The sequence below is a fragment of the Cebidichthys violaceus genome, unplaced genomic scaffold, assembly GCF_023349555.1.
Source record: "Cebidichthys violaceus isolate CVI_PGR_0920_01 unplaced genomic scaffold, fCebVio1.0.p SCAF_5, whole genome shotgun sequence".
In the NCBI taxonomy this organism is placed as follows: Eukaryota; Metazoa; Chordata; class Actinopteri; order Perciformes; family Stichaeidae; genus Cebidichthys; species Cebidichthys violaceus.
In genome coordinates, this window is record NW_027176705.1 from 11862802 (window position 1) to 11984697 (window position 121896).

Sequence of the window (121896 nt, forward strand, 5' to 3'; positions counted from 1 at the left end):
GTCTCTGTTGAGAGGACTACGGCTGTATCAAAGCTCTGCATTGCTTCAAGTGTCTCTGTTGTTTTGTACTTTGCGTTGCTCGGATTGAAACACTAGTTAGAGGTGGGCGATGTGGCAGAAATATGATTTGATGACATAACAATTTTTCTTCATGAGCCACGATTTTTCATGTTACTTTTACTATTTTGCAAGTTATTGAATTGTACAACCAAACTAATAACTCCTCAAAAACTAAAACCAAACTGAGCTACAAGGTAACGAAACACCTCACCAAATTCTGTTATCAAATTAAGCACTTCAATGTTTCTTTTATATGTATTACTTATCTACCAGTCAAAATTAGACAAAATCCACATGAACAACTTTTCACATTGGCATAAATTAGATCCCCCCAAAAAGCAGTTATTTGAAACTATAATACGTCACTTTTAAAGCTGGTTTGCCCGTCACACTATTGGCGATGCAGATGGTGAGGTGGTGAATTGAAGCCAGACTGTAATTGCATGTAGAATGATGCCTCTCACATTTAATTTAACTTCATATCACACGTTACTTTGCACTTAAAGATTCTCTTTATCATAAACAGTCAAACCAGCAGTGCTACTTGTGCTTGTACTAGTGTACATAACTGTAAGCACTCTTTCAATTGTTAAAGATATAAACCAACTCAAACCTCAAATCAAAATTCGCTCAATATTTTATGGGCTCTGTTTGCACCCCGGAGCACAGAGGAGACACCGAACTACCAACACTCGTGGTCAGCTGTGAAGATAAGCTTAAATCGTATTAAAGAACTGCAGAACAGAGCAGTTTGTGAGTTATTGATTCATTTCTGGTTTATTCCATAGTGACAGCTGCAGCATACTGTACACAGACGAACTGTGAACAGCTATCTGATGCGAGTATCAAAGCTCACTGGAGCAGAGGAGTCACCCACCTTTTCCAGTCACTTCGCCAGGCAAACCTTCAAAACCCAGTAATCAGCAGCTCGTTTCTATGCACCAACATTCATTAAGTGCTTTGCATTGACCATTTATGGTTGAACGTGGGCGTGTAGAGGGCGGGATGTGAGGCAGAACCAGCTGCGCTCATTTACAGGTTGATTTGGGATTTATAAAAGGGAATTGTGCACTGGCAAGCGGACACACGGTTTTATAAATCTGAATATTCTTTGGCGTACGTGCATTTCCTCCTTTGAACGCACGTAAACATTTAGTGTGGATCCTACACACGGTTTTGTAAATGAGACCCCAGGGTTTTACCACTTCCACAAAACAATGAAGGCAAAGCAGCATCACAATCTGTCTTAACTGAATAGTCTCCGGTCTCGCTTAGCTGTGATAACACAAAAACATTCAAATTCGTCAGCACATTAATGTGTCGTTCACATCCGAGCTTTTTTGTAGCTGGTGCTGACAACATTATGTTCACTTCACCTGTTTCTCCTCTGCTCCGCTTTCTGTGTGTGGATAGCACACTAGGGGAAACTCAAGCTTTCAAACGACCAATAGCAGAATGCTAAATGGTGGCAATGTCTGGGGGTGTTTGATCTATAATCCTCGCTCCTCCCTGACTCTGGCGGCTCAACGTTGAGATAGCGAGTTTATTGGGTTCATTGTATTGGGGTTATTTTTAAATGGCAGCAGCGTTGCCCCGCTGAATGCAGGGGAAACACTGGAGCCACAGAACTGAGACTGATAGAATGTGCACTGTTGTGCGATACTCTCTGTAAAGGCTGATTGGGGAGACATTTTAATTGTTCATGATCTAATATCGTGACATTACATTACATTATCTATTCCTCTTAAAGTATCAATGGCAGGAGTGAAGAAGAAGGAATAAGCTGCTGCCAAAGACGTTTGGCAGGTAGAATAGACAGACGGCTCAATCTTGAAATCCCAGCAGGTGTGTGTTTGTCTCACATGTAACCACCCGACTGCCTCATTGGCTGGAGTTCAGTTTTGCTGAATCTTGCATTTTCAAGTACAGGGTCGAATAGTCAGTAAGCATTTATTTGTGCTCTAAATAGAAAGAAATATTTCTCTTTATTTGGCTCTCTTTTTTTTTTTTGTCCAACTAGATGTTTTTGATCACACAGATCCATTCTTTGGTTCCACTCATACATCCCTGAACTCTCTCAGGACTACTTGTTTCCAGCATCTTTCGCTCTAAATCTTTGTCCAAAAAACGTTGGTTGCCTGGGGGCGCTCTCATTCTTTCCACTGCTTTCCCCAAAGTACAGCCTGAAGCATGACATTTTAACAAGTGAGAGAGAAAAAAATCTATTAGTCCTTGGATATCAAAATAAATGCTTAAGTCAGGATAACTGACTCATCTGAGACAGATTTTGAGGCCTCAGGGTTTTGCATGGTGATTAATCTAGATCAGGGGTCACTAATAGGCGGACCGCGGTCCGGATCCGGACCTAGACGCCGTTGTATCCGGACCCTGGACCTAAAACCGATAGATAATTGAGAATTATTACATTTTGATGGAGCGCCTATATTTTAACCGGCGCAGCTTTTCAAGCCTTTACGGCTCTCGGTCAGTGGTCCAGGAAACAAACCGACCAATTACATGCGATGTGAATCACATCACGTGATGCAGCTCAGTCAATCAAATATGGGTATTCTGACACGTTTCCTGACTCGAGTGAGACGTACAAACACAGGGCTGAGACGAGGAAAGAGAACGAAGGGCAGGAGAATTATTATGTGAGTCAGAGAAGTTGTTTCACATGACGTTCTCCTAAGAGAGAAAAGTGGTCAGAGAGACCAGAGAGACCAGAGTCCTTAACCAACAATGAACAGACTCTTATAAGTTAATTCTTCCCACGGACAGTTTAAAACCAGTGTGTCTCATATGTTCAGAGACCGTGACGATTATTAAGAGGAAATGGTGCATAGTTACAACATCATTTCACCTCAGGTTGATAGCAGACCACCTCAAGGTGTCACTCTAATCTGAAATTAGACAAATTGTCTCATGAATGTGATGCGATTTTGAAGGCTTTAATTTTGAAATGCTACATCAGAATGTTCTGGTTCTCTTTAAGTGATACCTTGAGGTGGTCTGCTATCAACCTGAGGTGGAATGATTTTGTAACTATGCACCATTTCCTCTTAAGATGCACATTTTTTGAAAGTTTTCAGTTATGTCAGTTATTCTTTAATCCAGCCCTTATTTTACTTGAAATGAGAAGAACATTTATTTATGTATTAATCATAATCCATCCAGTTCAATTTGAAAACTGAGAATAATAATTGTTAAAATATAATTGATGTGTACTTTCTTTATTTGATTTAACAGTTGTTGACTACACAGAGATGTTACTACTACTAGACTTCTTGAATATATATATAATATATATGGCACTAAATAGCGCAAGTTAGATATTATTGTAATGTTCCGGACCTTTGCACAAGGAGATTTTCTCAATCTGGACTTTTTGGAATTTTAATTGAATACCCCTGATCTAGATATTGAGAAGTTTTGGAAATTTTCAGTGTAGCTTAAAGACCAAATTTATGGCAACTTTAAAACTAAGTGGTCGATACTGGCTATACTATGCCAACTGTGGTCAGGCTGAGTGCCGATGGTGTTTTTACACAACAAGAACACCCACTCACTGACATTTATTACTTTAGATCATCCTCCAAAATTGCAAAAAGTAGCCATCACCTCTTTGCCCAACCAGATCACATGTAGCTTCATCATTTTTCATGATTTGAAAACTGAACTGCAAAACTTGGCCCAGTTATTCCTGCACAACATGTTTTTTTCCTCCTCCTGTTGATGTCAGAGGGTGTTTACTGATCTGTTCCAAAACCCCAAAACGGAATATACTGAATAAATGAAACTGAAACAACAAAGACTCTAAGGTTATACAGGTGCAACACAATGACTAAGGGTGCTTCTACACCCAGCCTGATAGGTGTAGTTCAAACAAACTCTGGTCCATCTGCCTGTTTGGTCTATTGAAGCTGATGTGAGAGTGTTCATTCAATCGGGTAGAGGCATTTTAAAAATAAGGGTGGAACGAAATATTGATAGGGGAATATATTGTATTAATTCGCCTTGCGATATGTTATCAATACACTGGCACCAAATATCAAGTTGCTGTGTGTGTGTGTGTGTGTGTGTGTGTGTGTGTGTGTGTGTGTGTGTGTGTGTGTGTGTGTGTGTAAAAGAGGCACTAAGCTAAAACTCTATGCACTGTGCACACATTGTTTAATCTCAGTTGTCAAATTCTGTGACTGACACCACAGTGCAGTGAATAAATTCATAATTTCTTCTTTCTGCAGTATTTTTTTCTTCTCCAGAAACACTTTTGTATTTACCGTAGACGATTGTCTTGCAATGTATCAAGTTTTGCAGAATTGCTGTATCGTGATACCATCGTTAACGTGGTAATATCGTATTGTGAGTTACTCTGTGATTCCCACCCCTACTTAAAAAGGTGGCTCTAGGTCCAATTCTATAGGCAAACTATGATTTTTAGCATAATTTAAAGAACTATTAATTTTATCTGGGGATTGTGAACTGTCAAGAAAGGATCTGTCTCAGCAGTGTAGCCTGAATATTACATTATATAATCTGGTAACCATGTTAAAGACCTGTTACAGTCGATTAATAATAATACTCTTGATCATTTTTTCCTTAACTAAAGTTAAAGGGTAGGCTCATAGTGTTTTAGTGTCTTAGAACAATAGGCCCATGTAGACATTGAAACAGGTTTTGTCATCAGGGCTCTCAACTAACTTTTCTCCAGCTTCCTCCCAGAACTGTCTCAAAATACAACCCAAGCTGTCCCGAAGTGAATGTGGACCGGCCCAAATTTAAAATCTTTGAGTTCTACATTGTCATTCGTTAAAATCATTCAAGGTGAACATCAACATAAATATAACATCAAGTGTTTTGTTTATTTGTTCATGAATGTATAATTTATTAAAATGAGGAAAACAAATGTCATAAAATGCCATTTTCTTGGTAAGTTATTTATAATTTGTTTGTTTTGATTTTGACCCTAACAATGCTTACCTAACACATTTTAATTGAAACAATTTTCAAATGTAAAAAGTAGTGTTTTAGACAAAAAAAAACTAGATCTTGCCTCTAAAACCTTCTTTCAACTCCCATCCCAAATTTGTCCTAACATTAGGTTTCATACACCCTGATCCTATGTTTTTTCGGCCCAGGGACAACGGGACATTCTTAAGCTCTGCCCTGGCTCTAATCATTCCTCCTGCTCATCCTGGCAATTAAAATGCACTTTCAATGTAAGTGATGAGGGGACAAAATCCACAGCCTTCATTTTGTGCAAAAATGTCTGTAAAAGTTTATGTAAAGCTTTTAGTTCCTTCTTTGTGTTTCCTTTTGAGCTGCAGTAGGATGGAAATAAAAGAGGGAAAGTTGTAATAAGAAGTCTGTAACTTTGGAAGATCCACTGATTTGTGTGTATCTCAGACTGCTGGAGTCATTAACTCTAGATTCACTTCGGAATGTAATTTTTCACAAAATAAGCCGTGTGAATTTAGTCTCCCATTACATAAAGTTCAAGTGCTTTAGAGTGAGCTCTCTTAATGTCCACTATGAGCAGGAAGAATGATTACAGCGAGCAAAACTTGTTTCAATGAACATATTGCATATTGGTGTCTGAAACAATTGGTCCATAACTTTAAACAACTGTTAATTATTGTCAACCTGACAACTAAGGTCCCTAACCTGAAGAACTACTAATGATAATAAACTATTTGAAAAAAAACCTATAACCATACAGTTGTCTCATCATAAAACAGATTTATCTTTCAATAGTGATTTGAAACACACACATGATGTCGTCCTGCAGATAGTGGCATTAGATCAGAAAATGCTTATGTGCTGTTATTGGGCATGGACAAAGTACATTTGTCTTCATTATTACTCCTTTTACATAAAAGAACACAAAATGGACCAGCACTAAGAGGCACTGCAGTAAATCTCTAACTGGGAATGTGTATTGGAAGCACAGTTATCCATAATACAGTGTGACATAGATGGTGGGTGCCGTACAGTGTAGTACTAGATTGCACTGAGCTATTTTTCACATGTTTGTGAATGAAATGAATGAGATAAATCTCACTTGCATATATATTGTTTACTCAAAGTCTAATTTCCAATCCCACCTGCTGTTTGTTTCCCCTCTCTCTCAGGAAACTGTACGTCCCCTTTTCACACCATTCCCAAACACATGCCGGCTGACTTCATTACACTCCCGCAAAACCATCACTGTGATTCTGTAACCCTGCAACTCACTCAACTGAAACGTCAAAAGCATTCGCTCTGTTGCTTGCTTTTTAACCAAGCCAAGCCCCACAGGGGATGGGCATTCACAACACTGGCTACTTTCCAGTTTAAACAGTATTTTGTCTTTTCAATAAAAAACACGCGAGTCTATCAAGAGAAATGTGCGACTCCTGCTGGGATCAAGAAAAGAGGGAAACCTTGGGCACAACAAACACTAATGCGTTTTCCTGTCGATCGCTACAGTGACTAAACACGGAGCGCCATGTGTTTTGTCTCGGCACGTGAAGAGCTGCAAAACAGGCTGTTGTTTGCTGTCTCAGAGGGCCGTGTCACCACAGACCCATGACAGACTCATGACCCAATACTCTTGACTGGCAGGTGTGTTCATCCAGGCAAAACATCTTAATAGTCTGCAGGCAGAGCCATCAAAGTGTGTTTCTGTAAGAACTGTGATCTGTTGTCCGTAATGAGGAGGATCCAGAGGTTTGCTCTGTGCACCAAGGCAGGCTATGGGTGAATGGACACCGTTGAAGAGTCATTATGAGTCTCACAGAGATGCTGAAGAGGAGGAGAGAAAGATGGGTTCTTAGGGAGAGGTTACAAGTCTTATAAAGGTGGTGAAGGACTGTATGTGTTTTGGGCAGGTGTTTTCATTTGGCTTTCAGAGTGTAAATACATGGACAACATGTGAGCTTTCCAATCAAACTTCAGTATTGGAGTGTAGGCACCAAACACCCGCAGCACATTTCAGAAGCGGCTACACTGTGTAACAGTAACACTGCTGTTAAAGTTACACAGCATTGTTTAAATCTCAAAAAAAATGAAGCTTTACAGCTAAAAAGTTAAACATCAGACAATATAAACAATGTCTGTAAACATTTACATTTATTGAACATTCCCTTTAGCATAAATATATCCGTGAGGAAATATAAATAAATATTTTCAAGGTAAAAATGCTAATTTGAACTGATATAACCTTTTCTTTTAGGTATAGTACAGTGTAATCTATTAAATGCAAATGTGTGGCTGTAATCAGCTGCATTTACAATAAGATTGACAGACTGTGTGGATTCATAAGATGTGAATAACCACAATATCTCCACAGTTGTTATAAAATGTAACCTGATCCTATGAAAATAATCCTGGATGGCATCTTCTGCAGTGTGACACCAACAAACAGCATATGCTAAAAGCCTGGTTTTGCATTTTTGTCACATAATTTCTATCACCTTAAAAGCAACGTAACCTATTTAAACCCCTTTTTTGTAATTCATGAGTGGAATGGTAAATTCTGTGTTTTCACACATCATTTCCACAAAATCATGCTCCTGTTTGGCAGGTCTGAACTTGTTGAACACTGGTGCATCCAGCCCAAAATAAATGTTTCTGCTGCGGTTCATGAATCGGTGTTGTTCATTCTGGCCATCTCTGCTGCAGCTGCGGTTCGTGTGAATATAATTCCCTGTTGCCTGAGAGAGACACTGCCTTCAGCTCCTCCAGCGCTGAAAATGCAAACTTATAAGCTGGCGTGCTGCAACGTTCTTGGCAAGCCTGAGCTTCTGAAATCACTCTGAAATCTTAAACAAAGTTTTTCGAGAGTTGAAGACAAATGATTCAGCCGTGTCCTCGCTGAAGGCCTGGGGTTGCTTACTAACTGGCTGATTTCAACCTGCTATAATTGATTTTTCTTTTCTTTCTTTTTTTGCTGCTTGGGGGTCGTGGAAACAAGTTGTGACAACATTTATCTTTTAAGTTGATATGTGAACTTGTTAGCAAACTGTTTTTCTTTTTCTTTTCTTTTCTACTGGAGCTCACTATAAAGCTCTGTAAAGACGAGGGGAGTTGCAGATTCAGGTGATAATTCTCTGTAAGTTTATCACCACAAGCTACCAATTTCACATCGACACACTGTTTACTCTGTCATTTGATACATGGTTAGTATAAAAATATAAATTATAGCTATTTTAATAATAATTTAGACATGCACTCTTGGGAATGGGAGTAATTCATAAAGCAATTTAGCACTTGACATTGGCTCTTTTAGTTGAAATCTGGTGCCTTTTACCTCTTGATATCCCAGTTGTTAAAATTGTTCAATATATTTATTCTTATGTGAGCAAGTACTAAACTGTCTCTGTCAAAGTTGTCATGGAAGTTACAGCAGATAATATAAGATGCTTTGTGAAGAAGTCACAGTTTGCTGCATGACATTTACCACTTGTAGAGGTAGCACCAAATACAAGATACTTCCATTTTAACTGCCAGTGTGAACAAAACTGTAGGATTCATACACAAAAGGTGACAGCCGCCAGGTATATTATTATGTTACATACTGTAGCCATTACGTGTCAAAGCTCTTTTGAGGCACATTTCATTGTGTGACTCTCAACATTTGTTTTGGCCAGAAGAGGACGGATGAGAACCGGTCAACTGAGTCTTTTCTCATAAATTCCTTTTAAACTGATCAGACTGAAACAAAGGAGCCAGGATTAGATTAATAACGCACATTAATGACAAAGCATCTCCTGTTCCCTCTCCTTCTCCTGCCTCCAATTCACACACTTATTATTCTCTTGCTGTGTCCAGTTCAGGAGCTCGATCCTCTGAAGTCCAGATTTCTAGACAACATATGTAGAGCCGACGTGGCCTGGCCCATTTCAAATACTCCTCCAAATGCAGCCAATAAATGCAGCTAATAGGTGCAACCACAATGTCTCTACAGCCTGTAGTTTCCCACAGACCACTGTTGTTTCATTAAACACACAGCCTTCTAGGATCTTGATGTCATGTTTGGATGAACCGCTTAGGCTGTTGTAAACAGTGACATGATAATGCAGCGGTTTCTCCATGTGAAAGGGGTTGATGAGATGGGTGAGGAAATTTCCAGATTCGTGAAGTAGAAAACCATTAGCAAGCTTTTGAATAAAAAGCCCATGATGCAAAGTACACCACAGAGTACACCAGCACTTGACAGTGAAACTGCAGTTATGCAAATAGAGAAAACCATCCAAAAAAAAAAGAAATTATGAACAAACAAATGTAATAAACAAAACCTGGTATTGACTAGCATGCCAAGCAGTAGCAAGTATGTGCAGCACCTGTACTTTCCTAAAAGCAGATCTATGCTGAATTACATGAAAAGCAAATATACAAGGTGACCCTGAAACTCAGAAATTCAATTTGGACTTTTTTACTATACAAATCCATTTGCAGCCGGTGTGGAGAGAGTGCCAGGAGACTGGCAGATGAATGCATTTCACTGCAGCGGCAGCAGCAGAGAGCCAAGTTTGAATCTCTAGTGAGGAGAGAGAATTTGCCTAACAGGAAGGCTCTGCTCTGCCTTCAGGCCACCCGCACACTTTATCTGGGAGCGGCTACTGTTGTTGTCGTTATTGTGGGAACAAATATCCTTTGTGATGAGGATCCACATTTCATTTCACATGTTCGCCCAACAAGCTTCTCTCTATTCAGAAAGTGGTCACAGTTAAGACCCCACTTTCACTGCAGGACCGGTGAACTCAGAGAAAGTCAAGAATTATTTACTGCAAGTGTGTGAGGCATTCGTATTACTCCCTCATCTCTTTGCATATTGAACAACTTTACAGTTTTATACATCATTGTAAGTCAAGACTTTGCCTTATGCAGAGTACATTGAATTGCCATTGCATTGAATGTAAACTTGCCTTGTCTTTATATACATAACTGTATATTTAAAAAAAAATTTAAATATAGTATCTGTGCTGCAGCGTTTTTCTTATTATATCTTGCTCTATTTCTGTAGCATGAAGGGGTCACAGTTCCATTTCATTGTATGATCCTGTATTGTGTGATATTAATGAACTGAACCTTGAACCCTTGATGAAATACCTCTCATACCCACAGATACTCCTACATTATTCTTGCTACCTGTGTACAATCTCTATTAGTGCATGTCAAATGTTAATTAAAATTGTGTTTCATTATTTTGTTTTATAAAATGATGTGCAAGCTGCACAATGGAATGATTGTTTATAATTTTAAGGGTTTACATTAAGTGGAGTGAATCTTATAAGGGGCTTTGAAATGGAGAAACATTATTACTTTAATTAACTGATATTAAATTGTAAATAAATGCCCTGGCTTGGACTTGATTCTTTGAAATATACTTTGAAATTGAGTTTAAGACCTGCTGATTATCTAGTGTGGCAAACTTTTATGTCCGTGGGTTAAAATGTCCCAAATTATACCAATATCACACTTCAGAGACTGAAAATTTACTGAGGTGACAGAGGTTTAATGTGGGAAAAGACGAGGCAAAGAAATGAAAAAGATGGAGAGTTTGCATTGGGTTCAGCCGGCTAGTCTGCCTGCAGTGCTCACACATTCTGAGTAAAAAAATCAAGTCATTTCTTTTTTTGAGTTTTTTTATTATGTGGTCCCGTATATGTGCTGTCAATCATCTCTAGGCACACAGATGGAGCAGCCAGACCACTTGTGATCTTCACATTAAAGCATCCAGTCTGCTGTAATCCAGCTGGTGGCTGCATATGAGTTTATATATTTTAACAAAGCCACTTATGATCAACAACCTCCCCATACATTACTGTGAACAATGTGTAGCATCATTAACCCCAATGAAAGACCAATTTGAAATGTCTGAGATAAAGATTTCTCCCCTCGCTTCTTTCCCATCAAAATATTGCATAATTTACCTTCACCATTATCGTGTCTGTGCCCTTAATTTCAGAGCTGTGGATTTCTGCCAGGATTCAAATTCTAATCTTCTCAGTATAACATCACTGCAGCGATAAGATCAGTCTTCCATCTCAGCTCTTCCGCTGTCTGTCCACTTCCTATCTGATCTGTCTTTCTCTGTATCTTGCCTCCTTTTCTTTTTTTCTCACACAAAGACAGACACACACATAAGCCTGCACACACATTTTCCATATTACACAATGTACTGTATGTTTAAGATATGACTCCAGAGAGCATCCATTAAGAAGCTCATGTCAGATGTAAAAAGAATGTGAACAGTTGATGGCTTTAGAAATCAGGCTACATTCTCAGACATCTGTATCATCAGCTAACTGAATAATTTACTGTAGATGTCGGAGAGTTGGGTGTGGACTTGTTATTAGGTTACCAAGAGATACTCCCCCCTACACACTCTTATTACCAAACGACTACAGACAGCCAGGCGTTCTAGATCATTATGAGCCCTTAAAATCAGGCAAGCATGCTGCCAAAAGTTCAACCAAAGAACAATTTACCTCTGCCAAGTTTTCGGATTAGTCAACTATGAGACAAGGCTTTGAGACCAAAATATATTCAGTATTTTTTTACAAGAACAAAAAATGGGATTCTGTTAATAGTCTACAGTCATGCTAGCAGCCCTGTGAGACTTTAGAACAGAGGTGTTTTGAGCTAAATGTTACTGTCACCATGCTAGCATATTCACAATGACAATGCTGTTTTCTGTCTTAGTTTAGTGTGTTAGCCTACTGACACTTGTTAATAACCCCAAATACAAAGAACAGCTAAGTATGAATGGCATTAGTTTAGTGTAAACCAAAGTATTGAACACATTGTAATCTTTACCTGATGATGACACTAGATTAAAAGTCATGATCAGCAAAGTTGTTTTAATATATCGTCTGGGTACGTCTGCACAAAAAATGGTGCCAATCCAACTAATAGGTGTTGACAAAATTTGACCTTCTGGTTGCACTAGAGGAAATGTCTTGGGATCACCAAAGTAGTTAAGTCAGTAAGATTAATCCTCTGGGAACCATGAATGTTGATACAAATCTTAATGGTGATGGTTCCAAAAGTTGGAGTTATTTCAATGTGGACCAAAGACCGACCAACATTGCTAGAGCCATTCCTTAACTGTATAATACAAATGGTATTATCCCTTAAATCAACCTGATCTTCCAAAATTATATCCACAACACCCCCAGATTGAGAATCTGGTCTAAAAGAGTCTGTCAGGCTGAATGCATTCAGGCTGAAAAAGGCTCTAAAAAAACATGCACCTCCTGTAGTTTAACTCTGTCAACTTCTTGTCACCCACCTATTGTTTTCTTCAACGGTAACGTAGCAACAACTGCTCAGTAGCATACTTACAAGCATGTGCCCCCTGAGCAGTGTGACTGACATTTTTAAACTGCGCTCTCTGACTGTCACCTAAATCACACAAACAAGAGAGGAAGGTAGGAACAGACTCGAGCAGAGCAGTAAAACCAAGAAGTGTATACATACTGTACACAACATCATGCAGCCTCAACCAACCCAAGCTTATTGGTGTATGGTATATCTATTATACACTTTTTCTTTGCTTTGTCACACTGATTTGAATAAAGCTGTTTGAGGATTAATGTCAGACAGAACATGCAGGCAAGCTGGTGTGAAGGAGCTCAGGATCTCCACAGTGATGGAAACATGTATTTATCCAGTAGAGCTTGACTAATGACATTGATACCAATATTGATATTTGAGAGTTTAAAACATGTTTAAAAAATATACTGTAACTGACAATAATTGTTATTAAGACACTCTTTAAAGGGTTTATAAGTCATAACCTATTGCTTACTTAAGTTGATCAATCTTTTACAAATGCTTTAGGTTATAGGTTAAGACATTAATAAAAATGACTTTTGGGCTGCTTGGTTGTATAAAACAATGATTTAGCTGGTGAGTCAGTAATAGTCAAGTCGTTAATAGACGGTCAGGCAGGTTTCCCAATGAAAAACTTAAGTCACGAATAAAGGATTTATACAACAATTCATCAACATGGAGCTGAGGCCTTATCAGCTCAGTCATACAATAAGCTGCAACTGGTTGTGCCAGTCAATGTTTCTGGCAGTGTCGTCACTTTAGGGCCTCTTTTGTGGAGTGTTTTATGACTTCATTACTGGCACTTAGATCTGAGAACAGTGTTAACTCTGCCCCACAGTGCTATGATGGACTGCCCAGCTGAGTGGCTTTGACAGGGAAGTCCATATGGACACACATCCTTTAGGGCCTCTCTGGATGGACAGTCGGCTCTTCTTGTCTCCACCTGTGTGGCTACTAATGTTTTTAAGTGACGACTGCAGCCTGCATAGGTACACAGAAGTATTTACAAAGTCACTCGTGCATGAAGACAGACAGATGCAAGACAAAAGACAGGTTGTGATGTAAATGGGCCAGTGGAGCTAGAGACAGCTGTGCCGAAGACAGTCATCGTGTGTGTGTGTGTGTGTGTGTGTGTGTGTGTGTGTGTGTGTGTGTGTGTGTGTGTGTGTGTGTGTGTGTGTGTGTGTGGACGCACTGGTGAGTATGCTGGACTCCAAACAGCCTCAGGACTAGTAAGGTCATCAGTCAGACAGTGTCCCATCTGTTTGACAAGAGGAGATCTTGATCATGGAGGAGCTGTACTGTCATCCTACGCTCTAGTTTGCACCCGCTAACAAGCACCCAGGACGCCCTCATCACCCATCACTTCGGGGGCACTTTGAAGGATGCAAATGATAAGAGACGTCACAGCTTCAAGGTCAGAATCAGAGACGGGAACTGGACCACGTCAGTGTTTTCTGCTGACCGTGTGTCATTGCTGCTGTCATAGGATATGCTTATTAGACAACATCATGAAAACTTCTGAATGACATGAATGGAACATGTTAGCCTAGTTCATGGTAGGATGTGTCTTTTGTGTTATGTTGAAACCCACCTTTGGAAGTGGTAATAAAGGAAACACAAGAAAGAAGCCGGGGAATGAAGACTGATATCAAGTGGGCAACTTCCATTACAGATGTTTTGTTGAATGAGGACTAAAACTCCTCAAGGCTCCATTAAAAATGTTGTGTTATCCCTGAATGTTCACACTCTGCTGCCATATTTTGTATTGACGCTTTTACCTACAGTAGCTCACCAATGAACTCTCAATATATTCAGACCTTTTGTCTGAACAACAATACTGCAGTCGAACAAAGGACAATCCTCTCTGCAGCTCCAAAGCTGAATTAATCTAACAACACGTTGTGGCATCAAGAGAAGTCAACCATTAGATTAACAGAGATTCTTTTTCAACAAAACAGTGCCGCCTTACTGATATACAACTTCAGATGTAACAACTGAATATATTTGGTGATGAATACAAAAGATGAATCTATTGAACAAAGACAAAATAAAACAATGATGCTCGCCTTTTGACAAAAAGACAGTAAAATGTCTTTGACTTTAAAAAAAGTGTCCTCACTATGGATACTTGAGATGAGTGACAGAAATAAATCCTGGTTGCTCACTGTGTCGGCCTTTTGTTTGTGAAATGCAGCATCCAAAAATAATATATCTTCTTAAAGGGATATTAAAATGTCTTATGGTGCTGATCATAAACTGCAATGTCCCTGGTGGGAGTCGACCATGCATAGCATGTCATTCCCCACCTCATCATCTCTCGAGTTGACGGTCTAATAAAGGTACAAAATGCCAAAAATAGCTTTTAAAAAAATATGAAGATTGGGGACTTGCGAGACATATTGTTATAAGATTTCCTGACTGTCGGAGTGCTCCTTTTAGAATCAAGAATAGTTGCATTCAAGCATTTCATGCAAATTGTTGTTGATGTGAAAGTCATTCATTATATTTCTTTTAGCAGATTAATGCAGGTGAATCAACTTGATTTATAATTAACGCAGTGACGCAGTGGATGAATCCTTATGCCAGCCTAGTAGTTTGTCACTTTCAGGAAATGTGGTAATATTGTGGATTTTCTGAAGCGCATATTTTTACTGCATGTCTGCCAGTAGAAGTGACAAATCAATAAAGCTGCTGTCAATTAGTGTTTTGTCCAATAAGGGAGCTAAAAATGGCTCATTTATTTCCTCCCTGGCAAGAACCAAATACCAATCCACGTTTAAACTACAAGAATTTGGGTTATGCTAGTCTTTAATGTATTACATTTTACATTCAAATTCAAGCTAATTCTCCATTTAAGATCAATATAACACTGCTCAGTCTGGATCTCACACAAATCAAGATAATTTCAATATTTTATCTCCAAATTAGAAAAGATCACTTCTGTGGCAAACAACTATGAGTTATCTCTTAATACACACCAGACAAACTTGTTTTATGGTTGACTCTCAAATTGCCATTTCGTATTGGTTTTGCATTTATTTAGCATTCCGCCATTTGGAGGCATGCCAGTGGGCATTTAAGAGACAGTGGCGTTGCTTGAGATGAACCCAGATGAGGCCAAATCATTTAGGCATGTGAAACTTTAATGCAATTAAATGCTAATTTAAAAAAACAATATTGGAATTGTAACTGGTTGCTCTTTATTCCACAATGAAAACAAGCACAGCTAGACACTGAAATTTAAATTTCTACACTAGAATAATTAGAAAAATCTAATTTTATCCATGACAATGTGGAATACTATTAATTTCAGTATCTTGGGTTCTTTCATACTTTGGAGCAAAGATTCAACTCGCATTTAAACTGTGGTGAAGGGCAAAGAATGGCTTGTTCATTGTTTCAGTGGTAAATGTCTTGATAAAGCAAAGGCCATGTGTCATGTAGGACAGGTGAGCCGCAGAGATTGGTGTTGAGAAATAGTTCATCAACTTTGCTTGGGAAATAAATGGAGTAGTATGACACTGTAGACATCAGACAGCCTGAGAGAACTGTGAAATAAAAAGATGACTAACCAAAAAAAACAACCAAACAGACAGAACCGTCTTCAATAATTAATAACAAAAGAGTGCTCGATCTGGAGACCATTGCCAAATTTGACCTGATGACATCGTCACTAGATGGAAATGCAGGGAATCACCAAAATCATTGCACAGAAGCAAACATGTAGCATTTGTTGGACAGACGGACAACCCAACCAACTTAGCAACCAGAAGTCTACATATACTGTAGGTCTAATTAGGACAGGTTTCATGTTTGGATACAGAGGCAGAATTATTTTTCGATATGTATTTCCTTTAATAATTCTATATTTTGCAGACAACATGCAGCTAACAAAGTATTGAACAGGTTGTCAGCATAAGCAGGCTTTGTATGCTGTGATGGTTAGATGGGATGTTTGAACTCAGCCTGGTCAGCCAGAACATTTGCCTGTTCTCATAGAGAGAATGATGTTGACTTTGGAGATGGTTGGTTTTGGTCTTGCGACAGAACTACAAGTATAGGTGTATAGGTGCAATCCAGTGAAAGCAATTTCCTCTTATCAGTGCTGAGGAAAGGTGTAGCGGTTGCTGTTGGAAGGCCTGAATCACTCAAGTGATGGAAGGTGTACTGCTCACAACTGCAATATATAACCAATGATATATCAACACTCACCTTCAGCTCATTTTGTGTCTGAAATCTCAGCCAGATATATTGGTTCATCAGCGTGTACAGAAAGAGTTTCATTACATACACTGAAACTTATGAATGCTGTGTTTAAAAAACATCCCTGTCAAGATCTAAAGGGTTCAGGATGAGATGTGCCTCAGCAATACAGCCAACCTAATTTATTTTTAGAATTCAGTAGATGTTTCCAGTCCAGGACGGTGCACTGCAAATCTTGGAGTCTTCACAGACTACAAGACATCAGATGGAGTGCACTGACTTCATGTTTGTAAATCTAATATCTGTGAACATGCCTTTTTCATGCCCTCAGTCCACCCATCTGGGCTTTTCTTGCCCACTTTCCTTCATTCCTCCCAGCCAGCTGGCTTTCTTCACTTCTTCTCAGTCGTATGTTGGATCATTGTTGCCTCAGACATGCCCTCTCAATGTGTGAGCCTCGTTGAGTTATGAAATCTTGTCTAATCCCCAAAGAGGCTTGAACAAGCAACAAAAGCATGACTTAATGCTGTTTACATTTTTTGCTCTAAAATAAGGATGAAATTTACCACATTGTCTTTGATTGATCTTGAATTGGAGGGTGATACTGTAATATATAATCTATCAGTGCTGCATTATGTCAACACCAACAACACTGTCATACTGCATGTGTCTACGCCAGTCTGTTCTGAGATCTTACACTATACCTCTTATTCCCATGTATTTGTTTATTAAGACATTTTTTGAGAACTTTCAACATTAGCTTACTGCTTATCAATTGATTGTTGGCTAATTACAGGCAGTCCTGTTGTTGCAACGCCTGTCAAGATTTCTTTTTTGCATGGAAAATATGTATTTACAGTGATAATGATGGCAGATTTACCCCTCAAAAGTCTTTAAAATAATGGGTTCTTCATTTCAGACAGAGAAGGTTTCTCATTTTGTGACTGTACATTTTGATGACTGAAATGACAACTGTCATTGGCAGATTTTAATAACACGTTACTTTAAGCTAACGTTAGCTCCGTAACTTGTTTGAAAATGCTGACTCTGGCTGATTTTTAAATGTTCCATGCGAACTTTTTTGAAAACAAAAATCTCGGAAGAGTGGTGTCAAATATGAATGTGACTGTTAAATACATGAAGCATACTAAAAGAACAAGGCTAAGGCTACATGCCACCAGCAAAAAAAGTTGGATGAGGATTAACTGTAGTAGGCTAATGCTATCTTGAGTAACGTTAGCTGGGGTTGCTGGAGCTTTGACTTCCATGAATGATCCATACAGAGCTGCTAACTGTACCTTAAACTCTGATAGCCCTCTTCCACACAATGGGGAAACACTGCACAATGAACGTGGTAGTCGTTCAATGTAACCTGTAATCCAACAAACTAAAGTACCCTAATTTATTAAGTGCATGGATGCACAGTTACTATTTTAAATAGTGAGCTAAGCAGATGAAAATGCTAACGAATGCAGCTTACTTTAGAGCAGATAAACATTACTGTTTATATACCTTTAAACTTTTGCCTCTCTACATTGATATACCTGCATTTTATTTCGTAACCGTGTGCACTGAAGCACATTTATTTAATCTCCCGATGCTGTAACAGGGATCCAATTAATTGAATACTGCACTAAAATTGGTCACCTGGGTGGTTACCACTAATCAGGTTGACAGCTTGTAATTTGTCCAACCAACCATCAGTAACATATCTGCTCCTGCTTTTCCTGTGGAATTAACCGATATCTTTCCAGCCAGCAATTGCATTTGAATGATTAACTTCCTGCTCTGTTGTTAATATTATATTCTGTGATGAATGAACTCCACACTGTCCGCACACACACCTCATTCAACCCAGACTTTTCATTGATAGAGCTCAGTGAGCTGCCCACTAAGATCGTGTACGCGTAATACAGCTGATCAGATATTCCTATCCAAACAATACAGTGTGATTGCCATTCATTTTCGGGATTATTCAGTAGGCCTATTATGAGCTGAACAGTGGCACAGTAGTTGATACTGTCACCTCAAAGCATGAGGGTCCTTGGTCTTTTGGTTTTCATTAGGACTGCCCCCTCTTAGTTGATTAGTCAATTTATCCATTGACTTTTTCAAGCTGAATTACTTATGTTCAAGAAACTTATGTACACATCTCTTGTCAAACACTAGATTTAAAGTGGTGCTTTTTTAAATTCTTTGTAGAGAAACTCACTGTCGATTAGAGCAACTAATCGATTAGTTGACAAAATCATGTTCGTCAACTAAGAATTGCTTTGGTCAAGGACAGCCCTAGTTTTCATGTTCCTCTCATGTTTGTGTGTTTCCTCTGGGTGCTCTGGTATCCTCATTACATCTCTGCATCTTCAACCTCAACAGGTCCTTGTCATTTAACCATCTGCCAACCGCCAATGGCACTGATGCTATTTAATTTGGAAATCTCACCCACGTGTGTCTGCATGAAACTACTGCTTCTTAATCAGACAGTTCTATTGCCTTACCATTATCTTTCATGCGTATATGAAGGAACTCCACACTTGGCACAATCATAATAAGTTCTACTGAAGCATAACAGAAGCAAATGAAAGTTAAACTTCAGTCATGTGTTGTCACAATTTTATCTTTTTTAAAGTAACCAATTTGGTTTTACTCACTTATCTTTGACCTGTCTGCTGATCTGTCAAAATGTCACTTGGAGACTTGGAAACGACACAGGTCGCAAATACAGTAGCTGTGAATGTGAGTGTGAATGTTAGTGTGAGCCTGTGATTATCCTGGCAGCCTGTCCAAGTGGCTTTAATGCCTTTTGCCCAATACATGGTGGGATAGACTCCAGCGTGGATTACAATTACCAAGTATTGAAAAGGGATGAAAGGATTTGATGGAGGGATTTTAAGAGTACCTTCACCCTGGATCTTGGATGTCGGAAAAGTATTGGTGCATTGGGAAATGTATTTACCTAAAGCTGTGGTTACAAGTCTGTGTTTTAGTTTAGATTTAGTTTTTTTTATTTTCCCCTGAGTGTGGCACTGTCTAAAATCACTTCCTCAGTCATGAAACTTTATGAGAGTACAATTTTCTGTCAATTGTGGGAACTTGGTGGTGCATACATTTTACACTTAGATGCCAGACACTCATTATGGCACAAAATAAAAATATTTTTGTAGGTATTCTGGATAAGAATCAGAATTACTGGTGTGCATCAAGTGTGAGCAGACAGCGGCCTGATTGACTGGGTTTGTGATTGATTCATTGTCTGGAGGTATCTGCAGGCAATTATTTGACTAGAGTAGTCATTTCCAAAGACTGATTGTATTCTTACATTCTTTCATTTTACTGATGAGAGGAAAAAACACTGCTTGAATGTATTAATTTGGTCTAATTTATAAAGTATTTAACTTGAGTGTATGTTTTCAACAACTCATGCATAATACAAAGTTGTGAATTATCAAACGTATATAAAATGGCTGGTTTACCTGTTCAAGATAAATTAAGGTAACGCAAGAATGGCAGTAAAAATGGTCAGGAACTTTAATTTACACACAAATTTGCTCTTCTCACGATTTATGGATAAACCCTTTTGTGATTTGTGACTCGAGTGAGATTTACACACACGGGAGAGAGACGAGGAAAGAGAAGGGAGAGTAGGAGAATTACGTGAATCAGAAACGTTATTTCAGATGGCGTTCTCCAAGAAGAGAAAAGTGGTCAGCGAGACCAGAGAGACCAGAGTCTTTAACCAAGAATAGACAGACTCTTATAGGTAATTCTTCCCACGGGCAGTTTGAAACCAGTATCTGTGATATGTTCAGAGACCGTGGCGATTATTAAATGTGAAGAGCCACTACGAGACAAAGCAGAACTCCTTTTAGCAAACGTACCCACTCAAATCCAAAATTAAGTCACAGATAATAAACAATCTAAGAGCCCAATATAATCAGAACCCTAACACGTTAATTCACTGTTCAACAATGATGTTAACAGAGAGGAATAGAGCTGAAACAAATGGTTTCAATAACCACAGATAAAGTCCCTCCATACAAATGTCTCTAATTAGAAGATGAGAATATAATATCGTGGCTTTTCTGGGTGATGTCACTTCACACCTGAATGAACTGAATTTAAAGCTGCAGGGCAATTCAGTGAAATTAATTTTTCTAAAATAATAACTTTATTTGAAGATGCACATTTTTCAAAGGCTCTCTGTTATGTAATGTATTCTTTAATCCAGCCCTTATTTTACTTGAAGCGAGTTGTTGACTACATACAGATGTTAATACAACTGTTGGCTAATTCAATATATATGACACTATAGCACAAGTTAGACATTGTGATGTTCCAGACCTTTGCATGAGGATATTCTCTCTAACTGGACCTCGTTGAACTTTTATTCAATACCCTTGCTATATAGGGATCCAGAAAGTGAATGCTGGGGAGAGACTCTCATTCCCCATCTTCCAGCCCAGCTACGCTGACCTCATTTTTTGCAGAAGTGTGATTATAAAATGTTGAATGTGTGATGCTGATGGCAGGTCTTTGTTGGGGAATAGTAGGGGCTGACACTTAAATATTCCTTATCTTATTTCCTTAGTTAGGCAGGTAAGGGATTGTAAATGGTTTTCTTTGATGTTGTTAGGTAATTAATTTGCTGCATTTAATCTCTTTTTATTATTTTGCCCACTCTGAACCAAGCATATACAGAATATATCATATATTTATGTATATATATATATATTAAGGTGCAAATATCAGGCCATGTATAAAAGTCAGTAATATGAAGCATTAAAATTGTGGCCCTGTAGCACCCTGTGAATAATTAGTCATTATTAAAGGTAGACCGTTTTAATATTGAAATCGAGCTTGAATCCCTTGTCATCATTAATTTAATGCACGCTCTAATATGTCATATCTAATTCATGAGAGAAGTCAAGCTCTTCTCACTGAGCTGTACTTTGCAACGCCCAGGGGGGCATAACAATGGTAACCTAATGCACCTGGCTATTAAGTGCATGAAGCTGCTGGATATTAGCCATGATTATCTGTGTTCTTAAAGCTGCAGGGTGTGTCTGTGAGGATCCAAGCACAAGATCATCTCCATCCAGGTACACAATGGCTTTGGCGTTGACATATTGGAGCATAATCATACATTCATTTGCCATTCCAACAATGAAACTACAATGCTAGCACCTAAAGAGATAAAAGAGGAAAAATTGAACCCCCATAATAATTTCAATGAGACTACTTTGTTGACTCAGAAGGCATGCCAACACAATGTGTGATGGCCAAAAAAAGGAGTCTTCCAAAACAGTTGAGCCTGGCTAAACTTTTGCCGCAACCCAGTGTCACGTTATCTGGGGTGGCACTGCATTGGCCCGTCAAAGACATGGCTGAATGATTCAGTGTTTTTAATGTTCTCCACGTGCCCGTGTCTGTACTATTTATGCTTGAACAAAAATAGTTATGTCGAAGAAGATACGTCATCAGTTTGATAATTGATAAAAGCAGGAGTGGGCTGTGTCTTTTTCCTCTTTAAAAGAAGAATTCTTCCTCACAAATTACATAGCTGACCAATTTCAGACGAGAAGCTAGGAGGTGGTCCAATAGTTGACAGACAGCTGGAGGAGACTATTGCTAAAATCTGTCAGTTAAAGTAAACTTTTGAGCACATTAAGATTATTAAATTAAATCTAATTTGCAATATTGGTCAGAAAAATCACAATCAGATATTTTTTTTAAATGGTTCCATTCTGGTAGATTATTTTGTTATGTGACAATTGCATTTCTACTTGTTACCTTGGGGTCATCACGACAGAAAGTAATATGACCGTGATAGCTTTCGGAATTAAATTGCTTTTAATGGCGGTTTCTCCATTCTAGTCATCCAACATTTATTGAAAACTTGTTATAACTATTAATAAATATATCTTGTATACTAAGTTTGTTTATGGCTGCATTTGTGCCCCTGTGGGTATGTATAATTACTCAGACACACGAGGTGACTCACCGATGAGCCTGGAGAGATAGTGATGTATAAAGAGAAAACGAGTAAAGAGATGAAACAGCGGGACAGGGAGACAGGCGGGTGAGAGATTTGAGGAAAGGGAATATAAATGATGGCATAGTAGTTGCAAAATGAGAGCGTGGCCGTACAATCTTTCATTTGTCTCACAAATCTGTTTTCTGAGGAGATTGAAGCCATAAATGGCAAAACTGTAATTATTAATGTATTTAGTTATAGTAAAGCTACTTCATGAACTGTTAAAAAGTACCTCAAGGGTTAAAAACTTTACTGCATAACTGTTTGTACTCAGTACTGTGAATAATGCAAACTAAGTAAAGAGGGCCATGTCCATATTTCTGCCTGCTTTGTTCCCTGTGTAGTCTTTGACCATTTTTAGCTTTATAGAGCAATGTTTTTATGATTGAGTCTCTTTTTAGTTTATTCTCATGCAGGCACGCAAGCATGCAGTTGACGCAACATTTTTTTTTTAAATAAACTGTACTCATAAGAATAGTTGTTTTGCAATAATTTTTAGCTCTTAGACGAGTACAACTGGAATAAACATATAGACTCCTACTTGCTGCTTTTACTAATACATTTAGCTATAAATCATTTTTATATTCAGCTGAGCTCACACAAATGAAAGTAATTGTCCGACACAGTAGGCTTTGTCTTGTTGTTTTGTTTTAAGAACTTAAATAATGCTCACACTATGTATTTTGTCTTTCAAATATTTTATATTATGTACAGCAGTAGAGCAGACTTCTGTGTAGTGGATCTGCACGTATTTTGTCATTTATATGGCAATGTGCGCTTCACATTTGGTATTACCTGTTGAGGGCCTGTTTGAATGTAATACGTTTTATAGGTTTTTGTTTACTGAACCCGCCACCGCTGCCAATGGTTTCACACTGTTCCACTGTAAACAAGGTTGTAAACAATGCACATGTTTTATGAGGAAGGAAATGCCTTGAACAGGTAAAGCCGCAAAGATTCACAGGATGCATATAGTTGAGTAACACAGAATGTTTTTGTTTACAAGAAACTCCAAGGGGCAGCTTTAAGCCATTCATTACAAATCACAAATACTTTACATTACTACATATTCAGATTGCTTCATTGTCCATTAGATTTGCATACTCTTTGGAACGGGCGTATAAGACAACATACACCATGCACAACAATACACAATTTACTTACACAAAAATACATGACAATTATGCACCTTAAAGTCTTACATTTTTTTACTAATATTGTATGGAAACATAATTTATAATGTCAATAACAATAAAACAATAAAAACATGTTTTTTGACTGTGGGAACATTATTTTTCCATCAACTGCTGTCCATCCAGCCTTACTGCTCATCAACAAACCATTAAATATGGATAGACTGCACTTGCATAACCTTTCGATCCACAGCAGAGAAGGCAGTTATTTTTGAGCCTCTACGATCTACTTTTCTCCCTATTAACTAATGGACAGTTTCCTGTGAGCCAACTTAGGCAACATCTCAAGTCTGTGGGTGTTGAAACCAAACTATATGATTAATGCACATGCACATTAAACACGAGTGAATCAAAGCTTTTATCAAGCAGATCTGAAAGGATGATGTAACACGTTGTAACATGTTTTGGGGTATAGAGGACGGAAGAAAAAGAATGACTGAAGCCTGTGAGAGTATCAACTGAAGCACCAATCCTACATCTACATGGCTCAGAGGACTCTGCTCTGTTTTCATACTGTCTCTGTCAGCTGTGAATGAAATACCTTCTGTCAACATCTCAGTGTATCCTCTGTCTCTATAACCCCTCTACTCCCTTTCTACATGATCCAGCACACACACACACACACACACACACACACACACACACACACACACCTTTGTTCCTCTCACACAAGCCCATGCACACACACAGTTTTCGTACAGTTGCTCACTTCCTTCTATGTACCAAATTGTTTTTGCTATTTATCTCAGCCTCTGTATGTCTGATTTATGTGCTCCTGTGATCCATGCAGCACACCATTGTTTTATGATTCTGGGCCAGAGAAATCTATGACAACATCACAAGGAGCAGTCACTGCAAATCTTGTGGCATATATATATATATGTATGTATGTATGCATGTATGTATGTATGTATATATATATGTGTATGTATGTAATAGAGAGACACAAAGAGACAGACAGGGAGACAGGGTGAGAGAGGGAGAACGTTGATGAATAGAGAGATTACGACATGATGTTTTTTATTTATTTTTAGATTTGGGACAGACAGTAGTCTGATAATGTTGTCTGAGTTAATCTTTGTAATATTTTTCTGCTATCTGTCTGGGAAATTGACTGAGCATTTTTTCCAATGAGAATCATAGCTTTTCTTCCTCAGGTACGCTTTGTGGAGCGCATGACATACCTGAAAGTACCCTAAAAAATGTAGGATTTGGTTTTATATCCTCTTCTTATCCAACTTGGGAGTATCCCACGTGGTCTCTTGATGGTTCCTCTACATTATTCAAAGCATTTATTTATAAATAAACTCAGGCCTGTACCCATCTGTCTGGTTCTCTCTCCTGTAACCTCCAGCAACCAATCAATCCAACCAAGTAAACAACCAGGAAGCCCACCAACCAGCCCCAAAACTCCTTGTTTTTTATGTCCTGCTCATTGTACTTCTCCATAAATCCGACTCCCTCTGCCTCTCTCTCCTTCCTTTTCCAATAATTCTCTCCTACATTTTTTAGGCACGCTCGCGGCTTGGCAATGTCAGTCTGTTTGTGTTTGTTGGTCCACAACTTTGGTCCAGGCTGAAATATCTCAACAAACATTAGAAGGATTGCCATGAAAGTTTGTACAGTCACTAATGCCAGAGAGTGCTGCCATAGGTCAATAACTGGTTGCTGTTCATGCAAGAATTGGCTCTTCCATTGTAAATCAAAACAAATCGCTCTAATATAAATGATACACAACATAATGCCCTGATTGTGAAATGAACAGATAAGGTGGAGGCAAAGAACTTCGCCTTGGAGACGAGTACCAGAAGGTTGACCTCAGTGTATTACTGTGAATACCCTGAACCCTATTCTAAAGTATAGCTGTAGTAATCCTACAGTTCCTATAATCCCTCTTTCAGGCTGAAGGCGAGCAGTGTGTCCAATCTCTGTTAAACCCTGGTCAGGAGAATAGTCACAAACACATGGTGATAACATGTTTTATCATGTCTCACTGTGTCTGTCTGAGAGGGGTAAAAATGTCTGACGGGAGAACTATTGCATGTTTGGCATCTCAGCTGGCCCGGCCTTGGGCATTTTTAAATGTATTTCTCATACTCTAGATGAATGGCGATATATTAACTCCCCTCTTTCTTCATTCTATCTTTTCTTACTCTTCAAATCACCTCTGCTTTGCCTACTCTGCTCTCCTCTCTCCCAAAACCTCAATGGAGTGCCATCGTTGTGCTCTCTCCTCCTTCTTTCACTCCCTCTTCATTCCTGCCCCACTTTCCATCAGTATAATTTAAGCATTTTGAATGCATGATGGTTTTATATGTACAGGGAAAACATGAAACAAAATCCCTTAAAAGCAAAGGGAAGGAAATTGAAAGAGAAAGCAGCCGAAGTGATGCTGTAGCAGGAGAACATCAGCTTGACACTGATGCAAAAATTGATGCGGACGTTGTCACACATCATTGCAAACACAGACACACATATGCATGAGCAAACACCATCATTAACAAAGGGATGGGACCCTCCATTTTGCCAACCTATAAACAAACAACCATATTTCTCCATCTCATTTTCCTGCACAGGGGACACTGTATAGATAGCTGATAACAAGAATATGGCAATTACATTCATCAGCGGCAGTGTGCAGATGGTGGGCGTTTAGTTGTAATGGAAAATATGGGTGGCTTGTATCAAAAAGTTGTGCTGCTCATAACAGGCTTTTAAAAGCACTTTATGTTCTATATGTGCATTTATACTTTCAATCTCTCTCTCTCTCTATATATATATATATATATATATATATATATATATATATATATATATAACCTTTGTCTTTTCTGTGGATCCTCAATATAGATATAATGGATACAAAATATTCTCACAGTGCTGGCCATACGAACGACAGACAATAAGAGCTGTGCACCGAGAGTGAGCAGACTACTGATGACTGAAGGGAGGGGAGAATACATATTTGTAGTCAATAGTAATTTAGACCTTTGCACACCAAGCCCGTATATTTCGTCCGAAATTGTTGCACATTTAAAAAAAAAAAATATGATCCCACGTTGTATCAATCACGTTTACACACCGACTCTGAAACTTTTGTCAGTCGTTATTCGGAATGGGTTCCATTTTCTGCGTACAGTATATTTAAAGCAAATGATAATTTGTTGCACAATCAGGAAGGAAACTGAATAAATAAACTGAAGTGGACAGATTGGAATTCAGTGTGAGAAGTACATTTCAATTGCTCAGAATTTTCTAAAATGAATTCACTGTCTGTGCAACAGCCTGTTCAGTCTGTTCTTCAGGAGTGAGGCTGAGTCACCTCCATGCCCCTCGGTGCCTCAGGAGAAGAACACTGCTGCAAATCTTCAGCTGCTGCTAAGCGACCCTGAGACGGACACAGCGGCCGCGCGGCGACCAGGTGCTGAAGGCCGTCGCAAACATCATCCTTCGGGGCTACGTCCAAGGCAAGTCACCTCATCCAGCAACGCAGACCACTGCTTTCATCAGTGGGGGAGAAATTAAAATCGGTATTGCAAGGCCTCAGAGCAGAGTTAAACTGGCAGCTGAAGGTTGACGGGGGGGGGGGAGTAACTCAAATTCTCAGGCACTACAAAGTGTGAACTGACAGGTCAGACAATGTGCTTCTGTGTGAAACAGCAAGGAAGGCATTTGCATTCTTCAGCTGCGTCAGCTGATTAATTCATAATAGGGTGGGGCAGACAAAGCAGACACATCACTACAGCTGAAACAATTATTGATTAATCAATAATCAATCAACAGAAAATGAATTGGTAATTTACCTGTGTGTAAGTTCATTACTATTATTTACGTTTTGTTTGTATTTTTGTTTGGAATTTAATATATTTTTGTCTCATAAATAATCAAAAATTACTACAGGGTGAAATTGAACCCTTAACACTATTTATGGAACCTTTTCTTTTACAACCATTAAAAAAAGGGAAATCATCAAAATGTGCTTAATTGGATTTAGTAGGCAATTGTTGAAGCCTTGTTTTGATCACAACAAATCAAAAGTATGTTTCACACATCTAAACTTGAAAACAAGTCAGATTTGACCTGAACACAATCAGTCGTTTATCAAGCAAGAAGTCTAAGAGTGCAGCTATAGTGGCTCTGTGAGGCGGTTCTTAGTCACAGGGGTGCTTTGGGATAAATGCTAAGTTTAGCATGCTAACATGCTCACATTGACAATGCTAACATGCTAATGTATAATTTTTGGTATAATTTTGACCATGTTCACCATTTTAGTTTAGCATGTTAGCAAGGTGCCGCTGAGAGATATTTTATTCTGGACCAAAATAGTGGACCAACCAATAGAAGAAATACAATTGCCTCTGGTCTTCTTCTGTTTTATCAGTATAATTAGGCAAACTAATTCATTTGGCAACACTGCCAATAGAGCAACATTGACATCCCCAGAGCCATCCCGCAAACATAACTAAAAATGCCAAATACTCTCTGATTCCAAATTCTCCATCTCTTCGAATTTAAAGGTTCGTGGATATATTTATTTGTTATTTTTATAATATTGAAAGCTGAATATCATTGAACAGGTGATGGGCATTTGTCACTTTTGTCTGAAAAAACATTGACTGCCATAATTTCCCCTTCTATCTGGAGGACAAACCGCAAAGTATGGGAAGTGACGACTTGACTCAGTCTGTCTCACACTAACTTCATTCTGCAGCTAATCATGTATGTTTCTGCAACTGCATGGCCTGTATCTCACCCCGGCTTCAACAGAAACCGATTGTAGTAAATAATGTAAGACATTCCCCGGGACAGCTGCCCTGAAGAAGCAAAGGCCATCGACATCCCAGCGAGTGGGACGTTCACTCAGCCAGGTGCTGGAAAGGTTAACGTTGATGTTTCATTCGTGGAGTATACTTGTCAATCATTTATTCTACAACTTTTTTAAAGAAAATACTTACTGAGTCTCTTCAGAACTTGAGTGAAAGTTTGCAAGAAAAGTAAAACATGGGGGATTTGTGCCAGAGCCAGCAGCATAATGGTGATGTGTGGAGGTGGACGGCAGCAGTTATACAAACAGCTCTCCCTAAAGGGTCCACAGTATGACAGACCTCCAGGACTCCACATGTTACCTGGAAACAAACTGGCGCCTGCTCCACCCCCGGTTGATGCTGTGGTTAGGAGGTTTGATGTGCATCAGACCAAGTATAAACCTAATTAACTGTGTACTAAACATTTGTGCTACATTTAATAGTCCCTGAGAGCTTCTTTGCATTAGCTTATTTAATTATATTGCCTCTCTACTACCTGTAATGAATAATTTACCAGTCGGACATAAATATTGTTGCCAGGAACAGGAATCCAAAACTAGATCAAATGAAAGTGCAGTGTGTCACTCAGGCATCAGTGTTTGTTAGTATTCAAATGTATAATCATAACATTTCAAAGTGACACAATGGAGAAAAGCTGGAGGGTGGATGGAGAGCGTTTGTGGAAGAAGATGAGGGTTGGTACAGTAACAGAAGCTAAAAGGAGAGGAAACGGAGCAAAAGAGGAGAGAGGAAATGAAGCGTTGGGGGTGTGACAGTAACAGCAATGCAGCCTTTGAGATCATAGACGCTCTCCCATCAAGACTTTTGCAAGTCCAATACTGTGTTTGTATGTGTCTGTGCATTTACATCCTGACACTATTCTCTGTATTGGCAGGAAGAGCCTGTCTGTGTGTAGCCCTGTCTCACCATCTGTTCCTGGCTAGACTGCTGATATCTGTTCTTATAATATCCTGTTGGCTTCTCTTAGTCTAGGTAGGGTGCACACACGTCTTGTATCTGGGTTGTTTCCTATTCTTTGTCGTCCATCCATCCATTGATATATCCAGCCATTACTCCTCCTCTTAAACAATTAGGTTTGTGTCCTGTTTGATACTATAGTGTTGAGGTGTTCACCAAAAATGTCCAAGACACATCTCACCCAAACCTATCTCTCTATCCCTCTATTAAGATTAAACTGGGAACATATTGAAACTGTGGTACTGCAGTGTACTGCAGGTGAACTTCTTTCACAGAGCGAGAAGCGAGACCCTAAAGCATAACCGTAATAATGTTCTGTGGTTTGGGCAGCTGGCTGACACTTGACACAATGGAAACTTCTAGGCGTTTTCACACCTAACAGACTTTTATGACTTTAAACCATAGATCTTCATGAGCAATATCTTTAAGTGTTGTTTTGAGACTTTTATTTTTATTTTCATATTTTGACGCATACGTTTTATTCCGCTCAATGAGCCATTATTGATTTCTTACCCATCACTAAGCTAAGTGCAATTAAAATGTATCACGATTTTACTAATGTTAAGTTGTCGACCACATATGGACCTGGAAGTTAAAGATGCTCGAAGCAATAAGGTATAAATAGGTGGATACAACAGAGACACACAGGCTTTGTGCAGGCTTTTGGGGGCGGGTCTTAGAGGATCTAGGTTCTTTTTTTAGGAGAATTATTGGAGATTCATTTGACATTTTGACTTTTCTTTACTTTTTACAGTATCTATTTTTATAACCTTTAATCATCATCTTATTGTAAAAAAACAAATGAAACCGGTGAGTATTTTGTACATTCCAACCAAAGTCCAGTCTTGCTCATCTCAGGGTGCCTCCGTAGTCTCCTAAAGTTAAGAGAGCTCTTCCTCTGGGATAGGCTGACAGTAGTAATGACAGGCTACATATTTGGATAACATACTTGTTGTTCAAGCTGATGTGATTTACTAACTTGGTTGGCTCAGATCGTGTTGATGCTCTGCTTGTTGATCATGCATGATGTTGCATGTGTTTATAGTGCTTAGACATCAGCTGTTTGTGTTTTTAGTAAAGCAGTAGGGGTCAGATTGGCATCTAAACTGTTAGGGCCAGGGTCCTGAAGCTGCCCTTCATAACAAAGCGAGGTTCCGAACCACACAGGGTTCCTCCTCCAGTGGTGGCCCTTAAGACCGGGTCCATCCTGGGGAGCTTCCAGTCCTCCGCCTATTGCACACACACAAATGCGTTGATATCTGGCTGTCAGGGAGGCCAACTTCTCAGCCTGAAATAAGCGATACGATGCTAGTGTTTTAAGTTATTCTGGCTTCGCCCCCCTAAGCAGGCTGGGACGGTTTTGCGTGTAGATTTTGGGGTCGTTACCTAGGTCAGAGGTTACTGAACAAGCTGTCTTCCAGTGCCTAACCCACATTGGGAGGGGGTATCTATTACGCAGCTAGGCTGCACACCTTTTCAACAGAGACAGCCAAGTTACACTCTTACTCTTGATGCAAGAGTGCTCCCCTCTCTCAAGCCTCCATTCTGGGCAGGAGTACAAACCACAAATAGCCCCCTGCCTTACTCATCCTGAGAGCCTCTCAGAGTCACACAAGGCCACCGTGGGTTGAGACGGGAGTCCCAAAACAGATCTGCCTCTCCTATCCTACGTATCTACCAAAATAAGGTAATCACCACTTTAAGTCTGTTGTTGCAGACAGTGGGTATCCAGGCAGGTTTTGTTCCATCAGTGCCTTAGAAATCAACAGTCATTGCCAATCAGAGGGCCTGTGAGAATCATGACCTTATCCAAGAAGCCTCACTGTTCATTCAGCTGTTAGAAAAGCATGAAGCCAAAAAAGAAAAGCTATGGTGCCAATAGTACTTCAAAGATCAACTGGCGGTGTTCACCGGTCACGTTTTTGCAACACTACACCTGACATGAAACAAAACACAGATCACATTTAGTTATGTTTTTTGTTTGTCAACATTTTTAAAAGGTGTCACTTTCTACAATGTCTGTGTACAGCAACTACAGTATGGTTGAGGTTTGGTTCGGGTTGGACAGCTAAAACATCTAAGGTTAGAACAGACCTTGGTTACAGTTAAAACAGAGGAGAACTGATGGCACACCTGTGCTGGTGCATGAACTCCAGTCTCCTGTATGAAAGTCAGACACCACCACACTACTTCCTGCATTGGCCTTGAATGTTGGCATTGGACGTATATCGTGTGGAATCGTTCAATATGGACGTAACTGCATTGGATACTGAGCTGCGTCTTTGTGTGTGACTCCTGCTGTTTGGTTGGTGTACCTGTGCTGATGCGGGTTGGAATCTGATCATGACTTGTGGTTGTGGGTTATATTTCTCCAGAATCTAGTCTCCCTCCTGGCTCTCTCCCCCAGACCCGCATCCTCGACGATGTACCAATAACAGCCTGTTGTCCCCTCGTTCCTCCCCACGCATGTAGATAAAGGCTTATTATGGGCCTGTCCAAATCCAGGACAAGTAAGGGCCGCAGATTTGTTAGTGGCCGTTCTCTCCACCGTTGAAGCAACAACTTTGCATTTACAAATCCCCAGGCACTCTATATATATATATATATATATATATATATACAATAAAAGTAACAATCACATGCACAGTATCTTAGTACATTTGTCCTATTTTAGTGACGACAGAAAATAGCTGTGTGCATGACAATATCCAACACAAGTCTACATCACATGTTTGAGTCAATGCTCAAATAAATCTGTCATGTATGTTAATATGTTCTATTTAGAGGCGTTCTTCTCACTCACCTTACATGTATTACTGAGACATCAGACTGATTATACTTAGTTGGACAAACTCTTTTGAAAGGATACTTAAATGTACTGTCATCGCTGTCAGCATTTTATCAAACAGAAGAGCTTGAAGAGACTCTTCCTCCCAATCCGTCAGTATTGTAAAAAATGTCAAAAGGATCCAGCTATCTTCTTTCTGTGTCTTTCTCCTCTTTACTGCCTCTGTGTACAGAGTCTGGAGACCAGTGGTGCTTCAATAAGTTTACTGATTTAAAGGAATAGTGTATGTCTCTTTTTCTCTTTTGCTTCCTCTTCAAAAGTACTCACTACTGTAAGGCATAACATAGATATTCTCTCAAGATCTAGACTGCCTCTTTCTCTCTGCCTCTGTCTCCAATTATCTATTTCTGTCTTTCTCCACCAGCCCCCTATATCTGCCAGTAACTTTTTCAACCCACACTGTTTTTACAATGGAAGGCTACTTTCTTTATGCATGCAGATTCCAAAATCTCTTCTCTGCCATCTCTGGCCATCTGTTTTCCTTCCCGGTTACTTCTCATCAATAATTGCGAGGCGCAAAATAAAACCCAGACAAGACGGCAAACGGGGTCAAGCGGGAGGAGAGACAGAAGCTAGGTGGATAGAGAACAATTAGGATGCTGTCTTTAGCATGCTGCTGCAACAGAGTTATGTAAGAGCACAGGCATGTCTAACCACACACAATACACACATATACATGATATCTTGCAATGTGTTTGTCTGGGCCAACACAAGTTTATGATTGGCATGTAAAGTAATAAAAATACGTTATTTGTATAGGAACAGATAATGTGTTTTTATATTTATTACTTCTCCAAAAAAGTGAGCAGAAACTGACAAGCTTACGTTAAGGAGCTTCTTTTGTAGACTTTTGTAAACAGCTTTCTCTTTTTTCCCAATCACTTCAAAACATCTTTATTTCTTTGTAGACTTCCTACAAAGAAATAAAGATGTTTTTTGGGGAAAATAACTTTGATAGTGACAAACAAAAACAAGCATCAGCCAATATCTTACATTTTGGTGAGACTTTTCTATTCAGCCATCATTTTGATGTGATCGTCTATCATATTCGTCTTTGGTTGTAAATATGTGTTCAGCAAAGCGAGAACAGAGCAATATTTCCCTTTTCACGGCCTCAGCGTCCCGTCCCATCCCTTGAGTCTGTAAATCTAAGTGGCTTCCTCCCCAACATTGTGGCTCAGAGTTAAACAGGGAATATAAATACCTTTGTTTCAGATTTATTAATTACTGCTCTGTCTCTCTCTTCTTTCTTGCAGCTTGTCTCAAACCACTTATAAGATTCCAGACCATTAGTTTTGAGCCATAACATAATTAAACATTTCCCTCTGAATCTAAATGCTACTAATATTAAGCAATTATCTCTGACTGTTCACGTGCCGGATTAATAATGATTCTCTATTGCACCTTGCATTGAGGCCTACCTGACGTCTGACATTTACACCCGGGCTGCTCTGGAGAGATTACAACAACACTGCAGGAAGACCTCGACAAACCAACCTCAGAATACTACAACTCTCCACAATGCAGTCATTCCTCTCATCCATGACACATTTTTCATGGCGATACAAATGATTGTGCTCCTCTAAAGAAATGCACATTAACAGCCTGTTGATTGCAGGTGATGTACACTGTTCTTGCAGCATGGACTTGGACAGGCGGATCAATTAGCTTATCAAAAACCACAGAACTTATATTGGTAAATTGTGACATCAAAGTTTAAACCCAATTATTGACATCAACACAAATTAAGCCCATAACACTAGAATAAATAATTATATTATGAAAAGCTGCCAACAGTTAGATTTCCCGTCTTTTTGCGATTAACTATGTGGCAGCTTCAGATATTATATCTGGGTGACATAAAGGCGAGTATTCATGTCAAAGCCACACGAACAGAAAAACTAATTTCCAACATACTAAACCTATTTACCCGGTGCAGTGTAGCGAGGGGGTTTGAGCCACTCACAGTGGACAAGAAGCAGGATCAAATTTGAACAGTCTATCTGTCTAATCAAGGAGTTAACGCATGTACACAGACCAACCATTTATTCACATTCACACCTGCAGAACATTAGAATCTCTAATTGCATCTCCTGCACAATTACAATGACAGTTTCTTTGTCAAAGTAATTGTATAGTTCGGTGTTTTCTCTATCAGTTACATTGATTCAGTCATCGATACTCACTTTCAGGAGGAACAGAAATCCCTAGCGTCAGGTTACATAAACATCACCCCAATGAGTTCCACACAGTGCAGTATGTGGACTCTAAAATGTTAGATAAAGAACTGGTCCCTTATTGGTACTCTGTATTGGCAGATACTTTGAGTTGCGGTATCAGAATCGATATCCGGAGAGAGAAAAAGTTTAATCTGTGCTTCCTTGTTCTTCCTTGTCACTGCACCGTGTGCCGCTCAATACGGAGTTGCCTCAGTGTTGAGTTGAAACTGCAGCTCATTTGTATTTTTTGAGTCAACAGGTGCTTAAAGAATCAGGACTTTACTCACAAACTTAAACCTACACAAACACACTTATCTGGCTGATCAAAACATATTCACAGGAATCGCAGTTTGAATGATGGCTTTCTGTTTAGCTCACGTCACAAATCAATCTCACAAGAGAGCTGGTGGTGTCTTAATGAACCTGCAAACTCATAGTTAGTCAAATACGTTATTAACATAAGTTATGAATATTTTAGGAAACAAACCCTTTATGCTTTCCTGAAATTATTGGTGAAATTGTCTCTGGAGGTAAATTTCTTAAACATATTTCCGCGTTAGACTAACTCAATCTAATGCAACATGACAATTCAAGTTAGAGGCTGGGTCAAATCATTTATTCATGATGAATCCAAGCTATTGATATGATTCGTTTTGACACAGTAGACGGTCTTAAAGCATAACACTCTGTTTCAGTTTGGGGTTTTCTGTAAGTGGTAAAACAGGCTGTAGCCTTGCAGGACATTAAAGATCATCAGGCAGGTGTGTGACATTTAATATGTCACACACAGTAAGTTACACTGTTAGAACAGCTGTTTGGCAGAGTTACAGATTTACAGGTTAAAGATAAAACAGTCGTCTTGCCTCCTTTTGGCTCAGAGCTTTTCACGATTACCGTTTGCTTTTGTTTCACCATCATGTCAGTTTGATGGCAGATATTTACTTGATAAAATAAATGTATCTAATTTGGAATGAAGGTTTACTAGAGTATGGTAATGTGAGCATTTGTAAATCCTAAAAATATCAATATCAGCAGTTTATATTTTTTTATAATATGCATTTTAATGATTTACTGTATAATCCTTGATATTTAATTAATATGCTGTATATTGTTGCTCTACTTTTTAACCCGCTGGGGATGAATACAGTTATTTAATCCAATCAATTTAAAGAGGAGATGTGTCCTGGAATTTCTACTATTGGCTGCTTTAATGCTGCAATTTACACACACACACACACACACACACACACACACACACACACACACACACACACCCCTGTCATGTAATCATGAAATCACTTCTAGTTGCAGGTGTGACTCATCTTTTGTCCCTGGTGAAACCATATCTGGCAACGAGGTCGTGAGACATTTTGGATGAGGGATGATGCAGAGTGCCACTGTGCAGGGCACCACTCACTACATGGGGAACTCCTTTCTAAACAGCATGCTTTGCAGCTGGTAAAAAACAAAGATATTAGCCGACCATAAAGCCTGACAGCTGCACATAAAAACTGAAATGTTTTATTCCCTTGCCAGCATTATTACATCATTATCAGCATGATTCTCAGTTGTGAGGAAAGGAGAATTTATAGAGAGATTTCTAACGCAGAGTGGAAATAGTCTTCTTACTATTTTGACTATAAGAAACTGGGATTCTGTCCAGAACTGCACTACTGATATGCCGCTTATTTTACATTTTCACTTACATTTGGAGAGTTTTGGAACATCACATGCAACAAATTGCTGAATCTCATACAAGTCTGCAGGTTGAGCAGTGCAGGTGATGTTCATGCTGTACATATAATTACGCTTAACTCGCTCCATGTGGGTGTGGTGGACACACGATAAGTTATATTGGTGTTTATTGAACAATGCACAATAAGACACAGGCTGCGTCAAGTCGACAGACATTCAGAGGCGAATCTCCTTCAGCATCAGGTGTTAGTCAGTGACCTCGACTTCAGTTCAAAGATTGGGAGTAAAAATACTCGGCACGGCTCCGGCAGAGGCATCAGAAGCTATTTACTCCATCATTACTATACTGATGGAGGGGGCTCGTGTCATTACACACCGTCTGCTCTCTAATTCTCCCCTCCGACCACATCGGAGGACACACATCCGTGGCGACTCAATTATAGACAGCAGTAGCCTCCGAAACACACGCACCTCGTCGCTACACCAACACGGCGCGCTGCTCGTCAATATGACCGGGAATGGATGACCTTGTGCATTTTACGCTCAGGTCACCTCAGTGCTAAAAACGACCGAATCGGGCACAACAAGTGCTCAAGTCTCTCTCACGGACAGCCAACACATTGCCCCCTTGGGTGTATGCAACAGCCCTTCTCGCTTCTCGCATGCAAGGCTTATTGGTGAAACGCAGACAGGCACTAACAGAACCATGACAGCAGTGACCATCGGCTTGTTGGAATGACCCCCAGAATCATTAGTTGTTATGGCCCACTCAAGGGCATCTGGCAACCAACGCGAGAGCTTTGAACTATACAGAGGGTCTGGATTAAAACCATCCACCGATGGCCGCGGCAATCTTTTGCTCACCTTTGCTGTTATCTTCTTCTCTGTTGAGATGCATGGCTCTTCGTACCGTGTACTCACATAGGCTGCCTTGGTTTCTTGTCGCAAAGCTGTGCTCTTTTCCAAAGAGTTCTCAAGATAAACTCTTATTCCAATTTCTGGATTTGCGGTCTTTGCATGCGCGTTTATTGTCTTGTTCGGCTGGCACGCACGGACGCGCTTGCACTTGTGCGTCCTCCACCCCTTGTTGTGCTGGATGGAGCAGGTAGTCTAGGTGATGTTGGGGGTCTCTCTCTCTCTCTCTCTCTCTCTCTCTCTCTCTCTCTCTCTCTCTCTCTCTCTCTCTCTCTCTCACTCACTTTCTCCCTCTGTCTGTGTCCGTCTCTTTTTTTCTCTCTCAGCCCAGAGTCGCTCAAAGGGATGGCCACAGCAAATGTTCTAGGGAGGAGACGGCGGGCAGACGGGCGGGGTGACGTGAAGTAAGTCGGTAGGAGGTCGTCTACGAATCCGTGCAGTGTTGTAGACCGTTTCATCGGAGATTCTAGAGAGACATTTTGCGCACACTTTCACTCTGAAACTAAACATTGACGAGCAGCTCATGATGACAAATGAACGTAAATAAATGGGGACTTTCATATGCATAATTAGTTTTCTCTATTTAGGCCAGTATGGCTCATATTTATATAAAAAAACGGCTTTTGTAGCCCTTTTTGATAATGGTGGCAATTGTGACAGACAGTATTAAGCCTGCCTCTGCTCCGAAAGGAGCACAGGTGAAAGAAAATATTGAGAAATCGCTCGTAATGTGAGCAGAAATGGCATGAATGTCATATTTTTCACCATCAGTCCTGATCTTCAATCATCCTTACACCGGTTCTAACACTGTGAAATCAACAATCTCGGAGATTCACATGTGCATCTCTGCATATACCTTTTTTTACGCACAACCTGCCGAAGTTAGCCTCCACGTTTCCTCTCTCTCGCTCACGTGCTGAGCCTCTATCAAGCTTTTCTTTAGTGTCACTGTCACGAGCAGTCTGTCTGCTGTCATTATGACCATCATGCCATTACAGCCGATGGGCCCATACAGTCGATAAGGCACATTGACTCACCATTCACGTTCACCCAGAGCCATGCGTGTATCATGGCTCACTGGCGGTCCCTAGTGTTACACATCAACCAGTGGCAGTCTGCTGGGTGCTGATGGGGGAGATCATCCCCTCCCTCCATTATCATAGGCTGTTAAATATGTAAGACAGTAGTGCTAGTTTTTAAAACTTGCGTGTTTATAACGTTTGACGAACACAATTTACAGTGTGTGTATGTTTCACTAGCAGTGAAAGGAAAATGGCACTTGCTTATAAGCTTGTTGTGGTCTGCTGGTAACTGATGCAATTGTATAACTGACAAAACCATCACTTTTTTAAACATCTTTATAGCCTACAACGTCTATCGCTGTTGCCTGTGGTTTCTGCATTTCCCATTAGGGAGCTTTTCGTTGTCCAAATTTAGGGTCTAAGAATAGAGGGTGTCACGTGGTACAAATTGTAAACTGCTTTGAGGCAAATTTGTACCTAAATAAAATTGTTGTAGCTTGACTTGATTTAACTAACCCTAACCCTAACACCAAGCTTAATTCTTATTGGAACAACCTTCTTCTTGATACGAGTACATTTAAAAACAACTGTATGAGGTATTACATAAGATCTTGGTTAATCATCTATGCACTTTTATCATAAGAAAAGCCCATAGTAACATGCTTTGTATATGTCTCTATCTCAGAGTGACTTTACCGGACTGTCGAACAATTGATTTCAGGGAGAGAAAACACCCCTATTATGAATTATTGTACTTGATGCCTTAGTACCAGTTCAATGCTCTGCTGGGTTGAGTCTTTGTTCCTTTGTTCTACCTCTCAGATTTCTGTCTGCCACCTCTCTTGTGATATCACCTCTGACATCTTGTGTGTGTTTTATGTATCTGTGTAAAGCAGATTGTCTTCCAGTATAGCCTCTCTGGTTCTATTTCATGGCAAGTGAGGAATCTGTTTAATCTATTGCATCCATAAAGCATTCATTCCTGAAAACTGATGCTCTCTCTGTGTCTCAGACATAAGACACACTCCGCTTTTCCTGTTCCAGGCTTCTCATTGCATCAGCTCTCTTCCTCACCCTCACTTTTTCCTCCCACAATCTTAATATTTATTAGCCTGTCACAGTGTCTTCTCTGAGCTCAAAACAACGCATTCATCAACACAACTTGAGCATGCTTTAATCCTCCAGGGGTTTTCAGTGACGTGATTGCGTAATTTCTTCACAAAGATTTGCTCAGTGTGTGGGATGTTGTTTTATTTCAAACTATAATAGAGAGGTTCATGAGCACTCACATATTTCAGTTACTTTTGAAGCCATTATATCACAATCAACTTCATTATTGTTAAAAGCATTAAAGCAGCTGAGCAAGTGCACAGCAGCCTTGGGAATAATGAGCTGTATTTTTACAGCACATGCCTCATGCACAAGTCAAAGTTTGAACTGTACAACAAACAGGTGGGCCAACAAATATAAGAGCATATATGATTTTTTATATCATTGTTAAGCTTAGATGCTCAATATAGTGTAACATGTCTTTCCATCTTCAGACCAGATCAAGACATTCAAAGTGCCTAAACCAGTTTTATTTTGAGAATGTTATTACATCTTCATTCAAACTCTGACAGATTATCAGCAATTCATACCCAGACATGGAAAACAACCTTTGACCCGTCTCACTCAGAAAGACACTTCTGTTATATTCTATGGAGGTCATGAGATGCTCTAAAGGCTAGTGAAGTCTCCTCCGCTCTGGAAAAATAGCATCATCTTTTTGGGATCGCAAGCTTTCTCTTATTTAATGTTTTTTTTTTTTTTCAAAAGATGTGACAATAAAGAGTAATGCAATGTATTCCAAAAATAGAAATGTTCTATTTCTCTTCTCCTGATGAATCAAAAAGAAAGGATTTGACAGCTGAGCGCAATGAACTTGCGGTGATAAAGAATATATGAGCACTGTTTTCAATTAAACACAATCAGCGCAACAAGAAAGATCATTGAAGAATGTGAATTAAATGATCATTCTGGTGCAGTGAAATGAAAATACTTTTGTGCTGTTTTGTTGTGCCGTCAGCCATTGACAATAAAAGTATTTAACAAGTCTGTCATGTGTCACAAAGTAAATACGTATAGGTGATATGTACGATATAGGATCTGAGATGTCTGACTGCGGAGAAAATGTACACTGTTATCCATTGTTCCACTGCAGGGCTACACTTTACAATACTAATTTCCATATGGTAGGATCTAATATAATCTAAATATAAATAATCCGAAGTTCAAAATCCCCTGTAACGTTAAATCTTCATTAAATCCAGGTCACCAAAATATTTTTGGGTTGGGGAAACTGTGGGGAAGAAAAATTAAACAAATGCAGAGGTATTTCAACCATCGAGTCAGAGCTGTCAGACAAGAGCTTGTTCTCTGATGAAAAGACAATCACTGTTTAAAAGCTCAGGGAGCTGGTTCAACATCACAGCTGCACAAAGAGCAGTTTCAGTGAGAGTGTGATAAGAGGCTTACGGAGTACAGACAGGTCAGTGCTGTCAATCAAGCTGCAGTTTCAGTGGGCTAGTGAAGGATCATGATGGTTGGACATTACAGTACTGTGTCCTCTGCCATGACACTTGTTTATTCAGAGTTGCTTAACAAAACATGCCACGGACTCTTTTATACAAGAACAAGTTCAACGGTTCATATAATGTTATCAAAATTTATATCATTCAACAAGATGATATCAATATGTAGTATGTCTTTCTCTAGATATTTGTTCCTTCTTACACAAAGTCCTTGGGTTCAACTAGATTGGATTTTGAGGATCATAATTATGTTTCAGTTTTTTAGATGAAAGCTGAAACTATAATTGTTTATTAAATGTTTTAAAACAATGCAGAGATTTATACGGGCTACAGCTTTGCTCTTATCTCATTAAAAACACAAGAAGAGTCGTAGATAATCAAATGAAGGAATACAAGTTAGTAGAAGAATGATGAACACATGTACAATATATCAAGGATGCACTACTTTGACCCACACACCATTGTCATATCACTATAATGTGACATTTTCATATAAAATATATGTCTGAATATGTTGGTGTATAAGGCATTTATGTATGTTCACTGTTTAAAATATTGATGCCATTTTCCCTATATGCAATACCTTCATTAAAATAAGTAGAACGAGCAAAGTTAATTTTAAATATGTATTGCTGTTCACAGCAGCTAAAGTCTAAGGACTCAATCACAGTCTGACATCTCCTGTTTCAAAGAAGGCCAATACTCACAACTAAGATGAGGCTGAAATTTGAACTTCTCTGTGTAGTGGCCAACGAGCGGGTTTTCCACAGTGCAAGTTATCTTTTAATAAGCAAGGGAACCTAAAGCAAACCAGCTCTAATAACATGCTGGGTTCTGTTCTTCATCTCAAAAAACATCCCTCTATTTTGTAACTGTTTTGTTTAGATTTCAACAGCACTGGCAATAACACAGCTTCTTGAGTGGAAATACTGAATACAACGCTAAATTGGATTATGGTTCACCATAAATCAATTAATAAAATGTAACCAATGAACACAATAAAATGTGGGTTTGTACAAACTGATTTTATATTTAATCTTAAATGTCAATACAGGGTTTAAACTGTCTGGAGGATGGTCCTGAGTTCAGGAACATCTGTACCCAAGAGGTTCCCATACATTTTCCTGATATATATCACTAGCCTACCCATGTAGTATACTGTTTTTATCAGTGTTTTAATTTCTTAAACTAAACATAAATCACTTTTTGATCAGGAACTCACGATATGTGCTAGCACATTATTCATAAATAATATGTAGTTTACATTAAGCCTTCCTAAATGCTCCTGAAAATGCCCTAACAAAAATTATTTCATATTGATGAATTCACAAACAAATTCATGATTTCTATGTTTAAACTGTTTCGCAAAATGCTGATGATTAAAGATTTTTTAACCATCAGCAAGAAAAAGAAAAGTCTTGTGTCTGATTCTTTCCTGCTTCAGAAAATAAATATTCAATATAGTTCTAAAACATGATGTCTTTCCATACTAACATTACTATATCATCATCTGAACAACATCACGACAAAAATGTGTCACGTTTCTAAAGTTTCTAAGGTGTTACTGCTGATTGATATTGTTTTTCTCCTCCTTTTGTCCATGTGCACCAGCACTTCTTCCCTGGACCTGTTGTATTCAGCACCAGCTTCCTACTGCCATCTACTGCTTTGGAGTTACAGCACAGCACAAATGATCAGTACACAGCAAAAGGAAATTCCATTTTATCGTGATATTTAGGGCCCGAGCAACCGACAACGTCGGGCCGCGTAGGCCCTATTGAAATTCGAATACACATAGTACATCGGGCGCATATTTGGGAGACTTGCCATACTCGAAAACTCACCAAATTTTGCACACTTGTCAGGCCTGGTGAATATATATATAGATATAGGTTGCATATTTGTGTGTAAATAAATGGCTCTCTAGCACCCCTAGAATTTGGACCGGCGACGCCCCTCAGCCAGTATGTCCGATTTACTTGATATTCAACACGCATGTCCACCTCCTCTAGATCTAAAAAGAAGCCTCTCAGATCCTTAAACTCTGCCTTCTTAGATTTTTTGCAATTTTGAATTTGTGAAAAACACATTTTTGCAAACATCTCCTACACGCTGATTTTGATTGATAGCGAATTTGCTCTGAATCGTTATTGGATCTACATCATCAAAAGTCATCAAAAGCTTTTTGATAAATCTTTGTGTTTACAAGATATGGACCAATAAACTTCTTAGGGGTGTGGCTTATATATCAAAATACACAACTTCTCAACCATTTGTCTTAAAATCACCAAATTTGCAGCTTATGTGCACATCGCATCCTGTAACATACCCTGACATTTTCATTTCATTCAACCACTAGGAGGCACTACAGTAAACCCGCCATTTTGTGCTTTTTTGTCACTTTTCACAGTTTTCAGCCTTTGTACTTTAATGAACTCCTTCTAAAGAATTCATGGGATCAACCTCACATTTGGTCAGGATGCTCTTCAGGCCTTTGTGATCACAAAGGCCTGAAGAGCATCCTGACCAAAATGGTCAGGATGGTGACTGCACGTCACGTGGATCCCTCGATGGTGACTGTATCACTTGTCGCACCCGCGTTGGTGACCGCACGTCACGTAGATCCCTCGATGGTGACTGTATCACTTGTCGCATCCGCGTTGGTGACCGCACGTCACGTAGATCCCTCGATGGTGACTGTATCACTTGTCGCACCCGCGTTGGTGACCGCACGTCACGTAGATCCCTCGATGGTGACTGTATCACTTGTCGCACCCGCGTTGGTGACCGCACGTCACGTGGATCCCTCGATGGTGACTGTATCACTTGTCGCACCCGTGTTGGTGACCGCACGTCACGTGGATCCCTCGATGGTGACTGAATCACTTGTCGCACCCGCGTTGGTGACCGCACGTTACGTGGATCCCTCGATGGTGACTGTATCACTTGTCGCACCTGCGTTGGTGACCGCATGTCATGTGGATCCCTCGATGGTGATTGTATCACTTGTCGCACCCGCGTTGGTGACCGCACGTCACTTGTCGCACCCGCGTTGGTGACCGCACGTCACGTAGATCCCTCGATGGTGACTGTATCACTTGTCGCACCCGCGTTGGTGACCGCACGTCACGTAGATCCCTCGATGGTGACTGTATCACTTGTCGCACCAGCGTTGGTGACCGCACGTCAAAAACAAGAGCAAGAACAACTCCACAAAATAATTTTTGTTACAAAGTGTTTCTTGGGAAGATGAACACAAGAGAGACCTTCTTCCAAGGCTTACAGGTGTCTTTACAGTAACAACAACACATATTTAAACATAAAACATGAATATAAAAATGCTGAATCGACACAACTCTCTAGTGGGCAAGAACAACTCCACAAAATCATTTCTGTTAGAAAGTGTTTCTTGGGAAGATGAACACTAGAGAAACCTTCTTCCAAGGATTACAGGTGTCTTTACAGTAACAATAACAGATATTTAAACATAAAACATTAATATAAAAATGCTGAATCGCCACAACTCTCTAGTGGGCAAGAACAACTACTCAAAATCATTTTTGTTTCAAAGTGTTTCTTGGGAAGATGAACACTAGAGAGACCTTCTTCCAAGGCTTACAGGTATCTTTACAGTAACAATAACAGATATAAAAACACACCAACATTTGAATAAAGGGAGAACTGTCACTTTTTTCCACTTCAAGCACTGAATATAACAAAATAACAATAAAATAAAATCAAAGAGGAAAAACTTACCCCAATAGGTGTGTGTACCTGTGAGAGAGAGAGAGAGAGAGAGAGAGAGAGAGAGAGAGAGAGAGAGAGAGAGAGAGAGAGAGAGACCTATACCTACGGTTTACCTGCTGCAAGACTTGAACTAATCTTTACAGCTAAACTAACCAACAAAAGTTATTCATGAAAGTCATTAAACGCCAGTCATGACGTGAAACGTGGCGTCGTCTTCTCCTTCTACAAACGATGGACATTTCCCGATGTTTCTTGAAAGTGTTTCTTGGGAAGATGAAAAACTAGAGAGACCTTCTTCCAAGGTGTACAGGTGTCTTTACAGAAACAATAACAGATATTTAAACATAAAAAATAAAAAATGGCTGATATGACACAACTCTCTAGTGGGCAAGAAACAGTACAAAGTAATATTTTTGTTACAAAGTATTTCTTGGGAAGATGAACACTAGAGAGACCTTCTTCCAAGGCGTACAGGTGTCTTTACAGTAACAATAACAGATATTTAAACATAAAACATTAATATAAAAAGGCTGATATGACACAACTCTCTAGTGGGCAAGAACAACTCCACAAAATCATTTTTGTTACAAAGTGTTTCTTGGGAAGATGAACACCAGAGAGACCTTCTTCCAAGGCGTACAGGTGTCTTTACAGTAACAATAACAGATATAAAAACACACCAACATTTGAATAAAGGGAGAACTGTAACTTTTTTCCACTTCAAGCACTGAATATAACAAAATAACAATAAAATCAAAGAGGAAAAACTTACCCCAATAGGTGTGTGTACCTGTGAGAGAGGAGAGAGAGAGAGAGAGAGACCTATACCTACGGTTTACCTGCTGCAAGACTTGAACTAATCTTTACATCTAAACTAACCAACAAAAGTTATTCATGAAAGTCATTAAACGCCAGTCATAACGTGAAACGTGGCGTCGTCTTCTCCTTCCACAAACGATGGACATTTCCAGATGTTTCTTGAAAGTGTTTCTTGGGAAGATGAACACTAGAGAGACCTTCTTCCAAGGGGAACAGGTGTCTTTAGAGTAACAATAACAGATATTTAAACATAAAAAATAAAAAATGGCTGATATGACACAACTCTCTAGTGGGCAAGAAACAGTACAAAGTAATATTTTTGTTCCAAAGTATTTCTTGGGAAGATGAACACCAGAGAGACCTTCTTCCAAGGCGTACAGGTGTCTTTACAGTAACAGTAACAGATATTTAAACATAAAACATTAATATAAAAAGGCTGATATGACACAACTCTCTAGTGGGCAAGAACAACTCCACAAAATCATTTTTGTTACAAAGTATTTCTTGGGAAGATGAACACTAGAGAGACCTTCTTCCAAGGCGTACAGGTGTCTTTACAGTAACAATAACAGATATTTAAACATAAAAACACACCAACATTTGAATAAAGGGAGAACTGTAACTTTTTTCCACTTCAAGCACTGAATATAACAAAATAACAATAAAATCAAAGAGGAAAAACTTACCCCAATAGGTGTGTGTACCTGTGAGAGAGGAGAGAGAGAGAGAGAGAGAGAGACCTATACCTACGGTTTACCTGCTGCAAGACTTGAACTAATCTTTACATCTAAACTAACCAACAAAAGTTATTCATGAAAGTCATTAAACGCCAGTCATAACGTGAAACGTGGCGTCGTCTTCTCCTTCCACAAACGATGGACATTTCCAGATGTTTCTTGAAAGTGTTTCTTGGGAAGATGAACACTAGAGAGACCTTCTTCCAAGGGGAACAGGTGTCTTTAGAGTAACAATAACAGATATTTAAACATAAAAAATAAAAAATGGCTGATATGACACAACTCTCTAGTGGGCAAGAAACAGTACAAAGTAATATTTTTGTTCCAAAGTATTTCTTGGGAAGATGAACACCAGAGAGACCTTCTTCCAAGGCGTACAGGTGTCTTTACAGTAACAGTAACAGATATTTAAACATAAAACATTAATATAAAAAGGCTGATATGACACAACTCTCTAGTGGGCAAGAACAACTCCACAAAATCATTTTTGTTACAAAGTATTTCTTGGGAAGATGAACACTAGAGAGACCTTCTTCCAAGGCGTACAGGTGTCTTTACAGTAACAATAACAGATATTTAAACATAAAAACACACCAACATTTGAATAAAGGGAGAACTGTCACTTTTTTCCACTTCAAGCACTGAATATAACAAAATAACAATAAAATAAAATCAAAGAGGGAAAACTTACCCCAATAGGTGTGTTTACCTGTGAGAGAGGAGAGAGAGACCGACCTATACCTACGGTTTACCTGCTGCAAGACTTGAACTAATCTTTACAGCTAAACTAACCAACAAAAGTTATTCATGAAAGTCATTAAACGCCAGTCATAACGTGAAACGTGGCGTCGTCTTCTCCTTCCACAAACGATGGACATTTCCAGATGTTTCTTGAAAGTGTTTCTTGTGAAGATGAACACTAGAGAGACCTTCTTCCAAGGCTTACAGGTGTATTTACAGTAACAATAACAGATATTTAAACATAAAAAATGGCTGATATGACACAACTCTCTCGTGGGCAAGAAACAGTACAAAGTAATATTTTTGTGACAAAGTATTTCTTGGGAAGATGAACACTAGAGAGACCTTCTTCCAAGGCGTACAGGTGTCTTTACAGTAACAACAACAGATATTTAAACATAGAAACACACCAACATTAGAATAAAGGGAGAACTGTCACTTTTATCCACTTCAAGCACTGAATATAACAAAATAACAATAAAATCAAAGAGGAAAAACTTACCCCAATAGGTGTGTGTACCTGTGAGAGAGAGAGTGAGAGAGAGAGAGAGAGAGAGACCTATACCTACGGTTTACCTGCTGCAAGACTTGAACTAACCTTTACAGCTAAACTAACCAACAAAAGTTATTCATGAAAGTCATTAAACGCCAGTCATAACGTGAAACGTGGCGTCGTCTTCTCCTTCCACAAACGATGGACATTTCCAGATGTTTCTTGAAAATGTTTCTTGGGAAGATGAACACTAGAGAGACCTTCTTCCAAGGATTACAGGTGTCTTTACAGTAACAATAACAGATATTTAAACATAAAACATTCATATAAAAATGCTGAATCGACACAACTCTCTAGTGGGCAAGAACAACTCCACAAAATCATTTTTGTTTCAAAGTGTTTCTTGGGAAGATGAACACCAGAGAGACCTTCTTCCAAGGATTACAGGTGTCTTTACAGTAACAATAACAGATATAAAAACACACCAACATTTGAATAAAGGGAGAACTGTCACTTTTTTCCACTTCAAGCACTGAATATAACAAAATAACAATAAAATAAAATCAAAGAGGAAAAACTTACCCCAATAGGTGTGTTTACCTGTGAGAGAGGAGAGAGAGAGAGAGAGAGAGAGAGAGAGAGAGAGAGAGAGAGAGAGAGAGAGAGAGAGACCTATACCTACGGTTTACCTGCTGCAAGACTTGAACTAATCTTTACAGCTAAACTAACCAACAAAAGTTATTCATGAAAGTCATTAAACGCCAGTCATAACGTGAAACGTGGCGTCGTCTTCTCCTTCCATGAACGATGGACATTTCCCGATGTTTCTTGATGATCCACTGGTATCAGAAAGTTAGGTATAATGAGAAAAAACTCTAAGTAGTATCTCTAATCCCATCAGCTCCACTGTGTGACTGCCAAGTGGTTTGTCCAATATGTAGAGAATATGTAGAGAATTCTAGAGTGACGTCACTGACATCTTGAGTGACAGGACTCGCATAAATTAGAACACGAAACAATTGTCACACACACACGCGCGCACACACACACACACACACACACACACACACACACACACACACACACACACACACACACACAACTTCAGATACAATAGTCAATCATACATATAATAATCATACATATATGTATACACATATGTATATATGTATACTGTATGTATATATATATGTATATAAATATATGTATAAATATGTGTATATATGTATATATATACTGTATATATATATATATATATATATATATATATATATATATATATATATATATGTATGTCTATTGTAAAAAATGCAAAAAAATGCAGTGCGTAAATAAAATATATATATATATTTTATTGTTGAAGCTTTGCTAAAAATAGATACTATTAAGTTCAAAGTTTATTCCATTTGTGAACTAATTTACTGAGTTTCTTCAAATGGCACTAAAATAATGTTATGAGTTTAAGATTGTGAATAAGTAGCCTGACTGTTACAACCAGAGCCTCCTCATTACACTCGCTTGTATTGACATGTTGGCCGTTTCATAACATTGAAAAGGTCTTTGTTTGGTCATGTGGTATTTGCTTTTTGAGGAAAAGGAGAGGAACGTGGTCGGTCATTAATCTGTATGTAAATGTCCGCATTTGTGGAATGTGCATAATGACGCATTTAGTCCTGCACTCATCAAACTGGCTATATCTCAGCATTATACACAGTTCAATGTGAACCATAGGCAGTATTGAACACGGTTCACTCAAATAAAAGTGGAAATCTGTGATTAAAATACACATCTGGTCGTGAACAATTACAAAGTGTCATCAAAGTATTTCGTGGGAAGATGAACACTAGAGAGACCTTCTTTCAAGGCTTACAGGTGTCTTTACAGTGACAATAACAGATTTCCTCGTCTAAAAACACAACATAAAATTCACTATATTATATTCACTATATCACCACTCTCCAGTGGGCAACTAAATACTCCCAAACATCCTTTTGGTCAGACACTCTCCAGTGGACCAGAAGTTTGGCCAGTGTGGTTGAAACTTGTATCACCTTCATTCAAGAAAAGTCTCTTGGGGCCATGCTCTAAACCATACCGGAAGTAGGCAATGATTTAGATTTTTGTGTCATTTTTTGATAGATTTTTGTCCATTTGTAGTCGCTATACTTTAACGAACTCCTCCTAGGGAATTTGTCTGATCCTCTTCAAATTTGGTCAGTAGCCTACAATCTGAGAATCTTTGTGATTAAAATGATTAAAAGCTTTACGTTTGGTTGAATGGCTTAGCCGCAGCGGGCGGCTACTTTACGTGATTCCCCATCAAAAAAGCTGATGTAACTTGTTCCAAACGGTCCTAAACTTCCCATGCTTGATAACACTCATGGCCTGAGGATGTCTACAAGCTAATTTTCACTAATACTCACAGTGCCTCCTGCTGGCAAAAGGAAATCTGCGTTTTCTGACAAACGGCATCCGATTTACATGACTTTTACAAGATGTGGTTTAGCAACATAATGCATGTTTGCGTGTGTTCTGTAGCGCCACATAGCAGATACAGGACGCAATGGACTATTTGCAAAGCATAATTTCCAGCGTCAGACGGTCCACGCGGGAAAACAAATTCCGACTCGTGGGCCCGTTCATCGCTGCTCGCAGCTTTAATTTTGTGTATTTTCTGTAATTATGTGTTGAAACACTTATTTTCTCCATACATTGTATTTTGATTTTAATATCAACATATCCTATCATTATTTTAATATGGTTTGAAACATTGTGACAGAATAATGAAGCTCTCACAAGGCCAATGAAACATGACAGATTATCCAATGTCTTGTATTGAAAGTGAGGTGAGTTCAAAGAGAAACACAATTTTGACTGGACAACGTGATGTGTGAAAATCTGAAATCTAAGAAATAACAAAACATAAACTGGACTTTATTGTCACCGTCTAGCACTGATGACTTCTTGTAGACTGAACTGAGTTGTTTTCTATGTTTTCTGTTCTGCATTTCCCTCCTTTGCCCATCTACACACCTCCTCTAATTCAGCCTCGTTAGTTTTCCCTGCCAATCAGCTCCCTGCTCGTTCTCACCTGGGTTTCTCCATCCATCGCTCCACTTGCACGTCATCCTCTCCTCAGATTACTTTGTATCGAAGTCCATTTTCAGTTCAGTTTTTTGTTGGATCTTGATGTTTAGGTCTGCCTTGCCTGCTCCGAGCTTTGAATTAATATTAGTTTTCCAAGTTTTGTTGCCTGTAGTCTCCTGTGTTTGTGTCCATCTCTGGAGATATTGCTGGAGAGTATATATATATATATATATATATATATATATATATATACACACACAACAGCAACAAAAGCAAAAACTGCAGTAGTGGCAACAACGCTAATTACTTTTTTGAAGCAATTTTCTTGTAAAAGTCCCAAATGTTTTAAATTAAGAGGACAACATAAACAAAAGGGATCAAAAACGATCAAAATATTAGACAAATATATAAAAGAGATATTGTAACATATTCATTTTATGATTTGTCATGACATGCAGCAAAAAAAACTCTCCACCTTTTTGTTTACATAAAGCTTGCAGTTGTCCCTGACTCTGGAATGTCCACAGTGTGTACCCGGCCCTCAAATGGATGGGAATTTTCACTATTGAGAAATCCTACAACTCTGCTTGTTTCAGAGTAGAATATAAGTCAGTCCGATCAGTGCAGTCGTCACTGATAAGATACTCTAGAATCTATCAAGACTTACTCTAAACTCCGCAGGAACGGCAAAGTAAGTTTGAAAGACCTGAAAAATATAAATGTATGTATATTGTGTTGTGTTTAAAGGTGAACTATATGTCATTTTTGTTTGTATGTTTTCCTTTTAGACATCTATAACCATGAAGTTGCTTCTGGCAGGGATTGTTCTGATCCTAATTGTGGAAGCCAATGCCGACTGGTACAACTTTTTCGCTGAAGCCCTTTACGGTTAGAAATATGACCCTTCTAATAGCCACAAGAACAATGTGTTTGGTTGTATTCCATATGTCCAGGATTACGTGTTGTAACAATGCCAATGACATGAATATTTGTGAATTCTCTCAAATATTTTATTAAACTGTCTTCTGTCCTGATCAGGAGCTCGTGATATGGCGCGAGCATACACTGATATGGTGGAGGCCAACTATAAGGAGTCGGACAAATATTTTCATGCCAGAGGAAACGCTGACGCTGCCCAGAGAGGAGAGGGGGGCAAATGGGCAGCTGAGGTTATCAGGTGAGGAGTGAGAGCAGCACGAGTAGGAAAGCATTATCTGCTTTTACATTGTTGGCTGTTGCATATTAGTTTTTTTCTCAAAAATAAATACATTTTTTTTTTAAAAGAACTGCAGATGGATCTAAGAGCATTTTTTCTACATTCTTATTGGTGTTTGGTAAATTGTGGAGTATCTCGGCCCTTTATTATATGCTATCAGCTCACACAATATTATATGTTGTTATTTCTATGCAGATGGGAAACAGATCTTTCTATCAAACATTGTATAAATTATTAATATCACCTGATTAATTAACCTATTGAGGCTTCAACTCATGGACCCTTTTACAGCACTTTGTAAGTAGGTTTTACTTGTTCTGTCATCTGCTCGTGCTGATATTTTTTGTTTATTTTCCGATCTCAGTAATGTCAGAGAGTGGGTGCAAGAAAGAACAGGTCACGGTGCTGAGGACTCTGCTGCTGATCAGAAGGCAAATGAGCATGGGCGCAATGGAGGAGATCCCAACGACTACAGGCCACCAGGACTTCCTGAAAAATATTAGTATGAAAGCCATTGACATCAATCGATAATAAAACAAATGATTTTGTGTTGGAGTTATTGACATGCAGACACAGTATACAGTGTTTTACCCAACATGCAATTTACAATTGAGATTTTCCTTCGTCATGGGATATAACCCTGTTTACTGTCCTGCTGTGTTTGTTGTTACCGTACTGCTCTGATCTCATGTCTCTTAACCACTAGTCACCATTACTGCAAAAAATAATGTATTCTCAGATCACTGATTAAATACTCTTTTTTTTAATTTGCCCACATCAGAAACTGTTTCTCACCCAGCCCAAATTTGCAAGAAGACTAGAGAATAAATTCTCTGAGTATAGGTTCAATCTTTGCAGAGGCATTTCACAGAGAGATCCCCCTGGGCTGCTATAAGAGCTGTATCTGTTCATTTATTAATAGTAAGTCCATGATTAGCATATTAATATATTAAGTTCAATAAAATGACTCCAATATCACTTCTTCATTGTTCTATCTCCCAGAGAAAAAAAGTAACTGACAAGATGATTGAACAAACATAATGCAGCAGTAACATCATGAATTGACACTGGGCAGTGATAAACAACATAATTCAACGATAAACACAGAAATTATAATAACTTTGTATTGTAAATCTCTGCTTATAGATATATAAGCAGAGGTATATATATATATATATATATATGTGTGTGTGTAATTGCCTCTGTTGTTAGATGGATGGGTTGTGGATCTCTAATAGAGTTGGATACTATTCTTTTTTCGTACACATTTGAGCATTTTTGACTTGATTGCCAGATCAAAAGTTATTTTGTTTTATTTTTTTGAAAATGTAGCGTGATAAGTGATTATTTGTTGGTGAAATAATCTTGCCTTTCAAAGAGGATTAGGTTTGGCTCTCTGATGCATTGTGGATTTAATGTGCCAGATTTCATCCGTGTCCATCAGTGATTGAGCTATTAGAGCTTCATTCAGCTGTAATGTTAAGACATGACCACTCAGTGGCAGCGCTGTCCTGCTGTCCATGACTTTAGAGGCGCTTCAGAGGGAATCTTTCTTTTGATTTAATTTATAAGTTTACTTCATACAGTATTTAATCTCTGAAGGAATAACACAATACAGCCCAATGCTCTATTGTAGTTGATACAGTTTGTAGCAGAGATAATGAAATTGAGTACAATTAACCGCCAAAATGAAACAGGTTACTCTGAATAATACACAATACTCAGAAGAAATGTTTCTTTGGATTTACTTTCCTCAGAAGAAGGAATACACCCTTTGATAATTTTTTTTTGCATTTTAAAATATAATATCTCAGCATTACAAATGAAATTCCATTCAACTCTACTGGGAACAGAGAAATATGAGCTGCATAATCACAGCCTGCTGCATAGACACTAGCGGTGAGAATATTTTGAAATCCTACAGATCATTTTACAAGACTTGCCACTGAGTTATAGTCATATTTAGATTCCTCAAATACTTTCAAAGGCCCTTGCCCGCACACACAGGTGATAACAATTATTCTGATTGATTAGACTTTAGCTCAGTGTGAAGCTATGCAGGAATAACATAAAGTGACCAAACTCAACCTATCAATAGAAATGATGAAGGTGTAAGATGACCTTCCCACAACAGCTGTTGCCGTGACACAGTCTGTTTACATCAATACGTCTTGAGATTTGTTCTAATAAATTACATACACCTGTGTAGGATGGACAATGGCTGAGTTGGTGCTCAATAGGCCTATTTAAAAACATCCCACCTTTTAAGCCAATTTTAGGAGTTAGGCCAAGATGGTAGTGAGGTCTCATGAAGATAATATGTTTGTTCTGAGTATATCATATCTTTTCATAATTTTGTATTACTTATATATACATATATATGGCAATTCAGCATTAATGTTTTCTTTGCCAAGTAGTTTAGAAATGAGTCACTTCCAGCTGTCATCTGTGTTTGGTGTAGGTTAACGTTAAGTGGCGATATTGCTTGGTAGAAATGTCTTTTGTGTACCAGACAGTGTGACATTTTCTTAGTTCACATGAGTGAGTCGTTTAAGAATATTCAGTAGAAATGTATTTAACAATGTGGTGAGTAATTTGCATACATCTTAAATGCATGGGCTCTTATTGTTCGCTAGCAACTTAAACTAGTTAGCTAATCATCTAGCTACTTTTTAGGGGTGTAAACGTCTATGCAGCACGGTTAACCTACTACATGTTAAGTCATAGTGTAAAGTACATGTGGCAGAAACAAAAAGAACAATAGCGTTTTTAATGTTGTTAAACAGATGGAATAGTAGTCTTCGTAACGGCTGTGGTAACGGATTACTCTGTGTCCATGTAACGTTAACGCACGAGCTCGCGCTGATCGGGTGGGGTAGCTGGCTCTCGCGCAGGCTGTATTCACAGACCAGACAACCGCAGTGGGTTCGTTTTGTTTTATACTCGTTCCGGGGCGGCGCTGTCAGGCACCGTGCTCCTTACGCTTTCTGTCGGTGAAACACGCACTGAGTGATGCGAGACCTGCCAGCACCATCCCTCACAAAACCCCAAAGGAGGTGACTTGATCAGCATATGACATTCTGCAGGTAAGACCTTATTCTTTATTAATCATCGGTAAACATCGATAAGCCCCGCTCTGCCAGCGAGGCTGTAGTACTCGTCCTCCTCGAGGAGCGGTGGGTGGATGCTGATCTGCTCCGCCTGTGGATTTGTCCTCAGCATCAGTGTTAACAACAGGGCGGTGAGCTTTGACCGAAAACGTTTCTTGTTTTTAGAAGTCTGGCATGTTATTAAGGATATATGTAACTCCAATGATAAGATTGTGGTATTTTGGACGACTGTACACACCTATTGGTACAATTATCGGTGATTCATCCATGCGCAGCTTAGTCTACGCCTAACATTATAGATTGTAGTTATATTGCTTTAGGCCTTTAGTGTGTCATGAGATGTGGAAGGTCATTAATTTGTAGGTGTACTTAATGGTCCAATTCCTTTCCTGCATCGTTTTATTAAACGGCACCTTAGGCATGTGGATGCTCCTCAGAGGTCTCTTTGTGGAAATGGCAAATTCAACCCCGATATCCACTTATTTTCTTTAATTTACACTCTAGTGCCCCATACATTCAGCCCCTGCCATCCATGGTGCTGCTAGACACAATATTAAAGTTATGAACTGTGTGAGTTGCATTTCACGAGTCCACCACATTAGCCTCTGCAGAAAACACAAGTTAGTTGTTTGAGGGATAACCATTATGTAATGTAGGTATGAAGTCTATATTTGGTGGTGGACTTTGGTGCCTGCTGTGTACCAATCTGTGCCAGACCCGGCCAAAGGGGGAGGGCAGCTGCCGGCAGGCGTGTGTGTGTGTGTGTGTGTGTGTGTGTGTGTGTGTGTGTGTGTGTGTGTGTGTGTGTGTGTGTGTGTGTGTGTGTGTGTCTGTCTGTGTGTGTGGCTGTGTGTGGCTGTTGATTGTTCAGGGCGAGCAGGGGACCGGCTCACAAGGTCTGCGTTGCAATTATATATCCTAAGCTTCTATCCTCATCCGGTCATGCAGAATGCATTACAGTAGCCATCATCCACTTGTATGATATCTTTGGGTTGTCCGATGTTTAAAGTACAAGTGTTGTTTTGTTGGTTTCTCTCATAATAGCAATATTGTTGCTGGAGTTAACGCCACTGTGGGATATATGTTAAGCTGCATTAGGTTACACTGGTTCAAGTTTTGCTTTGATACAGTAATATTTAAATCTTTGAACACTTCCATTTAATATTTGGATTTATTTTTCATTTTTATTCTGCTAAAATTAAATCACAAGTAAACATTTGGATTGTAGGTTGCTGAGAAAAAAAAAATTACACATTGCGCCATATTTATTGAACCCCTGTACAGATGATAACATAAGCAAATAATAAACCATGTTGCCAAAAAAAAAGACACCATCACCCCCATCTTAGCTGTTATAATTGATCTAATCTGAATTTGTGTATTGTCACTAGTGAGTAGACCGAGACATTTAGTGTGGGGACATTTCTGTAAAACAAAGTGGTTGACAGTAGGACAGAATAAAGATGGAAGAAAGGGCTTGTACCGCGGGGAGTGGAGAACAGAGGGAGAACAATGGCTGTGTCGCAGCTGAGGAAAAGGGTGATGACCAGCGCTATGGAAGAGAGTAATGCATGGCCTTTAGAGAAAGTGAGAGGTCCCTGGAGAGCCATGATATAAACCCTATAAGGCCTTGGAGGATGCCCCCATGTTTGTGATAGTGAATGTGGGGATACAAAGTTTTCATACCTTTCCTTTAGGTCTGTGCTCACTTCCTCTGCACTGGCCTCTCTTTCACTCCACTGCTTTGTCTCACCATCTCCGTAGCCTAGGATACTGTATGTTTCTGTATAGCACTGAAGGACAAACACCCTCCCTGCAGCCTGCTGGGATCTTATGCAGCTGCAGCTGGAGGATACGAAATTGGACTCCTGGGGAGGAAAAGAATAGGACAACAACCTCCTGCAAATTATTAAAGATAATAACTGTTTGGAAATGTGTGATTAAATCATTAGCCTATCAAGACAATTGATCTAAACACACTTGTTACGAGGTTTGGCTGAACAACATTATTCCTTTAGCTGCCTTTGCACTGTGGATGGCAGTGCCACAGGGAAATTACTCTGTATGTAATATCTTCTTAAAAGCTTTGCTCTGTAAGCTATGGATTTCACAGACTGAACATTTACGTTCTCTACTCCGTTCATAACATCAGTGTGGGTGGAGGTACAATAACACACTATTTTGCCCTTCGGCAATAACAAAAGATAATAAAAACCCTGTAGATAGGGCTACAAGGTGGGTGTTAATTTTCATGTTGCATAAACTGTTAGAAATTCAAAATGGCAATTAAAACAATGATTTATGAGTCTTTTGTGAGATAAGTGCTGCTGCTGTGTTGTTGCTGACAACTGTATTGCTGTAGAAAAGCTTTGTGTGAGCAATTAGAGCATTTGAGGTTGATGTGTGTTAACTAGCAAACAGATGAATTACAGATGACGGGGGCTAGCTATACATTACCCCTCAGAGCTCGGAGTCTAATCCGCTGAAAATTCATTTGTGAACACATTTTTTTTTTTTAGTTACGGGGTAATTTCCAATCAAAACAAAGGAACTGATGCTGTTTTGATTATGGTTGACTGTAGGGATGCATCTGATTCATATTGTTTCTACAGATTAAAGTGTTGATCGTTAGTTTTATCCTTATCAAATATCTGTAAATTGTCAAAAAATCATATCACCATATCCCAGAGCCCAGGGAGCTGCTGTTAAAGTGCTTGCTTGATAACACAAACACCAAAAAGACTTTGTTTAATTTCAATGATTTTTAGATGCTGAAACCAGCAAATGATCGGCATGTGTATGTCCATTTCTCTGATTCAGAAAATACTCCTCTATTCCAGCAAGCTTTCCATGGCTGCTGTCATATTGTCCTGAGTTGCTCTATTATTCACCGTCTGTAGAGGATTCATCTCCAGATGACATCATCACTACAGTCAGTATCTCTGCAGCTTCCCAAACCGACACTGAGCTGTACAATATTATAGAAATCAGATGCATATGAATCACATTTATGAATGTATATTTACTGTTCATGAGTTTGACTCACTTCAATGCTTCTACAATTCCTTCTTGAACAAAAGCTCTAATATTCTTTCAGAAATCAACCTGTTTGTTGATCACTCTGTCTCTGTTGAGTCAGATCTGGGTTCAGATGCAGATTTTAAAAAATCTGACCATCTTTAGACGACTGTGCAGCCTTGCCAGAGATATTTGCTCTTTAAGTACTATGTGGCTTTTTGTTGCCGTCAGCAATACCAAGCTGAATTCAGAATAAAACCTCGGCAAAAACTTTGTTAGGGCCAGCTGGAGTGGTCAATAGCAAGACAGAATTTAGAGCCGACAGAAGCATTTCACCTCTACACGGACCAATTGAAAATATGCTGAACCTTTCAGTGATACTGATTGTGTTTCATAAGGTTATACAAAAAGCACTGTAACGTAATATATATCTACAGAGTATGTTCTTCGACTCGTCATCTTAAACTGCACATCTTTGCTGGTTGTTCAGTTTGCACTGTAAGGACTTCAGTCTTCTGGGTGTCAGCTTGCCATCAAATATTGATTTAGCTTTTTCCTCAGAGTTTAGACACTAATCATAGTTCCCTGTTCATCAAAAGAGGATATGTTTTTTAGGTTTACTCGTGGGCTTGATTGCAGCATCAAAGCTTAGTCACAGTTGAAAGTGACTCACCATCCCATATCAGATGATGATGTCGCTCCTAAGAAATATTGATTTTGCAAGTTCCATCTTCCAAGTTGATCATTGTTAGGCACCAATCAATCAGCCACGATCGGTCATGAGGCTGGAAGTACAGCTATAGAAGAAGATATATGCTTTCTTTTCCTTGCTCTGTAGCTACATGGAGGGATGTATTGTCTTCTTAAGTCTTTGTGATGTTCAGAGTACCTTAGTTATCTGTGACTTGTGTTGCTTTCTTTGCCCGCCTGGAAAGAGAGCCACAATGTAAACAAGGTATCCTTTACCTGTATATTGTGTGATCCTCAACATTTGTCAATGAATATGTATTTGTCACTGGTCTGGTATATATATTTATATATTTTTGAAATGTTGAATAAGTCAAATCACAAAGACAGGCTGCTCTGCAGACAGCATGGGGGCTCTCACAGTCCTGCTCATGACAGAGCTGAGAGCTAACGTTAACGAAGGTTGCATTGAGTTGCATTACGATACATTCAAGCTCCATTCAGTAAAAATAAGTATTGAGCAAAGGTAAATCATACCTTTGACCTCATGATGTGTTCATGTAATCTTGTTTTTTGTGAGGAACTTGAAGAAATATAGAAAATGTTTTTACAGCAATATAAAAGTGTTGGAGATGAAATTATGACCTGTTTAACATCAAGTAGCAGCTTCTACATAACACAAATAAACCACTAATGCTAAGATTTTTTTTAATCAAAGCAAGTTAAATGAAAATGCAGTCATTAATTTTCTAATAATTTCATTTGTGTGTTTTAATGCAAATAACCACTATAGATGACAACAACATGACGATGAAATGTAGAATTTGACAGTTGGCACTGACGTCGGGGTGGTTGAAATCATTTTTTAGGATATTGGTAAAGAAGGTTAGTCTGAAGCTTTGCTGTCGATTCTAATTCTGAGAAAGAAAATCGTAATTGGCAGGTCAGATTTAAGAAAAACTAGAAATCGGGATTGACTGAATCGACCATGAAAACTGCAGTTGGTGAATCTCTATTGGACCTTTGTTATTCAAATTTGTATCCAATTATCATCACATGATATATGAACAGGATACTGGATTGAATCATATTTATTTTAGCTTGAGCAGTCACACATATTAAGTTGTGTCTCCATGCGATGTCGGATCAAGGATATATAATTTGCCATCCTATAACTTTACAAAAGGCCAAACATTCACGGTCAGTTGTCTCTAAATGAAGCAGGAATATCCTGAAGGAGTTGGGTCAGCCCTTGTTGTCCGGCTCTTGACATTGTTCTAGTATCACACACATGAATATGACAGCCACATCGGTGTAACTCAAGTTGTTTTGACAGCACTGTCTTATTCCATTTCAGTTTTTTCCTTGAAAGTGTGATCTGTGTTTCTGCCTCTGTCATGCTTTTTGCCCCTAAACCCTCAATAGACTGCTTTGATTTGGACACAAAGCTGTTGCCTATAGCTTTCATCCACTGGATACCATCAGTCTGAAGGGGCTTGATCGGTCTTTGAGAGGCCGAGCATTATTGATGTTGAAGTGTTGACTTTTGGCTCGGGGGTTTAATCTGCTACTTTTGCTCTTTAATAAAAGGGAAACTTGCAGAAATCCAGGTCCCATTCTGTGTCAGGCGTGATGAAGGGGGGACTGTTGGGACATTTCTTGTTTGATTGTTTGTGACAGTTCTCAAAATGTGAGCCAGTCTCGGTTCAGCTGGTGTATAGTGTGCAAAGTTAACTTTGAACATAGTTTCTATTCAAAGACGAAGGCAGAGAGAAAGAGGGTCTCTGTCCTCTGGTCGTGCTGTAAAGTCCATTAAGGTTTGAGAAGTCGGTCTCGTACTTGTCTTTGCTCCCTTGACCTCCTCCAACACAATATTGACCTGCACCTTCAAGTAACTGATATCGAAGCAGTTGGGGCATGAAGAGATGTGTGAGAGATGTTCCAGGTTTAAAATGACACCATATTGAGTCAAGTGTGAAGGCCAAGGCAATATTGTCTCTAGACGGAGATCCTTAAAATAACAGGTAGTGTACTAAATCTCTTTTGACTGCTAAACAAACATGATATAATCGTCACTGCTGCTTCAAATACCCCATTGCTTCCAAACACGCAGCCACACAATCCAAACACTGCTCTTCATAGGTGTTCTGTTTTGTGACTGCTGCCTGCTGATGGGAACGGGACGCATAAATATCTCAAACTTGACACTCTTGTCTTCTCAGAAATCTTCTTTTTTCACTTTTTAAAGAAAATACAATTCATCTCACAAATTTGGAAACCTGCTGTGCTGAGCAGTGGTGCGGTCCAGTTGTATTGCGTCTTTAGTGGTGATCTTTTTAGTGCCCTTGTGTGTTTATGAATCAAAAGTTCTAACTGTTATCCTTTCAAATTGCTATAGTCATCGTTAGTGGTTATTTGCATTAAAACACGCAATTCAAATCAATAATTGATAAACAAAATCTTGGCCTTAGCAGTTTTAGTATTGTATTACAAGCTTCTTAGGACTAGTTATCTATTTTACATCTCCTTCAAACTTATTCAAATTTATTCAAGTGTCTTGACAAAAACTTAATTTTACAAGATTACAGTTGACCACATCATGATTACGTTATAATTTTTGCCCAAAACTATTTTTTTCTGAACAGAGCCTGAGCACCAGTGCTGTATTAGTTCTTCACAGCAGTATCAGGTATCGGCGACTAGATGGTACCACATGAAGTACGTGTTCCTTCATGCCGTTCCCTACTTAAATTTAAGAATAACGAGTGCGGTGGTGTCCCCTAGAATCAATGAGGTGATGCATGCACATCATTTTCACCTCTCTTTATGTCATTAGCATGTAAATGAGTCCAAATCAGTTTCACACTCTGTGACTAAATCAGGTCACGTTGGGAGGAAAGCAAAATGGCTAAGAAAGTGGGAGAACGAAAGAAAGCCTTCTCCCACAGTGCTTGGTGAAAGAGAAACCCATTCATAGCTGCATTAATCATGGGTGGCACTAAAGACTCGCTCCGAAACGAGAGAGAGAGAGAGAGAGAGAGAGAGAGAGAGAGAGAGAGAGAGAGAGAGAGAGAGAGACTTATTGGTTAACTGGATCTGTCTGAATCCTGCTGCTTTCCCGTCACAGTTGTGTCCTCTAGCTCAGTATAAGTTAATCGTATGACTAGTCAGGGTTCAGCTCTGTGAACACACTTTGTATGCGTAACATACAACTTTGTAACAAGTTATAAATAACTAGTCCAAAGGTCTAGTTGAGATCTGTAATGACGTTTTGTTTGCTGAGAAAACTGGGACTACATTGGCTTATTAGCATAATGCTTGGGTAGTGAAAGTGCCCGTTAACTAAGACCACATCCACACGTTTCTGTTTTGAAACAGGGTTTTAAAATAATCTACGTCCATAGATATCAGAGATGAATTATGACCTGTTTACAATACCTCTAAGCAGCTTATAATACATAATTAAAACAACTAATGACAAGATTTGTTTTAATCCATAAAAATAAAATGTCCTTATTTGACAATAAGGTGACAATAACAAAGTAAAAGGATAACATTTAGAATGTATGATGTTTTACACTGACTTTAGAGCAATTTAAATGATTTTTGGGACGGTGGCAAAACAAATAGTATGAAGCCTTGTAGACCAGCTGTATAATCAAACAACATAATGGATCATCAATGATTGGCACATATTATCTGCGGCAAAATAAACGTGATCAGGGATCTCTAAAAGATGTATTTGCTCCCTGTTTTCTTTTTTGCTGATCCGAACTGTGATCCGATCTGTGACTTTTATGATCCGTTGCACCGCTAGCCGCTGGACACGCCTCCTGCTAATCACTCCAATAACAGCTTGCTTCCTCAGCATTATAGCATTATAAAATGCACAATTTAACTGCACAACAGCTGCTAGGAAAGACAACAAGGTCAGAAACGCCTGTAATCTGTTATCCATGTTGAGTTAACCACTGGTAGTCGATCGATAATCAAGGCTGTTGTTGTTTGTTTTCTTCCAGTGGTGTGACGAACACGGGTTTCTACGTCATCGTTTTCAAAGGTCTCCACACTACCAGTCCAGCCTAGAGTTTTCAAACTCACACAGGGTTACAGAACCAAAACTAAAAGTATACTCATGCAGAATGGCCCATCTAAAAACGTATTTTACCCAGGCCTATATCATTGGATTATATCTATAGATGCATATCTGTGGACATCACTTTAATGTTGGTGAAAGTGGAGCTAATTTTAACTACTTTTAATTATGAATAAGCTATATACTACTAAATAATACATTATAGTTTTCAAACTGCATTGGATCTAATTAGAAAACTTGGAGTTTCAACAGTTGTCAGTGCTAGTGTGTTTTTTCCTGACCTTAATATACCCATCTTACCAACCCTCCTGCTGCGTTGTGAGTCATAACAGGGCTCCTCTACCTCGGTAAGCTGTCACTTATGACATTACTTATGCTTAAGATGCATTGCCAAAGCCAGCCCATTAGCTGCCACATTTGTGTGAGGGGCAGCAGGACATTAGCATTCAGATGTGCAGAGAGCCTCATCTCCTGCTGGTATTGTTGGGATGCACAGACACATCTCTCTTCTCTCAACAGATTGCTGCTATTCAAAGAAACAATGTCGTCTCTAGAAAGGTAAATGCTTTTCCCCATACAAGGCAGCATGTTGTTGTTAATCAAGCATGGTCAATCAGGTTGAACCTTGAATTGCTTTGGAGTACCAGCCTCGGAGCCATTATTTCTACAGCCAAACATGTTTGTTGATTGATGGCACAGATGATTGTTCATCATTTGTGTCATAAAGCTGATGGAGAGCAACCAGATGGTCGTTTTATCTTCAGTGTGAGAAGTGCTCGGAGAGAAGCAAGGAAAGAGGGTGCAGATGGAAAACGTAAAAGGGCAAAAAAGAGAAAACTAAAACATTTATGTCTATGACTTGTTCTTAAAGGGGCAAATATATTGTGATGGTTTTTGAGTATCGTTGATCCTCATGGATGTTGATTCTCAGTGAGATCAGCAGTACTAGCAAACCTTTCACTTTACTAGAAGTTGCTTGATTAATATAATATACAAATGTGGTTAATGCTTGATGCTGTTCAATGGGGCCTTAAACCTAATTTGTGAACAATAAACATAGACATGGGCCTGGTTCCCTACAAGGATCATTGAACATTTGTTTAAGATTAAGCAATTAAATAAGAACCCATTTCATTCTGTGTTGCAATATGAACAATCACTTGTAGAGTACATCACTCCACCCACAAGAATAGATATTACTTCATTCGTATGTTGATTTTGATTGATATCAAGCTTAGAGTACATCCACACTACTCCGTTTTCGTTTGGAAACGCATATGTTTTGCTACGGTTACACTGAGCGTCCACACTACGCCGGCGTTTTGGAGCACCGTAAACGGAGGAGTTTAGATACGATCCCGAAGCCGGATAACTTTGGAAACTCCGGGTAGCGTATTCGTGTGGACGGACGGAAACGCATACGTTTGGAAACGATGACGTAACACCCGCGATCGACTACCAGGTTAACTGACAACTGATTACAGGCATTGCTGACCTTGTTGTCTTTACTAGCAGCTGTGTCCAGTTAAAAGTTAAAGTCTGCATGTCTGCGGAGGAAACAGCTGTTATTGTAGCGATTGGTGAGAGAGAGAGAGAGAGAGAGAGAGAGAGAGAGAGAGAGAGAGAGACCCGCAGCGCTGTAACTAACGTTAAGTCTGAAAAATAAAACGTATTAAACTTTCCACGAACTGTATCTGTTTGAGTTTATAGAGGAAGATTTGAGAGAAGATCTTAAGTATCAAACACATACTTACGATCATTAAAGACTACTTTATTACTCAGGTTGCTTAGTTACAAAATACGACAATCTACTTCCTGTTTACATCAGCGCATGCCCAGTGAACGTGATGAGTCACGTGATATTCGTTTCCAGGCGTGTAATATGGACGGAGATCACTTCGGAAACGATGGCTGAAACGCCGTGTGGATGGAGATCGTTTTCGTTTGAAAACTCCGTTTCCAAACGAAAACGGAGTAATGTGGATGTAGCCTTAGTTTCTTTTAGATCACTTCATACTTTGTTTTGGTACATTAGCATTAACCCTCTGACTGGAGGAAGGTGGGCGAGCTTGTCTGATGAGCCAGTTAAGCAGAAGCAGATGTGCAACATCCATCTGCTGCCATGCTGTTGTGTGGTGAAGGTTGAGAAAAAACAAAAAGTGACATCCCAGAACCTCAGTAACACATCAAAGACCAGACTCAGCAGGTGTCTTTTTTATTGCTGGCCAAAGCCTTCCTCTTTGTTCTGCAGTGTTATATAGGCCATGTTTCTTTTGCTATTATTACTGACGCACCTTTTTGGTTACAGTATTGCAGCAGTAAAGATCCTATAACACTTTTGAATATCAGATACTTGGGACATGCATTCTATTTGTGTTGTTTTCTGGTCTACTGTTTGGATACGAGCTCAAACATGGATGATGTAACAATACATCAGGATCTTTCTGGGGAAGCTTCAGGAGTTGTTTGTTGTTTCTATGAAATATTGAGAATAAAATAGGGGTGGGTGATGTGACCTAAAATTTAAATCAGACTATTTTTAGGGCGGATTTGCAGTGACTGGTGACAGGTATTACAAAATTAAAAAGGATGCTCCACTCAAAACATTATTCTACCAAATGTTCACTGTATTGGCAATGTTATAGTCTACTTGCCAGTCTATATGGAAATATATCTTAAGAAACAAAACAATATTTTTTTAAAAGTACCAGGACACCATTTGCGTACAAGTCGCAGCGGTTCAGCTGTTTTTAGTGAGTTACTGTCATTGCTCATGTTTTCCCATGATGCATTGCAATGTTTTGGAATTACGTTTGAATGAAAATCAGTACAGAATTCGACGGGTCTTTGGCTAGGTGGCTGTGGAGATTGTCTCAATGAATGTTTTTTACATGGATGCCAATATTGTAGACCTGCTGTTCTTTAGTTTGTATATGAAAACATACACGTGTGCTGTACACAGTAGCTCTGTGATTTGAAACGCTGATGAAATACCTGGGATTTGCTGACGTGAGCAGGAAACATTTATTGTTTTTGATTTGTTATTTGATACTGAAGAGTTTACTTTAAATGTTGCATTTATTTCTTTACACACAAATGTCAGAGTACAAAGCAACGTACAAACATCACGGCTACTTTAAAACAAGACCTCAGTCACTGATAGAATCCTGGCTGTTATCTGTTGTCCTGTACGCATGCTAATGTGCTCAGTTACAGGAAATCAATCAATCAGGAGAGACGTTATCGAGAGTGAGAGTTGTGTAATGGAGAACTTAAATTTTTTCTTAGCGATGAGTGGCAAACCATAAAGCCAGACAATAAATACGGTCTCTGCAGACTTATAAGGTGCACATCCTTCTAGAGGGTTCACACCCACACAGGGTCAGAACAATGCTGAATAGGAGGTCCTGTAGCTCAATGAGTAGATTGCACACCGTTAATTATGAGTCTTCTTTTACAACACAAACACCTATTATACTAAATTAGTGCCTAAAAGCGTTATAGTCATGTTACATAATCTTTGTATTTTTAGGGAGCATTTTGTGACTACTTTACTGTACAAATTCTAATATCTTTTATTTACAGTTGACAACACAACAAAAAACGCAGTATTTTCGGGTTTGCCATGTATTCAGAGAACGTATCCGTAAAGAACTGTACATCTCAAGACACTATAGACAGACAACACTGTACATATAGTACACTGCTTTAAACTATACCATCTGATTTTGAGTTATTGTGTCAGTGTTCATGCTTCTACTTAATCACTTACTTGTCGTGACATACACAATATTGTGCACCATATTGTGAAGACGATCACAGTAATAATGTTGCGTTGAATGTGTCTCCTCTTACTGCTGAACAGCACTGAGAGTAAAGCTGAAGGTCAGGACATTCCTAACTGGACTGTTGGCAGCCAGTGGCTCGTTTATCTCCGCTCTGCCTGAGAGCCCACTCATTTCATCCTCGGTTCCATCTTTACGTGCCTCAGGTCTGTAATTCAGGAAAAGGAGCTTAGTTATTGCTGTGGGACAGGAGGTCAAGACAGCATGGCAGTGAGCAACCTTGTAAAAATGTTGACGGGGTGTAAAATGCCAGGGAACAGCTTATGCAAGGTTTGAGAGTGAACAGTGTACTGTAAGCTTTGAGAGGGCGGATGGAGATCAATGTGGATAGATTTCCTGCTGGAGATGGGCTCTGCTGAGCTGAGACGTAGGTGTGCATACAAGTGTGTTTATCTGTGAGCTTGTTTTTAAGTCTATTTGCTCAATGCATGTTGAGTATTGAGTAGTGGTGCGACGGATCATAAAACCCCTGGTTGGGATCGGTTCAGCACAAAAGCAAAAAAAAAGGGGAGCAAATATAACTTTTAAAGATTCCTGATCACGCTTTTTTTTTGTCGCCGATGCTAATTGATGATCATTGATGATCCATATTGGCAGATACAGATCCCTTTGTTCTTTGACTATAGCAGCTGGTCTACAAGGCTCCAGACTATTGTTTTTGCCACCGTCCAAAAAAATTATTTCAACCACACTAAAGTCAGTGTAAACCACCAAAAACTGTAATTGTTAATATCACAATTGTTCTTATTTCATCACTAAAAACACAATTTGAATGATGAGGAAATAAAAACGTCTTGTCATTGGTAGTTTTAAAGATGTATTATAATCTGCTTAGAGCTCGTGTAAACAGGTCATAATTCCTCTCTAATATTTATTCATGTTTCTGTGAAAACATCTCCTTCAAAAACAACTGGATTTATAGTATTGAGGTCTGCAGACTATTTCCATTAACATGCCTTCTCTGTTTTAGGTTCATAACAAAAAGCATTTTCAAAGAAGGAGAGTCATCATATCGCTTCATATGTTCCCCCTGAGGCTGTATGTTTTAAAACATCACAACATATTCAAAATGATCTGCTTTCCCCCATTTACTCATTCATTTATTCTCCTACTTCACTGAAAAGAACATTATCAGTGTTTGTGACCTGGAGGCTTCCAGTTTCCACATCATACTTGTAAATTGTAAAACCTAGTTTGTGAAGCTTCAAGGTTAGCACAGAAAAACTTCCCCCCTTATGAAAATATTCACAATGTATCCACAATAGTGGGAATGATTAATATTAGTGACACAGGGTGTCACTAATATTGTGACACCCTGTGACACCCTGTGTTTATTTTATTATTCCAGTCTCATTTTTTCCAGTTCTTGTCATATAGCATCTAGAGCTAGCTAGGGCTGTTTGTGTTGAAAGCTCACAGCTAAGTCTTTCCAGCACAATTTATCTCCTCTTGAATACTGTGATTAGTCTGGAATGACCTGGCATTGGAAAGGGAGTTAGGGAAAGCAGACGCAAAGGCAGCAGTAGCAGTTATTGGTAAAAAGAAATTAATTTATGTATCTGTATTTAAGCTAATACAGAAACTGTGAAACAAAAGTGGATCCCTGTGTTTGCTTCACAGTATCTAAGATGTTATGGTGCTGGGAAGGAGGCTGTATAAGCTCTAGGTTCCTAGATTGCATGATTCTTTCCAATTGTTTTTTTCTCTTTTGGGATGATCGTAAAAATGATCTGCTGAGTGTTTTGTCTCCATCACTGTATAGCTGCAGTTTGCTGCAGAGTGAGTTGGACCTGTGGGACCAGGACCAGCCTCAGGGCTGTATGCAAGTAGGAGGAGGGGAGCCATGGTGAAGTAGAGCAGCGGTTAGATGGGAGAGATAATGTCACTGTAACCATTTGTCACCATTTGTCACACACACAATATGTGTTTGTTCAAACCATCACTTTGTGGGGATGCACCTAAAATATTGTCCCCACAAGAATAACAGTGTGTTAATCTAAGGATTTACACTTAGTTTTCAGGTTAAAGTCAGAGTTATGCTCAGAATAAGGTTAGGATTACTGTTGGAGTCAAGCATGCACATGTCATGTTTAACCTTTCAGAGAGTTAAATGGGAAGTTTAAACTATGTCCTACAAATTACACACATTATTGTGTGTGTTTCCGTTGAAAATGAGGAATAAACATGTCATGAACATGAATATTGTAACCAGCTGCAGAAGCAACACTGGTATTGTTTTCACAGTGTGTTTGTGTGTGTGTGTGTGTGTGTGTGTGTGTGTGTGTGTGTGTGTGTGTGTGTGTGTGTGTGTGTGTGTGTCAACATGGTAAAATGTGATCCTGAAGAGAAACTACCACAGCAGCAGTTTTGAGTACTCTTGCAGGTGTTATTATATTTATAGGTGTCTGTCTATGGAGATTTCGTTGCTGTGATAGCGTCGCAACCTTGCAAGATGCTGTCACAAAACTTTACAGGTGTGTGTAAAATGAAGGCTGAGTTTGTATGTGGTGTGGTCTTAAGCACCGAACTTGCTGTTTCTTTTATTCTTTGTGTTACACTCAAGGCAATTCTCATCTCTTCTTGATCACTTTCAGTTCAAAAACGACTTTGCGTCGTTCCCCCTCTCCAACATTATGCCAGATAAAACAATAAATCTCTGCTGAGAAGAAGCATGTAAGTTGTGTTGAGTTCTTCTTTAAACCCAGCTGTTTTTGAAGTCATTTTTTTTTTATGTGTAGTTTTTATGTGTATTGCAAAGCCAAATGGAAATCTCTTGATAAGATTTTGTGTAATTTGGCACATAGCTGCTACTGTCTTCATCACATCTTACACCTACAGGGTTGTCTTTAGCCTCGGTTGTACAAACAGATGTGTTCGCGGACAGCTGCGGACCCCACGGCGTAGTAGTTATTTTGACTCTGTCTGCTTGGAGGACGTGCTCCACACATGCGCAGTAGATCACTACGCTACCACTTGTAGCGCATTGGCCATGCTAGCAAGTCCGTACAATCACAACAAATGGATGTGGCCACGCCTACGCCCTATGATGACCACATTTACACCGCGCAGATGGCAGGAAGTATAACATCGGCTTTGAGAGGGCCTGGGCGTAGCTGTTTAACTGACAGCATTAAGCGTTCAAGTTCTCATTCTCATAACGGCTAATTATTAACATCCTTATGTGTCATTGATTTTATTTTGCACTGCTCGTGGCCAATAAACCGATGGCGACAACAGCGGTGCTTACAGTGGAAGGGCTACCACGAAAACACATGTTATGGATTCACAGTGTATAGAAATTTAACATTCATAAAACAGGCGTGGTAATGACAGTCTTCTTGTACTTATTTGCAAACGACTTAGCTAATTGGCACTTAATTAGTGTGCTGAACATGCTTTTATAAGTGTTCATCATTTCCCATTAGCAACAACCAGTTGAGACCCGGCATTCAAACGGAATTGACCATTCGCCATCTTCGGCGTAATCATGTACTGCTTCTGCGGGACTTAACTATATTGAGAAGTTGCAGCACTGTCATTGTCACCCCTCTCCTCTGTCCTGTACTGTGCGTAGGCTCGTCCAGATGTTCTCCACATTGTTTTTACGTTCGTATTCTTAGGTTTAGGCTTATTCGTGGCACAGAATGCTTAGGCACTGCGTTAAGCAGTATAAAGGCAGGAAAAACTCTGCACCTGCCTAGTTCTTTCCCCACTTCTGACCCTAGCACTTCACTCAACATAACCCCCCGCTGATTCTTGTAAAAGGGCAATCAAGCTGACACCAACAGTGTGCATGCTGCTGGTGTGTTTTCTGGTTAATCTGATCCAACTGCTGAGTGGGGACAGCAACTTGTGGCTGTCACAAGGGGACACAAGGGGCCGTGAGGATGAGATGTGACATTTGGCCTTGGCTTAGTGGCAGATGGTGAAGCCCTGCTGTCAAAGTTTGTGAGAATACAGCTAATGTTGGAAGTTCATCTTTTTACTGGCCAGTCACACTCATGTAGCCACACCTCTGTTTCAAACAATAGAAGTCTGGTGTTGGAGTTTGCTTTGAAGTAAGATCTGAAGCACATCTCACTTCAGCTCTGCCAGAGCTCAAGCTCAATATGCTCGATAGGTGCTGATTGGAGAACATTGAATGTTGAAGTTTAATTATAAAGTGTATGTATGTATGTATGTATGTATGTATGTATGTATGTATGTATGTATGTACAAGTATTGGTTTAATATTAATATTTTTTTCTTCCTGAGCCTTTATTATTTACTCATAACAAATGATATCCCATACTATTTTTGTGTACTTGAATAGTGTGAGTGTGTATCTATGCCAGGACAGTTTGCACAGGATTTGGACAGCCTATTTCCATCCCTAGCATGATGCAAGTGCAAAGAAAAATCTATTATGAATTTGAGTCCTTATTTCAGAGTCGAATAGCAACTGTGCACAGCGTCACTCTGCTCCGGGAGCCCACAATCCCGTTCCTCATCGACGCCCCTCACATCCAGGCAGGAGTAAGAGATCAAAGCTCAGTTTTCTAGCTGAACTGTGTGTCTTTCATGTGGGTTGTCAGTTTGATGCTCAGTTTGATGCTCTTTTTTCTTTTTGTGTTTTAGGTCATCGCCTGGAGCAAACGGTAGAGCTGCTCTGCTTACCTACGGATATCAGTGAGTTGGCTTTGCTGTGCCTTGGCAGGTTATTGCAGTACACCGAAAGAGTGTTGTAGGAATTCTTACAGTGCCACATGAAAAGTAGTCAAGGTGTCCCAAATTGCAGAGACAGTTTAGACTTGGCAAATCTACACAGCAATAATGGCGGGATGACCACTGTCCAATGTTGTGTGTTTCTTTGTATTGGTACGATCGGACGTGTCGCTGGGCGCTGAACAGACAGACACAGCAGCCTCTGGGCCCTATAGGGAGCTCCTTAACTCGCCCGGCTGTCCACTGAGTCATGCCATTGGAGCGTAGAAACAAACAGAGAAGGGAGGAGATGAGGAGACAGACTAAGGAGTAAAAGAGTGGAAGAAATAGGGAAGGTAAGGGTCAAGATATTGTGTTGTGTGGAGCTTTGTTTAGGTAGGTGACCAGGTTACTTTCCTTAGTGTTTAAGGCTGCATATAGCTTGTGTCTGTCATGTTTTGACTTATCCATCTCTGTGCAGAAACAGAGATCCTCTGCTAATAACCAGCCCATGTTGACAATGCCAACAACCTCGGTGTTAGACGAAGTAAATCGCACACTTTCCACTAGTTATGTCAGTATTTTTAAAAGCCCATTAATTGATATCACACTTTCCCAACTGGCACATTGGAGTGTTTCGCAAAGGCTGCTTGAGAAAAGCACAGCACACAAACCTTCATAACAACTATTTGTTCATTTTTGCAGCACTTAATTTTTCCACCCACTGAGTTATTGAATTCAGTGGCTGAACTAGCCGAGTAGAATGAACCTGCTCCGTCTTCATACCGCATTACTAATGCCAAGTTAAAGTTTCTCATTTGTGAATATCTTAAGAAAAAAGCAACAGTCACATTATTGGAATATCGGGATGGATACATGTCCACATGCACATGTCCTCAGCTCAAGCACAAGGTGAGAGGTCAGGAGTGAAATGGAGAGGGAGGACAGCATGAGGAAGTGGGCAGCTTGTGTGCTGATGGAGGAGGAGGGAAAGCATCATGTGAGAGCCAGTCTGAGGACATACTGTACTGTACAAGGGTGGAGGAAGAGGACGCACAAAACAACACTTGAGCAAGCCACCGTGTTGTGAGCCTCTCAGCGCTGTCTTTATCATCATTTATTAATATTCTGCTAGAATATTCATCCGGCCTGGTACAGCGCCATCCTCCTAGAGAGAGAAATGAATAGAGCTCCGCATCATCCTGACACTCAACAGTGTATCGCAGCCTCTGATAGTGTAGTCACCTGAACATCGCCCATCATCCACCAACACCTTCCATCCATTCCAGTCGTCTGCCTAGTTCATGTTTACTGTTGATTTTGACCACATCCTTTTTCTGTAAAGGGATTAAAGGAAGACACAGCTGGGCTGTTTGCTTTGGGTTTCAGAGTTTGACCCACAACGTGGTCTTTAAGGAGCTGTGACTCCAAGACCAGATCACTGACATAAGCCTCACAGCCACACTCACTCTTGAGTAGGTCCGTAAACAGCTTCAGAATAGGTCTCCATCCATCTGCATGCCACTGATACGGTAAATCCATGGCTGTTTGGTTTCAGACGGGGAACTTTAGCGGCAGTCTAGTTTTTTGGATGGCTGCATTTGGAATTTGAGTCAGCCAGTGCAGTGGTGTGTGCTCAGTCTGCCAGCTGCTATGCTTCACTTATTCTGATTAAATCCTTTGAAGATGAAGAGAAGGACAAAAAAAATCTGGCAGACCCGTAATTTGTTATAAATCATCAAAAGCCAGAGAGGCTCCATCAATGTGTTCACTAGTTCTGTGATACCACACTGTGAATGTACTGATAACTAACCACTAAATCACAGTGGAATTTGATACCACGCTATGAAGTCGGTCACATCTGTCATCACATATGCTGTTAACTTTGTGAGGAATCGTCTGTGTTTTCCCTCTCTTCTCCTTTCTTCTGCTCTTCCTCAGGATTGCAATTATCTGAAAACATAAAAGAATCCACAGTATATTGTGTGTATGCACAATATGAACGTGTGCCTGTGTCTGCTTCATAATATAGTACGAACATTCTTCTGCTTATTGCCAATTAGTCAAATTTGCCAGCCCTCCGGCACAAAATATACGACGTTGCCATAAATGTATGCGGTCTTCTGAGAAAGGTGTGAAAAAAATGAAACCTTTTCCTCCAAGCAGGTTGTCTCTCATCCCCTGCTCAGATAGCAGGCCCCGCCGCAGTGTGTAGCTCGGCTAAAGTGCAGCGATTTACACTGATATAATCTGAATGAATGAATTTGAAATTGCTCTCCTCTGTAATACCAATACCCTAGAACCATCACACATGACCAGAAAACAATTGGCTGCCCAAAATCATTCCTGAATATGTAAAACACACGCTAGAAAATTACAATAAACTGCATGTGGTTTCCTTTTACGACAGCATTTCCACTGCTGTATTGTGTGATTGAATGCATACAACTCACAGTTGGCTAACCCCCGTTTAGACACTAATGAACAGTAAGCCGTCGTAAAGCAGACTTCATTCAGGCTCACAAACGAGCGGCGATGAATACAGGCAACCGGCCCGAAGTTGTTGTGTAACTCCGGTAGGTCGGTAGAGAGGGTCAAATACCAAACATCGTCTGGATCGTTTTTGTTGCTTTGTTGTCATAGCAGCTTGTATACAAGGCCTCAGACTTTATTTTCACCAACGTCTCTAAAAATCATTTCTGCAGCTCCTTTCTTATACTTTTATTTAGTTATAGTCATCTATAGTGGTTATTTGCATACACACACACAATTAAAATTATTAGGAAATAAAAGATTTTCCCTCCCGAGTTTCTATTTTCTATCGCTGTGAAAACATCTTTGAAACAACTCAATCTATTCAAGTTTCTCGACAAAAAAAATAACTCTAAAAGCTTACATTTGAACATATCATGAAAACGTTATAATTTACCTTTGCCCAATACTCATTTCTACTGAGTAGAGCTTGAATGCCTCATAATGTCACTGAATGGAACCTCCTTACGTTAGCCGTTAGCGGTGCTGCCGTCGCCACCGGCTCTGCTGTTGCCGATTTCAACACAAAAGTAGCATTATCGGGGATCAGCGACTAAAAAGCATTAATGCCAATCGCATATTTTTACTGACTATCAGCCGATAACAATTGGCGGTGAAACTTTATTTCATACTATGATGGTAACGAATCTGCAGTTCACATGCATGCCGAACCGTTCGGATCACGGTCGTGATTCAGTGTCGTGTGCACAGTTCTCAGTAGGTTCCTTTTTATCCACAAGGCCTATATACTGCCCCTTAATACTATAGGGACTACATGAGGGAAAGGTCCATGGTTTTAGTTTTAAAGCAGAGTGGAGGGACCAGATACAGAGTGATGTGATGTAAGGGGATTCAAATGAGAGCTGCATTAATCCAGATTTCTGTCGTCATGGGATGAGTGCTGCTGTTGGCTGTGTTTGGTCAGCCAGTCCTGTTGAGCCCCGTCAAACCTTCTCTGCCCTTGCTGTCTCTTATGATCCTTGGCTGCATGCCAAGGGAGAGTGAAATTAGTACTCAGCACATCACAGTGAAATGACTGAGGCAATGTATCTACAAGCTGCCATCTTTGACATTGATTTATGTCTCCTCAGATCTGACCTTTCATAAATTAAATACAAGCATGACAGTTCTCTCAATGAGCCATTTTGTACACTCTGATGGAACATAAACATCGTCAGCGAAAGAATAATCCCACATTTACATTTAGATTTAATATTTTTTGGATACCTTTGGGATAATAATATCTTTTCAACTCAAGTCAATTTTGTTTACACAGCCAGAAAGTGTGTGTGAGAGTGATTTGCGGCCTGTACAACATATGACACCCTCTATCATTAGACCCTCAGTCAGGATAAGGAGAAAGTAGAAAGAGCAACAAAGAAGGGATCCAGGTCTGAAAAAGGTGTTGTTTGTAAAGAGCAGGAAGAAATAGCAGGAATAGAAATACAGCAGGGAAAAATAGAGGTGTAACGTTCAGTAAATAAAATATAGACGTGTTTTCAACAGTTTCTCTGTTTGAGCTGCAAACCAAATTATTTTTGTTCTAATGACGGATGTGAAGTAGATAAAGGAATGTCAAGTGTCAACGGTGTTGGTTTTCACTTTCATTATTTTGCTGCATATTGTTGTCATTTCAGAAACTTAGGAGCATGAAAGCATTAACATCGCATTGCTGCAGCCAAGAAGTCATCAAAATCTGCAGGCAAATGGGCACTTTGTTATTGTGTGAGTGTTTTGGCTTCATAACTGTTAGACCAAGCGTTCAACTCCTGAAGTCACGTCTACGTTGTTTTTCTTTGTGTTTTCATAGTATTCTTGGATCTATGCCTTTGTAATCTGTGCAGCCTGCAGTCTACTTTTACATTATTTAATATTTTGTGCCCTGTTTATTGACCATTCTGCTTATAGTTATTTGCCTTTATATTCCACTTCCCTTCCATGCCTTTGCTGATTTTATGTTTTTATGACTGCAGGAACCATGAATACCATTTTTCTGAATACTATTATTACTGTAGACCAGTGACTTCAGTGACATGTGTGATTAATTTGTTTCTTTTAATTTGGTGACATTGCTCCACGTTTGCACACACAACACAATTCAGTAGTCCCCTTTTCATTGTCTAGCACATTGGTGCAGCATTTTTTCCCTGCCTTGCGTTTCTGCTGAAGCTCTCTCTGTAGCATTGCTCTCCTCTTCTCTCCTATAATGCTGTGCATTCCTGCCTAACCCTGTTTACAGAGAACAACAATTGCAACAATTAGTCGATTAATCAATTAGTTGATCAACAGAAAAGCAACTATTTTGATTGATAATGAAAATAATCATGAGCCTGATTTCAAACCAAGACATCAGCAGATTTGCACAGCAGGTATATTGCCCAATGAGAAGCTTTTCTGTCCTATTAGCAGTCTGTTGACACTAATCAAACAACACAACATTAAACAATCAGATCAGTATACAAAATACAAAATTTAAACAAGTAATAATTTGAGCCTCAGTCATGTCTCCCAGTCACTGATAGTAAAATAGCTCTGCTGCACCTCAGAACCTCATCATCGCTCTATTTTAGTCTTCTTTCACAATACAGTTCTAAACCCCAAATCATTATGTTTTATCTGAGCGTTTTATGACTTTGCCCTTTCAAGGTTTAATCACAAAGTCTTCATGACAGCCTATTTGATGTTAATGTATTATCCGGTCTATCTTTGAACTTGTTGGGGATTTACACTGAGATAGCAGAGATGGATCTCGGTAGAGACGGCTGTGATCAGGGCTTCTCTTTGTTTCTTGCATGTGTTGCCTTGACATTCCCTATTTAAACCAGGCCAACCGGCACAGACGCAGTGTGATGACGCAAAATCCAAGCAGATGCATGTCCTCCCGCCTTGTAGAGCCATAACACTGAGCCAGAGCCAGCCTCTTTACCGAACCCAGGCACCGACTGTGGTCGTGCTTGGCACAGTTTCCACTGAGCAATGTGAGCGAGATTTCCCCACAGAAATCTAGGTTTAGAAATATGCAATCCTAAAATAGCTTTGAATCATACATTATTACAAAGCAGGCCTGCCTCCTCTGTCAAACTGCACTTGCTGTTGTGATTGTCTTCTTGTTTTCTCCACGCTTCCACCTCTGAAAAGATTCCCCAACATCATTAGCATAGCTTTTTAGATGATCTGAAGAAACTCCCAGATGACTTTTCTGTCTCTCAAATGTAAATGCGCTTAAAAAGGAAAACAACCTTTTGTAGATTATGCAACACACATGAATAGATATTGTTTTGACATTTGAATGTATAAAAGAACAGTTGCTGGGGAATACGGAAGCCTACAGAGCTGCTTTTGGGACATGGGGGCATGTGTTATGTGTTTGTTTCTGTGTGTGTTTGTGTGTGAGTTTAGTGGGCAGATTTCAATCTTTCAATCCGACTCGGTGTGTTTCCCCTGGGTTCAGTAAAGCATAAAGGATGCTGGGAGGTGTGACACCCCCACCTGAACCTGCCACTGCTTCAGGAGGATTGATGTGACAATTTCACACACACACACACACACACACGCTTTTGCACACACCACACGAAGGCAGATGCAACATACTAGAGCTAACGGTGTCAACTGTTCACACACGTTGTCATACAGGCCTAAATGCGCACACACGGATGTCCTTGCAACATGGGGACTGGACTAACGATCAAAAGCAAGCCTCTTTGTGTCTGCCTATCTTTTTGTTCTTGTCAGGAGCGGTGCTGCTGCTCCTCTTGTGTGGCCGTGCAGACGCCTGTGTGCGTGATTAGTCCTCGGCTCTGTCAGCTGGCCAGCAGCGATACTGAAACCAAACAAAAGCACACACAAAGCTGTGCCGCCCGCATGCTCTCGTGGTCCGTTTCAGCACGTGCAGACGTGTGCAGGTTAGGCTAACGCATCGCACCGCTGCAGAGCAAAGAAGAGTAAAACATTCAACCCTGTTGTGTTCCTCAGAAGCAATCGTTGACAAATGGGAGAATCGAGCGCCCTAGATTAGTTTTCAATTAACAGTTAATTAGAATCAACACTTTGTTGTGGTGTTTCCAAGGCGTTTCAATCTCATGTAGCCTAAGCATGTATCGATGAGGAAAAAGGAAGTCTAAGGCTGATTGTGTGTGTGTGTGTGTGTGTGTGTTTGTATTCCTTGTGATGTGAAAGCTGATGAATATTTTTCACTCGTTTTCCCTGAGGGGCTGTTTGATTGACCGGACCCAGAAGTTATTTCATGTGCATGCCACCAAACTGCATTAGCGGGCCCGGCCGTTGCCGCTCAGCCCGTCTGTCTCTCAAATACGATAAGGGGATATTTCCCCGGCCCAATATTGCTTGCTCTGTTCTGCGCTGTCACTGAATACAATGACCATCACCACATTCCATGAATATTATTTGCATTTTTCTCAGACACAAGACGGCTTTGTGGGAGTAGAAGTACACGCTGTTTTTGCCGTGGTCTGATATCTGAGCTGCCTCTTGGAGAATAGAGCTGATACTGCGGCGTATTGTCCAGTCTGTAAATGTAATTATGAACCATAATGCCAGTCATTAACAAGAAGTCACCTGACGCAGCAGTTCCAAGCCGTTGCCGTTGTTCTGGTTTGAAAGGACCTCGTGGAGGTTAAAAGAGTGAAATAGCTGCTGGTGATTGAAAGTTGACAAAGAATGAGGATTAGGGGCCCGAGGAGCCGTTTCTGGATAGGGATCGATAAAAGCAGAGCCGTGAAAGACCTCTAACTGAGCACCAGGTGGACCATTGTGTCATTCAGGGAGCAATCCTCACCTTCATCTTTCCAGACTTTGAGTGACCATTCAGGAGTCAGTGTATATTGCCCTTTCTGCTCCACGGCTGTTTGCAGAGGTCCATGTAGTATATATCTTTCTTTATATGGTTTTACTCATTCAAGGGTTGGAAGTTGGAGCCAAAAGTCCTCTTCATATTTTCAGTGAATACAAAAACCTGGATAGAGGACATGATACCAGAGTTTTTGCACCAACACTGATATTGATATATTACTAATATGTATGTGTCGAAATCTGTGTTATCATTATTGGCTGAATTAGTAAAAAAGCCTTTCAACATTGGTCAAAAGCAAGATTAACTGTGTGCAGCTAATTTTATTGCAGAAAACATAAAGTAATCAGACCTGTAGCTCGTTCTGTCCCTAACCTAAAGTCAACCTGCAACGTATAAAGTATAAAAACAAAAGACTTTACACAAATCTCTCTTTTCATAATTAAAACGTGGATCATAACTTAATTTATTCTGATTATTTAAATTACCAATGAGAAATAAAAGGTTTAGGAAAATGTAAAAATGCACTGTTTTGCTTTTCAGATAAATTTTCAATCTCACGTCTCATTTCCTGAGATTTATGCTCTCTGTCCGGTTTCTGTCAGGATCCACACATAAAATGACTAATCTCCTTTCAAACTAAAATAAATAGCGTATATTTTTTCCGTCTTGCATGCTTTCCTTCCATGTTGTATCAGCAGAAAGAACAAACAAACATAATTTTTAATTAGCAACATCTCTGTCATCTTTATTATCTCCCTCATTTTTTATTTGGCTGTTGGATTAATACTCATTTATTGTGTTGTCAGATTTCTGCCTGGTTGGGGGAGAGTGGTGTGGGAGGATTTCTCATTAAATCCAAAAAAAAATATTTTCCCTGCTGCTAGCGTGTGTGCCGTGGTGGCAGTTCACAACACGATGAATGGGGGATGTCAACGCTGCTCTTACTGTTTTTTACCCCCAAATTCACAATTTTCCCATATTAAAATGACTTAATGCTTTTTATCTGTGTGTGTGTCTCTCTCTCTCTCTCTCTCTCTCTCTCTCTCTCTCTCTCTCTCTCTCTCTCTCTCTCTCTCTCATCAGTAACCAAACCCCGTTGACAGCTTCAATTAAACCCTGTGAAATTGCCCCAGTATCTGTCTCCCACTGGGGCCATTTAGCTGTGTTTAGCTCCCTGCAAGCTGGGCTTGTTGCCAGGCAAACTTTAGAGAGTGTTTCATGTTCCTGCTTAAAATGTAGGCCAACCTAGCCCCAGAGTGCCACCTGGCCAGCCTCAGAGCCCACAAACTGAGGGATGTGTTCGTACTGTGAGTTAACCTGGTTGGTAGTTTGCTCAGGTGCATTTAGTGGTTGCATGCAACAAGTCTTAAAAAATGCTAAATTTATATTCTTCTCTTGCTGTGGTACATTTTGTGAGAATTCCTAAAATGTATTTAGCTGATTACTTTGTTTACTCCAAGGCCAACTTGTCAAAAACATTTGCCTTGCATCTTGACTTGAAACACCACATAGTCTACAGCCAGCCGAAGTGCACAAACATTCTTCACTTTTTGGTTTTTGGTCATAAATACAAATCTGCCCTGGTGATGGTGCTAGAGGAAAAGTTATGATATCATCAAATGTGATACAATTCGGCATGTCTTTTACGGCAATCCATCCATTAGTTCTCAAGACATTTTACTCAAAACTACAAATGTCAACCTCATGGTGGATCATCAAATACATTTATGGGTACCATAAATGTCCGTAAAATGCAATCCACCCAACTGTTGTGAAGATATTTCAGTCTGACCCAAAGTAGTGGATTGACTATCATGGCCATCCCTAGAACCATGGCGCTAGCTTGGCTAAAGGCAAACATCAGCAAAGCAATGCTTTTCTTCACTACCTTAATGTTGATATTGTCTTTAATTTGATAGATCCAGACTTGTGTGTTTGAGGTGACAATAATCCATTTCTCCCTTGTTCTGGTGAAGGTCTCTCCCGTAGTCTTTGTGTTGAGGCTTGTTGCTCGTCTTCTTGAACCTAGACAACGTGGTCCTCTGATGCAGGGCCACGCAAAAAGAAAAATGTCCATCTGGTGTCGTCGCTCTACTTTCATTTGTTGATTGGGGGCGAATTTACTGCACACACCAACGGTGTTGCCATTTCTTGTGCCTCTTCTTGTGTTGCTGTACAAAAGGCTGTATCGGTTTGAACAATGTGCATGTGTTTGTTCTGTAGTAGGGATTACTTTGACGATTGGTTGAGACAGTCCTCCTCTGAGAGACTGGTAAAACAAAGAGTTGCTATGGTAACAGTCGAGGCTGAAGGAGGAGGGCGTGTCTGTGCTGTTGTTGTGCTTGAAGTGGCGAGATGGACATTGGCAGGCAGAATGGCGGGGGAGCAAGTTCTGTGGTCCTTTTGCCGTTCCTGCTGCTCACCAAGTCTCTGCTTTCCTTCTCTTCCTGTTTCCCGCTTCGCTCTTCTTGTCGTCGTGGTCCTGAAGCGAGTGGGAGGCTGTAAGGAGAACAAACGCTGAATCTCAATGAGACAGCTGAGAGGAAACTCATTTTCTCGCTCCGTCTCTTTCTGATAGAGCCTTTTATTCTTTATTTACAAGCAGCATAGCTCAAGCACGATCGGGTTATTACGCAATTTATCAACACATGTTTAACAATGTGGAAATGCTGTGAGGGTAGTCAAATGTTATACAGTTAAATGTTTACAAGATCATTTAATCATAGCTGACCCCAATAAAGATGACGGGTGGCTGCTTCATGAAGGGCAGTGGAGATTATTTCGTGGATTACTGAGTGCCTCAGAAAGTTCTCCCCATAATGCTTGAATTTACTCTTTTGAACGGTCTGTGAAAACTTAAAGCAGATGGTCTTTGGAAAAATAGTATCAAGATGATACATTAGGAAGTGGGTGTATTGCAGTTATGCTGCCACTTGTATAAGAGAAGGTAGGATGGCTGCAGTGGTTAATCTTTGACTCCCAGTTAAAAGGGAAGAAGTTTGCTTCTTACTTCTATCACAGATTGAAAGAATATTTTTTCCTTCCAGGATGAAAACAGTGAATCAAACATTATTTGTGGTCCTAATCATTGGGCTCAAAGGCTGATTCTGATTTGGTGTCATATCTCCAACAGAAATCAGTTTGATTCCTAGGAAATAATATTTTTTCCCCAACTGTACACGATATGGCCTCTAGGAGATAAATTCAACTTAGTCAGGCATCAAACCATCAACCACTGTATTCCAGGGAACAGTCAAATCAATTTGCAAAAACAGGTTAATATTAGGAAAATATGTCTTTTTAAGTTTAAATGCAGTTATCTCAGATGCTTTGATCTTTTTGGCTTGAAAAATATATTTTAAGTAATATAAGAGATACTTAAAGTAGATGCTGACAACATCATTTTGTTATAGTTGCAAGGGTCTGGAGGCTATCCCAGAATGCCTCGGGTTGGAACATAGACGTATATAAGAAGTGGGCGTAGTCGTCTTGACGTCACCCATTGGTTTGTGGACTGCCGTTTTGGAGCCTTGAGTTCGGCGATTTGGAAAAGGCCATCTTGGATTACGGCTGTTGCATAGTTGTTGTTTTCGCAACCAATGAACGGAAGTTACCATATTTAGAATGCACAGGAGTGACGTAGAGACGCCTTATATGGCTTTGGTAGCGGCAGCCACCTGTCAATCACAGTAGCCCCGCCCTAAAGCATACTCCGCTTTATAGTGTCTTTTACTCTAAAATGGACCATGATTTACCAAATGAACATCATGCTGAGTTGAAAAAGACTTGAAACTAGCGACTGTGACCATAAACTAATGTTTACAATGTTTACTGGGGTAATAAATCAAGTGAGAAGTAGAGTGATTTTCTCATTTTTATATATATTTTTGCAACCGGAGTCTCCCCCTGTTGGTCAGTAGAGAGAATGCACGTTTAAGACATTTCTGCATTGGCTTCACTCAACGGAACAGTACTGATGCTTTTGAAGACCTTGTTTAGTGACTTACACCATTCAATGCTAATATGATGTGTCCCATGCATTTCTATCAGCCATAAAGAATGGGTACATTTATTTTGCCCCTAATTAAATGCGGTTTAGATGGAAATATCCTCTATTACATCCCATTAGGCCGACATGTATCTATTTAGGCATTTGTGGGATATCGGTCTTTTTAAGACAATAAACTGCACCATATGTCTATATTTTTCTCTGCAAATCTTTGTGTCCATTTGTGCGAAAGAGGGAGCGAGCAGGAGCAGAAATCACTCTTCAATTTAAACAGCAATTTCCTCTGTGCTGAATAGCAGCAGGTTGCCAGGTCTCCATCTTCAAAAAAATAAAAAATAGAGAAGATTATTTCTCTCCATTCTCACTTCCTCTCTGGAAACTCAGTGAACTTCTCCGTATTCCATCCCTGTTTCTCTGCTTTTAACTTTAAATTCACCAGATGGTTCTCATTTTTCCTTTCATTGTGAAAAATGAGCTGCTAGCTGCATTTAGACCACAGTATGGGCACATACACCCACACAGATGTAGCTGAATGTATTTAATGTCAACAGTTACCAGCTAGTATTGCAGTCACAGTAGCATTATATTGTCAAGCCAGAACTATGAATGTGCTTTGTGCTTGCTTTTAGCAATCAGTTTAATATAACAAAATAGATTGACTTGAATCCTCACGACCGTTAGAGCAGAGCCAAATAATGTTCTTTTACTTTCTATTCCCCTCGGGCACTTCTCAGAAGTACTGGTTTTAAATTACTTGTTTGTGATAACCAGATAACCATTTTATATTGTGATCAAGCATGCAAAATATGGTTTGGCCATCAGTGTTGTCTGATTCTGTCAAAGCAGCAGAATCATAATAATAACGTATCGTAATACTGCGGTTAGCTATGTAGACTAAGGCTTCAATGACCTTCAACTGATAGCAGTGTTTCCTGCAAAAGGACAAGAGCCCACTTCTTGTGGAATCTACTTAGCTAAATAATTCATTCAACTCCTTCTCTGGTTACATTTTGAACAAGATGTTTTGTTTCAGAAGGAACTGTTCAACCAAACTAGACTTACTTTTTGTACGTATATGTCAAGAACAGGATGTCAAATTCATGACATGTATTATCATGCTTTATCTCACAGAAAAAAAAGTTTAAATTCATTCTACCTGTGACTGAAAAGCTTGGGTGGGGCTATATGATTGAAATGTATTTCACTATAAAGTAGATGTTGTGATATTAATCTATCACTATGCAAAAGTATACACTCCAATCATCTAATTGATGTTTATGCAATGAACTGTGCAATGCATATGTGCGCAGTATGACCGGGGATGTGATCGAAAAGAGTTAAAGGCATTTTAATTTCATCTCAACTTTTAATACCTCAGTGATTTTGATCCTTACTTTCCCACACCCTAAGAGGATTTGTTCATTCACAGGCTAATGGAATCAATAGAGATCCTTATTTCTGTCCTGCTCCATAGACGACTACAATAATCATGTTATAGTTTGGCTGATGATCTTCTCTCTTCATGGTTCTTTCCCACTCGTCCGTCCTGTCTTGTCTCTTCTCTGTTGAAGCCTGACTGTCTAATTCTCTGGTGTGAACAGAGGTCGTATCTTAGAAGTCAAGACAGAGAGACATTAGTATTCCCGAGACCTTCACTCTGACTAAGCCATCTGCTGCCTCCGGACTGCTTCTCTCACCCTCCTGTGCTCTTGTCGGCCCTTCTTTTACCTCTTCATACACACACTACACACTACACACGTTCACGCAAACACACATGATTAAGACGTGCGTCTGGCAGAACAGGGTCTGAGGGTAATTTAAAGCTTTATCCATTTTGTGGCGGACATGAAGAGGTCTGCAACTTGGAGACAGCCCTGCACATGGTGCCCGGCTGCTGCTTAAAACAGACAATTGGGATTCTGCAGGCTGCTGCTAGTACTGGTGTGTGTGTGTGTGTGTGTGTGTGTGTGTGTGTGTGTGTGTGTGTGTGTGTGTGTGTGTGTGTGAGAAATGGGCTGAAATATGTTCATGCATAGAAACAACCTGTCCTGAAGAGACTAACTGGTTTAAACAGTCTTTTAAATGCACCTGGGCTATTTAGATTTTTTGTAGGGAGAAGCCAGAACAATATACGAACGCATCATCTTCCCGAGGTCTTATTTTGTTGTATTAGAGTTGTGAAAGAAGGGGCGTCCTGGTGGACGAGTTTAAAATGCTGACCATGTCAGAGCAATGTCCTCAGTTGCCAACACTCAAAATACAGCTTATGAAGTCTTGAAAAGCAAAGATTTGTGGAACAAGGACACAGAGATATATTTAGTTTGCCTACAGCACAGGGTGGACAGCGAAGAAGGAAGAATAGAAAAAAACAAGAACAGATGCAAAGAGACATTTGTTTGGTCTATGATTTGAGGAATTAGATGAAGGGCATGGCCAAAGCCAATTTCAATAAGTGATAACATAAAGGACGAATGTGTTGTTTAATGTTGCCTAACATTACAGCTGACCACCAGCTGACCACAGACATTTACAAACTTTCTCCGCTCACAAAATAGAAAATGACTAGTCGGTAGAATTGAACTCAAAATAATATTGGAGCAAGACAAACAAACAAACTAGCCAACCATTTCATGCCACTATGAATATTATTTAAGAAGAAATTGAGAATATGTAAAATAATTGCAAAGGGCACTGTAAGGTTTTCACTTTTTCTCTCTTAATCACCTTGTGATATTTTGCTTATCAAAGAAGAATATAAAATGCAGAGAAACTGCACTGCAATAAGGGACATCAGTGATTCAATGAGGCAGATCGCCCTCACCGACTGCCGCGCCCCCCCCCCCCCCCCCCCCCCCCCCCCCCATCGTGCTACTCAGCATCAACAGTTCCTGTCCATAGCTGACTAGAGCCACCTGTGTGGTCACCTATGGTCCAATGGAGCCTGACTGCCAACTGTTGACTTAGAGCATCATGTCCAGAGGACATGTCCACTTAATTTATTTAGTTTAAATTGATGACTGGGTCAAAACATCACAGCAAAATGAATTGGATTAAACAAACTATATGTTCTTTTTGATCACCATGTCCCTTAACTGATATTGGTTTTTTTTGCAATAAAACTAAAAAAGGAAACTGTAAACGTGCTCATGAGCAAGCCAGTGTCAGTTGTTGTCAGTTGGGAGTGTGTAAACCCACCTTCTCCTTCAGTAGCAACGATAATACAAATCTTCTCCTGATCTAATTACCAAGTACAATTAATGGTATTTTGTTGCGCAGCAGGCACCATTTAATAATGGTTTAGGATTCTGCACGTAATGACAAACGAAACATGATAATAAATGCATAAAGAATGCAATGCTTGTCTAGGGATCTTTGTGACTTAAAATGCAAAAAGAAATCCCCAAAATGTCAAAAGAAATGTATCATTTATTTGGAGTTGGTGATTGTGTTCATTAAGTTAAAGTGGAGGATATGGATCTTTGGTAAACAGACAAACAGAACTGAAGGGTCTTAAAAGTGCCATTAGAAAACTAACCGCGTGACATGTAGACACATACTGTGTGTATAAGCACACTTGTACTGTTGAATGTTCATTCTACATCCGTCCTAATGTTACTAAACAGGTGGGATAAATCCCCTGTGTGTCTTGTGATGTACAAATGCATGCAAATTCAATAAACACAGTCACATTGGAAATACATGTAGAATTAGGAAAAGCCACCTGGCGTGGGTCTTATAGTATGTTGTATAAATTCACACAGCAGTTGTAATGGCACTCTGGAAATTTCAAAAACAAAAACATGATAATGAAACACAAATACGGCAAAAATCTGACAATATTAGCCCAAAAACAAGGTTTTTCAATGTAGGACGCCAACAAAGAGGAGGTCAGGGGGTATCGGTCCCTAAGGGATGCAGTTACCAATAGTTACCAATCCTTACTCCCAGCTCTGGAGGGGCTGGGTCTTTGCAGGAGGAGGCTGGGATGTAATGTGGAGGAAGAAGGAGGGTGGAGTCAGGGAGGTGCATGCTGTGTAGCAGCTGGTGGGGGAAGGGAGGAGAGATGGGAGGGAGGGAGGGAGGGAGGATGGGGCCGTTGTTCCAGCAGATCCCAGTCTTATTGTATCCCTCATCCAAGCTCAGGACCTCAGGTAAGAGATGCAGTTAGTGAACGGTTTCCTAAATGTTAACAAACTGAGGTCGCTTTTCAGTCATTAAGTCAACACCTTGTAATGCAACACCACATGCTGTTTTAAATAATGAACAAATTTGCTTCATTATATGCACATGTTGCTATATTTGATCAGGCGTACAGAACATGTGCATCCATGTGTATGTGTGTGCATTTACAAATACTGTGTGATCGTAAGCACCATGGACGTGCTCATATTTATTTATGATACACATGTATGTTTAGACAGCAGCTTGTGCCCTCTGTGCACATGTAATGTTTGTGCTCTGACTTGGCTACCTGTAGAATAACTAACTGTGTGTGTGGGTGTGTGGGTGTGTTTATACTCCTTTCTGTATTTCCACGGTTGTGTTTTAGAGGGGATGTGTTGGTGTCAGGTTGTGCAGAGCTAGTTAACCAGTGTAATCTCTGGTGATGGGAAATGTAATTATGGTAAAGGGGAAGGAAAAAGGGGTGAAAGCAGCAACAACACCCCTCTTGAGGGCAGTTGTTCATGGCAACTGGATGGCACAACAGAGTTGGGATGGCAACAAAAAGGATGACGCGGCATGCTTGACAGAAAGAAAAATACTTTGTGTAGTTGGTTGTTAAAATGCGGTACAACCAACAGCAAAGTGCACTTATGGCACTCATCCTGGGATCTGTAGGTTTGTGTGTGCTGATGCTGGCTTGCTTGCTTGTGTGTTTATTTTTATGTCTCTTCTAGGATTTGTTCATGATTTTTGGGTACCTTTTTTAATAACTTCCATTACATTCTGTTTTACATTCTACCTGTTCGCTGTTGCAGTTGCGTAGCCTTTGCTTTGTTGCTTCAAATATGAATACATCAATGCTACAAAGCCTTGTGGGTTATTTAACTGGATTATGTAACTTTTAAAAGACTGGCCATGATTTTGTTAGTTTAGTTATTGATGGTCAAATGATGCATTTGTTTTATCACAGCAATGACATCACACACACGTGGGCCGAGATTCGACTTCATAACGTGTACATTTGGTTTTTTAGTCTCATGCAACAGATCAGGCTCCTTGCTTGTCTTCTCACCTGCACTTCTGAACCAGGTTTTTGTCTCCATGGTTGACCATTCTCAGCCAGCAAGCTACTAAAGGATCAGTAAGTCTTGACTTCTGCCATGTAATCAGGGCACATGTGCAGCACCGATGTGGAAGTGACCTTTATTAAACTATTGATTGTTTCTCTAGAAGTGTCCCGTTAGGTTTATGTGAAGGCGGTATGCTTAGAACAGCGCTGCTCTTTGTGTCTATTGTTCTAAAGCTGAGTCTGAGTGGTATATTGAGCCCACTGTATTTGAAGCCAAAGTTGTGCTAAATACACACAAAAGAGTTCCTCTGAATGTGAAACAGAGACTGCCGTGTTCAATTATAGGAGTAGATTGATTTCTCAGGCGCTGAGAATGTGTTGCAGCTGTATGCAAAGTTCAGAACAAGATAAATGGAGGACTATGTTGTGTGTGTGTGTGTGTGTGTGTTTAAAGGGCTTCTGCTGTGAGCAGGTTTGCCATTTTTATGTGGGGTTGTATACATTTTCTTGTTCCGCTGAAACACAGTGGCACTCGTTTTAAAAGCTCCAACACCTACTGTCTTTAGCCTTAAACATTATGTTTTATCTATTTTATTGTAACCGTCCTATTTGAAGTTGCTCTAACACTGTGTCTGTATCTGTCTTCTAGGATCAAACCAATAACAATGCATGGCCTCTAAGCAGCCAGTCATGGCTCATAGGAAGAGGCCGGGGACTAGCGGAGGACACAGTATGGCTGCTCCAGGTCCCGCCTCCTGTCCCACCCCACGTCCTACAGAGTCATGTGATCGGAAAGCCCTCCCTCCTCGGCAACGCCCAGTTCGCTACCCAAAAGCGTCACATGAACCGAAACCCCTCCCCCGTTCCTGTAAGGCACAATATTCTTCTCCCAAGTCTCAAGACTTGAGTCACAAGCATCCGGAAGTGGATGTAGCTGCAGATGTTGAAGTGAAGCGGTACAGCACCCAAGCAGATGCAGAACGAGAGGACCAGCGGCCAGCAACACCCTCCACGCCAGAGCATAAACATGACCAAGATTACCATGGCCGGGCAGACTTCCACGGTGGAGCCGACAGCCTGGATGACGACTCCAGCTCTGACTACATTAACAACACCTCAGATGAAGAAGAAGACTATGATGACGGTGAGTACGATGTTGATCATGTGGATAATTCATCATTATTACCCCTCCAATATCCATTCTTCCATTATTGATTTTTGGGCACTCTATTCATTTCTGTTTGATAAAATGTTATGGGGAACAACAAAATCTTAATCTCTGTTGAGCATGCACTGTTTTGGAAAAGATAAATAACCCTAACTAAAAAGTAACAGAAACCTTGAAGGTTTTTACTTAAAACTATGCATTTTGGACTATTATTAGTATTACTATACGTAAAGACAAAACTTGCTATGCTTGAATAATTCTAGTATTTACACATAACACAGCCTTCATCTGAACATTTAATTATTCCGGCAATGATTGCCCTGTGAAATCATATTCTGTAAATCAAAAGATTTAGAAAACTTAAGGCAAATACTATTGAATTCATTATATTTATTCACAAATAAAAAGTTATGACGAACAGCTCACTAATTATTTGATAAAAAGGTACTTGCTCAGGATCCAACATTAAGGGCGGCTGAGTTGCATCAGGTGTGTTCAAAACATAACGTGATGAGTTTGCTACTAGATACTGTTGTTACTGTTCGGGGGCCAACTAACCAATGATGATGACAACAACTACAGTGTGCCGACTACACTTGCATGTTTATGATTCACAGTGTATAGAAAATGTACAACACAGGCATAGTACTTTAGCAACTGTTCATCTGGTATTTGGCTCTCAAATAGTGTAATAGACATTGTTTTAGCAGTGCTTTTCAGTTCAGACACGAGAACTAGCAGTTGATTTGCTTTCATTGGCGATATTTTTACACTACTTTTGCAGGACGTGAACATAGTATCAATAAATTACAGAACCCATGACATCACCCCCCCTCAAACGGCAGGGCTAAGCCGTATAATGGCTGTAAATATATTCAAATTATCTTTCAACAGTGAACACGCACACATTCATATAGAGCATGTGGGGGCAGGACTGATACAGACGGTATATCATACTGCTCACGTTGTTTTGAAGGCTGGTGGTCGTAAAATCTACATGCATAATGAATCGCAACTTGTTAATCAAAACCTTTTTTGTTAGAATCTAAAATGAATATCGTAAAGTTCCCGGCTGGCGCTTAGTATTGAGATTCATAGTAAGATTCATTGATGGTGACAAATACAATGTAAATGAATCACAGGACTCTTACATATTTGGAACCGGTCCCCATCCTAGGTACAAGTGAATTTTTAGTAGCTCAGTGCTTATTGGGATATAAATAAAGAAGTCCCAGATATTAAAGAAACATGTGTTTGTGATCATAAATCCCTGCAGGGCTGGCAGAGGAGGATGAAGGTGTGACTTACTACATCCGCTACTGCCCAGAGGATGACAGCTACCTGGAAGGTATGGATTGCAGCAGCCAGGGAGAATGTAAACACAGCCAAAGCCACAGCCAGGGGGACTGTGTCACCAGCATTCAGCCGGGCGGAGCCAACACTGATGAATGTCAGGAGGCCGTGGAAGGGTGGGCCGAGAAGGGGGAGGGGGAGGGAGAAGGAGAAGGCGAGGGGGAGGTGAAAGAGGAAGAATGGGTGGAGGATGAGGAGGGAGAGGGGGGAGAGGGGGCAGAGAGGACAGAGTGGACAGAGGAGGAGGAGGGAGAGGTTAAGGAAGAGTGGAGAGAGGGAGATGAGGAGGCGAGGGAGGAGTGGAGAGAGGGAGATGAGGAGGCGAGGGAGGAGTGGAGAGAGGGAGATGAGGTGGCGAGGGAGGAGTGGAGAGAGGGAGATGAGGAGGCGAGGGAGGAGTGGAGAGAGGGAGATGAGGAGGCGAGGGAGGAGTGGAGAGAGGGAGATGAGGAGGCGAGGGAGGAGTGGAGGGAGGAGGGCCAGGTCAGGCAGGAGCAGTGGGTGGGACGAGAGAGCCACAGGGCGGAGGAGTGGGGTGAGGGAGAGGGCGAGGTTCGCTGCGAGGTAGTGGAGCAAGATCCGGATGAACAGATATACAATGGAAGACCAGAACCCATCCTCGACCATCACCACCATCCCCACCACCAACCCTCCATGCAAGACACCCCACACACCCGGGAGGAAGAGGGGGAGGCAGAGAGCGAGGAGTACTGCCCTAATGAGGAAGAAGATGAGGACGGTGACGAGGAGGAGAGACATGGAAGGGCCTACACTGGAGACTACTACGCCCCAGAGGACAATGGGAACTCGGTGCGAGTCTCTCCGTACCGTAGCCGTAAGGTGCTGGTGGTAGAGGGGGAGACGGGGGAGGAGGCGGAGGAAGACATTGATCAAATTGTTGCGGAGATCAAGATGAGTATGAGCATGGGGAGTCTAAGCAGTGGCACTGACCAAAGCCCAGAGGAGTTGTTGCAGGACCCTGCACCAAGCGACTACCCTCACCCGAAGCCGGACGCAGCCCCCTACCCACAAGCTCACCACCGCCATGACAGCAGGCCCAAGTCCCTGAACCTGCCCTCCATGCACCACAACAACCCTGACCTCCAGAGGGGCATCAAGGCACACGCACGCTCGCCTGAAGACAGGCAGAGATGGACACCAGAGCAGGTGAGCTTCTTTTTTAAAGCTTAAAGCTTTGAACATTGTTTTGTTCCCATTAACCCACTTACAGTATCACCATCCCTGTTGGTTTGTTTTTGAAAAAACAACCAACCCAATTAAGGATCACTCTTTATTCTTAAAGTTTTGGGTTGATAATCCTAAAAACAACGACATACTGATGTTTACTTTCCGCCTGCTGTCTGTCATTTACTGAAAATGACGTGTGCTAGATTGTTTTAGAGAGGGACTCCGCATCACTCTCACTCTTTTTGAGCAACGGCCAAAAGTTTAATTTTGCAGTCTGATGACAGTGTTGAAAGTCGACGACTAAACATTTTCACCTTGTCAAGACATTGTTAAAAACGTGTGATATAGCCTCATTAAAGCCTTTTAAAAGGTGTCATTAATAACACTAATGCCATGCACAATATCAGGATCCTAATCTGAAACAGCAACATGGAATTCTGCCATCATTTTTATTTTTATACGGTGAAAACTAGTTGAATTTCCAGAAAAGCCACTGAATCCCAGACCCCATTACTAATGTGTTGAATCAGGACTCCATTTACAGACAAAGGCACACAGAGGAAATACGGAACATACGAAAAACAGCGTTGACGTAATAATGCTATATCAGGCCAGTACCTTTGCAGAAAATGTACTGTACAGTACAGCTACTTCATTGTCTGTGGCAGCTTTATGGTGAGAAGCTAGAGATGAGTTACACGACATGTTGCTCATCGCCACCGAGAATAGCTGGAGCCTCTCCCCTCCCCCCTGTTACCTTGAGCTGTGCCCCTCCTCATCTCAGCTCTGGATGAGTACACACACAGTCACATCAATGGACTCGAACACATGCAGAGCTCCCCCATCTTCTAAAAGCAGAACAGGGATAGTCTCCTGTGGGCAGCATGCTGACACACACCTGTGTGTGTGTGTGTGTGTGTGTGTGTGTGTATACACACCTGTGTGTATCAGCAAGTAACACAGAGTGCACATGTTGCATTCACTGTGTAGCTCATTTTGAACACAGAACTGGGTCAGACAGTGTAATTAGATTAAATCTGCAGGGCGTACAGCACACTGCAGATTCAGATGACTTCCAGACTCACTGAGTCGATCCGGTCGCCTCGTCCTCTGTTATCAAATACAGTGTTGTGTTTACAGCACTCCAGCTTGACCTTTGAATGAACTAGGGCAGCAATGACTTCAATAACAGCTTTGCAGCACAGTGTGGGTCAAGAGATTACGAATAAGAAGAATTACAAAACAGACGGACGTAGAGGTCATCTACACACATGTTGTAAACATCAGTATGTCTGCGTTGAATTATTTGTGACATGTTGGTATAATCACCAACGTGGAAAGGGTCAAGTGCTTTTGCAACCCTAACATTTAGACTTTGCTTTGCTTTGCAGTTTGTTTTGGGCTGTAGTCACATGTGCCTTTCTACAGGGTTCCTACCCAGTATGAAAAGGTGTGGAATTCGATTTGAGTCATTTCCAGGTTTGGAAAAAAGAAAATAAAGTATGGAAAAATATTTGTTTCCCGACAATTGCCCCTATTCTGTTTTCCAAAACATAAAATTAAAAAAATATATTAATCATGTATTGTTTTTCATGGCATTTGGAGCAGGCAGCCAGCATAGCCCAAATGTGTCCCACTGTATGAGAGAGAGTGGGCCAAAGCGAGCTCGATGTCATCAAAGGCAGTGCAGGAACACACACTTTATTTATGTAGTATTACTGTAGTCTGTATTAAAAAATTGGTCGATTTAAAAATTGCTTCTATGAATCCCCAAGACTGTTAAAGACCACTGACAGTCCTGCAAAAGCCAAAGCGTACTGATAATTCTGATTGTGTAATATGTTATGGTATATTTATCAGATGGACTTTTGTTCATTAAATCTAACAATCATATCTGTATCTTTATCTAATGCTTCTTATTTGCAATATGTTTTATTTGATCTGTATTTTGTTTTGCATTTCCATTAGTAAGTCTGTGTTCACATGTACAGAACACATTGGCAGAAGCTGCCAGTGCTCTTGGTGTAAATGCCAATCATGCTAATGGTTTAAAATTGATGCACTGCTGATTAATTGATGATAAAGTTCTACTTGTAGAAAACAGATTTTCTGTTACAGATGAAGGCATGTACGGTTGGACTGGAGTCGGAACATGAATGTAGTTTTGTAGAGCAACACAGTTTAGCAATCCATCCCACCAAACAACAACACGGGTCTAATTAATTTAATGGTTGTTTGCACAACTGTGTTGGGCAGCATGATGAATACTGATCAGGACTTTATGTTTCGCTCTCTCTACGCAAAGGAGGTTACTAGTGTCATGTTTGTGGTAATTAATTTCTATTCCAGGCGCACAGCAGCATGGGCTGAAATTCACTTTTTCACTGCCCCACCAAGGAGGAGGAGGTTTTACTGGCAGGAGGATTTCATTTCAGCAAGTAATACGATTGAATCCTAATGAGCAATTGTGGACCGCAAGATGGATATCCAGGGGAATAAATGTAATCCTCCCTCTGTGTGATTCTGTGGACGTTCAGAATATGTCCACATATGTGAGGAGAGACGAGACGAAAGAAAGAGCTTGCTAGAGGACAAGTGAAAGACAGAATGTAAACATGACTGCCTCAACCTTAAGAGGATTTTGTTTGATTGTATTTGCAGGTTGACACTTTCTATTTGTTATTATAAGTCCAGAGAGTTACTCTCAGCAGGCCCACATACACGAGTCACATGACGTATCCTCCAACCTGAACCTCTGCCTCCCACTCTAACCAGCAACGCAGACAGAAATGTTTTTCATGCGTTTGACTTATACAGACAGGCCTTTACAGAATTCCTCTTCTAATTCTTATCCGCTCACACCTGTTCTTCTGTGTTGACTCGCCAGGTGAGCAACAGTGCAGAGCAACCCAGAAAACAGCAGCGCTCCGACCTCAACATTCCCCTGGAGAACAACAATGTAATCGAGGTAAGATGTTCTGTTGCAGTGTTTCCTTCATCAACCTTTAGCTGATGCGAGATCGTTTACACATATTGTTGTTTGTGTGAGTGTGTACATTTGTGTGTGACTGTCTGAGTAAATGAGTTATTGAGTAATTACAACCTCAGCTCGTGTCCTCTCTTACGGTGTGATAGCGTAATGGTAATTAAGCAGCGTGTCTGTTCGCGTTTTTATGAGCGTCATTTTTCACTGAGATGTCTGCAGCCGCTGCTTCCTGTACAGGCTTCACACACACCTCCCTCTCCTAAATACAGTAAGCTTTCTGAATGTGTAGTGAGCAGGTTAGAGGATCAAATGGATCCATTGAAATGAGTTTTTGAATCCCATGAATCACTTCACATTTCACAGGTCTCTCTCTCGCTCGCGCTCTCGCTCGCGCGCCATCTCTCGTTTATAGCATTCCTCCTCCCTCCTTTACATCCTCTCTCTTCCACCTCCCACAGAAATGTCGATGTGTGAAGTGGATGAGTAACGCTTTGCACTCTCCCCACATGCACTTTTTCAGTGCCCTTGAGCAAGGCGCAAATACCCAGTTTCTGGATCAGTAGAAGTACGAAGGTGTAAGTGTAACTGTGTGCATGTGTTGGCAGGGCGACTTTTTAACCCGTTTTCACAACATGTCGTGTCAAAGTGTCAAGAGGGCATCATGTCTTGCATGATGGGAGGGTAGAATCACAATCCCGGAAGTAAAAAGCAATGACCTCTCATAAGCCAACAGGAATGGTTTTACAGGATGGGATGCTCCTTTTAGATTCTCTCTTCATCTGTGTTTTCTAATAATTAAGTGTATCAGCAGGCTTCCCTGCTCATCATGCCAAATATTTTGGCTGGTGCTCTTTATAATACACCCGAGGGTCCCCCATTTGGACGCAGAGTACATCAAAACTTAGAGAGTTTTGTGTTAAAAGTAACTGGCAGAGAACTCACGAAGAACGAATATAGTGATGTTATAGTTCTGCAGAAACCTCAGCGTCCTGGGAACAACATGAACTAGGTCACTTCTACATGAGACAAACACATCTCCCATCAGCCAAGCAAACAAATAACAAAATATCATAAATCATACTCGATATGACTGGGACAGACCGGAGAAAAAGGCTGCTACACTCCGTTAGCAACGTGCTACCTACGAACATGCAGCATGAAAAAGCACGAGCGCCTGACGGAGATTACGGACATAGTTTCCATTTCTCTCCCCGGTAAACCATCGCAGAGATATTCAGCTTCGAACACAAAAAGTCACACAGCTTTCATCGAATATTGTACTTACTTTTGGTCGAATCTCAGCGAAAAAATGGAATATCTCCGTACTTCCACTTCATGTTTGTCCAGCTGCTGGTGCTCCGTGTGAATCCGTTCGATTCGTGTCTCTCCGACACTCCTCGGATTCTTGGGAGGGTTGGAAGCTCAGCAAATCAGATTTCAGAGCTGGACCTTTTTGAGCTTTATTGGCTAATAGTGCTGTCAATCATCTAGCTTTCAATTCCGGGCAATTCTATTGGCTCCTACGGTTCGAAGGATGTCTCAATGGTGAAAATCGGAGAAGGGGGGGCTGAGATACAGCCCTGAACAGAGAGTCTGAAGCAGGATTTGACCTTAAACTAAATAACTAAAAAGGGCATAGAAAGAGCTTAAAACACTCAAAAAAGGTCCAATCTTCGGTCTATTGATTCAATGAACATCATGAGTGATACATAGAAGTGATATAGAGTGTTTTTGAATTTTAAAAATACTTTTTTATTCAAATATTGGAGTATTTGATCAGTTTTCTAATTTGAAATGCTCTATATTTCATAAATGTTTCACTGTATCTATGTATAGCTGTGTATATAGAGCCTATATCAGTTGTTCTAAGAGCCCAGCATATTAAAAGTCTTGGATACCCATACTTTCCAAAAAACAATACCCTAAAAGTGCTGTTTTTCAAGATCGAGCTTTTGAGTTTTCCAAGTTCTGCTGTGTTCCATCCTTATCTTATGTGAACCAGTAACATGTATTCTGATAGTTCCATGATTTTTCTCATCTCAAAAATATATAAAAAAATGTTTTTTATTTTTTTATTTTTTTATTTTTTTTTATACAATTAATTAGGTATTTCTTATCTTTATTCGAGCTGAGGCCTGCAAATAGGCCTCGTTTTTAAAAGTTAAAATGTAATATATAGGCGTTGCTGCTTGATTTCATGAACTGACACATGCTGTGTGAATACAGTATCATACATTAATAAAAGCAGCAGATGTTAGCCAAATGTAACGCCTAACGATGTTCAGAATGAAACTTGACTGGTTTACTTCTTTTATCGGTTTTAGCATTTATCGGTCCTGTTTTTATTTCTTCCAGCCAACGAAGAAGGTTACATCGTTCCCCAGCTTTGTCGATGGTAAGTTAATCTGTTTGCACACCTGTTGAATGATGAAATCAAGATATTTTAATTGCATGGAACCTTTCCAAGCATGGCTTTGTCTTCAGTCTGTCATTTCACAGGCCTGCTATAACTCTTCCAGTCCTTTCTCTGCCTCTGGGCATAATCTAAGCCTAATAATGTATGAGGGGCTTAGCTGCCTGCCTGCTCCTTCAGATCATGACAGCACATTGTGTCCCCGAGTGGGTGTCTGAGAGTCCATATCTACATATCAGAGACACAGATTAATCTCAGCCCAGCCTCCCACCAGCCCTGCACCTCCATCAGCTCACAGCCAGTGGCCATCTCGCTGCTGATTTCCATCCAGCCTGTTATCGCCATATCTCCATCTCCAGAGCAACAGCGTTTGGCTCTATTTCTCTGCACAGCACATTGACTGCAGTGATTACAATACTCTCCCCACCACACGCCCGACCCCTTCAGTCTAACCGCGCTCTGTCCTTCCCCATGTCTCCCTGTTAATCACCATCCTCTCTGCTTCTCCCTGGCCCAGTCCCAGGACCCTGCGAACCAGAAGACCTGATTGATGGAATTATCTTTGCTGCTAACTACCTGGGCTCCACACAGCTGCTGTCTGAGAGGAACCCCTCCAAGAACATACGCATGATGCAGGCCCAGGAAGCTGTCAGCAGGGTCAAGGTACTCCAAAACACACTGACTCAAACATGCAAACACACACATCCATTGTGTCTCTATCAGCAGGCTGATTTTTTTCAGTTTTGACATTTTCTCTGGAGGATTTGCCCAGATTTATATTAGGATCATTCGCCATTTTCATTAAAAAATTCCCAGGAACTAACCTAAGGAAATAATAGGCAGTTTCAGGACTTAATTTAGTTCCTGTACGATACTTACAGGTAGTACCTTTAGACGCCTCTGGAACTGTTGGGGGAGGGTTTGCAGGGCTAAATGTCTCTGATTGTTCAAATACAGGAACTGCAGCGGCTTCAACTTGTGTACAGCTTTCTTCATAAAATAAACAAGTATTGGGCACCACCAGTATTAATGGTAGGATGAGGGGTGGACATTGCTTGTTGTTTGTTCATATTAAAGACAAATATATGTTCCCTCTAGTTGAGCCAAGAGAGCAGCAAACAACCCAGAGAGAGAGCGTGAATGATAGAGAGGTGGTGAGCGAACAAAGAGAGTGAGCACAAAAAAAAACGTTTGCATATTGTTTGTTCTGTTCTTCAGCAGAAAAAAATTACCATAAAACACTCAGTTTTCAGCATCCTTTTTTATTAATTTGAACTCCAAACTCAAATATCAACCGGCTGACTGTGTGTTGTTTTATCCTTGTTTGGGAAAATTGCCTTTTTACGAGCGGCATAGTTTTTCAATTTGTCATTGGTCTAATTTGCCTAATCTTTACGGTTCTTCAGATGAGGTGGAAATGCAAACAGGAATGTGCAAAGGGGACTTTTAGTTACTGATTGCTTTTCCGCTGGTCCCATAATTCCTGCAACTATTTGGTACTGCTAGTTACTTAGTGCAGTCCTGACTGAGTCTGAGGAGCGGATTTGTAATTTTCAGTATCACGACTTTGACATTTGAACAGATTTTTCAAGTTGGAAAGTTGACTACATACTGGTAAATTGTTTCAACATCAATAAACATTGATGTTAAAGAGTTGGGACTTTTTGGGTACCGGAAAATACATTGAGATTGTTCCTTTAGAAAGGTTCCCTGTATCCTGAAAAACGTTCTGCAGTGGAAAACACCTATTTGAGAGCCTATTGCCCAACATCAAGTGATGTTAAGATCTGCTTTTTTGCACCCCAGAAGGCAGCATCCGATCAGTGCTGTTGGTGTGCTGCCCCAATCTGAAAGAGCATTTTATACGACAGCAGTTCTCCTTCTTCTCCCCAGAGGTGCCAGCATAATGTTACAGTCATCTTGTTGTAGTTCAGGCTGAATTGGTAGCACTCAAAATATACAAAAGCCCTGCAGGAAATATATCCAGTGGCTTTACATGGCAAATTCTGCATGTTTGATCGTATTTGTAATACACTTTCTGAATTCATTTCTTACATTACTGTACATATCTGGAAGGGAAAATAGATCCACAAACTCAAACAAACGAGTGAACCCCTGCTATTTCAGCATATTGTTTATATGGTTCATCATACTTAATAGTTATTGTGAGGTAATTTTAGTTTTACGTCTGGTCCAGATTGCTCCTAGTACAATTTCCATGGACATCAGTGCTGTTTGGGATTTGAGCAAAACATTATAGTCATAAATAAAGAATGAGTGGTCTTTTAGGGTAGCTGAAGAGCGTGGCCACATTTGGGCTGGTTGTTTGCAGCTGGCTAGATAATGGGACTGCTGGCATGTGAACCTAATATTTCCCTCGTTGACACTTGCTCCCTGCTGTTCACTAATGTTGTTGTGATGATGATATTCCAGTGCAGTGTGAAAGAAATACTGTGGATGGTACCAGTGCAGCAGAGAGGAGCTTGACTCATATTATTTTTGATTAGTTACTCTGCCCCAAAGTGCTTGTGTCTGACTTTACGGAAACAGCTACTGAAAATGTTTAGACTTTCAACATTCCTCACATTTCTCGAATGTCGTAACTTGTGTGATCAAAGGACATCGTTTCGTGACGTGGTGCCATAATGCAGCATTGATGTTTTGGTGCACAGTTGCTACCCAGACACCAGTCTCTTTTATCTCCCTCTCATGTGAACACAAGCTTGACTGTATTTCTAAATATTAAATTACTTTTAGAAAGTTACATGCTATAATGAGAGTGTTTGTCCAGAGGGAATACGTTAAGAAGACTTACTGTACTTATGTGTCTTACATTTGAAATATCAGGTCAGGTTTTTCTGATATCAGCAATCATCAGAATGGCATGAAAAAGTAAATAGCAGCACATCACAATGAACTCTGTCTGTGCCAGTTAAGGATGGGTATCGTTAGGATTCTATCAATACTAGTACAAGAAGTTCCAAAATCTTTAAAATACATTCGCAGATAAACAATAAGCTAAGTTATTAGCTTTTATTCATTAGACAATTATTTTTAGCGAACTCCGTTTGGCATTGCTAACGTTGCCTGCAGTGCACGAGGATGAACGGCTGCTCTCCAAGCAGTCGAAAACTGTGCATTTCTTCACATTTATGTTCTGCTTCTTCGCCAAATGCTTTGATAAAGCGCTGAGATCACCTCCCTTACTTGAAAGGGTTTCATTGCTTTTGTGACAACAAGAGTTATCAGCATCTACTGGAGTGAAATGAAGCCACTCTTTTGATCTTTTTGTTCTCTCTGCCATGATGTCTCACGCTGTGCTGAGGAAGAGGTTGGCGATGAGATCTCACTGTAACTTCTAAAGAACCGTTAGGTCTGGACCTTATCAATACAATATTTAGAACCGATTCCGGTTTAGAACCGGGTTTAGGGGAAGCTTCCCTAATGCCAGTGAAGATATTGGTTTTGTTCTCTAAAATTGGTCACATTGTCTCTATTTGAGCCAAATTATCAGGTTCCTTACGCACTTGGTAACTTCACTTAGTTTGGACTCAGAAGATTAAGGCAAAGTTTAGTGTAGTGTAGTCAAAGTTTCAATCCCAAATCTCTAATAACTTCACTCCGAAGGGTCACAACCCAATCAAAGGCTGTTCTGCAACAAAGAAAAGTCTTCTGGCTGGTTTCAATCTAACGGCCCTCTATGACAACGTCTTCTGGCATCAGTCCACATTTATCTAATCTGTGTTTCAGATTAGATCCACTCACTCACTGCCATGCACAATTGCCTTCCCTGCAAAAAAGTCTTGTCAGGATGAAACCATGGCAACAGTAAGCTATCACATTTTTACTGCTTTCCCTGCTTGGAACACGTCCATTGAACAAGAGGTCGTCCGTTATCTCCTTGATTTGTCCCTCGTTAACAAATAACAAGCTGTACAGCAAACAACGTTTAATCTTTGACATTTGAAAGGCCACAGCCGACTTCACGACTTCACGCCAACGAGACATCACGTGCAGTGGGGGAGCAGCCATGTTTGTATATTCTGTCCATACAAACCCAAACAAGCACACATGTATAAAAGCACAGAGATGCACTTAGACCCGGTAGTGCTGAACTGAGCAGAAATAAGTTTACCGGGTGAATTGTAGCAAGCGAGGCTGTACTGTTTTTTTTTTTTTTTTTTTCTGCTTTTCTTTTTGGCATGACGTTGACTCTGTTTGATGTATTATTTAAGCAGCTTCACCCCCCCAGTTCCCGATGTCTCTTCCTCCCTGCTCAGCTCCTCCTCAGCAGAGCACTGTAGATGCTGCTGAAAGCCTCGGATATCTGTCTTGCATTAGAGCTGATCACAGAGGAGGAAACTTTACAAAACGAAAACCCCCAAAAAGATTCTTCCCTTTGGGCCGTTTTCTCTGCTCTTTTTTGAATGAAAAACTAATAGTGTCTTAGATACTAGCAGCTCTGCACAGTGGCTCGGGCAAACATCCAGTCTCACTCTCTGAAATGTAATGGGGGTCAAGATAATTTCCTCTGGTCGATGGCAGATGGAGAGAGGGGCCTTCGCTCAGCTTGAACCTTATACAGAGGGGTTGATTTTGAAAGACTACAGAGTGCTAAGAGTACTCCAAAAGATTATCAGTGTAAGTTCAGGCCCACGCCAAGACCAGAATTACTGATGAACTAATCAAACACATTAGCTATGTAAAACTGCCTCCACGTTGATCTAAGCCGTTTGATTCCAAACGTAGTGGCTCAACCTCGTCTTTTTTTATTTATTTTTAACTGCAGCCCCGAGAACAAACCCCACATGCTCAGTTTAAATCCTTGCTCTGGGCTTTATCCCCTCCCCTGCCTCTGTGAGTGTTGATTGTTTTCCAGCATGTCGTTCCTGGTAATAGTGTTTAGACTGTGACATGAACACAACCTGAATTACAGACGTTGTTGTCTTCCTTAGCTGCAGTGCTTTTAGATATGGGGGGTCTAGTCATCCGTCTTTCTTTTGGTAAATGTTCTGACCACAAAATGGACACTTTAGACCCTCCTAATAGAGCTTCATATAGATGCTAAGACTGCAGTGTCAATTCATATTTGCACGCTTTGGATTTTCTGTGTTTTAAAAGAGAAAAGGCAATTATTACCCTCTGTAATTGCTGTTTTAATTTGTATCAGATAACCAACACGGCTGTGTGTACGCTATCCACACACACACACACACACACACATCATCCCTGTCTCTCTCTCTCTGTTTCTGAGAGCAGCGATAGCACACCTGCTGTTTGGGGCTTTACTGTCTTACCGTCTTTTATTTACCTTCTTTATTTCCTCCTCCTCTTCCTCCTGTTTTTTGTGCTCCTGTATCCGCTGACCTTGTCCTGTCCCATCGTCTGCCTGCCAGAGGGTACAGAAGGCTGCCAAAATCAAGAAAAAGGCGGTGTGTAATAAACAGAGCAAAATAAAGACCCTTTGGCCACTTCCCTCCACTCTCACCTTGTTTCTTTCTCATTTCATGCGTGCCTGTCTGTTTCTGTGTATCGTCCCTCATCTGTGTCTTTGCTGCATTCGTCGTGTTCATTAATTTGGTCGAACAAATCTTTGTCTCAGTTCTGGACAAACCTGACAAACGTGTTTTGTTTTAAATGAACGACTTTACATTTTGGCAGTGAGAGTCTTTCATCTGTGTTGTAAGGCACAAGACTGAGAACTGCTGAATCCAAATTTAACAGCAGCACATTGACACAACTGAAGACAGGTCAGCAGGAGTGCATACTGTGGGAGAAGCTCCAGGCTGTATTACATCTTGGGTTTCTCTTAATACAGTGTCATATAACTGAGTATTATGCTGTGCAATGACCTGTGGGAAAGAGATGTAAGTACACAAAAACATCAAATCATATATGCATGTTTCAGACTGTAATGACATATTATAGGCACAAAACATATTGAGGTCTTGTCCTAAATGAACCACTTACCCATGCTCTAGTTGTGTCTGGTGTATGACTGATTCATGCTTCTTCCTTTTTACTCTCTAACTGAGTGCAGGAAGAATTCTCCAGTGATTCAAGTAATACATGTGCTATTAATAACGGTCAAATGAATGTTATCTTAAACTTAGAAAGTCAAAGCTTTGGAGGATTTGGTGTTTTAATGAGGGTGGATTTTGACACAGCAAAGATGTCTAACAACCAGTTTCTTCAAATATATTAAGATCAATTATAACAGAAAGTTAAATACTTTGTCCATTTTAGGTTTTGCTGACCAAAAAAAGCACAACATGGAAAATACAATAATCTTTCACGTCGGAGTTAAGGACAGACCACTTTATTTTAGCCAAGAGAAGAGCAATAAAACCTCACTTAATCTAATTAGTGTGTGGAAATACTTTTTCATATTTTGTATTTACATTGCTTTTACCCTCAAGTAAGTTAAATTATGCATTTGGGAGATAGAAATGCAGTGCATGCCTAATTTTTGTGTGATTAACACAGTATTCACCAGCCAAGGCAGAAAAAATAATTCTTTCTATAATTTACACTTTGAACTTGGGTCATCCTGAGGTACTGTGGAGAGAGGTAGTAAACAACCTCAGCTGTGACTGCATGCCTTTTAGGCTCACTGTTATGAGAAACTAAGGAGAGCCTACATTAAATATTGGTTTGGTTTTATATTCCGTTTTTGTTCTTTTTTTTGTACAACTGGGCATCACAGTTTTAGTGGTAATCATCAGGCTGTATTATCAGCTTTCAGAATGCACTGCATCAATGCTACAGGCTGAAGTGCGTCATATAAGAGGGTGATTGTCATTAGTGCGGTATCAATAGCCTCTGTAGGCTGTTAAGCATTAAATCCACAAGGCAGATTGGATTTTGAATTGGGAGTATGGCTGCAATCATAAATGGGTTGAACGCCAAGGGTGTCTTTTCATCTTTATCTTTGGTTGGTTTCTGTGCGTCTTCAGGCACTTTGTAGGGATAAAGATGGATGTACTAACGAATGATACAAGCCAAGGTCTCCTTTCATGAAATATTGAGGTACAGCTATATGTTTTTTATCTTTTTCTTTGTTGCCTTATTTCAAATCCACCAGGCTAGTTTCATTGAGCAAAATCAAATAGAATGTGATTAGTCTGCAATACACAGTGATTAGAGGGAAATGGGCAAAACAGCCAGCTGGTAAGGGTTTAGTGTTAAGCCGGTTCTTGTTTCTGTGCCAACTTGCTGTCCTTGTGCCTGGACAGTTGATTTAAACTAACACCACTGCCAAAAACTTTCTTTTTCTGCCTTTTGCACCTCACCTTTAGACTCAACAAACCTGTCCATCTAACAAGCATCCGCCTAGCTAGACCCTAAACTATACATGCATGCGTTTTGGATGTCTAAACTTAAAGGCTGCTTTCCAACATTTAACACGGACTCCATTCAGGTGGTTCTACATCACCATGAACAGTCAAGTTTGGCACAAAGATCTTACACAATCGAAGTCAAAGAAGACGATGTGACCCACTCTTCTGTTGTTGTTTTTCTTTTATCTTGCCACAGGGTGCAGAGGGAGATGCTCAAACCCTCACTGAGGTCGATCTGTTCATCTCCACCCAGAGGATCAAAGTCCTCAACGCAGACTCGCAGGTGAGCAGCAGCAAGCACACGTTTCAGTCTAAAGAGTCTTTTCTCACCTGTGAGAGTAAAAGCTGTTTAGCCTGCCGTCACCTCGGCCTCACACTGAGCTACACAGGGCGACACAACACCAGGGGAGAGTTGATGTGTCATAGCTGTCATAGCTGCAGCTTAACCGGTGACACAAACTGCTTCTTATGAAACCCCACAACTGATTGCTATTTATTTTTTCTTTAATCTCATGATAAGAATGAGCTCAGCCAAGCAGGGAAAAAAGGCTCTTTTTTTTTTAACTGTGCTTCAGACACAGTCAAAAAGTCAAAAATCTGATTGAAGTTTGACTTTCTGAATGTTGTTATGAATGAAAAAATCACATTTATCTGCCAGATTATCTTTCATTTCATTTTTTTTTTTTTAGAAGCTTCTCTCCGCTCTTGCCTTTTAGCTTTACAAAAAGCAGTTGTGTGAAGCAGCAGTACACGTCTTCACAGGAGGTAGAGTCTTTGATAGAAGTACTGAGAGAAGTTCTGAGAGCTTTGCAGTTCTTGGGATCCCCAATAGAGCTTTGTGCTCGCAGTAGGAGTTAAATGTATATGTGATAGATGAATCATTTGCAGTATTCCAGTCTGAGCTGCTGTCTGGCCAACTGAATTTAAGAGTGTGTGTGTGTGTGTGTGTGTGTGTGTGTGTGTGTGTGTGTGTGTGTGTGTGTGTGTGTGTGTGTGTGTGTGTGTGTGTGTGTCGTCAGCCGCATGGCAAACAGCGTGCTGCAATGCAGTTTATATCTTCCTCCTTTTTCCATCTGGTTGCCACTGATCCTGACACTCTTGAGAGAGAGATTCTGAGTAAAAAAGACATTGTTCTATAATTAAAAGGCTCCATGCAGCGTGCATGGGGTTCCTGACATTGATTCATAATACGATGGTGGGCTAGAGCATCACCAACAATTAGGCTACTGTAATAAAACCACTCGACAGAATTAATGGAGTGACGTTAACTAAATATGACATTTAATTTAGCTTATTATCATAAAACATGATCAAATACAAGTTCCTCTCAGCAAACATGCAGATTCACCTTAAAAGTCTCTAAACTGCTGTTCCATCATGACACGCAGCAATTATTTGACTGAATGAACAGGCATGATTCAAATCACTGTGTTTCATCAACACAAACACTCTGATATCCAAACCCCGTCCGAGTTTTTTGTGCACCTGTTCATTATTTTCGGATGAATGTACTGGAGATCTAATTCATGGTGGCGTCATTGGGCCATAATCAGATCATACAGTCGCTTTGAATTCAATCAAAAGTAGGCCTGCATGTTTTCTATCAACAGTACTTTCATCCCACTCTGCCCTAAAAGGATCATGCAGCTTTGACAAAGAAAAGAAGCAAGTCTGCTGCACACTGGTGCTTTATTTAGCTAATATTACTGATCAAAGGAAATCAACTGTTGCCAGAAAAAGGATGATTACCAGTTACACGTACAACATATTTATCAAAGCTACAGTATGGTGGCATTAAAGAAACGCTAAAAGAAACCTTACTGTGGGGAAATAGTACATCATTCTCTCAGTTCAAATCTGTAATTGTGATGTAGTGTTTGTCTATTTATTGTCTCCAGCTTTTGACTCTTCAGGACATATTTATAGCAAATATTGTTTTACTACCCAAAGTGTGTATTATGGTCCAGTTATAGTTAACTTTCTGTAGTTTAACGGTTTACTTTACTGAGTCGCTGTAGCATGAAAATAATGAACCACAGTCATCTCCATTAACTGGAAATCGCTGATTAAAGAGCTGTGCTGATATATTATACATATATTGTTTTCCTTTCATATATTAGGTCCAGTGGGGTTTTTATTTGATTTCAAGGCTCACAGCTGTGAATCCAAAATGTCTTTATCTAAAATGATTAAATGACATCATATATAAACTAACATACAGTCGGTGCTGTCATACAGTTGGCTGTAGACTATTGTAAACACAACAGGGTTGACGTTTAAAGGATACGTTTGACGTAAGTGACTTTGGTTGATATGTCTACAGGAAACAATGATGGACAACGCGCTCCGTACTATTTCCTACATCGCTGACATTGGGAACATTGTGGTGCTGATGGCGAGGCGCCGGATGCCGCGCACGGCCTCCCAGGACTGTATCGAAACTACGCCCGGGGCCCCCGAGGCAAAGAAGCAGTACAAGATGATATGCCATGTCTTTGAGTCGGAAGATGTAAGTCCTTTGTGTGTTTTCAAGATCACAAACCTGCTGTGTGTTAATGGGTTTATGAGAGAAATTGACACCTTTAAATCCCTCTGGCTGTGAGAGGCACAGAGACGTCAGTTACTGAAGGTTATTTTCCTCTCATTATGTAATCGTACGGTAGATGAGCCCTCCCGCATCGAAAGATAACAAAGAGATGACACTTGTTGCTTAGTGTTATTTGATTATCGGATATTATTTTGGATTTGTTATTCTGAATGTTATTTTCAAGTTTGTGCCACATTGTCACAAACAAAAATAGTTTTGCAACTTTTAATAGCTAAATAGAGTAACCCTCTGACATGAAATGATGTAAATTGGCTGGGCATTTTTTATTTGTATTTTTTTTTAACTCAGAGCTGCTGCTTGTCTTGTTGAAGCAGATTCAGCAAGACTTGGCAACGTGAACAATGTTGCACAGAGGAGCCAACGACTGAGTGTCTGTGCCAGTCAGTATGAAGGCTGGACTCCAATCTGTCCTCTCTTCGTCTAATTTCTGCTGCCAGGTTTTAAAGGGCGGCCAGAGTTATAATAGAACCATTCAGCCGCTCATCCATCAACTTAGAAACTGTTTCTGTTATTGTAGCTCTGCTGGCTTTAAGCAGTGTTTGCCGGTTTTCTTTTTTATTGTTCTGCAAAACTAATTCACAGTATATTGATTTTGAGAGTTGCCCAAACTGAACGTCTGCAAATTCTGCAAGAGATTTATATTCAATTGTAGGATTCAATTAAACAAGAAAATAAGGAGAGCTTGCAAAATGGGTACCCTCTTTATTTATATCTTTTATCTTATCTCTCAGGCTTCAGGTTTTCATTTTTCACTTTCACACGTTTTACTAATTTCATCTTTTTACAAGTTGTACCCGTCTTGGTAGAAAACATTCGTTTTTTAATGGAGGGTACGATAAAGCAGCGGTTTCCAATTATTTTTCTACTCAGCCCCCACAGCCCTAAAGCACCTTGATTCAATTTTAACACTATTAATTATATAAAAATGGATATTGTTACAATGATTGTTTTCATATAAGACACATCGATCCTGGAAGTGTTAATATTAAGATATTTCTTTCTCTTTGAATTGGTCAGGTTTTCAACCAGTTATCCATTATTTCTAGCGATCTATTTCTGCTCTTATTGACTAGTTTCTGCACATTCTCAATCACAGGTTGGTTGTCTGCTCTCTTCTCTTCATGGGAAATAGGTTAAGACAGCAAAAATCAATTTATATTCTGTCTTAACATATCCTTGGCATCCTCAATGCCACTTCGTTTGATGCCACAGGATGCTCTTTTTTTCCCACTGTATTGTTATGTATATACATCTCAGTGAAGCGTCTGTGGATCTAACAAAACAGGATCACTAATGCGTTTCTGTCATGATTCCTGCTTTTTCTGTTTTGCAGGCCCAGCTTATCGCTCAGTCCATCGGTCAGGCGTTCAGCGTAGCTTACCAGGAGTTCCTGAGAGCCAATGGCATTAACCCCGAGGACCTGAGTCAGAAGGAGTACAGCGATATCATCAACACCCAGGAGATGTACAATGACGACCTCATTCACTTCTCCAACTCTGAAAACTGCAAAGAGGTTGGTCTATATTAAACACGTGTGCTTCTTACAACTGAACGATTTTTCTGCAGAAGTTTGTTGGTTTGTGTCGGTGCAGAAAAAAAAACAAGAAAATAAACACCGTGAGACTTTACATGTGTGCTGCAGGGCCATGAGAGAAACACGCAAGTATACAGTAGCTGTTCACTAATTAGACAGATTAAGAGGCAGGTGGTACAGTAACATCTACTCGGAGCATGGCAATGCTAGCGTGTTGTTTTTTTTTCTTTTGCTTCAGCATTTCCTCTTTTGCTAACACTATGCCCTGAAAGCATTACTGGAGGCTTTTGGAGAATTAGAAACCGTGAAACAGTTTCTGCTGGATGAGCAGAGAAGCAGCATGGGCACCAGCACGCAGCTGCTGTATTAGAGGCAGATGAGTCATTTGTAGTGATGGGAAAACTGGGCTTACTTAAAGCGCTAACGCTTCCTAACCAACTGTGTTGAACCGGAGCAGGGAAATGTTTTTTTTACATTAAGACTGTGAAGATGAAGGAGAATTAAAATTCTGATGTAATAAATGAATCACTGGTTAATCTTTTAGCGTGTATGCCGACTATAAATAATATATTCAACCGAAATAGAACTTGGTTGTGATGTAGAAATGTCTCTGTCACACTAAGGTAACACCAGGTGGAGGTTCGAGGTGCAGATTTAAACCATAGAAATTCCCATTCAAATCAACAAAGCAGGATGTTCAGAGCGGCAGCCATTTTTACGAGTACCGTTGCCATTGCAGCAGAAAGATGTATGAATTGGTCTTAACAGATGTCGAGTCGACTCTGTGAATACCTCTGCTGTTGGCTTAGCAACACACGTTAAAGCCACACTGACCTGTGTTGTCACCATAAAAACTAACAACAATCGCTGTTTTCTTTTGACCTAGTTAAATGACCACGGCAGACACTTCAATGTCCGTTCTACTCCTGTTCTATTTCTATGTTTAAAACTGTTCATTGAGATGCTGAGGAAACTAATGTCTGATATAGTTGTGGCTCTGACTCTCCAATCAACTCAGGGGAGTTGTGACATTCAGCTTAAACGATTTGGGAAAAGGGGAAATGACAGGAAGTACCAGAGAATGACGAATACAACTTTCTATGGTCTCATGTTACTGTATACAGTATATCATAATATCCCCCAGCTGTATCCTCTGAGCTCCAGGGCTGCTGTTAAACCACAGATTTCTGCTCTGATCCTTGGAAGGAAGCTAGAAAAAGTGAATTTTCTGACAGGTATCACAAAGAAATCATAGTTTCAAGTAAAAGTGAGTTGAATGTAGCTGAATCCGGTGCTTGTCTGGTGGAGGGGAAAAAAGTCTCAAGCATGCTGATGCAAGCAGACAAACATTTTTGACACCTGCGTCTTTTTCAGATAGAAAAAAAAGACAAAACTGATGAAATGTTGGTGTCATAGCACTGTTATAGGCTGAAATCTGTCAATTGTTTAAATTTTGGTCAGTTTCTGTACCTGATGAAACATGAAAGTGACCAACGATCTGTGTTGTCTCCTCAGCTGCAGCTGGAGAAGAGTAAAGGGGAGATCCTGGGTGTGGTGATTGTGGAGTCCGGCTGGGGCTCCATTCTACCCACAGTGATCTTAGCCAACATGATGAACGGCGGGCCAGCGGCTCGCTCTGGCAAGCTCAGCATCGGAGACCAGATCATGTCCATCAACAACACCAGCCTAGTGGGGCTGCCACTCGCCACCTGTCAGGGAATCATTAAGGTACAGAGACACCGAAGCTGTGAATTAAATAATACTCAAACATCGGTCTAAACCACATCATTTCCGTGAAAATGCACAAGCTTTTTTAAGATTGAGTGTCTCTCTGTGTTTATTAAGGGCTTGAAGAACCAGGTTCAGGTGAAAATGAACATTGTCAGTTGCCCTCCTGTTACCACCGTCCTCATTAAGAGACCAGATCTAAAGTATCAGCTGGGCTTCAGTGTCCAGAACGGCATTGTAAGTATGATTCTGACTTGTAGGTTTTACATTTGGAAATGTCATTTTTCAAAACAATATCAAGATCTGCTGCGTGATTGTGTTTCTCTCTTAGATATATTGTTATCTTTGCTATTAAGTTTGGTATATTTTGTATTGCTTACCTTACATCATGTGCTTGTTTCACATTCCTGTCTCAGTTTAGATTAATCTGCTCATTATTTTATTTCTCTTTATTGAACACTCTGAAGAAACACTGTGTCATTTGCAGCGTTATGATAAATTCATGTTTTGCCTTGAACAATATTTGTACACCAGATATATTCCCTGTTAAAAATAAATAAATAAAAAATTCCATTATTTTAGGGAGAATGTAATGTGCAGTTTTCCATTTGATCATTTGCTTTTAAATGTAAATTCCCAGCCTCGCAGCCTCATTTTCCCGATGTCATCACTGTTCCGTTGCAGACATTTTCCCCTTCTAGTAGCATTCATTAGCACATTATTATGCTTATGGTCTGTTTCCTTTTGCGTGTTTGGTCAGATATGCAGTCTGATGCGAGGAGGCATTGCTGAGCGAGGTGGGGTCCGTGTGGGCCACAGGATTATAGAGATCAATGGGCAGAGTGTGGTGGCCACAGCACATGAGAAGATTGTCCAGGCCCTCTCAAACTCTGTTGGCGAGGTTAAACTGATGCACACAAACACATACACACAAACACATACGAATATACACACTTGCAAAAATGTGTGAATATATAAGTTCCTGTTGTGGAAGGATGGCTTCAACCTATTGAAGCTTTTAAATGTAAAGGATTTGTCAAATTATTTCCTGTGTGAGAGTCTGAGTCTGTGTTTGAAATAGTGTGCTGCTTTCACTGCTCACTGTACAGGTAACTGTGTGTGGGACTGTGTAGTTTATAGGATGGCAAAATCTAAATCTCCACTGAGGTCGCTCCTCTCACCCAGCTGCCACATATATTTACCACTGCATGTTGGTCAGTATATCTTGTTCAGTGGCCATCGATTTTACACAACTTTTTATGTTGCATAGTGGAATAATTTAAGTCCGCTTTAAAGAAACCAGGAGATGAATCAAGATTTAAAGCATATACAAGAAGAGTCGCACCAAAAAAGTACAGTAGCAGTTTCTAGCTTTGGTTTTACTTTAAAACCACTATTTAAGGTAGAAGTAACGGCTAATGAATACTGCATTATATCGTATGTTTTTCTTTATGTTAAGAGTAACTAATATCTTTCAATTAAATCTATTGCAGTTAAAAAGTACAATATTTCCCTCTGAAATGTGGTGGAAGTCTAAAGTTACATTAAATGGAAATACTAGAGTAAAGTACTTCAAAATTATAATTAAGTATGTTACTTGAGTAAATGTACTTTTTCCCCTGCTCCAAACGTTGTTATATTGGCCTTTAAAAATTCACTGTTGATCAACTTCTAATTTAGAGTTGCCTTGCATACAAATAATACACACACAATCATCTACAGCTTGAAATATGAAAATTTACTCCGTATGTTTGGCCCTTTAATTGAGGTTGTTTTTTTTTGCCAGATTCACATGAAGACCATGCCGGCAGCCATGTTCAGACTTCTAACAGGACAGGAGACACCAATGTACATATGAACGGCGGCCAGGGACCGGTCCACAGGACAGACTGTCCGCTGTGATTGGCTGCTTATCTTACGGGGCAAACCAAGCGGACCAGTGACTTGGGGGAGGATTGCTTCTCCCTGTCAATTAATTTCTTTTTTGTTTCTTTTTGTTAGAGATGATCACTTCATTCATCATCTCTCCCTTGTCTGTGCTTAACATGCAACAGCCATTTTATTGACATGAGATGCTTTTTTCCATCTGACCAGCTGAAGCGACTGTGTGTGTATGTGTGTGTATGTGTGTTATTTATTTGTCCTGTCAGTGCTTTTCCGTGTCACTTCCGTGAGATCGTGTGGACAGACTTATCAAGCGAATGCGTCACAATTTATTTTTTATACTCATGTAATGCAATATGATACTTCTGCTATACTTCTTGTATAGTTTCATTTTCTTCTGTTTATTTATTTCTCATGTAAATACATATTTTGCTAATATTGCAGGTGAAGGCGGTGGGGGATGGGGAGGAGCCACAGCTGCATTGTAAATATTTATTGAATCTCGCTGTTGAATTGAAATGGTCTGTGACGATGGCAAAGACACAATTAAATGCCTGATATCATAGTCGCCAGTGAAAAAGTGAATGAGTTAAGTGTCTGAAATGTTGGGTTTAAATATGCTACGTTGATATAATGTACATGTGAATCAAACCAATGCTCGCAGCAGGGGTTTATGGGAGAAACGCCATATCCTTTTAATTTTCTTCATTTTACGGCAATACAAGAGTTCAATCTCTGGAGTCTTTTATAAATCTCATGTACAAACACTCACACACATTTAAATAACAAGCAACTGAGTAAAACTATTAACATGCATCAACTATGCTTTTGATATCAAAGTCACATGTATGAAAATGAAGTTTCTTTTGTGTGCTACTCTACTGTATGTTCATCTTTAGTGTTCCTGACTGAAACTCATGCATACTATGAGTGGATTGTGAATGTAACTGTGTTGTGTGAGCTGTCCCATTGCCATAAGCAGTATTAGAATGTCTGTACATAAAGAGAACTTGTCTAGTATTGTGCTCATGTTAAAAAAACAAAACAAAAAACACAGGTTTAGTCACTGCAAACGTCCCCACCTGTATGTTGGCTTTTATCCTTGAGAGGGAAAGAGAGAACTGTGAATCACACACTGTGACAGAAACAAGCCTAACCGCTGGGTAAAGGTTTTACAATGCATTGTAGTAAATTTTGACCACATGAGCATTATCTGTGTGCATGCCTCGTAAAGTAGTTTCATGTCATTGTGGCAAGAAAATAAAATCTGAGCTAAACCCGGCTGGTTTTGTTGGACTGGATCAAACTGATTCTAACAAACTGGTTCTAAATAAGGTTGAATCTGCTGTATGAAAGTGTTTCCTGGGCACCGGCTGGAAAAATGTATTTTCATGATTAGCCTGTTTTGTATGGAAGCCCATTGCTACCAGAAAAGAAGAAGAGAAAAAAATAGGGAACAAAAAAAGTTTGATGTGAGAAAAAATAAAAGCACTGATGAGTCCAAACTTATTGTCTCACAATGTTAAGACTTACTTTTAGTAAAATTCTTAATTCAGTCTGGTTATCATTCTAGGACTTACACATGCACACATACATTGCAGAAGGTAAGATGACTTCAGAAAGATCTTTAAAAACTAAAAAAAAGCATTTAATCTCTTGTTTTGTTTCCAAAGTCGTAGTTTGTCTGTCGATGCATGTATTGCATCATTTCCTGTTTGCACAAAACTGCAAAGTACAAAGTGCAAAAACGGTACATCATGACGAGTGGACTAGTGTATTTTACAGATTGTATGCCACTAAAACGTAGTGTGGAACTGGGACAAACGGTGTAAGTGCTGATTCCGTAATGTGTAATCCTAACCAAGTTTTGTTGTGTTCACACTGAACTTAATTATACTCAGATATGTCAGTTAATAACACTTTGATTTTTGAGGTGTTAGAAGACCTCAGAGGCATTTTAAAGCCCACCGTGCTCATTTTCTAAAGATCAATTTGATTGACACTTTAGTTAGTTTACAATGGCAAATTAAGTTTCTTGTATACTCACAAAAGGTGTACTTCAAAGACTAATATAGAGTTCATATTGTGTACTGATAGTATAGAGTAGAGAATTGGGTCAAAGACATTGCTATACGTTTCCACTTTGAGCCTCTAGCTCCCCCTACTGTCTGCTGTTGGGTAGTGCTGCTTCTGTGAAAATGAAATAAAAAGCCACCTATCATTTTATCTCAAATTTATTATTTAAGGATTTTCTTTTACCACAGTAGCCATAAGTCAAATTAGCATACATTTAAAAAGGAACAAATTATACAACCCTAAAATTATTAAAAAATTGTTTAACAAACAAAGTTGAGCTTCATGACATTATCACTCGTACCATTTGATGCTGGTTACATCTCTGACCTGCAGTCAGTGTCTTCTGCTGTTATCAGTCTGTCTCTTTGATCCGGCTCTGTTATCTTTCTTAGGGTCAATGTCCGGTTTGTGTTTGTGTCTATTTGTCACGCTGAGTCGCTCTCAGGCAGGTCGGGTTTGTTTCACTGCGGCGGGTCGGATCAGGGCTTCTGGTCATTCTGGTCACACTTTAACATGACCTTTATCCCGAGACCCTGCCGTGTGGTCTCAAAGGCCTGGGCTGCCTGCTCCAGAGGAAAACGGTGGGTCACGAGGGGCTTCACGTTCACTTTACCTGATGCCAACATGGCGATGGCCATCGGCCAGCTGCAACACAGATTGACAATCCGTTTACTCAAGTTCAATCTCTGTGATGCCTAACAGTTATGGATTGAATTGAGCTTCACCGAGAGACATACATGATGAGATCAATTCATTTTGATATCTAATTTATTGCTGAATAAATTAAATATTACTCTCAAGTGGAACAGCTTTGCTTTAAACATCTGCTACAGAACAAAAAAGGACAACTGATGGATTTTTTTTCTTACGTGTTGCAGTAGCGGAAAACTCCTCTGATGTCCACTTCTCTTATGGCAGCATGGATCAGAGGAACAGTGACCATCTGAGGGCCAACACCCACCAATGCCACCGCGCCTCCTGAACGCGTTGCCTGGCAGGAAAACAAATATATATATATATATACATAGAACTTGGATTATATTATAGGTATTCAGATACTGAAACTCTTTATGCTTCATAGTGGACCAAGTATATGGTACTATAATTAGAAAGTATTCAGACTCTAAGTAAAAACAGCAAAACCAGAATGTACAAATACTCCATTAGAAGTTTAAGACATGCATTCTAAATGTACGGAAGTATTACTGGCAAAATTAAATTGTAGTATCAAAACTAAAAAAATGCCACTGAGTATTTAATTTATTAATTTAATCTGTAACATCGCAAAATATTTTAAAATCGTAGAAAGATATGTAAAGTAACAAGTAGCTAAAGCTGTCAAATAAGTGAACTGTAGTGGAGTTGAAGTATAATGTTGCATGAAATGGAAACAGTCAACTAAAGTACAAGTATTTAAAAAAGTAGTACAGTATCAGAGTAAATGTAATATTGTCTATACTTTGTGCAGAGCTACTTCCTAACTCTAGAACATGAAATGGTTTCCACTGAGTAGTCACATACATAGATGGCAGTTTGAATGCTGCTCTCCACACCACAGCATTCGATAGTAACGTGAGGCTGAGCGCCCAGCTGGTCCTCGACGCTCTTGGCCAGCTGCTGAGGTTCGTCTCCTCTCTTCACCTGCAGCTGGAAGTCTGCACCCAACTCTTTGGCCATTGTCAGACGCTCGGGTAACATATCTGAACACAGCAGAGGTGGATTAGAGACAAAAAGAAAAGCCTGGAGATAAGATGCCACCAGAACATGCATGTTGTGTCGCTACGGTTGAAATAGATGTTTATACGGTGTGTGTGTGTGTGTGTGTGTGTGTGTGTGTGTGTTACCAGTGATGACGACCTGCGAGGCTCCCATCCCCTTGGCCACAAGCAAACAGACCAACCCAATAGGTCCTGTGGGAAGAGAAGAAAAGATATATTTTTTTCTGTTCAGGTACAATCAAAAGGAGTCAATGTCGTGATGTGATTTTAGCAATAAGAAACAATTTCACTTGGTTATGCTCAACGCAGGTGTCTCATATGTGCATGAGCTTGTTTTTGCACCATAAGGGATTAGTTAAATATTAAATGTCTTCTAAGTAGTGCTACGGTTCAGTAGTTTTCCACTCACTCAAGTTGTCCCAGAATGATTCTCACCTCTGTGACTCCACCCCCTGATATCTGTAGAACTACATTCTTTAGGCTGTTTGCAAGGGCATGTTGCATACACACAACCACGCCCTTTTTATATTAGTTTGCAGCATGTCCTGAGAAACAGCCTGCAGTATCTTTTTGATGGAATTGCCCGACTTGTTTTATTGGGTTAGTTTAATACTTTTGGCTCATTTTTACCTGCGCCACAGATGAGCACGGTGCTGCCGAGGGTTACACCGGCTCTGCGACAGGCGTGGATCCCCACAGACAGAGGTTCGATTAGGGCTCCCTCCTCAAATGTCACATTGTCAGGCAACCTGGACGGTTGAATAAAAAGACACAGAGAGAGAAAAGAAGAAGAAAAATAGGGATACAATGCAGAGTTAGGCAAGAGAGTCAGTTGGCAGACAAGAGATCAGAAAGTTGTTAGGTAATCTCTGGTGCAAAGCTGTTACAATCGTGAGAAAAACCGTTACTTGTAACAAAAGTTGGCACTGTGTTTGTAGTATCGGCAGAGATTCCCATCGTCGGGGGGAGTGGCACAGAAGAAGATTGTAGGAGACAAGTTATATCGTCCATTTTTGAAGAACTCATCCATCTCGCGGGGTGCACCAGGCTCAATGGCCACTCTGTCGCCTAAAAAAATACACTGAAGTTGACTTTGTCCAGAAAACTCTACGTGGCTGAGAGTGAACTTGATTTTAATATCATAAGAATGCACAGACTAAGTGAGACATTGCATCAAAATTATGAAAAGTGTATGACGTGCCATGAATGCATGTTTAATGCATTTGTGGCGCTACAGTTTGACAAAGACCCAGAGTTGACGGAAGCAATCATTTTTGAGAATTATAAATATCTTTTGAAGTGGCAGATTTCTGCAGTGCTCACCCACTTACCTACTTTAAGGTGCTTGACCGCTGGTCCAACCTTCACCACCCGCCCCGACGCCTCGTGCCCCAACACCATCGGTTTTGTGACCACAAAGTCCCCAATTCGTCCGTGCTGCCAGTAGTGAACATCTGATCCACAGATTCCTACAGAGTGCATCTGGAGCAAAACCTCTGTGTGCAAAATATGACACACAAGCTACTTTAGCTACTGATTAAAGTGAAAAGGAAATCTGTTACAAATATCTATTTTTTGACACTAGTGCAATATATGTTAAGAAATAATATTAAAAATGCAGTACTTCTGACTCTTAAACACATTTCAAAGCCATGAAAGATATGGCTGAGTTTTTTTTCCTTCAGTTTAGAATATATTTCTATGAGAAAAATATCAAAATAAAACAAAGTACCCAGGTTAATTGGATTGCATTAAATTTAATTGATTCAACTCATCATAACCTTGCAAAGCATGTACGATCATATTCACATATTTTTAAATGCTTGTTGGTGGACTGTACATTGTAAATTGCAGCTCAACTGCAATTGCATATGTCATACCATTAGGTCCTGGCTCCGGGGTGGGGCGATTTTCCTGAGGAAAATAAAAAGAAATACAAAAAAAAGTTTGCAGTCAGTTAAATTCACACAACTAACGTTAATGCACATGGTGAAAGTTTGAGATCAGTCTCCTACCAGCCGGAGGTCTCCCTGTGCGTGCAGCACCACGGACAGATTGTCCTCCGCCATGACAGATGCAGCTCTGAGCGGACACAACGGGGTGAAGAAGAAGAAGAAGAAGAAGAAGGAGCAGACGGTGAACCGAGTCCAGCGAGAGATCTCTGCTTGTCTGGCAAGTGCCAAAGTAAACACTGAACACTAGGTTTCACCTTCCTGACAGAGGGGCTGGTACCAAAACAAAGCGTGTGATTGGCCAAAGCCCTCGTGGAAGAGTCTACTTTGTAGGGGTGACCGCTCCCACACAAAGGCATTTAACTGCACTCATTACATTATTATTTATCCGTCTCCGGCTCGATACTACTTTGACATGTGTGTACATAACGTTGGTATTGATTATAGGTTGCCATTGAGCCCTCATCATCGATATGCCGTGATATAATTAGCATAAAACCCCTCTGCGTCGTCTCAGTCCGACACGATTGGCTGACTCTACTGCCATGTTTCTGTATGAAATAAATGCATTGATTAGTAATGAGATTAAAATAAGATATTTCTCAAAATATGGCAACAATATATTTATGCAATCCTCAAGGTTTCCCTCTTTTAATGACATCTACATTGCAGAGAAAACTGTGTACGAATTTATTTTATTATTGAAGTTTCCAAATTAAATTCAAACATCTTTGAGACAAAAACATTGAGAAAGTGTTCCTATAAACAAACAGTGAATAACTGTAAAATATTCCCATTATGGTGTATTTGTTTGTACAATATCCATTTTATGTGGCATTTCATGGATGACAAACAAATAAATAAAAGCTTTGACCTGAATACACCTCATTAGTAGCATTCTGAGGCTTAATAGGCCTGTGGAGTCTATTAATAAACAACAATGCAGCCATTGCTGGTCAGCAAGACTCCAGTTTTCTTACTTGGAGAAGTACTATGTAGTAAGCTATGACTACAGACAAGTTAAAGAATGTTAGTTGAAAACACAGATTTAACTCTACTGGAGGCACTCTGCTGTCGTACCAGAAACTGAACAGCAAGACGGATTTTGCACCATTTGCCTTCTTCAGATGCGGCTCTTTTCATTGGACAACATGAAAACATGGAGACAATGTTAGAGGGGTAAATCAATGAGCAGATCTTACGCTGGTGTGACACTGATTTATTTTATTTCAGTGTATACAGCTACACTGCATACACAAGTGCAAGAAGGCAATGCAAACAACTAAACTAACTCAACTGACTGTGTGACTGGCACAACTGCTGCTTGTCCTTCTTTAACGTGTTTCCTCTGCTTTGCTTATGTGTGCGGCAGGCAGACGTGGGCTTTACAGTTAGAGCATCTGAAACATCCGGGGTGGAAATCACACAGATCACCTGCATATTTCTGCAGCTTGTCAATGCTGACATACCCTGTACAGAAAAAAGGGTTATTATGTCAACACACTCAACAATAATCTAAATATTGATTGCACCAGACCTTCATTACAGGTGAATTGTCTAATATTTTCTGATTAGAAACAGGACATTCGTTTTCTCAAACATATAGTAAATGATAGAACATGTCTCACCTGAGAGTTTGCTACTAACTGGATAGTGAGCATGTAGAGGGGCTTCGCTTTCTGATACATCTGTGTCAGGTGCTTCAGAGCTGCCAATAGGACTTAATTCATTTAGTGCACAGTTTGCAGTTGATTTTTAACCAATATTAAATATTTAAAGTAGAAACTCAACATACTTGTTTCTGCTGACTTCACAGGATTCACCTCCTGTCTGGATATTAAGACTCTGATGGAAACCCTGTAAAAACAAAGGAAGTCCAACTATACGTGATGAAGTGATTTAGGCTACATGATGTGTATATTATATTTGCCCGGTGGATTTACCTTTGCCACCGACTGCTCATCTTCACACTCCCAAATCAACCTCCCAACCACGTGTCTCACCTCTAAAATCATAATACAGAACATTGTATGGGTTACAATTGGTAAAACTGGTTCGCTTTGAAATGAATAAATCGTTCCCATAGAGTGGATCCCATATGTTTTGAATGAGCCACTATAAACATAGTTTGTGTGCCAGAAATATGTCTTTTTTTCTCATTTCCTATTTTGTTAACCATTTTATAACCCCTCAGACTTATCTTGGGACCTCATTGCTGGTCTTGGCCCCCCCGAGTTTGGGACCCACTGATGTATTATGGTTTACAACAAATCAATAAACCTGTTAGTTCTCACCCTCCTGTACTGAGGCCGGAGGCAGCACATAATGACCGACGCACACAGACCTCACACTCTGACGCTTCTCACAGGCGGACAGAAAGAAGCTGTGAAAAACCACAACCTTGTTCCAAAGATAATCTTTGCTCTCAAATATCCTGAAAATCAGATGGAAAAGTACAGCGTCAGAAGAATCAGAAGCAGTTCATTGACAAGTGTGTAAGCACATACAATGAATTTGACCTGGTGATTGGTGCATAAACACAGTACAATAGATAGACATCATTAAAAATAAAAATGTGAAAATGTACAACTGAAAGCTCGTAGGGGATTATAGTAAAATGATCTGCTAGAGGATAAATGTTGATAAATGTGCAGCTTTCCAGGTCATCGCACTCACCTCAGTGTATCAGCACATGCAGCATCCTCACTGAAAAGATAATCTGCTGTTCTCCAACCAGCAACAGTCCCACCCTCCAACACTACGAGACATACCGTCATGTTGTGACCAAAAAACAAGATCAGACTACCAAACATTGTTCCGTTAAAATGTTAACATCATGTTGTGGCAGCAACACAAGAAATTGTGTCATAATATCTTATTTCATCTCACTAGTTAGCTGAATGTATAAATACAGTTACAGCAGCATTATTTAGCCGGTGATAATAGTAAGGATAGCTCCGCGTTACTTACTCCAAAAGTTGTGACATGCCTGTGGCACACTGCTGGAAAACCAAGCGGACTTATTCCTAAACATAGCAACAGTCCTTTAAACAGTGGTTAGCTGTTACCGCTCCAGCTAGCTTGCTGTCTTTATATTTTTCTATGGAGGGCTCGTAGACTGAAGATAAGAAGTATAATATATGAAGTAAAATATATGAAGTATAAGAAGTGCTGCGCTGTCATTTGGCGCGCAAACGGCTCTGCTGCGTTCAAATGCTGTCGATAACCATCGGAAATGTCGTTATTCGGAGAAACGGACGTCTAACTAAACAACAAAGCCTGAGACTAAATTAGGTAACGTTAGGAGTGTCGGATCTGGACTGTGTTTGTACAGTTTAGTGTTTAGTTTGTCATGTTTTCATAACATCAAACGTATAAAGTAAATACTTAAAACCACAGCCACCGGAAGAAGAATGTCCTGCTTTTGTTTCTGAAACACACGGCCTGGGTAGTTTAAGCTAGCTGTTAGTTAAAGTTAGCTGACGTTAAGTTAAGGAAGGTGAGGCGGTGCATTTAGATGTTAAAGTCAAAGTGGGTATGTATCCTGCTTGACTGTCTTGTTTACATTATCACCACACAAAGTATTGAGTGTTTCTTTAATATGTTTCTTTCAGGTGTCTTAGACATGGCCCCTGTGGATGGAGAGGGTGAAAGAAAGCATCCAGCTAACAGCTAACATCAGAGGATTGTGAGTAGCTCTTCTCCTGAAATGTCACACAAACACACACACACACACACACACACACACACACACACACACACACACACACACACAGGTTTCTACATGAACTGTGTGTGTATATGTACTGTACATACAATTCTGATACGTTTAGAGGCTGAGAGATGTTTGTCTGTATTTTTTGTAAAAGTTACATTTACTGTATTTCTTTCTAATCTTTTCTAAGGCCTCAGAAAGTCAATCTTAGCTTTCAGTAACTGTAACCTACGATTCCTCCTCCTCATTGTATTGTGTTCTGTCCTTTTGTTAAATTGATGATGTTAGACGGGGTGTCCTGTTACACGGGGTGTCCCTCAGGGAGCTATTGTGGGAACTGGTCTTTTTCCATTTACAGAAATAGATTTTTACATTTCAGAGACATGGATTTAATCTCTGCTGTGACCAGTTTTATTATTGAGAGGGTGACAGAATATTAATACCTTGGCATCTTGCTCATTGACAAATGGACAATATGTAGACAGACGTGTGGGATTATCA

General features: G+C 40.0%; 5 protein-coding genes across 9 annotated transcripts in view; 2 read left to right on the top strand and 3 right to left on the bottom strand.

Moving 5' to 3' along the window:
* syt7b (synaptotagmin VIIb) overlaps window positions 1–37604 on the bottom strand; it is a 95613-nt gene extending 58009 nt beyond the window's left edge. Inside the window, exon 1 of one of the 3 annotated variants that reach the window (XM_068730130.1) lies at window positions 37224–37604. In XM_068730130.1, the coding sequence (XP_068586231.1) occupies window positions 37224–37257 (34 nt within the window). In that variant the 5' untranslated portion in view covers window positions 37258–37604. The remainder of the gene's footprint in view (window positions 1–37223) is intronic. The other 2 variants (XM_068730129.1, XM_068730132.1) reach the window with 2 other exon arrangements.
* Window positions 37605–51077: 13473 nt separating this feature from the next.
* Window positions 51078–52687, top strand: saa (serum amyloid A). Its single transcript, XM_068731150.1, has 4 exons — window positions 51078–51184; window positions 51282–51381; window positions 51532–51670; window positions 52074–52687. The coding sequence occupies exons 2-4, from the start codon at window positions 51294–51296 to the stop codon at window positions 52210–52212; spliced, it is 366 nt and encodes a 121-aa protein (XP_068587251.1). The 5' UTR covers window positions 51078–51184; window positions 51282–51293; the 3' UTR covers window positions 52213–52687.
* Window positions 52688–54645: 1958 nt separating this feature from the next.
* apba2b (amyloid beta (A4) precursor protein-binding, family A, member 2b) lies at window positions 54646–113216 on the top strand. Of its 3 annotated transcripts, XM_068730235.1 has the most exons (15): window positions 54646–54795; window positions 71083–71133; window positions 88382–88876; window positions 90177–91420; window positions 94329–94409; window positions 96783–96822; window positions 97358–97503; window positions 102237–102272; window positions 104377–104463; window positions 106504–106689; window positions 108122–108301; window positions 109838–110050; window positions 110168–110287; window positions 110811–110951; window positions 111837–113216. In XM_068730235.1, exons 3-15 carry the CDS (start codon window positions 88402–88404, stop codon window positions 111906–111908), a joined length of 3021 nt encoding a protein of 1006 aa, XP_068586336.1. In that variant the 5' UTR covers window positions 54646–54795; window positions 71083–71133; window positions 88382–88401; the 3' UTR covers window positions 111909–113216. The 3 variants fall into 3 exon arrangements, with proteins under 3 accessions (XP_068586336.1, XP_068586337.1, XP_068586338.1); XM_068730236.1 differs by lacking the exon at window positions 71083–71133; XM_068730237.1 differs by lacking the exons at window positions 54646–54795; window positions 71083–71133; window positions 88382–88876; window positions 102237–102272 and having other exon boundaries at window positions 90816–91420.
* A 936-nt stretch (window positions 113217–114152) lies between these two features.
* On the bottom strand, window positions 114153–117922 carry sord (sorbitol dehydrogenase). Its single transcript, XM_068730238.1, has 9 exons — window positions 117744–117922; window positions 117609–117642; window positions 117060–117224; window positions 116637–116796; window positions 116359–116477; window positions 115855–115920; window positions 115532–115710; window positions 114880–115001; window positions 114153–114655 (listed from the first exon to the last, which is right to left on the bottom strand). The coding sequence occupies exons 1-9, from the start codon at window positions 117795–117797 to the stop codon at window positions 114490–114492; spliced, it is 1065 nt and encodes a 354-aa protein (XP_068586339.1). The 5' UTR covers window positions 117798–117922; the 3' UTR covers window positions 114153–114489.
* A 962-nt stretch (window positions 117923–118884) lies between these two features.
* Window positions 118885–120862, bottom strand: terb2 (telomere repeat binding bouquet formation protein 2). The gene is made up of 7 exons (XM_068730934.1): window positions 120651–120862; window positions 120357–120438; window positions 119975–120114; window positions 119624–119685; window positions 119476–119537; window positions 119309–119388; window positions 118885–119150 (listed from the first exon to the last, which is right to left on the bottom strand). The coding sequence occupies exons 1-7, from the start codon at window positions 120712–120714 to the stop codon at window positions 119038–119040; spliced, it is 603 nt and encodes a 200-aa protein (XP_068587035.1). The 5' UTR covers window positions 120715–120862; the 3' UTR covers window positions 118885–119037.
* Window positions 120863–121896: the final 1034 nt, after the last annotated feature.

Excerpts from the sequence above, each read along its gene's own strand:
- saa (XM_068731150.1), top strand. The coding sequence starts at position 51,294 with ATGAAGTTGCTTCTGGCAGGGATTGTTCTGATCCTAATTGTGGAAGCC. Across the intron at positions 51,382-51,531 it reads TTTCGCTGAAGCCCTTTACG|GAGCTCGTGATATGGCGCGA; the intron begins GTTAGAAATATG and ends TGTCCTGATCAG. Across the intron at positions 51,671-52,073 it reads TGGGCAGCTGAGGTTATCAG|TAATGTCAGAGAGTGGGTGC; the intron begins GTGAGGAGTGAG and ends TTCCGATCTCAG.
- sord (XM_068730238.1), bottom strand. The coding sequence starts at position 117,797 with ATGGCGGAGGACAATCTGTCCGTGGTGCTGCACGCACAGGGAGACCTC. Across the intron at positions 116,478-116,636 it reads AGTGCCAACTTTTGTTACAA|GTTGCCTGACAATGTGACAT; the intron begins GTAACGGTTTTT and ends TCAACCGTCCAG. Across the intron at positions 115,711-115,854 it reads CTCGCAGGTCGTCATCACTG|ATATGTTACCCGAGCGTCTG; the intron begins GTAACACACACA and ends TGCTGTGTTCAG.
- apba2b (XM_068730235.1), top strand. The coding sequence starts at position 88,402 with ATGGCCTCTAAGCAGCCAGTCATGGCTCATAGGAAGAGGCCGGGGACT. Across the intron at positions 91,421-94,328 it reads AGAGATGGACACCAGAGCAG|GTGAGCAACAGTGCAGAGCA; the intron begins GTGAGCTTCTTT and ends TTGACTCGCCAG. Across the intron at positions 104,464-106,503 it reads TCCTCAACGCAGACTCGCAG|GAAACAATGATGGACAACGC; the intron begins GTGAGCAGCAGC and ends ATATGTCTACAG.
- terb2 (XM_068730934.1), bottom strand. The coding sequence starts at position 120,714 with ATGTTTAGGAATAAGTCCGCTTGGTTTTCCAGCAGTGTGCCACAGGCA. Across the intron at positions 120,439-120,650 it reads GGCATGTCACAACTTTTGGA|TGTTGGAGGGTGGGACTGTT; the intron begins GTAAGTAACGCG and ends TATGTCTCGTAG. Across the intron at positions 119,538-119,623 it reads ATGAGCAGTCGGTGGCAAAG|GGTTTCCATCAGAGTCTTAA; the intron begins GTAAATCCACCG and ends TTGTTTTTACAG.